This window comes from Pseudonaja textilis, chromosome 2 (assembly GCF_049901715.1).
Source record: "Pseudonaja textilis isolate UNSWEBS1 chromosome 2, rPseTex1.2, whole genome shotgun sequence".
Taxonomy (NCBI): Eukaryota; Metazoa; Chordata; class Lepidosauria; order Squamata; family Elapidae; genus Pseudonaja; species Pseudonaja textilis.
Window position 1 is genome coordinate 101,491,754 of NC_141991.1, and position 144,179 is coordinate 101,635,932.

At 38.1% G+C, this 144,179-nt stretch overlaps 4 protein-coding genes and 1 non-coding gene across 7 annotated transcripts; 4 read left to right on the plus strand and 1 right to left on the minus strand.

Annotated features, from left to right (window-relative positions):
* Positions 1–5,195: 5,195 nt before the first annotated feature.
* On the plus strand, positions 5,196–21,666 carry LOC113437257 (cytochrome P450 2C23-like). Its single transcript, XM_087923173.1, has 9 exons — positions 5,196–5,372; positions 9,900–10,062; positions 10,657–10,803; positions 11,376–11,536; positions 12,481–12,657; positions 13,526–13,661; positions 16,111–16,298; positions 19,150–19,291; positions 21,479–21,666. The coding sequence occupies exons 1-9, from the start codon at positions 5,196–5,198 to the stop codon at positions 21,664–21,666; spliced, it is 1,479 nt and encodes a 492-aa protein (XP_087779299.1).
* Positions 18,101–18,276, minus strand: LOC148126977 (Nuclear RNase P). The gene has a single exon (XR_015742533.1).
* Positions 21,667–24,363: 2,697 nt separating the features above from the next.
* On the plus strand, positions 24,364–49,749 carry FBXW10B (F-box and WD repeat domain containing 10B). Of its 2 annotated transcripts, XM_087924743.1 has the most exons (15): positions 24,375–25,029; positions 26,988–27,101; positions 27,830–28,033; positions 29,793–29,920; positions 31,432–31,545; positions 32,130–32,275; positions 32,510–32,578; positions 33,116–33,319; positions 33,526–33,647; positions 35,714–35,862; positions 37,263–37,405; positions 40,613–40,771; positions 42,702–42,973; positions 44,266–44,418; positions 48,526–49,749. In XM_087924743.1, exons 1-15 carry the CDS (start codon positions 24,504–24,506, stop codon positions 49,386–49,388), a joined length of 3,366 nt encoding a protein of 1,121 aa, XP_087780869.1. In that variant the 5' UTR covers positions 24,375–24,503; the 3' UTR covers positions 49,389–49,749. The 2 variants fall into 2 exon arrangements, with proteins under 2 accessions (XP_087780870.1, XP_087780869.1); XM_087924744.1 differs by lacking the exon at positions 32,510–32,578 and having other exon boundaries at positions 24,364–25,029.
* Positions 49,750–52,798: 3,049 nt separating this feature from the next.
* TVP23C (trans-golgi network vesicle protein 23 homolog C) lies at positions 52,799–62,108 on the plus strand. Of its 2 annotated transcripts, none has more exons than XM_026702146.2 (7): positions 52,799–52,944; positions 55,199–55,281; positions 55,870–56,014; positions 57,438–57,527; positions 59,241–59,372; positions 59,462–59,590; positions 60,396–62,108. In XM_026702146.2, exons 2-7 carry the CDS (start codon positions 55,250–55,252, stop codon positions 60,426–60,428), a joined length of 561 nt encoding a protein of 186 aa, XP_026557931.1. In that variant the 5' UTR covers positions 52,799–52,944; positions 55,199–55,249; the 3' UTR covers positions 60,429–62,108. The 2 variants fall into 2 exon arrangements, with proteins under 2 accessions (XP_026557931.1, XP_026557930.1); XM_026702145.2 differs by having other exon boundaries at positions 52,799–52,844.
* Positions 62,109–87,001: 24,893 nt separating this feature from the next.
* CDRT4 (CMT1A duplicated region transcript 4) lies at positions 87,002–138,355 on the plus strand. Its single transcript, XM_087923080.1, has 5 exons — positions 87,002–87,255; positions 93,898–94,024; positions 97,549–97,741; positions 99,308–99,398; positions 135,608–138,355. Exons 3-5 carry the CDS (start codon positions 97,694–97,696, stop codon positions 136,075–136,077), a joined length of 609 nt encoding a protein of 202 aa, XP_087779206.1. The 5' UTR covers positions 87,002–87,255; positions 93,898–94,024; positions 97,549–97,693; the 3' UTR covers positions 136,078–138,355.
* The last annotated feature ends 5,824 nt before the right edge of the window (positions 138,356–144,179 follow it).

The window sequence follows — 144,179 nt, forward strand, 5'->3', positions numbered from 1 at the left end:
AACAAATGCTCAAGGCTTATGTGACATGACTGAATGTTGTTTCAACAAATTTCGTTGTATTGGAACAGATGGGATGTGATTTCCTTCAGTGAGGTGCTCCATGTTGCTTCTGGAGCTTCATCCTGCAGTTTTCAGTAGCCAGAAGAGGCTTGCAAAGAAGCAGTTCCCATCACTGTCTTCATGAGTCAGAACCTCTCCAAACACAACCCAATGCCATAAACTTGCTTTACTTTGAGAAGGGAATGAGAGGTGTCATTGTTTGAGAAGCAGCTTCATGAAGATGCTTTCCATGGACCTTCATCAAAGTGAAAGTCCCTTCAGAACTTTACACATTCATGTTAACTATTTTTTTAATATAAATTTTATTTGGGTTTTCACAAAAACATAATACAAATAAAACATCTTTTTTTGAGAATAGCATGATCCCAGGTTATCACTTCTTCATACAGACACAAACTCAATTTCATATTCATCTTTGTGTTCTGTTTCATATCTTATTACTATTTTAACATTTTCTCAATAATTTTTCCCCTCCCTTGGTTTTCTCAATTTTATTTTTAATTATCTCATATCTAAATTCAATTATATATCTTTTTCTAAGTTTTGATGTCTTTCCAATCATTATATTTATACTTTTGTCTGTCCTATTTCAAATTCATATTATCTTTTCTCATTAAAGAAAAATTCCCCCATAGTTACTAATTGGAATATGACATCTTTATATCTTTTAATTTTATCCATTGAACTCTTATTTAAACTTCAATTTATGCCTTTAAAATTATAACATTCAACATAGTACATAACTTCCAATCAAATTCTGCTTGGTACACACTATGTTCCATATATATATTTTTTTTTCTGAGGTTCTCGCGGGTATTAGTATGTGGATCTTTGGTTATTCGGGTTTTCTCCCACGTAAGATTGGAAGTATCTCGGCAACGTTTCGATGAAGTCTGAGAAGCACAGAGCCGAAGACAGAAGCCTGGAGATGATGAATGAGACTTCATCGAAACATTGCCTAGATACTTCCAATCTTACGCGGGAGAAAACCCGAATAACCAAAGATAGATAGATAGATAGATAGATAGATAGATAGATAGATAGATAGATAAATAGATAGATATAACAATAGTAAATAAAACACTCATTCCATTCCAATTCAGTTCTATCTATTCTTTTTCTTTTTCTCCATATTTTTCTTCACTAATATTTTTATAAATCATTAATAATAATTAAAATGTTCCCATCCTTTCTTAATTTCATTCTTTCATTCACTTTATTTCATTTATTTATTAACAAGCATTCCACTGCAATACAATAAGTATTTTATCCATCATTTTAATCATAAATTGTTTCATATTTTCTAAAATTATTTCTATATCTAATATAACAATACTATCTTATGTACCTTTGCAGAATCCCTTTTTCAATTAAATTTTCACCCATTACCTCTAAATAGGCTTATACTTTCAATCCTTATATATTTTCCCTGTTTCTCTATATCTTGTTTCTGTCTTTTATAACTTCTTTTCCTTTCCTTCTTCCCCCTCTTCTTCTCCCTCCCCTTTTTGCCCCCTTGTCTCTCTAATTCTAATTCTCTCTTCTGTGATCCTCTCTTCTGTTGCTTCCTAATATTGTAATTATTTTTCAAACTATTCTTTTTTTTTCAAATCTTAAACTTTTCACTCTCTTTTCCCCCTTCCCCCCCCCCCACATAAAATTACTTGATCATTTAAAGATGGCTTTTTCTTTGTCCCAACCTTCTTGTTCTACAAGCATTTCTTGTTGTTTTTCATAGTTCCAGATCTCCATTTCTAAAAATTGAAATACGAAGCCAAAAGAACCTCTTCCTTCTTGTGCATCTTCTTTCTGTTTTTTAAGTTCCATTTTCAGTTCTTCTAAAAGTGATATCAATTTAAACACTTTTAAACAACCACAGAATTGATTTTAGTCATTTAAATCCAATAGCCAACAATCAAAAAATCACCAAGTAATCCAAATAATCCAAAGCTATTTCTTCTTGCTTCATTTTTCCACTTTCTCTTCCTGGGGTTCTATTATTTCATTACAAAGTTTCAGTTAGAATGTATCTTGTTAAGGTTTCACTGTAATCTTGTTAAGGTTTCACTGTAAGTTCATTTTAGTTCCAGGCAGTCTCCTCCATTTTTCCAGATCCTGCTCTTTTATTCTTTCCTTTTCTCTCCTTTCCTGCTTTTAAAAGTTTTTGAGTATCCAAAAGTCTTTATTATCCCTTTGACATTTTATTTTCATCTTAAATGCCTATTGATGTCAAAGTGGATTTTTGTCAATTTCTTACTTAAATCTCTTAGCTGTCAGTATAAGGAAGGGAAGAAAAAAAGCCAAATCCTTTCCCTTCCCTCACTCCTTCGCTGCTTCAAAGTCTTCTTTGGGAACAATGATATTTTTTATAGTTCAAATTCCAGGGTACGTTACGTTGTTGCTTTCTCAGTTTAACTTGGTCAACCAAAACTTTTTCTTCTTATCTTCCTCCTGTACATTCTTTTCTAGTCGAGTTCTTCTTTGAGGTGGCCATTTCTGACCACCGCTGCAACCACCTTCGGGAAAGGAAGTAATGGAGGAGATGAGGAGGAGAGATGTGGCTCTCCTCGACCCTGCTGGCAGTCTCCACCTCTTTATCACCTCTATGGGATGGCTTAGTCCCAAATCCAGCCAGCTCAGGGCACTCCGGCTGTGAGCACGGATTGAAACTGTGCACGATTGCGGATTTTGGTCCATCACTGAAGAAGCTCAAACCAGAAGTCCACATTCATGTTAACTATTGATTATGTGATTGCTCTGGGGATTTAAAAAAAAAAAATCAAAACTGTCAATCTTTTCCTACCCTGCATTATCTTTGTAACAGACTTGAGGTGTAGCTCAGACTGAAGGACAGCAAACTTTAATGAGCTATGTATCAAACAGGAATTTTTAATTCAGTATTGTCAACTAGAGTTTGATAGCAAATCTAATGTGCAGTCCATTTTTGAACTGCAACTTTCACAGTCTCTTATTGCTGACTATTTTTATTTATTTTTTATAATTAACTCAAAGCAACAGACATATCCAACACACCATCCCCCTTCTATTTTCCCCACCACAGCCTTGTGAGGTGAGTTGGGCTGAGAGGGAGTGAATAGCCCAAGGTCACCCAGCTGGCTTTCATGGCTATGGTGGGACAAGAACTCATGATCTTCTGCTTTTTGGCCTGGTGTTTTAACCATTAGACCAAATTGACTATGCTAGCTATGCAGTCTTAGAACTGAAGTCCAAACATTTTGAAAGTGCAAAAGGCTGTTCCTTTTCCTATGTCTCCACTGTCTTCCCAGCTGATTCTGTAGATGATGAGAGCAGAATATCGCATTATTTGTAGGCTGTCAGAAGAATAATTTGGGTTCCAACTCAAGCTGGGATTGTGCAAGAATAAATAAAAATGAAATTCAGACAGTTGTGAGAAAAAAAGAATTATTTATTCTCAAAAGAAAAGAGTCCCAAAGGTGTTTTTGCAAAAGGCCTCTTCAGCTTCTTGGATAAGAAGTGAAATGTCTTCAAGGAAAAACAAAGGAAGTCCAGTTGCCTCTTGAAAAAGCACCTTTGGGACAACCATGATCTGAATGACCAGACAAAAGCAAAGAGATTTGCCTATAGGGTTAGCTACAGAGGAAATTGGGTACAGAGAGATTGTTTTATAGGACAGCTTGTCCTTGGTGTGGATTTCGAGGGGTGTTGGTGTGTGTATATATGTTGACCCTCGAGAAGGAGTTGATTAAATTAAGTAATCAAGTAATATGATTGGGTATTTTCACTTGAACTATGTTATAATTATGTTTATATTGTGTTAGTTTTTTTTAAACAAATTTTATTAATTTTTACAAAACAATACACAAACAAACAAAGCATAGAATGTAATAACATAGAAGATCTTTTCTGAAAAAAACAATAAAACATCTTATTTAAAGAATAATTCCAAATTATCACATTTCCATACAAGCACAATTTAATATATATATATATATTTACCTTATCTGTTCAACTTCATATCTTATCCCAGCATCTCTTTATTTCTCCCTCTCCTTCTATTATTCAAATTATATTTCTTTTACTTTAGATTGTATACATTCTTTATATCCATCTGTCTAATTTACAATTTCATTATTCTCTTCCAACATTCTTCTTACATTCTTCTAAGATTTTATTAATTCAAACATGGACATACAAAACACAAAACATAAATACCTAAAACTTTTTGGAAAGCGGTTTTCCCCGGGTTACCTCTTTTTATACAGACATAAATCAAATTCATACTCACTTAATATACTGTTTCATATCTTAATTAACATTCTGTATTTTCTATATATTTTCTCTCCTCTATTCACTCTCATAATTCTATTATATTTATTTCATCTCATTTTAAATAATTATACTTGTATCTTTTGTCTGTTCTCTTCAATTATCTATTCAATTGTGTTAGTTGAGTTTTGTGTGTTTATATGTGTTTTCAATTTGAAACAATTGTATAATTCTTATGTTTGTGTAAGTTTAAAAGAATTTCAGAGGCTGTTAATCAGCTACGGTGTTGGAGACCTGGGTTAACTAACATATTATTTTCTATACAATATTTCTAATAGTTATATAAATTTATAAATTCTTCCCATGGTGCTTATTCAGGTAAGCCCATCTGTACATCTACTTCTTTCTTTTGTTGGCTAAACTGTCAATGTTTGGCTTTGTCACCACAATTTTCTTACTGCAGAAATTATCAAGTTTAACTGCTTGCCCAGAATGGGACTGTCCAATGCTATCTCCCTCATACTTGCTCTAGTACCATTTAGCTGCATTTTTTACATTCAAGGACTACCCACAATCAGAAGATACCTATTTCAATCTAGAAAACCTGATTAATTAAATAATCTTTATTTAGTTAGAAACATGTCATTAGAGTAATCCTTCAATTGCTCTAGGTTTGCTTATGGTATCAAAACAAATACTTAACAACAGCATTTCATGTTCTGGAACAATTGATAGCCTGGAAAAGTGAAAAGACACCTTGGGGAGTGGAAGGGAGAAAGCTAGAGAACTAATCTGATATTGCCTCTGGTCTTTCTCTCTGTGTCCCAGACTCATTTCCAAGCCGTAAGTGTCATCTCTTTCACTCCATCAAGGCAAGAAGATTAAACATGCAAGTGGATCTGATCCCTGGGACAATAATACTGTTCATTGTCTTTCTGATCATATTCTGGGTCTTCCGGTTTCAGCAAGAAAGAGCCAGGTTTCCTCCTGGACCAACACCCTGGTTCTTTCTGGGGAATCTACTGCAAAAAGATGCTCTGCCTGTGTATAAAACCTACCCCAAGGTAAGACAGTCTTTGATATGACCCCTTTCTTAGTGGGCAAGAGATTCAAGAATCATTTGAGAGATTATCAATCTCCCATGTTTTGAGAATATAGTATAAAACAGGAATTTCAAAAGTTGGGGTTCTTTCCAGCACTACTAAAGATGCTTCCAACTTCATTTCTGTCTGGCATGATTTTTTTTTAGTTGCAGGTTTAAGCACAAACATATTTTCTCAGAGAGTAAATGGTATAATTAAGAGGAACAGAGTGCTGTACAGGACAAAATGAATATACTATTAATAGTTAATTTAAAGCAACTGTTCTTTCACAGCATTATTTAGATTAATCTATAGCTCAGTCTTTTGTTCCATTCTCAACATCAGTGGGCAATCTGGGAAGTATTCTCAGAAACCATTAAATAGAATGCCTGGTTTTTATTAATGATTTATACATCCTTTTAAGATAGCTAAAACACATAAAATTGGGTTCATACATTGTCGTTTGTCTATAGATGACTTGTATGTGACTTTGGATGAACCCAGAGAACATGGATTAAAAACCATAGTTTTGGCTTCATGAGATGCTTGGACGCAGACAGTTATAGTTTTTTCAACTACAAGTAAAAGTGTGAATTGTATAATGTGTCCTTTCCCTTTTCTTTTAATGCCCTCTTCTGCAAGTACTCCTTATGTATGTATTCATTTATTAAATACATATGCTGACAAATCCTTCCAGATTCTCATAGCTTGAGCAATATCAAACTGTATCATAAAAAATTAAAACATCCACAGTGTATTTAATCCCCTAAATAGTTTATGCTCACCAAATAATGAAACACAAAACCTCATTTACAGTATAACAATAATAATAATAGTTTCATGCACTAGTGACAGTTTTCAATGTTTCTTGACCAAAGTTTGGAGTACACTAGTTTTTAGGAGACCATCACTGAAGAGCCCAGTTTTGTTTTTATAGTGACACTGTTCTGTACTTCAGAACTGGGACTGAAAAATATTTTCTGGCCTCAACCAAGTTTATCTCAGTTTGCAACTGCTTTAAGCTCTCAATCTTATATTCACAAATCTACAATCTTATAATATGTGATAAACTGAGAATAATTCCAAGAGACCTAGGTGCATTGTTCTGTTTACAGAAAGCCAAAATTTGATTAAAAAATTTCACTTTAAACAGCTTTGAACAGCTTTGAAACTTGGTCATCACTGAAGAAACATATCCATAAAATTATTAAGAATTGTGTGAATCATATCTAGGGACCCAACTGTTGTTAAAGGATTATGAATGCATGGATTAGTTTCACATAACTCATTATCATAATGTGGCTGACTTAGTTTTGATCAAACATATTGACAACCATGGAACTGGATATCAGTAGCCAGATGCATACTAACAGCTACATGTTGGATCTGTTTTATGGTCAAGGGAAAGTTGAGATGTGATCTGGTCATTGACATTGGTCTATTATACAGATCACTCTCTGATTGTTTTTTGTCTCAAGAGTGTCACTCCTTCCTGCAGGGAGACATAATCTGTTGAATCAACCCATCCTGATGCTAGAGTTTCAGAGAGAATTTGAGTTTTTCCTTGAGGTGATTGGTTCTGTTGAGGCCATATTCATATCTGCATGCCATCCCTATGTGGCCTCTTCCTGTGCACCAATCCTTCCTGTGTACCATGGTTTACTATGGACCTCTGATAAATGAAATACCAGAACATTCTCCTAGAACACTGCTAGAAGACTTGAAGTCAACTTTTCCAGACACAGGTTTACTGGTTGATTTATTAAACACCATCAAGTCATTTTCAACTCCTAGAGATCATAGAGTCTTCTTTTTCTTTCTACCTTTCCCAATATTGCAACCTTTTCCAGAGATCTATATTTTTGTATAATGTGCCAGAGATAAGACAATTTGAATCTGGTTATTTGTGTTTTGAATGAGAAGTCTGAGTTTATTGGTTTAGTGATCCAACAACCAGTTTTTTGTCTGTCTGCAATATTCTCAGACATCTTCTCCAACATTAAAGTTATCAATACTCTTTCTATCCTGCTTCTTCAAAGTCAAACTTTCACTTCTGTAGAGTGCTATAGACAATACCATGGCTTACATATGTCTGATCTTTATAGATATAGGCACAGCATGGTATTTGAATATTTTTTGAAGCCTTTTGTATCTGATCTATCAACTGCAACTTGAATATAAGTTTCTCAGGAGGACAATGAGATATTCTGGAACTCCCATTTTTCTGAACATTTTTTACAGCTTGATGAGATCAACGCTATTAAAGATCTTTCTATAAATGAGACACATCTTTCTTTGGGGTATTCTTTGGCTTTTTCAATAATGCAGCTCCACCTCATTTTAGCAATAATATATTCAGCTTAATTGCTATATACTCCATCTGGTAATGTCCATGTGTAGAAGTGTCATTTTGGTTGTTAGCTAACCAAACCTTAGTTAAGAATTTGTTGAAATGGCAGAAATTGATGAGTTGGTCTTCTTCTTCTTCACTTCAGTTTCCAATTATGTTTTCCTCTTTCATATTTCCAACTATGACATTCCTGTCTCCAATCAGCAGCACATCATTCTGTCAATTTCCAATTGAACTTGATAAAAAAAAAAACCATTAATTCCTCTTTTTCTGTGTCAATAGTTAGAGCATACATTTGAATGATCGTCAAATTGAAGAGTTGTCCACAAAGTCTACCGGTAATTGATATTCAGGCATTGGTTGTATGATATATTCTTGTATAAACTTTGTAATAATAAAAACAAGACCATTTCTTCTTTTCATGTGCTGTGTAATAAACAGTGTGATTTTCTGACTAAAATTTCTGATCTAGTTCATCTTGATTTACTGATCTTGCCATGTCATAAATATCATTAGTACCCTGAAAGATCCTCAACTCTTCCACAAAGACATGAGGGACCCATCTTCTGGCCTACATGGTCAATCATTTTATATTTTTAATTGATATGGTTTTCTTGATTAAAAAATACAGAAGTAATTTACCATTGCACTATCCCACACAGTATGAACTATCCTTCTCACTAAAATGAACACATGCCCCTACATCTTCCTATCTTACTGGAGCCCAATATAGGTGCCTTTTGCTTTAGCTGGGCATCTGGGATGACCTTTACATCTTGGGTGACCTTGCTGGAAATATATAGTTTGGCATACACTCCCAACATTCTTTGCTCATCCCTCCAAGGAACACTCTCTGCCACATTGAGGCAATATGGTAGGACTTGGGGGAGAGGAGAGCTGGATGCAAGTAAAAGCCCATATTAGGGAATACTTTGTGATTATAAGGACATTGAAACATCAATATTTCTGCATCTTCACTATTATTAATAGCTTTTTAGCAGTCTTTTTCAGGGTGAGAGGGCTGCTATGGGAAGGGAGGGGGCTACTGTGAAGAGAAATCATGGTAGTGGGCAGGGTCAGATGCAAAACTAGGTGCTTGGCCTGATAGCATGATCTAGTATTCATTTTCAGGCAAAGTTCTCTTTGCCATCAGTTTAGCATCTGGCCCATTCTGTGTTCTCGCGGTTAGGTCTTTAGTGTGGTGTCAGCATCCTTGATTGAGGAGGTGGTGACTTCTGCCTTGAAAGAGGCAATAGTGCACCATTGGATCCAATATTTTCAACAACTACATGTTCCCTTTCTGGAGAAGGTTGTTGAGATGATGGATAATCTGCAAGTGATGTGAACCATGGAGGAAACCAATTATCTAAACTCATTCCAGTCATGTTTTTTAGTAGCACGACCTGCCCTCTGGAATACCCAGATCTAAATGGCCCTCACTCTTTTGGCATTTCAAAGGCCCTTAAAGACCTGCCTCTCTTCCTAGACCTTTGACAAGAAAGTTCCCTTTGGTTTTTGTAGACCCATTCTTTTTCATACTTGTTCCTTTGATTATTTTCCCCTTTGTCATTTTTATTGCTGTATTTTTTCTTGTGTTTCATTATGTTTACTTGTGAATTGGACAGCGCTCTTGGGAATTTGGTAGTTAAATGTAATAAATAAACAAACCAGGATTAAACAATGCATGTTGTAGCATGATGTTTGAATGTCACACTTGTTGACATTTAATGGAGAACCCAGAATGATGCTGTAATGTGAAAACAAAGTCACTTTTAATATGAATCTGTTTCTTTTAATCACAATGAATTTATTCTGCACCATTTTTGAACCATGCATTTTGGATGAGCTACTATAATTCTTGGCCATCAAGGTTTTAAACTATAGTAAATTAAAATTCAAGTGGAAAAATTTCAGGTTACGAAAACTTGATTTGAGGGTTATTTCTAATACTAATGGCTATGAAAATTAACATAGCACTTTGAAATCCATTTTTGTTAGATTAGGAAAAGGCCTATCTGTTTAGCTCTTACATTGGTAATAAGTATTTAAACTTAAATGATAAACATTAATATGTATTCAGAGCTATTAATTGAATCAGATATCCAAAAATGAGATCTCAAATCCCACTGATTCATACCTTTGATGTCTTTTGTCCTAAGCTTGCTAAGAAGTATGGTCCAGTTTTTACTATCTGGCTAGGACCAAAGCCATTGGTGGTAGTTTGTGGATATGAGGCAGTGAAAGATGCCCTGATAACTCATAGTGAAGAATTTGGAGGACGATCTCCTGTACCTATCCTTGATGAAGTAACCAAGGGCTATGGTAAGTGCAGATCATTTTCACTTCAATTTGAGATGTAGTTTCCAATTGCTAGAAGAAAGATAAAAATATTAACTTTTTTAAGGAAGTGATAGTAGTCATTTTTTTTAAAGTAATGAAAAATTAAATAATAAATCTCTTGGAGGTAGTTGAAAAGTTGTTCAATCAAAACTCTGGTTAGAGAACAAAGTATCAAACTAAGAAAGAGAAGTACAACTGAAGTCACTTATCCCACATTTGGCTGATTGGCATTAGAATCCAAATAATATGGTGGCCAGTTGGGTGGTCTGGGGGAAATTATACCCTATATTCAATATTCCTTCACAAACAACAGATTTTTGAGCTGCAGTGTCTTCAGTCCTGTTGCTCAAGATATAATCTGAATAAGTAGAGTGCAAACTCATGAGAAAATTGAAATTCTTTTCCTTTTGCCAAACTATCAATGACTCAAGGAAAAAGAAATGCATGTTTACTTTTACATTTGAGAAGGGTAGATGTTTTGCAGGTGAGGGAGACTACTGGGCAAGTTGCTTTCTTTGTTCTTTAAGAAAATGCTGCCATGTCTGTTGTTTGTTACTGCACTTTCTATCCTTTCAGGGATTATTGGTGAAGATGAAAGATGGAAGGTTCTGCGTCGCTTTACTCTTACCACTTTGAGGAACTTTGGAATGGGAAAGAAGTCAATGGCTGAACGGATGTCAGAAGAAGCTTGTTGTTTGGTGGAGAAAATATCAAGCTTTGAAGGTGATCCTATATTGCAAACTATTTTTATTGATTTATAGAACTATATCCCACCTTTATGTGAACAACACAACACAAGATAGTGTACATAATGCTGTTGCCTCCATTTGCTTCACAACAACAAAACTGTGAGATGGTGTATTTATTTATTCATCTTTAAATTCAGAAACAAATACTTGTTCTTTCTTGAATTAATGCTCTGCCTTTCTGGTTATACTTCGGAAGGTAGCTGATTAGAATTAAAAAGTGGGTTGAAATCTACATGAATGGCACATGATGTGTCTTGAATCCTGACTTCCAGAGACTGTTCACTAGATTGAGAAGTTCCTGAAAAATGCCCCACCTGCACTGTAATTGTCTTTCAGAGAGGCACAAATTACAACCATGACATAATTTACTAGAATCAGGCTGTGCATTGGAAACTTCCAGGTGTCACTGGAACCATAAAGATTCCACATGTGCATAAAGTCTAAACAGAATGTAGTGTAAAGAAAATTCACAAAGTCACTAGAGAAAACGATTTGGGGGATGCAAAACATGGTCACAGAATCTCTTCTTTCTTTTTGCTGTTGCAGATCAGCCTTTTGATGTAGTCCCAACCATTGCAGCTGCTGTTTCTAATGTGATGTGTGCTGTTGTCTTTGGGAAACGATTCTCTTATGATGATAAAATCTTCATTGAAATATTAGAAATTTTGAAGGCATTCATAGGTTTCTTTTTGAGTGCTCCTGGAATGGTATGCCATCTTTATGTTGCTCTATAAGCAGGGTTTTCTCTTTGTTTAAGACTAAAGAGGGTTGGTTCAGTTAGTTCCCTCCAACTTACAAAAATCGGAGGCTTTTTAAAGTGACCTAAAAAGTGTGTTTGTGAAAATCAGTCTGCATCTCTTGTTCATCTTGCTTCTGATTAGTTTACGTGTTGTGACTTAGCAGTGATTGTTCCCAGAGTTATTCAAGATGGATAAAGCTTCAGCCCTGTTTCTTCTCAGCTAACTTTGAGGCCTTCATAAATCATTGTTTTTTAAGTCTTCCATAACTCCTTAGCTTTCATTCCATTATTTCTCAAATAGCAATTGAGGCTGGGGTGGGATTCAACAGGTGTTACTACCAGTTCAGTGACTACGTTTTGCACACCAGATGCTTGCTGTGCAGGTGTGTAAAATTATCTTAAGCTGTGCCACCCAGAGAGCTGAAAAGCACTGTGTGCAAGTGCGCGGCATTTGAAAAGCCTCTTTTTTCCTGCTTTCTCAACCTCAGCTGTGCCGCGCAAAGCAGCTGAGTTTGAAAAAGCAGGAAATAAAGGACAGGTAAGAGCCCGGGTGGATGGGCAGGCCAAACAGCAGCAAATGCAGAACCAGTTCGGTGTCTGCTGCTCTTCAGAGCTACCAGTTCTATAGAGCCGGGAAGAACCGGTAGCATCCCACTCCTGAATTGAGGAGGTATAACTAAAGAGAAAAATGTAACTAAATAATCTTGGTTCCCTGAGTTTATATTTTATATTAATTTGATTAGCAGGCACTGCACATTACTGATCTTGCATTTTATTTATTTATTTATTTTAAAAAGTAGAATTAAGGGGACACTTTATAGAGAAGCCAGTTTTTTTCTGTGCAGCTGCACAGAAGGCAAAGCAAAAGAGATGGGCTGAGAAAGGCTAACATTTATTATCACCATGTTATAGGTGTACAGCGCAATGCCAAGTCTCATGAAATTCCTTCCTGGACCTCACAATAGAGCTGTCACTGACTGTACCAAGATTTGTGACTACGTTAGGACTAGAGTGGAGTCTCACAAGAAGACCTTGGATCCAGACAATCCCAGAGACTTTATTGATTGCTTCCTCATTAAATTAGAAAAGGTATATTGCAAGGATATTTCGCACACAAGTACAACAGGGACAGAGTTTCAGTTATGCACTTGTATCCCATTCTCTGATGATGGGAGCAATTTGTACTCCTGAGACGTCAGAAAGCAAAAAAGATGTGTCTCCCTCCTGTGCCACAAATACTGCAATAAAATACGCAGCCACAAGGAATTGAGGTCTCCCAGAAATAATGATGTTTGTAAACAAACAAACTCACTCCTTAAGAAACTGTTGTGTGGATCTGCCTGTAGTATCCATTTTAGCACTAAAGGAGGTGCCATAGCCCACGTCTATATCATGCCATGAGTTAGCAAAGCCAATTTGGTAGTAGGTAAAGAAGAGCTGTAGAGAAGAGGAATGTTATCTTTTGGGTGGGGGCGTGAGAGTCCTGTAGAGAATGGGCTTTTGATGGACACCCTAAATGATTGGGGCCAGGACAAGAACTGAATATGAATTACTTGTCTTAAAACAAACTAAGTAATTACCTAGTCATTCATTCATCCATTCATTCATTCAATCATTGCACTTAAAGTATAATTCAGTGGCAAACTTTGGAAAAACATTTCAGAGGCTGAATAGTGACAGAATGGCTGGTTTGGGATGCTCTTTTTTGTTAGTTTCTGTCTCTTTCATTTAAACATTGATCTATCTGATCCAAACATCTATTAAGTTGCATTGGATATTCAAATTAATGTAGAGAATAGGGAAGATTTTATATTGGATTATTCCCTGCCTCTTCTCTAAGTTGGTCTAGAAAAAAAAGGTAAAGTAAGAAGAAGAAGATAGACAATTTGATGAAATAATGATGAAGCTCCACATTATAAACTTCTGCCTTTTATTTTATTTCTACCTTACCTTACAGGAACGAAATTCTAATGTTATCTGTATGGAAGATTTGGTCATGACTGTGTTTGAGCTGTTAATTGCTGGAACAGATAGCACAGCCAATGCTATTGCATATGGTATTATCCTTCTGGCCAGGTTCCCAGAAGTCCAAGGTATATGGCATGCTATAATTTAGACAGAGTCACTAGCCTATATTAGGTGGCTTTCATGCCCAAAGTGGGAGCAGAAATCAGAGTCTCCTGTCTTCTGGCCTGGTGCCTTAACTGCTAGATCACACTTTCCCAGTTAATCTACTAATAAAACTTCAGACAGTAGGAATCTATATGTTTCCTTGATGATTTGCATGTACCTATGCTAATGAACATATTGTAAGAATCAACCTTGTAATGAAGGCCCCACAAGGCCGCCACATCAAATTTGGTAATTTGAGGATCAGAATTATTTATCAATGCCCCCCCCCCCATTAATCTATATTGAAATTGAATATAATTGAAATAATTTTAACAATGTTTGAAAATGTGTGCCATAATTCAAATACTGATATTCTCATTTAATAGTGACTCATTCAGAATCCATTAAAGTTATAATATATATTGGTCACATGACCATGATTTGAACACTTGGCAACTAGCTCACTCTTATTATGGTTGTAAGGTCCTATAGTCACTTGATTTACAACCTTCCCTGCTGTCTTCCCACAAGGAATATCAGAGGGCAAACTGGCAGGGAAGGTTGCAAATCATTTTGATAAGTTACCTATGCTCTGCCCTAACTTGTAGCAGCCATTGTGTGCCATGCCAGCCACCAATACAGTTCCCCTACCTAGCCATGCCATGCCTTGCAGACTAGTCGCACAGCCTCCCCCATCCTGCAGCAGCCAACCACTCCTGCAACACTTGGGCTGCACTGCACCCCCTGGCCTCTAAATGATAAGTGGGTATTTTATACCACAATAAAGATACTGAATGTTCAGCATCCTTATTGTGGTATAAGATACCCACTTATCATTTACTAAAGTCATGTCTTCACAATAGAACCTCTATCCTGTTGCTAAGGAAGGCTTAAGCTGGTTCAAGAGGTTCCAACAGGAAAACGATGAAAATCAAATGTCTTCCCTTTGAGACAATTCATGGTATTCTAAGGAAGCTTAAGATGACACAACTGAAGACAAAGGTCTACTCTACTCAAGTAGCATTATCTTGGCATTTCACTTGTGGAACCAACTTCATATACCCTGTTCTGGGGCCAGCATCTGTTTTACATTGTTATTTTTTTGGCAGGGGTGTCATGCGGCTCCCTCTTCCCAGCTGCTGCCTTTTAGACATTTTTATTGACCTATCAGTTGATTGCAAAGCTCTGGAATTGAATAGCCTTTCCCTATCTTAATGAACATAATTGGAAAATCTCTTGTCCTTTAACATAAAGGATGAGGAAATTCCCTAGTAGTCATGGGGTGTTGGAAGCCCTAACTATTTCTTCTCATGGAATGCTATTTTTTTTAAAAAAGTGCATTCTATCCTGGAATGTACACTGATGAAAATACAGCTTTAAGTTGCAAATTCCAACAACTCAGCCAATGGCTTCATCCAACTGTACAAATGCGGTAGTCCATCACATGGTGGCCAAAAGAGGGGAAAACTCTAATTTTCTGTTATCTATCAGGGGTTGAGAGGTCAATAATCATTTTGGAGAAATATGGAAGCCCTGAAATCTATCTACTTAATAGAAAATCTAACTGAAAGGTGATGGTCTTGCATTTGTCTGGCCTGGGCAGAAAAGAATTCCCTTCCCAATGGCCATCACTGCTCTTGGGGAAGATGTGGTTCCCCAGTTTTTCTCCTTGTGTAACTTGGTTCAAAAAGTGTGGTGCATTACTGAAACTGACATGGTACAGCTAAAATGTCAAAATACAGCTATGTTTGTCTTCTCCTATCCCTTTCTATGATCAGAGCAGTATCTATGCTGTCATTTGGAGAACCTGTATGGAACTAGCAGAAAACAAGTCTCTTTCATGCGCCAAAGTACCATTTTTGATCTTTGACTCCAAGAACATTTATTGCAGCAGTTGCATCCAGATTACATAAATTTGGATGACCACTATCTTGCAGTTAAAGAGAATTTGCTGCCTGTGGTTCTTTGGCATATTGCCATGCTGGCCACAGGATCACATAAAATGTCTTTGGACAATATTAGCTCCTTTGGCCAAGAAACAGAGATAAGCACCACACCCTAGAGTCAGACACAACTGGACAGGGAAACCTTTACCTAGTGATCAATAAGTTAAATGTCTTCTACCACAGGTGGGAAAGAGGACTGGGTGGGAAAATGAACTTCCAAGCACCCACCCAGCTTAGCCCACATTCTGCATAGGAATTGGGGCAGATTTCCCCAAGTTCTTATCCAGCCAGAGAAAATTGCTAGTCATTGTCCTTAAGTATAAAGTGGAGACGTAAATGGATAGTGGCATAGGATAACCTGTTTAACTAGTCTTTAAGGGCACATTTTGCATCTGATTATCTGTTATAGAAGGATAAGTATGATTTAGATCTGGAATAGTTTAAAAACAATATTATTGCTTTAACAATGTCTGATTCATTGCAGCCAAAATGCAGCAGGAAATCGATGATGTTGTGGGACCAAACCGCCAGCCCACCATGGAGGATAAGGTGAAGCTGTCCTACACCAACGCATTTGCTCATGAGATGCTACGTTTTCAGCCTGGGAGTAGTGAGAACTTCCCACGTACAACAACACAGAATGTTATTTTCAAGGGACACTTCATCCCTAGGGTATGAAAAATCCCCAAGTCTGGGATCCTCTTTTCACTTAGATATATATGTATTTATAATTGCAGAATGATTAAACTTCTGCTATAATTGCTGAATATATTTTTTGAATATCATTTTCAGTTTAGGCCACTGGGTTTTACAGAACTCTCTACTTATTTGCAAAACCAAATGTTATTCATGGTTCTAGACAGTTTCCATCCTGCAGAGTTTCATTGATTTCCCTTAAGGTTCTTAGCTATAAAAATTAATTTTTTTCTTCTTGCACCAAGGAACTAAGGATGTTTAGAAAGATGATTAATGCTTTTTTGTTAAACTTTTATTCATAATATAATGACAGAAATCTTCTCCCAGAATGGAAAAACGATGGAAAACTATCAGTAAAAATGATGAATTAATGAATTTAGCTTGCCTCTATTGGATTCTAAAATTCTGCCTTCCTGATGGAAGAAAAGTGTTGTTTTGTCAGAGTACTGAATCTGTTTTTCCTTTTCATATCTGCAGGCATTTTTAATAATTTGTTTCCCAAATAAATGATAATTTTAGGCAAGTTTTGAGTTTTAAAAACAGGTAATTAACTTTGAGAGAAGATACATGTATACATAAAAAGAATGGAAAGGAGTATGGAAAAAGATATTCCTACCATAGTAGCTTTCCCTCGCTCCAATATTTTGCCAAAACCACAATTTAAAATATCACCTTTAAAATATAGTTAAAATTTTATATACAATAAAAATATTTTTATATAGTTTGATGTTGTAAAATAATATAATAATGAAACATTTACGTTAGATTACAGAAGCTATAAATATTATAAGAAGAACACAATACGAATAAGCACTATTAGAGAATTAGTGTGGTCTAGTGGTTAAAGCAATAGACTAGAAACTGGGAGAACATCTGGATGATTTTGGGCCAGTTACTTTCTCTCAGCTCTAGGAAGGAGACAATGGCAATCCACTTCTGAAAATCCTTGCCAAAAAAGCTGCAGGGACTTGTCCTCAAAATCACAGAGAATTAGACATGATTGAACAGAAGATAAAAATAATAAAACAATGCTTCAGAATCTCCTGTATTAAAAGAAGCACCTTCCTGAAGCACTAGCTCCTATGTTTTTGATTTCTAATGAAAACTCCCTTTTGGTATCCATATATTTTTTTTAAAAGTTTCAAACTTCTCAATGGAGTTATCCTTTTTACTGTCATTGTATAAGGTGCCGTATAGTTAAATATAGTTGCATACTACTGGGATATAGCAATAGCTCACTTCAACAGATGCAAATTAGATATCTCAATCTGAGTTGTCCATCAGAAGATGTGACAAAAGTTCTTTAATTTCACAACACACAGGCAAGTTCAACCACAATTTCAACTGAGAAACTTTAGATGCCTTAGATCAAAACAGGATTCAGAATAAAGTAGAATTCTTGGAAGTTCGGAGCTTGAAAAATGAGCTATCATCAGATAATATAGTAATAAACCTAATTGATAAATCATTCAAAAGATATTAAAAAGAAGCAAGAGGCAGCAGCCCTGAGTACATCTTCTCCATTACAAACCCTTAACCACTCAAATAAACTGGGTTAGTTAAGGAAAAAAAATCTCCCCAAATCCACAGAATGCTGTAAACAACAAACTAATTGATTTCTGAAGTGCTGATGACATTATTAATCTGTTAATGAAATGTCTGCCAGGAAACCAAGCTGAAATGAAGGTCTGGCAGAAAATGGTGAAGGGCCAGTATAACATTATCAGTGAGCAACTGTAATGGGCTAAATAGGCACCCATTGTTTCTGTCTTGGCCTTCTGTATTGGTTTGGAATCTTTTAATCCCCCAACCTCATTCTGGATAAAGGGCACCATAGAGAAATGTATCAAAGCCACTAAATTATAATGGTGCTGCTTTTGCTGGGAACTCACCCACCTTCAGAAGGTGGCACCCTGCTAGGGTGGCAAACTTGGCCCTTCTCTCAGACCTTCCCATATATATGCATATATGTTTTCTTAAGTTTTCGCGGGTACTTACATGTATGTTATTCAGCTTTGTTCAGGTATTTCCCATGTCATTATAGTTATGCTTTTAAAGTTGTAGCAACGTTTTGGCAGAATCTCATCTGCCATCATCAGGCTTCTGTATTCTGTATTGTGTATATATATATATATATATATATATATATATATATATATATATATACACACACACACACACACACACACACACACACACATATATATATGTGTGTGTGTGTGTGTAATATGTGTATGTGTATATGTGTATATATATGTATGTGTGTATATATATATATATATATATATATATATATACACACACACACACACACACATATATATATATATATACACACACACACACACACACACACACACACACACACACACACATATATATAATTATATATATATATATATATATATATATATATATATATATATATATACATATATATATATATATATATATATATATATATATACACACACACACACACACACACACACACACATCTTCAGAATTTAGGAATTACCATAAATTCCACCTATAATCTGAAAGTTATAAAATTTAATAATACAAATTGGGATAAATGTATATTATATTTGTGAAACATAGAAGGCAATTCAGTCTTGTTACAACTAATATAATTTTCTGTAAGGTCTTAAACATGTGAATATGCAGTGGTCAACACCAGGTATGGAGAAACCTTGTAAATTGCATCAATGTTTTATTTTTTTAAATCTTCCAAGAATTCACATTTTTGGAAGAATTAAGAGCAGCCTGTTTTTTTATGGGGAAAAAAACCCACCTTTGCTCTTTGTATCTTCTTGTCTCCATAAAGGGCACAACTGTTCTTCCATTGTGGGCTTCAGTGCATTTTGATCCTCTCTGCTGGGATAATCCTAGGACATTTGACCCAGCTCATTTCTTGGATAAGAATGGTGAATTCCAAAAGAAAGATGCCTATTTGCCTTTTTCTGCAGGTAATAATGGGGTTATGGTTGATCTGGGGACTTCAAGGTTGGTCAGTTACCGTTAAGGCTGCTGAACTGTTACTTCACCTATGCTAATGGGTACTGTTCTTCCTGACTGAGCTGATTCAATCATGAAGGAAAATTTTTGAACTTTTTAGAATCAGAAGATACATAGTGGTTGCTAATCAACTCCTCCACTGAAGGTCGACTTTTTTTCTTGAAAAGCCACAGGCAATATAGAGCAAGGAGATAAATACAGATCATGATAGGACCAAAGCACTGGGGGAGATTAATATTTTCTTCTTTTCAGTTTTCCTGATGCTGTTTCCTTTGCCCGTTTCTTTTTTTGTAAATGAAAGCATTTATTAACAGATTTAAAGATAATATAAAAAAATAATGTAGCCTAAAAGAAAAGAAAGAAAAGAAAAAACAAAAGTGCAGAAAACAGAATTTAAAGAAATTTTTTAAAAGCCTCCAATTTCTTTTGCAGCATATACAAGCATGATTACAAAGTTATCTCCTTAAAAACTGAAAAAAACTTCACTTTTTTCCATTATCGATTTTTCCTAATAATTGAAACCATAAGTCATTTTTTCTTTCTTTCATGCAAAAAGATTATAAGAGGTTTTCATATAGCCATAAATGTAGCTATTGTCTTTTTTCTAATCAAATAAATTAATTTAGCCATCTCTGCAAGTTCCATCATCTTCACCAACCATTCCTTCATTGTGGGTAATATTTCCAATTTTGGGCTTATAATAATCTTGCTACAGTTGTCATACATAAAAATAAACTTCTGTGACTTGTTTCTAGTTCCTTATTTTTTATTCTTAATTTTTGTTACTCCATGAAGAAAGGAGCAGGAAGGAGAGACTCCACCTACTGTAGGGTGGAGAAATTGAGGCAGAGAGATAGTGCCTCTTCCTAGTGCTGTAGTCTTGATATGTAGCAACCCTTCCACCCTAATTTTATGATTCCAGGAAGATTCAGAAAATCTGATTATGTCATTCCCATGGCACAATTTTCTTTGCCGATGTGAATGTAAGTCACATAGGTCTACAGGGTAGTTATCTCAGTAATATTGTTAGGTCTTGCCTATTTAAAAAGTTTGTGTTTCTTTTTAATTATCATGGTTGGTTGCACAGTCAGCCAGATATTTAGACTGAATTTGACATTCTTGTCCACTTATTGATTTCTTCCCAAGGACCTTGGATAGGTAGTTGTTCTTGCTGGACGATGTTAAAGGCATCACTGCAGGATGTAAGCTGTTCCAAATAAAGCTGCCTTTTGCAAATGACTGATAATGATTTTGTCAATGCCAATGTTGTTGAAATGATGCTCTAGTTATTTTGGAATTGCACCTAAGGTGCCTATTACCATTGTTACAGTTCTTTTGCTACAAGACTTTCTAGTTCTGTTTGCAGTCTTTATACTTTTTGATTTTCTCCAGGTATTTCTCTTCTTTTGTGCTGTCTCAAGGTACTCCTACATCTATTATCAATACTTTTTTTTGTCTTTCTTATCAATAACTGTCATCTCTTGAGTGTTATGTGGCAGTTGCTTATCTGTTTGAATTCTAAAGCCCCAAAGCAATTAAGTGTCTTCATTTTCTATTACTTTGTCTGTTTTATGATCCCACCAGTTCTTGCTTGCAGATAAATGGTACTTTTTGCTGTGCACCATTTTTGCTACTTTGTCATGCCACCGTTTGTTGTCAGTCTATTCTGTTACTCCATGAACAGAATGTGATCTTCTTGCAGCAGATAACTAGGCGGTCCACTGTTTCTTCAGCTTCTTTATAGAGCTGGCATTTACTTTCTCTGCTATCTTTTCAATTCTTGCTTAGTAGGCATTATATATACATATATAGTATGCAGTCAGAATTAGTCTCTTTCTTCAATTTTTCTGCTGTTAGTCATTGTCAGGTTTTGTTATTACTTGTTTTGCCAGTTAAATGTACTGGCCATGTAATACTTTTCCTTGCCATGTCACTTTTATATTCTTTATTTGGTCTTTCTTTTAGAACTGTTAATCTGAGATGAAGCCCTACTTTCTGGGGAGCATAAAGACGGTGGATAATTAATTTGCTTGTTTGTTTGCATCCCCCCTTTGTAATTTTTGGAAATAACTCAAAAAGGGCAAACATAGCCAACACTCCCTCTGCTTATTTATCTTCTTCTTTTTTTCTTTTTACAGGGAAGAGAGTATGTCCTGGAGAGTCATTGGCTAATATGGAAATCTTCATATCGTTTACCAATCTGCTCCAGAACTTCACTTTTGAATTGACTATGGATCCTAAGGAGATAGATTTAGAGAACTTGTTTATGGGCTGTAGAGAGAATGGGAAGCATCGGTACATTCGAGCTATCAAACGTAAAATATAAATTAACAATTGTCTCAAAAATATTTTTTCTTTCATCCCAGCACTAAATTTTTAATATTGTGTCCAAAGTTTCAGAAATGAGTGCTGAAAAGTAAAAGCATTTGAAATATATTTCAGTAAATGACTGTTCTACTACAAATATCACCATCAGCACCATTACTACTACTTCTACTGTTTGAATTTTGACTTCATCCAGAGAATCTGATTCACAAAAGCACAAACTTTTTCAGGTTAAAGATTGCTTTTAACCTTTCAGTGGTATAACAGGACCTTAACCCCAATTTTAGACTGAGTGAAACCATGTCAAATATTAGGATTTATTCAAATATTAAGATTTAATAAATCTTAATATTTGGCATGGTTTCACTCAGTCTAAAATTGGGGTTAAGGTCCTGTTATACCGCTGAAAGGTTAAAAGCAATCTTTAACCTGAAAAAGTTTGTGCTTTTGTGAATCAGATTCTCTGATGTAATTAAAATAAATTCAGATTCTCTAATGTAATTAAAATAAATTAAAAATAGTCATCATTGAAGAATTCTTTTTAAAAATGTCATTAAAAATGCTGTTTGGCAGCCTTTTATAAAATTGTTTTAGTGACTCTGGTAATCAAAATCTAATCAATGCTTCCTTGTCTCTGTTGAAGTACACAGACACCATAGTACAGAATCACAGTTTCATAATGTGAATCATATGTAATATACTTTTCATTGATTTCAGTAAAATGATTTTAATGTAATCTGAGTAACTTCTTACTATTAACTAAAACAAATAAAAGTTTTTTGACCTGAACGCTCATTGTGCTTGTTTATTTAGCCAAAAGTATGAACAGTATGAACAAAATGAAACTTACAGGCAGCTCCGACACCTACACTTTTTCAAAAAACTTCAAAGGATGTCATAGCCTGGTGACTAAAGGAAAAAAAAAATCTCAAAAGGGATGAAGCTGAATTCATAATAAGACCAACATTTTAAGCAGAAATGTGAAGATAGTTTTCCCCTCACTGGAAATGATTAATAAAACGGATTAATCTCTGAGAGATTTAATTGTGAATTATTTATATGAAAAACTAATAAACAGTTGGAAGAAACCATAATAATAATGTTATTAGGTGCCATATAAAAATAGAGCGGTGCTTATTCTTGAAAGCATCCAGAGACACAATAGATGTGTAGGGGAAAGTTGAAGCAGAAAATGTATCATAGACAAGATGAAGTCATAGCAAGTTAATCTTTGACTGTTATTGGTGAAAGTCTTAAATATGACCCATTGTTTTCTGAATGATGTCAGAAATGAAAAACTGACATTCTAGTGATGGACAGATTTCTGGTTGAATTTTACTTGTGTTCTCCCTCTCTAACGACAACATTTCAGTAGTTCTGTATTTCATAAATTGGTACCAGATAAGTTGTGCTAGAGTTGAGTTTTTAAGTTAGAAATGCACCTGTGTGAGAGCATATTTGTTCCAAATTAATCTGTTCCAAATTGATATAAATCATGAGGAGATGTCAGATAAAAAGTGATGGTCGAATGTACTAATCAGAATCCCAATATAATGTAAGAGTTATATTAAGTATTATTAAGTTAGGGGAAAGAGTCAAAGGCGTCACTCCAATCAGTGTACAGGAGAAGTATATTTAAAGAGAAAGGATGAATGGATAACTGGAAAAGAACAGACAAAGAATGATAAGTATTATGATTTGTATTGAGATAAGATAAATAAAATAAAACTAAGAAAGATAAAAGAGGGAAGAAGCTATACAGAAAATTGAAAATGGTAATAAGATATGGAATGATATATAAAGTAAATATGATTTTTGAATTTGCATCTGTGCGAAGAGTTTTAACCCGGGATCAAGCAGCTTTCAGAAAAGATGTTTTATGTTTTTTATGTTTTATGTCTTGTATGTTTGTGTATTGTTTTTGAAAGGCAAAAAATTTTAATTAGTAAGAAATATAATTTGGATAATAGAATGAAAAGGAGGTTCGTTATTAATGTGGGCAATGTCTTGCCCATGCCCTTCCCTTCTTTATCCATGGATAGTTCTTTGTCCATGCTCTGTCCATACTTTGTTATTTTACACAATGTCCCTTGTGTGTTCATGCTTCTGGGCAGCCCCCATCCCCTTATCTATGGAGCAGGATGTTCATGGGAATTGTCTCCAAGGATGTGTCTAGCTCTGAAGCAAACTGCAGAGGCAAGAAACCAGATAGAAAAGGATACAATTCTCCTATAGAATGAATTCCTTACAAATGGTTTCCTTTCTTGAGCAAAATAGTACAAGCAACTTCTTTAACAGATACAAAGAGCAAAGGTTAAATTAATTCATGTCAAAATGTCCTTTTAAATCAACGGATATTACTGGCTTTCCAAGACTTTGCCACCTAGGATTTCCAAGATAACATTAATTCCAGTTATCTAACAGCCATCTTTTCAATTTTCAACATCTATCTGGCATTTTACAGATAGTAAATAGTTAACAGATAACCTGGTGGCGTTAAATTCGGAAGCTGGTCGTTGTTTAATTCCATTTCCTGCTATCTATTAATTGCTTGATGCACTTTGTCTAATGTAATTTACATGGTATGCTTATTGCAAAAGTATCCACTCAGGCACATTTTAGGAGAATTACGGTAGCAACTGTGTCTCCTAGGAGTTTTTTTTTTTTTTTGAAAGCGTTCCACCAACAGAAACTAGCCAGGACTTTTATTAACAGTTTTGACTTGCGGCTGCTTGGCGTAGAATTAGAGTTAGGCAAGGGGAGATTAAGAGGCTGGTTGCATTTTACCAGCTATTTACTCTAGCTATTTACTTCCTTTGTGAATCAGAGATTGTTGTCATGAAGATACGTTCAGTTTCGGAAGTTGAGCCTGACCTAGAATATAAATTGCAGTATACCCCTGATCTAAGATGTGAGAAGGAAACAGACTTGGTTCCGGTTTGCTATCGCTGCAAATCCTGCATCTTGTCCTGGAAGATTTTTTCCACCCGAGAGTGGTTTGTTCGTGCCAGCCAAGCAACTCAGAGGACGTTCGTGATGGGGATCATCAACCGATTCCAAAGCTACGACCTCCTGAAATACTCCTGGAACCTCCTACAGGCTATCGATACCAAGGATTTTACCTATTCCCGTTCCTGCGTCAGCTCCACCTTCAGAGTGTCTTCTGCTCTGGATCGGGCAATGGATCCACAGAAACTGGCGCAATCCATGGCGGATCTTTGGAGATGGTTCGGAGGCTCCTGTTTCTGGACCAAAGCAAACTACATACTACTTTTGCTGCAAATGTGCGACTCACAGTTGTTGCTGATGGCTGGTACTCTGATCCGCATCCTCTTAAGTGAACACGAGACTGCCATGGAAAAAGGTAATTTTTACTATTTGCCAGAACTGCAGGAGCTATTTTTGGCATCCAGCGAGGTGGTAGTGCTAATGACCAGTGTTTTACTTGTTGATGTTCCACCGTAAAGTCTAGTAGTTAAAGCACCAGGCTAAAAACTGAGGGAATGAATTCTAGTCCTGCTTTAGGCTGCAGCTGCAAGCCTAAAAAATGACTTTGGGTCAGTCACTCTCTCTGGGCTTACCTCACCTCACTGGGCTGTTGTTGTGAGGAGAATAGGAGAAGGTATTAGGTATGTTTGCTGCCTTGAGCTGTTTATAAAAATAATAAAGATGGGATTAACATCTAATAAAGAAATAAACCAATGAAGCTCACCAAGGCATTATCCCATTTTCATCCCTCAAAATATCTAATGATCATCAGTTAGCTTGCAGCATTGCAGTGTATCATATTTATAATACAATCCTATTTGGAAAATAAATTATAGTGTGGATTGTCGTTACCTGTGGTAATTTATGTTCTTAATTTTTGTAACACCAGACTCCTGGTAATACACTGTAAAGCCCATAAAACACATATAAAAAAATAAAATTGTGGGCCATCAAGTTATTTTTTACTCCTAGCGACCACATAGATATATTTTCTTCATCAGGATCTATCCCCAACTTGTTATTTCAAGTCTTCCCAACAATCACCCATTGCCACTGGAACTGAGTCCATCTACCTTGTTGCTAGTTCTCCTCTTAATCTTTTTCCCTCCATGTTTCCTAATATTACAGCCTTTTATTCTATGTTGAATTATCAAAATTACACTAACACAGGGATCTCCTATTGATAATTTATAATTCTTACAAGCTCTCCAGAACTACATTTTTATCACCTTCCTAAATACTAGAAGGGAGGGTGCCATCTAGATTTCCTGGAGGGAGGCTGTTCATATGTCGTCTATTACTGAGTTTCATAAATAATGTGCAATACATTTTGAAGAGAATATTTGCAGCTTAGGTTGAACTATGGGGTTCTTGGTGCTCTCTGAGGTTGCTGTTGGGCATGGATGTCAAACTTGCATCATCAGGTGATGTATCATGACTTTCCCCCCCCTTTGGTAAACTGGGTATAGGCGTGGCCAGTGTGTGATGCATGTAGCCTGAGGGTGACGAAGTTGACAACCCTACTGTTAGGTAATGAAATGTCTACAAGAAAACAGCCAAATTCAGAGAGCGTCAAGAACCCCACAATAAAATATATTTGTTGTATGTTACCCAGAGTGACTTGTTTTGTGAGATGGGGAGCTATGTAAATTTGAAAAAATAAATGAATAAATAAAACATTATTTTCATAATTTTATTTCCATATTTTGTCTATGTCTTATGTTCAGCATTCCTTAAGGTATACACCAAATATAACTTTTTTCCCTCAAAATATGCATGTCACTGTTCCAAACGTGTATTCTTGGTATATAATTTTTGAACCCAGAAATATTGTGAGATCAGGGGAGCAAATGAAAGAAATTACTTGTTTGTTCAAACGCCTGTGAGGGAACTTCTGCTAGACTGTTCTTTGGTGAGCTCAACCTTATTTCCATTTTCTGCCACATGTCCAATAACAACTAGAAGCCTTTATCTGGCTGTTTTCAAGATCTATCTTGGGAGATTCTTGTAAGCAACAATAAAGAAGCAACTCTTTACCGTGTCATTCTGATTCCTTGCACCTGACATGCTGTCTGGAACTGAAAATTGGGTCTGGAATATCTGAAGGCTATCAGATTATTTTTTCCTATTCAAGTGCTATAAAACATTGTGGAGTGGTATATAAGTCGAAGTGCTATTGCTTTTGCTAAAAGCCCCAATCTCAGTGGGAGCACTGAAGAACAAGAAGTTGGTTCCTCTTGTCCTCCCACCCAGAGCCATTTTTTTGTGAAATTGTTCTGCTTTCACTTCCCTTTTGTTCTTCCTTAATTATTTTCATCTTTCGATCTATGACAGAAGAACATGTAAGCTGGAGCAAATCTGAAATGCGTCCTCTCATCCCTGTGAAATCTGCTACACTTTCTCAAATGGCTGAAAGCCAGTTACTTTCAAAAGCAAGCAGCGTGTTTGGTATGGTTTGATTTTTATGTAGTGTACGGTATATACAATATATAATTTAAGTCAGCTTTAACCTGTAACATCTTCATGTCAACATATTTATATGGTTAACAACACTATTATTTTCATTGAGTAAATGAAAATGCCCAGTGTAGTATGGTCAATCTATGCCCCCTTCTGGATTTGTTCTATTTGTCAGCATGAGTTTCCCATAAGGAAATAGAAATTTTGTTTTGGATTAGACTGAAGACCTGTATATTACTTGTTCCCACAATGGATGACTACTGCATGTAGTATGTACAGGTGAAGCCCATGCAGAGGAAATGAATTATGCAGCATATTTCTTCCCAGAAGCGTACCTGTTACGTTCCCTTAACATAGATTTGATAGATAATTATAATAAGCATTAGCAAGTAAGGTGACAAACACTATGGATTTGGATAGTTTATGAGGAGCACAGTGGCTTGCATAGTTAAGACACTGTCTTGACAAGCAACAAGCTTGTGTTCGAGACCCGAGTGCTGCCATGGAGCAGGGTGAGCTCCTGTCTTTTATTCTAACTCCTTCGGAGACATGAAAGGAGGGGTAAGCTTATGTCACTTTCCTCTGTTGCACCTGGTAAACAATGTGGAATCCAGTAGCTCATCTATTAATTACTCAGATTTTGCATTTGGGTTAATTAATGTCATATTGGCCCTGCACAGTATAACTTGTACCTTTTTTTTCTTCCTTACCACAAGGTAATGTCCGTGTACAAAAGATTTGGTCCAAACAGTCAGATAATATCTTCAGGAAAGCACTGTATGATCTGGAAAATGAGACTAACTATTTTGCAGTGCTGACTTTGCACCCAACCACTCCACCTGCTTCTCCTCAGCAGTCCTCCAGCAAATTCAGAGATTTCATCCGGTATCTGCCCATCCACTTATCGAAATCCATTTTGAGTAAGGATCTTATATCTCCTCAACCTTTCTAGGGCTGCCCTTCAATAGGCAACATTCCACCCACCCAGCCCCACCCCAGTTTGGGACACTTTCCTTTCAGGAGCCCATGCAATCAACCCAGCTTCCTAGGTGACTGCAACAGTGTTGAATAAGTTATAAATGTTCCGTGTTCCTCAGAAGTTAACAGGTATGCAAGTAGATAAACAAAGCAATCAAAGGTGACTTGAAGAGGGAGAAGCGAGGAATGAATGGCCAGTATTTCTCCCAGATCCAGAGATATATTGACAACACAGGAGAGTGGTAAGAGAGATTAACGTGCCAAAGATAAGAGATATAGGAACAAGGTTTGCCAAGATGAAAATAATCAAGGCTACATGGAGGTTTAGGAATTATTTACAGGATGTTCTCACCTATTAAGCAGTGGCTTTAAAGTTCTTCCTTGATGGAAGCCCTAAAATATTATAGCATCAAGAACCGTCCCTGCTGAGTCTGAGAAATCGTGAAAACTGTTCAGGCTTGTAAGAGTGATGGTTAGTTTTACTGGTTGCATTTGTTGTTTTAAAACAGTTGATGGCAGATGTAATCACTCTTTAATTTAGAATCTGAGGTCTATTGTGTTTATCTCAATTTTGTTTTTGTTATTATGGCTCTAAAGCAGGGGTGTCAAACTTCATTTCATTGAGGACTGCATCAGGGTTGTGTTTGACCTCAGGGAGGCAAGGGGCGGTAGCTTGATGAAACTCATGTCCGGGTCTCCTGTGATGGCCTGAGTTCTCTACCAGTGAAAAGGGCTCTTGAGCTCTGTTTCCGGCTGCGACAGCCTCCTGCAACCCTCTGCCAACAAAAATGGAGCTTGCAAGGGCCACTCACAGCCCTGCCAAGCTCCATTTTCACTGGCACAGGCACTGCAGGCCGCTGTTTCCAGGGCAACCCCGCGGGCCAGATTTAAGCAACCTGCATGTCAGCTTTGGAATCGTTATTCATCACTGCCACATAGCTTGAGAAAGTGGGAGGGGAGTGATTTTTATTGAGTAGCTCTAAGTAGACAAAATAGAATTCTTTTGTTAGTTCAAGGTCATAGATTGTGGCGCAGAAACAAAAAGGAACTTACTTTGGGATTGGTTCATGTGATGTGATGATGAGTGAAAAGGGGATGGTTTGTAGGTTGGGACATTGTGGGAAGTCTGGGAAACTTAGTTTCGAAATTCCACAGATGTGCCAGGTGCTATTCTAAAAAAGATACTTTTGAGATTATGCTTGTCTCGGAGTTACTAATTGGAATGGAGATTCCCTGGAATGCTGACATTATTTCAAAACTAAAAGTTCCCACAATGTCCCAACCTACAAACCATCCCCTTTTCACTCATCATCACATCACATGAACCAATCCCAAAGTAAGTTCCTTTTTGTTTCTGTGCCACACTCTATGACCTTGCACTAACACTGCAGTCCAGATCTGGCCCACGGCCCTTGATTTTGACACCCCTGCTTTAAAGTCTCAGAGATTCCAAGAACACATTTTGGTGCTTGCTTAATAAGCGAATTCCTTTATTTTCAACCTCTGATTAATAAATCTGGGAGGATTCTGCTTATACTATAACTAAGCAATTTTTAATTTATTGTAGCCAAGGATCAAACTAGTCATCTCAGTTGCTACCCTGCTCTTCTGCTGAGCTGATGGGGCCCATAACTGATGAGGAAAAAAAAAGAAATAGTAATTTTGGTCAAAATCAACATGTTTTTCTTTTGGATTTTCTAGGAATGTTAGACATGAAAACCTTAGCACGATGTGCTTCTGTAAGTCCACACTGGAACTTTTTGATCAAACAACTTAAATGTGACCTAATAGCAAATTATGCCCTCCGAAGTCAGATTTCTGTTTTTCAGGTATGTGTAGTAGATTAATTTCCTCTTATCCAAACATTGACATGCATGGAGAAAATTCCTTCCTTGTGATTGCTTCATAAGAGAGCAGGACTTTTAAGCTTTCAGGGTCCAGAGAGCTTTCTTTCCACTTAGCACTATTGTCCTCTTCTTCTTCTTCCTAGCTGCACCTGAGAAGGCAATTTTTAAGCTTGACAGCTGACCAATTTAACATCTGGAAGAGCATTCCCCTGGAACACATCTGCTTAAGTTAATAGGTTTATATCCAGCAAATGTTCAATGACTTACTATTCCTGTGAACATTATACTCATTCCCAATGAAGTATTTGCCTTGCATTGTAGGATCTTATAAACACTCAGCTCCATCCAGTCTCCCTGACTCTGCATTGAATTAAGGGATTACAGGGGCGTAAAAAGGGATTTACAATGATTTTATTCTCTAGTGTGGATGTTTCCTTCCTCCAATTAACAGAGGAAATTGTGATTGCAGGGCTAGTTTTACCATTAGGCAAAGTAAAGCAACTGGCTTGGGCAATAGTCAGGTCTCCTGCTTCTAATTTTTTTAAATTTATTTATTTAATGTGCTGCCCATCTTGTCCAGAGACAATGCTGGTGGTTTACAAACATGAGAACTACTACACATTAAAATAATAAAGAAACAATAGCAATAGCACTTAGACTTATATATACTACTTCACAGTGCTTTACAGCCCTCTCTAGATAGTTTACAGAGTCAGCATATGGCCTCCAACCATTTGAATCCCCGCTTTACCAGCCTCAGAAGAATGGAATGCTGAGTCCACCTTGAGCCTGGTCATAATCAAACTGCTGGCAGTCAGCAATATTGGCCTGAAATACTGCATTCTAACCATCGCATCACCATGGCTTTTTTTTAAAAAAAAGAGTAATAAAATATTGTTAAAAGATTGGGAGAAGGGGAACTCAAAATACAAGGTGGGGTGTTTCCTAATCCAATAACTACCTCTACAATGATGCATCCCCATTGGAGCTCTAGGCCAACTGGCAGAGCCAGGTCTTCAGGCCCTTATGGAAGGTCAAGAGGAAGGGTGTGGATTGTACATCAGAGGGTATAATGTTCCAAAGAGTAAGACCAAGGAAGAAAAGGCTCTCACTATGCTCCCTTCAAGTGTGGCAGAGGGTTCTGTTTTATTGCCAGTCATCAGCCATTATTCCAACTGAATCTGCCTATCACTCTTATAGTAAATGTGATGTAGAAAACTTGATGAGGCCACAATTATACCTTATTCTCCAACTACTTGTTTTCTTGTTCTGAATTAGATGGCTTCTTTCAAAACAATATTGCTAAAATCTCCCTGCAGCATTAAATACGATAGATTGAGCAAAGCCATCTCTAAATTTGATCTTGACCTTTCAGAAACAAATGTGCCCTGTATTTTTGTAGCATTTTGGATTTAACTTTTCAGGAACATATTTATTTAAGGAATTGTATCCTGTGTAGTATTATGAATTTGCAATTTTGCTATCTGTTGCAGGGCTTATGTCCTAAAGGAGCAATTGCCACCTACGCCAGAATAGTAAAGGTTGCTATTCCTCGCATAACATCAAATGGTGATATAATCCTAACCAAAACTAAGAAGCAATTCAAGGTAGATTGTCAATGCTTTTCCTTCTTGGAATTCCATGAACTGAAGGAATTCCAGGATTTTACATAGTTATTATGTATGGGAGGCAGAGCCTGGTTGATTTTGCCTGGGCTTGAAAGCTAAGCATGGATAAATTTAATTTTTACTTGCATAAGAGACCACCAAGGAATTCTAAAGCTGCAGATTAAATCAGATTAAACCAAATCCTGGAATATTTTACTGGCAAATTACTTCTGTGCTACCGTCCAGAAACCTTCATGAATGAGTTCAGCACCTTAGTCTCAAGGTATTTTGATGATAATTTCTCATTGCTATGTGGCACTTGGAAACTATCAAACATAGAAAGGTGGAGCTTTGCTGCCCTCAATTGTACTGTTTCTCTTTCCAAAGGGAGAAATGTTAACGTATAATTATGGGAATATGTATATCTTTTTGTTCTGGTTATGCTGCTAAGGAGGAGAAGATTTGGGGAGAGAAAGAAATCCAGCACTTCTGCCACCTTAAGTTGGAAGTCACATATTTCTATGTATGCTATTTGCTTTCACTTTCTCATCATTTACCACTGTCACTGTTTGCTTTGCTCGAAGGATTATGACCAGCAGCAAACTACAAATCAAGGTGAAGATACTGAATACATGCAGAAAGCATATCATGGCCAAGAGACAGACACTGTCAAATTAGAAGAAAGGAATGTCTTTTGCAGTGGCTACAATGTTCGTATTCTAATAAACAGGTATGTGTCTAAGACAGAATATATTTACCCTCATCCAATTCTAATTCATCTTGTCATGGACCCAGGTTCTGGATGAATAGAAGAGAAAACAGAACAGAGGAAGTCTATTAGGTGACTTGCCAAGACTAAACATTCTAATTAGTGACATCTGGCTGCTACCTATATAAGAGACTTGCTTTGTCTCTATTCTCCTTGCTGGAAACAACATCTGACTCCTGTATGACTCCCATGTAGGAATTCTACTCTTGGACCTTACACTATACACCAAGGTGGATGGAATGCTGTTACCTTCCCACTGAAGTGGTACCTATTTATCTACTCACATTTGCATGCTTTTGAAATGCTAGGTTTGCAGGTGTTGGGGCAAGTAATGGGAGCTTGCCCTGTTGCCTAGCGTGGGGGTCTTGAACCTGGGCTGTCAGCTTTCCAGCTGACAAGCTCAGCATTGAATCATTGAGCCATCATGTCCCTTGAAAATTGAAACTTTGAAATTTGAACTAACTTGCCCACTCCTCTTTGAAAACAAAATTGTTTTGCTTGATATTCCTTGCTACGTTGTTAACTCTGTTGCCTGAAAGTAAAACTGATAAACGCCCAAGAATGCGTATGTGACTGAAACCTGAATCAGGATGCATCTCACCAACTCACCCATAAGAATTTTTCAAAAATATAACTTCACAACACATGGAAGAACTATCCTTCCAAGCTTGTGGAAGCATCTATGTCTGGAAACAGTAAGTTTGGGTTATGGAAGGAAACAAGGAAAGGGGAATGTAGAAATTACATTATGCCTGTTAAAGTAAATCAGGTTCCTAATTTAATGTTTGCTTTCTATTTCAGTCTGGATTCCAACCGAGTGATTCATAGCACTGCTGGGAGGTTATTGGCCTTTGGTTCTTTAGATCGAAAAGTCCGCTTTCTAGATATAGAGAAGATTAAAAACGTCCCGCCTATCTTCTCTGGGCATGCTGGTAGTATCAGATCCTTGTATCTCCATGAAGACAGAGGATTCCTCCTGAGTGGCAGCTATGATCTCAGCATCAGGTGAGTGCCTTTAATCCTGTTTCTTTATCCCAGGACAGTTTAATCTGCCTTTTTCAGGAGTTAGTTTCCATTTTTAGGGGGTTGAAAGGTGATGCAGCAACAATGAAGACGAGTATGGATGAATTGTTTTATTATAGTTTTATTCTAGCCTTTTCTGTTCCTGTTTGTATGGTGTTCATTTACTGTTCTCTTGAACTCTTTTTTAGGTTGTGGAACATCAGAAAAGGAACCTGTGTGAAGCTTTTTCTGGGTCATAAAGGGAATATTACTTGCTTGGATGTGTGCAAGAGCAGATTTGTGTCTGGATCCAAAGACTGCACAGCAAAATGTGAATATCGGCTTTAATTCCTCTTAGAGAAGTAGGATAAAAAAAAATCAATGACTAAAATGCTAAAGTTGGTAAAATAAGAACACTGGTAAGTTGTATGATAAAAGAAGACTCACCTGATAATGAGCCAATCATGACTTTTTCTAACATAAAACAGAAGCATGTTCTCAGCCCAAGGGCTACACTAAGCTTGACTTACAATGCTGAGAACCATACTCCAAAAGTTAGTAGGGCCATATTTCCCTTGCTTAAAAATCCTACTTGGTTTATTTTTGAGCCTTGGTGGCGCAGTGGTTAGAATGCATTAGTGCAGGCTACTTCTGCTCCCTGCCAACTGCCTGCAGTTTGATTCTCACCGGCTCAAGGGTGACTCAAGCTTCCATCCTTCTGAGGTTGGTAAAATGAGGGGTCAGATTGTTGGGAGCTATATGCTGACTCTGTAAACTGCTTAGAGAGTACTGTGATGCGGTATTATAAGTAAGTGCTATTGCTATTTTATTTTAAAATACTGTTTTTTCTGGAGCTTTAAGAAGCAACTCCTTCCACTCTCACTAGAAACTGCAGTATTTTCTCTCACCAAAAGAGAGTGAAATTACATTCTTATTTTTCTAATGTTATAGAAAAATATGTCTTAGCCAACAGTTAAAAAGAAAACTCTATTCCTCTCTTCTCCTCTCCTCTTTGTTTCCTGACTTTATTATTTTTACAAATAACTTAAGGCAGGGAAGATATCCAACCCACCTTCCTCTGTCTGCTATATTTTTTCTTTACTTAAAAAAAGTTAAACAAACTGGAAGAGAAAAGACATGAGAATAGGTGGAACCAAAGGTTTGAAATGTAAACTATTCTGAAGTGGGCTGGGTGGAGAATGTTTTATGGATGCCTTGTCCTGAAGGAAATGACTTCATCCCTTAGCACTTCTCCTTATGAAACTGTTTGTAAGACCTATCCTTTTTTAAGTGGCTGCAGATGATTTGCTGGCCAGAGGGGATGTTAGAAATCAAGATTATATTCAAAATTAGCATTTGGCTTTGCAGATATTTCAGTTTCTCAGTTATTTTTTTTTTTAAATTAACAATTCACTTGGTGGGGAAGCCTTGTTGTTCTCCAGGAAAAAATCCAGAATCACAAGGGCACAACCATATCAGCCATAAGCCATAAGCCAGGTATCACAGGTAAGCCATAAGAGTAGGTACCACAGGTAAGCCAGACTTTGCAAACTATAATGGCTTAGTACAGTGGTTCTGTGCTTTTCTTCACTATGGACCCCTTTTAAATACCTTTTGTGGCCACGGACCACCAAGACTTAACGCAAGATTTAAATCATAACATTCCTTCAAGCATTCATAGACCGCCTGTGATGCCATCCTGTCCCTCCGAGGGTTTCGTGAACCAAAGGTTGAGAACCGCTGTCTTAGCACAACAGGTGAACCAGTCTCTGTGACTGCCCATGCTTGTTTCTTGTTACCTTATGTTAAGAATTAGGGAAATGCCACAGTGGTGTGCATAAGATTTTGCTATTCCCTTTTCCTCTCCACTCCCAGCTCTTCATACAGCTGTATCTCTGAATGGCTATTTTCGGCCATATCATCCATTCTATTTTCTGTGACAAAGTGTTTGTTATTTTCTGTTAATACTTTTTACATGCTCTTGTGTAAAGCGGTTTCTCTGTTATCAGGTTGGTTCCAATCTTGTTGGGATTCAGCTCTTTGAGCTTGCTGCTGAAAATAATGAAGTCATTCCAGATTGAAAAATATAGCATACATTGGTTTATATATTTGGACATCATATTCTGAACCATCACTTACAAAGTTTTAATACAGTATAAGGAATGTAGCAGTGCATTTTTTAAAAAGACAAAACAAAATTCAGTGAATATAGATAAATCACACCCCTCTGCTAAATGACTTGTTCACCCTTTTCTGATGTATAACCTTCCAGACAAGTCTCACTGATGTTTTTCTATCTTGGACTGAGCTGCATTAAATGCATTGAAATTCAACTTATGAGTAAACAGGATGAGCAACGTGCTAAGAAATTACTACATCTTCTTGTGTTTCTTACAGTGTGGGACATGAAAACTGGGCGATGTATTAAAACTTTCACACACAAAGCTTATGTTTGGGCTGCTAAAATGAATGAGGTTCATATTGTGACTTCCTGTGACAAGGGCCTCGTGAAAGTTTGGCATGCTGAGTCATATGTTCTAATCAAGGTATGAATCTTCCAAAAGAGCCTGGCCCAATTTATTTCACATTTAAACTCAGGTAAGTAACCAGCAGTGCAATTGTACCCACACGCTGACAGGAGTACTGGAAGAAACAGGAAGTTCTTAAAATATATTCCAATGCAAAGTCCCCTTAGGTATCATGATATAAATTAGAGATGCCCAAGAGAAATTGGTCTGAGCCCTGAGTCAATTCTGCACTAGTAATTTAAATCATATTCAGTCCCCTTTAAAGTGGTATAAAGTCTGTCTTCATTACTCTTATTTATCACAAAGCTGGCTGGATAGTCCTACAATATGCTATAAATCATTAAATTGGAAATAATCTTGGGGTTTTTTTTTGTAGAGTTTTGAGATTCCGGTGATACTCTAGGATTCCTTCTTATACAAGAAAAGTTTTCATGCAAGCAAGCAAATTTCCCCCCAAATAAATGAAAACTTGATGAGCTGATTATCAAAAACAAGTTAAAAGTTTTTTTAAGTTTCATCTTGGAATCTTAACATATTATAAGACCAAAATGTTAGGTCTTGAATTTACAAAAACAAACAAATAAATAAAACAAACAAACAAAGATATTTAAGGCAAAAAAAGAGCAGAACTTCATCCTTGTATCAGAGCAACTGAAAGGCTGGCTCAAAGAGAAATCAAAAGTATTACTTTACCTTCTGTATTTTTTCTCTCTAGCAAAATCAGTGGATAATATGCCTACCCATGGAACTCATTGTTCTTTATCAATGCTTGTTCTTTTCAAATGTAATTTATTTTATGTGGAACATCCAGTCCTGTGGAAATAAGCATGTGCAACTCACTTCATGAGATATCTGCTGGGGATATTTTTTATTAACTCTGTAGCTGAAATACCATTACGATGGGATAGAGACACTTATGGCCATTGTTATACAGGATTACTATTTTAGCAATGTACACCAATCTTGGCAACTTGCTGGCTTGGGAATTCTGGGAGTTGAAGTCCATAAAAGTTGTCAAGGTTGATAAACACTGGTTTATATACCCTGTTATCCCAGTTTAAGGGTTTGTTACTGGATCTTACATCTTACATCCATTTTGTACGGGGAATATCTGATAAACATTTTAACACAATAAATAGTAATCATTCAAAGCTTTAGAAATGCTTCTTATACAATATACTTCTGAGCAGGAAAAAACAATACTACATTGGTTATTTTTTAATCCAATAAAGAGGCTAGACTTAGTGATATTTGGGGGGGCAGGGTTAGCAAAAAAAATCTATGGAAAGCCTTTGACACCTAGCTTTAATATTTACTGACAAAGTAAACAGTCAGCCACAATTAAAGAATGCCTGAAACTATACCAAAAGTACACAAAGAGAAGTCTTCCCTCTCTCTTCCTCCTCTTTCTTTTACAGGTTTTAGAAGGTCACCGAGGCGCTATAAAATGTTTGTCATTTGATGAATGGCATCTTCTGACAGGAAGCAGTGATGGATATATTTTGGCATGGAGCATGGTGGGGAAACACAAGCGATGTCTAATGGGCTTCAGACATCCCAAGTAAGTCTTTTTTAGTATAAAATACATTTTGCATTTTAAGCCTTACCAATCACTCCATTGTGTTCTTTGAAGCCACTGGAGGAGACAATGAAAGAGGGAGATAAATCTTGAAATCACTGAGAAAGATAGTCTTCTGGCATGAAGGAAATTATCTTCATTCTGGCTGAAAGATGCAGTCAAGGCCATGGACCCAGAGACTAGAGACTGGAATCAGATGAGAAAAACAGGAACAGGCTCAGCTGTTAATTCAGAAGCCAGCTGATTCAAGCATTATGCCAATCCTATCTCTGACTATGGTTCTGATGTTCCTGGAAGAAGAGGTCTGCAATCTGGGAATATTAAAAGCAGATGAAGGTCATGGCCAGTAAATATATATTACAATATAAATATAAATTATCTTTGCAAGGAAAGCTGAGAGACCATTGACTAGATAGAATCTCCCTGCCTTCCACTTCACACTTGAACAGCTCATTGATAACTAATTGGTCTCTAAACAGGAAGGAGATACTATTTCTTTTAATCTATCATCACTTTGCTTCAGCAAAATGGTGCAACAATCTTTTCTCTGCATCACATTTCCTCCCTACTCTGATTTATTGCTCCTTTTGTTGTCAGCATTTAGAATAAAATGCCACAGGCACACAGGACTGAAACCAATATAAATTCCTAGTTCAGGCAGCTCTCTGTTTAGCCTACATAACATACAATGAATGCTTTCATTTAAGAGATTCAGTTTGTTTTGGTAGTTATTTTTTCACTCTAAACATTCCAAATTTTCTCTCTAGCAATTGCTTTCTTAGTACAGTAGTACAATCGTTTTTTCTTCCTAGAATGATTTGTGAGGACAAGTGATTTTGAATATTTTTTAATTCATTAAAAAAAAAGCAAGGATGAACCTGAAAGATCAGAATTGGACTCCCAAAAGACTCTGAGCAGGCCAGAATTATAGATGGCACCTAAGAGGTTATGAATGTTTAGTTGTTCACATGGGTACAAAGTAAGGTAGATGACATTGACAGAGATATTCAGGTTCTGTTGCTTAGGTAAAAGGTATTAAAGCATTGTTTTTAAAGTCCAGAGCAGTGGTTCCCAAACTTTTTCAGTCCACTTCCCCCTTGATGCTACAAATTCATCCTCAGTGCCCCCCACCCAGAGGTGGGATTCAAATTTCTTAACAACTGGTTCTGTGGGCGTGGCCTAATTTGTGGGTGTTGCTTGGTCATGTGACTGGGTGGGTGTGGCTTGGTGGTCACGTGACCAGATGGACATGTTTTGGTGGTCATGTGACTGGGTGGGCGTGGCCAGGTGGCCATGTGACTGGCAAACCAAATATAAGTGGTCCTCGCTTAATGGCCGGTTGCTTAGTAAGTGTTCTAATTTATGACTGACTTCCCCAGAGCTACTTGACTTGTTTTTGGAGTTTTGACACACACACACACACACACACATTCCCTTCTAACCCTGCTGGAGCAGGTGGTTGGACTAGATATCTCATTCACTTTCTCCTCCCTCCCTCTTTTTTCTTTCTTTCTTTCTCTTTCTTTCTGTACCTTCCTCCCATTCCCCCCTCTTTCTTTGTCTATCTTTTTTCTTCCTTTCTCTCTCCCTTCTTTCCCTTTCTCTTTCTTTTCTTTCTTGTCTCTTCCTTCTCTCTCTCTTTCTCTCTCTCTTTCTCTCTCCTACCCTCCACATCCCATTCACTTTCTCTTCCCTCGGTCTTTCTTTCTTTCTCATTCCCTCTCTCTTTCTCTTTCTTTCCCTCTCTCTCTCTCTTTCTTTCTGTCCCTTCCTTCCATCTGCCCTCTTTCTTTGTCTATCCTTTTTCTTCCTTTCTCTCTCCCTTTTTCTTTCTTTACTTTCTTATCTGTTTCTTTCTCTTTCTTTCTCTCTTTCCCTTTCTCTTCCCGTCACTCTCTTTCTTTTCTCTCTCTTTCTCTTTCTTTTCTCTCTCTTTCTCTTTCTTTTTTCTCTCTCTTTCATTTTCTTTCTCTCTTTCCCTCTCTCTCTTTTCTCTCTCTCTTTCTCTCTCTTTCTCATCCCCTCTCTTTCTTTCCCCCTCTCTCTATCCCTTCCTTAACCTATCTACCTATTTTCTGCCCAGGCAGGCATGGCCTAATCTGTCAAAGGCCTGGGCTAATTCTGCATCACCCCGTTTTCTCTTTCAGAGGCCCCGGCCCTTAATCTCCCTGTTTCCTACCTCATGACCACCTCTTTCGTCATCCCATGGCCATGACTTTACCTTCCTCCCACAGCTGGCTGCTAGGGAAGGCAAGCCAGGGCTGAGCCATTGTTGTCACTGGGCTTCCCGCCAGCACACGTTGCCTTTGTCACGAATGCCTACAGCCGCAACATGTTTTTTTTCGGTGCGGCTGAACTGCAGCTGCACCAAAAAACCATGCGGTGGCTGGAGGTTTTTTGCAGCAAAAATTATCTACCTCCAGCTTTGCTTGCTCCACTTCTCCAACGTGCCGCTGCAGCCACATTCTAGGCTCTGGCCCTGCAGGTCCACCCCATTGAGCCCGCTGCACTGGAGGGACTTGCCCAAGCAAGTCCGAGTGGAATGGTACAGCAGTCAATAGGGTGAGCCTGGATAGCAGGTGCCTAGAACATGGTGACAGTGGAGCATTGGAGAAGCAGAGCAAAGCCGGAGGTCAGTAATTTTTGCTGCAAAAAACCTCCAGACACCACATGTTTTTTTCGGTGCGGTAGGACTCCAGCCGCACCGGAAAAAACACATGGCATCTGGATACTTTTTGCAGCGAAAATTACCAACTTCCGGCTTTGCTTGCTCTGCTTCTCCAACACGCCTCTGTGGCTGTCAGCAATTATTGCGCATTCATGCAATGTTGTGCATGCGCAATAAGGACTGACTGGGCAGGGGATGGAGGAGTGGGCAAAGAGGAGCAGGGCCAGCCAGGGGCCTGTTCTCCAAACTACCGGGAACGTAATGAACTGATAGAATCCCACCCCTGAATTGCGCCCTGCGAGGGGCCCACCTCCAGTGCCCCCTTTGCCTCTTAGCATCCCCCTAAGTCACCCCCCCCAGGGGGTGGTACCGCCCACTTTGGGAATCACTGTTTTAGTTGGTGATTAACATTGAAAAACTTTGTATTTTTTTCTTTCAACACTGTAAGCTTTTTAAATAATTGTTGATAATTATGAGCATATTAAATAAATATTACTGCATTGAAATTTGCTTGTTTATAGGGAGGTTCTATCTCTGGCCTTCCTTTATCTCAGAGTCATCAGTGGCTGTGCTGATGGGAAGATACGCATATTTAATTTCTTCTCTGGAATCTGTCTGAGGGTTATGAGAGCAAACAGCAGAGGTGACCCAGTGGTATCCTTCTGTATTTTAGAAAACAGGTATGTTAAAAGTTCTTATTTCCTAGTTCAATAATAATAATAGAAATGAAAGAAGAGATATATGGGAATGCTATGAACCCAACTTGCCCTGAGCAACATAGTCTTGAATGATAGATACTTAAAAGTAAGTTTAATTAAAATTGGTGGATGTTACTTCTGAGGTACATATTTTTAAAGTCTGGCTATTAATGATGCATTGACTTTCCATGTACACTTTGAAACAAAATAACAAAAGAAAGCAAATCAATGTAACTTAAACTGGAACCTTTAGGGAATGTTTTATTTATTGCTTCCTTCTATAAAAAGTTCCAGAATTCAGTATTTGCATGTAAAATTGAAGGACAATTTGGGTTTTTCTGTTTCCATAATACTTTTTATGGAATTTCAATAATTCCTAAACATTGTTCCATTCAACAGCTATTATTTCCAAAGAAAAGGTAGATTTCTGAATTCTTGAATCCTGCCTTCATTGTATTGTTTTCTCAATTGTTTTTTCTTGACAGATTTTTCTTTGAGAGAAAGAGGGTGGAAATCATACTGTATTCCAAACTAAATTAAAAATACAACTCTTCCTCTAACAGAATTGACAGTGTGTATGTACCTTAGACGGCTGCCATGATAGCACAGTAGTGTTATACTAATTATTAATAAGAATAGGCCATTTGAAGTCTCTGTCTTACCTTTACTGATCACAAATGCCCATGTTAAGCTTACATATATATCCTTTGTCACTATTGTTCTTTGTTTAACTCTTGGAGTATTGAATAGAGACATAAGATAGGATGAGTGAATTGCTGGAGAAAAGATTAAACATATAAATTATCACATTTGGTGATAATTTCAAAAGACCCTTTGGAAAGAACAGAACTATTAATGAAAAATTAAATGATTTTGTTGTGATAGCAGGATTTTAAAGTTAATGATAAAATGAAGATGCTAACAAAAAGGAGATGGAAGGACAAAAAGAATGATAAAAACTGAGATTGAGATTTTCGAACTGAGAAAAAAATAAAATGAATTGTATGTTATTTCAAACTAATTATACCAAGGTTTCAAGAAGGATATGTTAAGATGGGGAAAATTACAATTGCCATTAGGATAAAAATGAATATATTGCCTAGAGTGATGTTTTTTGTATCAAACAATACCAATTTTAACAACTGATGTTCCATTTAAGCAATGGAAAAAAGATATAGCTAGGTTTATATGGGAAGAAATAAATGAAGACTTAGGATGCAAAGAGTGGGGGGAATTTGGGATGGCCTGATCTGAAATTGCACTGTAAATATGTCCTCAATAAAAATTAATTAAAAAAAAGATTTCCCTGATTAGAGAATTAACTGATTACTCGATATCCTTTGATATCAAAGTCCTTTTACTTAAACAAGCCTGAGTCTACCAAGGTGATATGTTTTCTGTTACTGCTATTGTGTTAGAGTGCTCTCATTGCAATCTGGTTTTATATACTCATTTTTATAGCTGCCTTAGAAGACAATTTATGGAAAAGTGAGCTATAAATTAATTCCTATTTAATGTGTATAGAAATTGTAGAATATAGAAAACTTAGCCCTTCCAACTATTTTGCTTGAAAAATCATCCAAAGTTCTTAGTACTGGAAAGAAAGTACTGAAAATGTCCTTGATCATGCAAAAATAAACTTTTGAGGAATATTTTTCATTCAGATTATGACAGGGAAGAAAAGTGGGGGTGGGGTAAAAGACCTTCCCTTCATTTTGCAGTGACCAACCTCCCCTTCCAATGATTGTTATTATTGTTGATCTTCTGATTTTTAAATAATAGAATTTGGAGACCCTAACTGCAAGGAAGAACAGTTCTGTCAGCAACCTGAAGCCACTTTATTACAAATCATTTTCTTGAATCAGTGGACAGATTTCATAATGTTTTCTCACTCATCCAATTTCTTCCCTAGATTATTGATCAACGCAGAAGGAAGTGTGGTCTTGTTCCAGTTTGAAGAAGTAGACTGGGATCATAATCAGCTTTCTGATAGAATACCTAACCAATCACTCATAGGCAAATTTCACGACATTTCAGCCCCAATAAAGCCGCCTCCATATTCAAAATCTGTGCGGGAGAAAAGAGCCAGAAAGAAAAATTGGAAGCTATACAGAGATGTTGACGAGACAGTACTTTCCTATTATATTTCCCAGCATGCCACACGATTATCCAAAGATGTCCCAGGTATGTATGTTTGTGCAGGTATAATTGTATATATTCATATCTACTGTATATCAAATTGGCAAAAAAAAATCCCTTCTGCCAACAATTTTGTAAGAGAGCACAGGTGGTGATGGATGGCTTGTTCAACAGGTAGTCTTTTCTTCAGATCAATAAGGTAAATACCATCTACAAATGTGCAGTGGGCATTTTGCACGCTGCACTTAGGAGGAAATGAAATGATGATATTATTGCTCTGTCTCTTCTTCCATCTTATCTTCAACTGAAAAATACACTCAGATTCATTGCATAAACACCGAACCATAGCGTCCAAACAATCACATGGTAACTGATGTGCTGTTTTTTTGCCAGCCAGTGCCAATACAAATTCTACATACCCATGAATCAGTTCTAAGTGAGTATAAATAGGGTGATGCATATTTTGGGACAATTGCTAAGTCTGCAAAAGTAAATAGAATTATTCTTGAAACTTTAATAACATTAGTACTTAGACTTATATACCACTTTACAGTGCTTTACAGCCTTCTCTAAGTGGTTTACTGGATCAGCCTATTGCCCCCAACAATCTGGGTCCTCAATTTGCCAACCTCAGAAGGATGGAAGGCTGAGTCGACCTTGAGCTGGTGAGATTAAACTGCTGACAGTCAGCAGAATTAGCCTGTGGTACTGCATTCTAACCACTGACACCACAGCTCTGTACTTCCTGAGCTCTGTCAGATCCCATTATTTATATCAAATACAGTATTATACCTATTTAATTATCATGGAGATATTTCAGTAAGTTTTAATAGATTACAGTGGAATTAAAAGATGGACTAGAGATGCTTCCAGACAGTTTTTCTGGGCTATCAGTCAAACAATTGTATAGGTATTTTGTTTTGCTATACTGTAATATATGTTAATGGGAAAAAAATATAGACAAGGTAGGATAAAATAGATTCCAAGTCAAAGATATGAAACCTATGTTTCATCTGCTATAAAATTAGGCAGTGAATCAGAATAACAGTATGATAAAACTTTCATCTGCAAACACCATGAATTATCTTTTCACATTTCTTTCAAAACTGAAAAGGTCTGGTATGCTTTTCTCCCAAGGTATTAGATATTTTTCAAAACTTGCCATATTGAAGAACTTTATGCACACAAATATACATTGGATGTGTAGTCTCATCATTGTATAAAATCCCACTGTGGAATTAACCCTCTAACCTTATGAGGCCATATTTAATTTGAATTATTCCATGGCATTCTGTTGCATCATATTTTGGACTGCTAACCATGTGATTCTCTTCTAGCCCTCGTTTATGAAATTGTGAAGACTCCTTTACTCCGGAAGAGGGAGGGTAAGACAGCCATAGCCCTGGACCCATACCAAAGGCAAAGACTCTCTATACTTGCCCGAACCTTAAAGGAACGGCAGTCTTCAACAATAGTGAAAGTTATTTCTGGTAAAGAATTTTTGGATATTATTTCTAACAGTTATAATGGTTACTGATATTCACCTTTAGGCTACCGATTAATACTTTGACAGAATAAATTGCTTTTTTAATTTATAGGCAAAACTAAAGAAAAATACAAAAAAAATGGGTTAAACTGTCATGATCTCCCAATTTCTTACCAAAGTGGTGTATTCTAAAAAAAAAAAAAAAATGGGGAGAAAATAAAAATGGGAAAATTGGCTTGAAGTCTGCATAGATTTGTCTGATTTCCCCAAATCAAAGGCAACTAGAAAATACGACTATTCTGCTCCATATAAATTTTATGTCATATGCCAAGATTCCTGAGTATGCAAAGCCAAAGTTATTAATTATTGAGCTAATGATGGGAAATACCTTTAAAGAAGCAGGGGATATTAAACATCAAAACCATTTAGGTTTTCATCCCATATCTTTTCATCCCATATCTTCCAATAACCAGATTGTTTTCTTTTTGAATTCTCTCCCTTAAAATAGAAAACAAATGATGGCTAAAAGATTTGGGAGGTAATTTTATTCCTCCCTTCATTCCACTTATTTGGCATTTCTGCTGTAGCCTTACCTTCATTCATCTCTGTGCCTATGCTTCCCCTCCATTCCCCTCCATGTAGATGTGCACTGTCCCCATTCAATGCCAAACAAGCCATTCAGTCCAAATGGATATTCAAGCCTTCCCTGCTCTCAGAATTTCATAATCAGAATGAAAAGAAAACTTTTAGAATTATAAATAAAATCATATGGATTTGAACTATATCCCACAGATCTTTTTATTGCTTTTTAAATTGCCTTTGTAGCAACTGTGAATATAAGAAATTCAATGTGTTTGATGAAAAGAAGGACTAAGAGTGACATGATAGCAATGTTCCAATATTTCAGGGGCTGCCACAAAGAAGAGGTAGTCAAGCTATTCTCTAAAACAACTGAGGGCAGGGCAAGAAGCAATGGATGGAAACTTATCAAGGAGAGAAGCAACTTAGAACTAAGTAGAAATTTCCTGACAGTTAGAACAATTAATCAGTGGAGCAATTTGCCTCCAGAAGTGGCAAATACTCCAACACTGGAAATTTTAAAGAAGAGGTTGGATAACTCTTTGTCTGAAATGGTATAGGGGTTCCGGCCTAAGCAGGTGGTTGGACTAGAAGACCTCCAAGGTCCCTTCCAACTCTGTTATTCTATTCTATCTAGTATTCTTATTTACAATGCTAAAGACAGAATTTGGTACAAGAAGTACACATTAAAAAGTGAATACAGACACACTTTTAAAAAATGACGAAATCAAGAGCCCCATTGAGCCTGGTTTTCACAAGGCTTAGAGCTTTCAACCATTACCAAAGACAAAAATCTTAATGGTTAGAATAATTTATTATGTATTATTATGTCATGTCATACACAAATAAAATTCAGGCTTCAGACAAACCATAAACTGCCACATGGGTACTATTATTGACCACTGCATAAAGAACCAAGCCAAATTACTTTAAACTGCTAGTTGCATTACAGTTTATCTTAGGCACATTGCAATATGATGTTAATATCAATTAGTCCTGCTTTTACTGACAGCCTTGAGAATTTGATGAGCAGCTAGTAGTTGCTGCTAATCTAAATTGGGCAGATAGGTAGGTAGAAGAATCTTAGAAAGAAAGAAGGCATTGGCAAGTTCATACTTTACAAATGAAATAGTCGACTTTCACCATGATCTAATGCAGTGATGGAGAACTTAGGACAGTGATGGCAAGCCATTTTGTTATGGTGTGCCGAAAGCGTGCATGTGCTGGCACCCATAATGCAATGCTCCCCGCCCCTGCACATGTGCGTGCAACCCCCCACCCCACCACCTTACCTGCACTGTGCATGTGCACACCTCTCAGCTGATTTTTGGCCCGTTTGAGGCCTTTTTTGCCCTCCCGGAGGCTCATGGAAAGCCTCTGCAGCCTCAGAAGGCCAAAAAATGGGCCTCCCGAAATAACAGATGTGCCTGTTTTCAGGCTCTGGGGGGCCTCTGGAGCCCGGGGAAGGCTGTTTTCACCCTCCCAGGGGCTCGAGGGAAGCCTCTGGAGCTTTTGGAAGCTGAAAAATGGACCTGGAAGTACTGAAATAGGCCCATTTTTCAGCCTCAAATGGCTGCAGAGGCTTCCCTCAAGCTCCTGGGAGGGTGAAAACGGCCTCCTGCAGGCTCCAAAGGCCTTCTGGAGGCCAAAAACTGGCATTTCCGGTATTTCTGGAAGGCCCATTTTTCAGCCTCCTGAGGCTGCAAAGGCTTCCTTTGAGCCTCTGGGGTGTGTGTGTGTGAAAGCTGCCTCAAACAGGCCAAAAATCAGCTGGGAGGCATGTGCACGCATAGTGCAGGTAAGTTTGGCTGGGGCTCACGTGCCCGCACAAATGGCTCTGCGTGCCACCTGTGGCATGCATGCCATAGGTTCACCATCACGGTCTTAGGACAAACATGTCATGACACCTCATGTTTTGGTTGATATGCCAGCATTCACCAACACTCAACTATTCTTGAAAGCATTGCCCCATTTTTGTGTGATTTTTGAGTCCTGCAAGAATGGCTGCAGAGGATGTGGAAGAGCATTCTCTGAAGCCATTTCAAGAAAGAAGGCCTTTGGTAACCCAGAGTAGCCTCAAGTAGGCTGCAGGAGCTTGTCAGTAGAAAGAAAATACTGAAGAAACACTTGGTAGATCTTTGGGACTGCTGACCCATGATGCAACTGCACTGTTTTCCAAGACTCGCAGGCCTTGGAGCATGGTGCAAAGTTTTCTTTTTCAATAGCAGTAGTGACGCTAGGGTTGAAATCAAAGCCCAAGCCTTGACTTCAGGCCCAGCCTTTGTGCTGCTATCAAATGTCATTGTTCAAGGTAAGCCTAGATGGAGGGGAGATAGAGAGTTGATTCTCTTTTGTTTGGGTGTGGGATATGACACATCAACAGAATCAAGTCAGGCATTTTCCAGAGTTTTGACATCCAAAAGATTTCCTATCATTGATCTAATGCATGCTCGGTTGGAAATAAATACTATAGGTAAGTGCTCACTGATTGCAATTATGATTTGCAAACCATTACCCTCCAAAAATAGATATTTGTGAAAGCTAGAGTTAGAGTCAGAGAAGCATTGGAACATTGGAGTGGGTGAATTCATATTACTTGCATTTCCTGTTCTTTAAATATCATAATTGTTTGCTTACTGTGTATAATTCTGTAGCCATGCATTGCTTTGGCAAGTATCAGCCCAAATACAGCCACTCAATAGACCCTGGGGCAGGGTGAGTTATGAATTGTTCCCTGATATTGAATCCCTGTCTTATGATTGTAATTAGGTTTTATTTTTTGTTCTTCCCGCCATTGGGTATTACTGTTGATGGTTTCTGTGTTTATTTTTTTATTATCAGAATAAAACAATATTATTTAAATCTTAGAATCCTCTCTGTGTAAGATGATACATAAATTCTTTGAATTAATAAATCAAAGAGTTTCCTGGGTTTTAAAATAAAGCTTCTGAGAGCAAGCAGGATGATTAGGGAACTGGAGACTAAGGCACATGAAGAATGGTTACAGGAACTGAGCTTGGCTAGTCTAGTGAAGAGAAGAACCAGGGGAGACATGATAGCGGTCTTCCAGTATTTGAGTGGCTGCCATAGAGAGGAAGGGGTCAAGCTATTTTATAAGGAACCCGAAGGCCAGACAAGGAATAATGAATGGAAACTGAACAAGGAGAGATTTAAGCTGGAAATAAGGAGAAACTTTCTGACAATGAGACCTATCAACCAATGAAACAGCTTTCCTTCGGAAGTTGTGGGAGTGCCATCACTTGAGACTTTCAAGAAGAGATTGGACTGCCATTTGTCAGAAATGGTGTAGGGTTTCCCATTTGGGCGGGGGTGTGTGGACTAGATGACCTATAAGGTCCCTTCCAATTCCGATTATCTGGTATCTCATTTTTCTAATCCTATAAGTATCTTTTTATCTCCATTTTTGAAGACCAGGCTGGGGGCCTTCTGCTGAGTTGCCCCTGCTTTCCGTCTTCAAGTTCTGATGTCAGAAGGTAGTATAAACTCCTTTCTCTTTTTCTTTTTAAAACAGATGAGGAAATAGTATCAGAAGCTCCACCCACTTCCTTATTTGACCAGAATACTAAGGCTTTGTTAAATCACCTAAAGAAGAGACGTCCTATTGGTCCCATATCTAATGATCAGGTACTCCTCACTGTCAGTACAGTACACCATGCCTACCAACATGATAATGTCAGTGTCAATATGGCATACAACATGAACATTAAAGATGCTTGGGAACCTGTTCAGCCCAAGAAAATACAGCCCAAACTAACTCTATCTTCTCAAAGTTCAAAGTACAAGGCAATAGATCTAACAAGCCACGTGAAACAACTAAAGGCTGTTGGTGTCACTTTAGGTATGGAAAAAATTTCCTCACCTTATGAAACCAAACTACTACAGCTCAACACAAAACATTCTTTGCTTGGGAGTTCTGTGAAATCCTTCATTCCTCCCCCCTCTGTCACACGTTCCAAGTCTTGCAGCAGCTTGTCAAGAAGAAAAGGTTATTTTAAGATCTCATCTTCAGCTGCTACTGAGAGTAATATCATTGGTGGCTTTACAAGTTCAGCTGAGTCCATCAAAATACCACGAATGAAGATTGCCCAACCTGATACCAATGTAACTTCACAGCACAGAAAATTTTTCCGTGCCCTTAGTCCAAATCCTTATCGTTACAATTCTGGGTTCCAACTTCTGACTACACAACAAATGAAAGAATATGAAGAAGCTAAGATTGCAGAATATCAGGCAACCAAGACAAAAGTTATTGCAAATAGAGAAAAGGTGTGTAAAAATGCTTGGGTGAGGAAAATTAAAGGTCTTCCTATAGATGACTTCACTAAGGAGGGCAGAACTGCTGCTCCTGAACTTGGAGATAACGTTTTCATTTGAGGCTAACTTTTTTAATACAGCTGTCAAACCCTGAAAAACAAATGCAAAATTCCAGCCGAGGTATTGTGAAACTTTGTCCTATTTCCTTCTTCCTTCTTTCCTGACAAACTGTACTATATCAAACAATTAGACCTTTGTTTTCAAAAATTGGGACTCTGAGTTTCCCTCCCTTTCCCAGTTTGGAATATTTGTATTTTATTAAAGTTTCTGTTCATGAAGGTTTATTAACAGGATTGATAATACCTTTTATAAATTTTGCTTCATAAATTATATGTTGTGCATTCCTGAGGTGTCTTACTTAGCTGATATCTTAGTGTAACAGTTTCACTGTGTAAAAGTAAATATTTTTCAAAATTTGAAATTAGTGTTTATTTTGTACTGTACTTTCTTATAGAGTAAGTCATTATTTTACCAAAGTTCTTGGCTGCAAAATAGAACAGAGATTAAATCAATGCTTTTGTTTATAATTTGCACAAATGACACAGGTGGGTAGAAGTACTGTACATGCGCCTGGATAGAATTCTGTGATTGAACAAGGAATTTGTCTTGGTGCAAATACTCAGTATACATAAAAGAAAACATACAAGTGACCCTTTTCTTCACATCAACAGCTCCTTGGGAGTAACTGAATCACACAGTATTGTTAGCCTGATACCTGAGGGGAGAGGGAAGCTGTATGAAAAAAACAGGAGCATCTGCTGTCAAAGCTTTGCCCTTTGAGGCATGCATCCAATCAAAAATTTGATGGGACTTGGGACACAACATTGCAGTGCACTGTACATCACTCTGAGCCATTACATGCTGATCAGAATGAGAATGGCCACAAAAATAGCAATTTGAAAAAAAAAAAGGATGGGGGGTATTGAAGCTAAAGTATTAGTCTGCACTGGAGAGATCCAGGATCTCATTTACATTTTCTCAGGTCACCCAACCTCACAGACTAGTTGTTGTGGCAGTGAGGATGGGAGGAGAAAATGCTATGGATACCATTTTGAGAAAGATAAGATGGAAGTTAAATATGTTTTATCAAGGGCCCTTTCTACCATCATCATGTGGCCCCAAATAGAGTAATGCTGAGGCTCTTGAGCAGGAAAAATTGAATCCCAGCTTAACTGCATCAGGTCAGCTATCTCTATAGCCTATGGTTCTGTTCCTTGCATGTAGTTTAATTTGGCTACATTCCTCAAAACTGTGGAAAGAACTTCAAATAACAATTCAAATTCAGGGATTTTGCCTGCAAACCATGCTTAAGAATGTTAAAATGTGTTTTGGAAGAATGAAGCAAATTATTTCAGATCAGCCATGGACAGAAAAATACATAACAGAAGAGTTACATTATTTTTTGAACCATATAATTATTCATAGTAAATATTTAAAGGCACATTTTCTCATATTTCACAAGTACGCAGTAGATAATACACACAAAAATATCAGTCATAGGCATCATAGTGGGATGTCCTGTAAAAAAACTTTTATTTTACCAATAGGTTGTAGCAGATAGGTCTTGTTCTCTTCCACATACTTCCTTAGAGCAGATTGTTAGAAAAAAAAAGTAGTTCAAATACTTAACATTCACTATTGTAGTTACCACAAAACAATGGTTTTTATTTTGCATCATTACTCAGTTATTTCACAGAAAGACACATCAATTTCTCAGCTTTTTTACATGGAAGATAATGAGAGCTAAAATATGGAACAAGATTACAGAAAGACAATAGTGTCAACGCCCAAGACACTGCACCATTTAGAGTTGTCACTACTGTGATAAAGGTTATGTCTGTCAGTGTCCTTGAAGATTCTAGGGGCCATCCAACCATCCAGCACCCTAATATAGCCAGATTGGTTTTATCAGGGCCCTTCTCCCATATTGTTAAATTATGTCTAGTGCTTTCATTGGTGCTTTGCAGCAAGGAAAAAAAAAGGCTGAGGAGAACTGCTAAGTTTCTAAATCTGTATACTTGGTTGTATTTTAAATACTGATGAAATCAAGGCTTGGCATGCTACTGCAAATCCTATACATCTGCAAGGAAGGGAGGGAGGTTTAAGAGGAAAAAGTTGCTGCCAATCAGAAAACGACCAGAAAATGATTGTACAGAGCTTCAGAGTGAAATGGAAACGACATTTATTGCAATGTTTAAGGAGCAACCCATTTCCAGAAATCTTGCCAGGAAAATTGCAGGGACTTGTCCAGGCAGTTGCCAGGACTGGCTCAAAGGCACACTTCCCTCAAAAAAGTGCAACGTTAGGATGAATCCAGAAATAAATGGGCTCAGCTGCCAGACTGATACAGATGCAAACCTGGAATTGTTGGAAGAAATATCCTTCTGGGTTCAGTTCCAAGTGGGAAAAAAGAAACTGGATTCATGGAAGTTGCTTGGAAAGATTTATTGATGAACAAGGTCACATGCCTTAGAGATCTTAGGTGGGAAAAATGGGAAGGGATGCTGAGAATTCCTGGGTTTTATACCTTTTCTGGCTTTGAACTTCCTGGTGCACAGGAAGAGTATCCTGATTGGTTGCTGTCAGGGGTCATAGCTAGCTTTTTAGGTTGTGTGCTAAGTTTGGCTGAAACTTGCTGGGTTATGCAATGAAGGGCAATTAAATGGCTCTGCCCAAAAGAGGTAGATCTTTGTTATGTAGAATAGACTGCCCCAGGCCTTAATGGCCCATTAACAAAGGTGGAAGGGCTGAGTTTCTGCCCCTCTTGAGTTTCTACTTTTCTTTTAGGGGAAATATTTTGTATCCTAAAATATTTCATTTTCCTCGGAGAGGGGTGGGTTTCAACCTCCAACAGAATGATGCAAAGCCTTGATAAGTAAATTTTCATGTTGCTGTTCCATTGGAAAATCTTAAAAGAAAAACTGCTCCTGAGAACATCTGTCCCTTTGCTTTACAGATTATTCATCTCTATGAACTAATTGTTCAGGAAATATTAGAACACTCCTAAAAGAGTTTAATCATAAGGTGCATAGCGCTAAACTAACTTAATCTATATTAAAGCTAAAGAGCTAAAAGAATAGAATTTTAAAGCTTAAGAGGTAAAAGAATAGAACGATTACTTGCAACATGTTTCATTTTGAGTGCTAAGTTACACTTTCCCATCTTATCCCTGTTAAAATCCTGACTTTCTCTCAGAGAGTCAATCTTGGGCAGTGCTCATCAACCTTAGCGACGACCCGCATGGTGGTGTGATAATTAAAAGTTCAAACAACTTAAGCCTTGATAAGGTTGAGAAACATTGCTTATAGAGAAACCTCTCGTACTCGGGATAAAGTCAATAAACGGAGACGAGCTCTCTATCTGTCCCTATATCTATCAGTCAAAGCTTGACGGCTTTCCATTGGACGTGGAGGCGTCACCACATAGCCTGGCGTCCGTCTCACGTTGATGACGTAGACGGCTTTGCTTGGGGAGTTGGTTGTGACGTGGCAGAAGGCGGAAGCGATGTTGCGGCAGGTGGGAGCTAAGGGGCTATTATTTCCTAGCGCGGGCCAGGGACTCTGAGTGGGTTTCTCACACCGGGACTGAAGGGACCTTTTAAATATTGGAGAGGGAGGTGAGCTGGAAGAGGACCCGGTAGAGGACTTCCAAGCCAAGGTCGTGGCTGTGGAAAATGAGTCCATCGCGATTGAAGCCCAACCCAAGCCACCCAAGTTTCAGCTGCTTTGTTAGAAGAGGGGAAGACCAGCTTGCTTCTTGCCCTCACCTACCTTCCTTCTCCTGTGATATCTGGGCTTATGCCCGCAAAACTTTCATTTTTTCCCATCCCCAGTTTTTAAATGTTTTTGTATATAGCTTTTAATTTGAGGATGGGGGGACTTGCATTACTAAGGCTCCCAAGCGATTGAAATGTGGGCATAATAATTGGAAATCAACTGTGTATTATCGAAGTAACTCTAGAAAATTAAGACAAGGATTTACAGGCAGCAGCATACAACAAACTCTTTAACGATTGCTGGTGCTTAACTGGTCATTTTTAACTCAAATATAGTAAGGTTATCTTAACCCACGAACAGCAGGTTGGCTGTAGTATTGCACGTCTGTGAATTGGAATATGTGACATTAAGTTTAGAGTAGTTTTATTTAGTTATGTGGCTAGGTCACCCCATCTCAATCATTGTGAAAGATCAGTAACTAGTATGGGTTTATATTTCTCCAAAATTGGGTAGATGGCCCTGAAGATTTATAATTCATTAGTGAGTAAATGGACTTACTATTTGAGTTATATCCTCCCTTCACTCAAAAGCTCAAAGCAATGAACTTGGAACTCCCTTCTAATTTCCCCTGCAGCAACCACCCTGCGGGATAGGTTGGAATGAAAGAAAGTTAAATGGGATGCGAACTGAGGCTAGAGATTCTCAGAAAGAAATATTGATGTCCAGTGAAGGGATACAAGTATCCTATTGTTACCTGACAGCTCTAAATGTAAACTTTTAGTAACAGCAGATGATTATGAACTATGATAACAAATGTTTTCAGATTCCTGGTTTTCATTAGGAATATAGTCTTAGGTTTAAACAATACTATGATTTTACCCTTAATTTTAGGTTATTCTTAGCTCAAGTTTTACATCTTTTTAGCTTAGTAATAATGGTAGGCTAAAATGCTATACACACATTCATAGAAAATAATCAAAGCTGCTTTTTTCTTTATGTTGCTATTGTTTGATCAGTACTTCTTTATGCTTTCTTTGACTAAAATAATTATATTGATAGATTGAAGGCTAAGAAATGGATAACAAATCCAATATCCAGACTATTTTTTTTTTTTTTGCTCCTAATCTTATCAGTGATACTGTCTGGAAACCATGGTAATGCTTACAGTAAATTCATGTTCAGTTAATACTTGTTCCACCAATATAAAAAGAAGACTATGATTATGCTCCTTTTAGTGCCAAGTTATGTAAAGTAAACAAGTATATAAATGATTGCAGTGATAGTGAGACAGGGATTGTGATCTCACTATATTCTTTTAAAAGGATTGTTTAGGAAAGTATACTGTGCAGAAATAAGGTACAACACCTGCATTGAAGAATTATTGCTAATTAGTAAACGATTAGATAAATATTGTCACTGAAGATGACAATCTAGTATAGATTTCTTCATCATTGCTATTGGCTTCAAGTCGCAAATAATTAAACATGGTTTCCAGTATAGTTAAGTTAGCCATCTGTTTTTAACATTACATGGTATCAATTTCAAGAATGTACACATTCCTGAAAACTTGCTGTAGAAAAATTATTGTTGAAGGGCCTGTGAAATATTTTCTAGTTTAATGTAGAATGAATACCCATAATAAAAGAAAAAACTTTTTTGTTTAATCCATTGCATTCCTTTTTAAAATGACAATAACTTAACAAGAAATAGATCCATATTTTGCTGTAGAGAAAAAATAAGAAACTTAGATTCTCTTGCTATTGTTTTAATCAGAGTTTTGACAAGTGAAACTATATACAGCATCACTATACCAAAATACGGGTTTCTTGTTTCTACGTAATTTTCTGAGTTTCATCTGGAAGTACCACAGAATCTGGCATTTTCAGCAGAATGGTAATGATGCTGATAAAACATTTATCCTGATTTTTTATATATATAAGTCAAGCCTGTGAACATACCTAAAACTCCTGCTTCTTATTTTCCCCACAGTAATAACCTGTGAGAATCATAGTGGTGTTCCACTATGCTTGTTTTATCCTTGTGTTACCCTCACCTCCAGGCACCCATAGTTTTATCACAGTAGCATAGGTTGGAGTTGCACAATGGCACATATTTCTTTTCTTTTTTCTTTTAAACCATTTTTAAAATCTCTAGGATAGTAATGATGAGACGGAAGATGTTTCACTTTTTGATGGAGAAGATGAAATGTCCAAGAAGTCCAAGAAATCAAGAATAAAGTAAGTTTGGAAGAAAGAGGCTGCTATGTCTTGACAGGCTTTTGGGGTTAGGTTAGGAGGAGAAAGTTATGGCATAATCTAATTCTCCTAAGAAATTGGAAATATAGTTTGGTTTAGTAATTATGAAATCCTGGTGAAATCCTGTATAGGTGTGTAGGTTGAAAATATTTTCATCAATATCGGCATAGATTCTGCTTTCATTGTCATATCTACGGGAACACTTACATAGAATGAACTGCAATATTTACTTACCTCTTTATCCTGAGCAGACATTTGCAATAAAATTATGTTGTGGAGTATGGTGTTTCAAGTTAAAGAATTTGTTTGTTCCTATTTAATACTTTTCATACCATTAAACATCATCTGCCTAACTCAGATCATTGTGAATAGATCCTCAATGACAAAAATGCCAAATCCAGTCAAAACACTTGCCTGACTGTGTAACCAATCATAATAATATAGTTATGCTTATAAGAATATTGCTGCCTTTATGAAATTGGAATAATAGCATAAATTCTAAACCTTGATTAGGCCAGATTAAACACTGAAATTGATAACCAAATTATTTTCTTCCTATGTCTTTTACAGACACCCTATAGCTTCTTTTTGCCACTTGTTCTTCCGGGTCAGTGCAATAATTGTCTACTTACTTTGTGAATTGTTAAGCAACAGCTATATTGCCTGTATGGTGACAATAATCTTACTTCTATCGTGTGACTTTTGGGCAGTGAAGGTAAGTCATTTTATAAGATGTTGATATTTGAAAATGTTTGTTATCAGAGAAATTGGTAGTGTAGGGAACAGTACTGTTAATCAAAATTCAGATACTAACTGTGATTGCATTTAGCTTGCTTTTTTCTCTGTTCCTCAAGTACAGCAATCAAAGCAATGAGCTGGGGGGAGGGTGCTCTTTGGTGCTTTGAGCTTTTCACTAAAGTTATATCAGAACGTGTAGAATGTGATAAGAAAGTTTGCATTTGCATTCGAATATAACAAGATGGCTATTTCTATGCTTTATTCTATTCATAGACATTTCACCATCCTTGTATATACATGCAGAAGGCTTGCTCCCTATAATACTTTATAACTGCTTGTTGTGGATTTTAATTAGTGTTTTGATTGAAACATTACTTTGTCAGAGTTCTGCTTATGGGATGTTTCTGCCACCAAAGGAGACAGCATTTTTTAAAAATTATTCTCCATATCTTTATACACACATAAGACGTTACTACAGAGTTTTTGACCTGGGAGGATGGGAATCCTATGGAAAATGTGCATGGTTCTTTTACATTCATGGAACTCAAAATGGAGCCAAAAACATAAAAAGAAGAAAAAGCAAGAACCTTTCATTTTAGAAGGAAGTTCTGCACATTTATATATTAAATTCAAAGTCAAATTAATACAGCATGATTATGTGTTAAGTGAATAAAGGCTTAAGAGGGTAGAGTATATGTTCCAATTGAAAATCAGTGTTAGATTTATCCTGTGGCTTGCTTAGAACTCCTCATTATTACAGATACTGAACAAAACAGCCTCTTTCCCGTGTACAAAGTAGAGGCCAGTTCTCTTCCTTGGTCATACTGTCATTGTTATAACTTATTTTAGAGAGCATGTCAAAGTGAGATAGGAATATTCACATTGTTAAATGTGTGTTATTGCACTTTTATGCCTAATAATATGTTTCAAATATGCTTGAATGTTTGAAAAAGCACATCTTTAAAGCAGGCACTTGTTATAAACATTCCAGAGTTATTTGGGCAGGAAGACATATGGCAAACTATTCTTGTTATATTTTAAATAACCAGAAGGCATATAACCTATATACGTGATAGGGTCTAAGAAGACTTTGTAACAACATGTTTCCATGTCACTAGTAAAATTATAACTTTGCTTACCAAGCAACTATTTGCAGTAAACTGAATAGTATTGCCAAGAATGTGGCCCAGGGGCATACTAGTGTAAGCTGAGTAATTGATAGCTCACTTAGAAATGTGACTGCCCATGGTTATACTGTTGAACAGCACAACAGAAATGAGATTCTTGTTTCATTAGAGTTTTGTGTATAAAACAGTGGAGGCATTTGGGAGAGCTTATTTAGCAAAATGTATGATTGCTGTTGCAAGAAGCACTTTCATGCTGTATTTAACTCTCTCCAGAATGTCACAGGGAGGTTGATGGTTGGCCTCCGATGGTGGAATCAGGTTGATGATGATGGCAAAAGTCACTGGGTGTTTGAAGCCAGAAAGGTAAATATCTTCCCTGTTGCTGAGGGAATGACTGTGAATGGCATACTCTACAGCTTAGAACACTTTTAATTCCAGAATCGGATACACACAAATCACAGCAGAACTATTGTGGCTACTAGTTGTGTGCATTTGAAATCTGCTTTACCTTCTGATTTGGAGACTGGGCTGCAAAGATGTACAGTATATGTTCATCTGCAGTGAGATAAATGATATTAAACAATTCAACTTATTTTAAAGAATTGTGATTGAATGAGCTACGATCAACCTATCAAATCATACAAGCAATGCATTTTAGAGTTCCTTGTAGAGGAACAACATGATGTTAGTTACTTTAAAGAACCAAACACAAGTAGCAGTTTTTAGGCATGCTGAGAATCCTTTTTTTCAGTCTTAAGTCATGAAAATATTTAGATACATCAGGCCAATGCAAATGAAAAATTCCTTTTCTTTTAATGTGAGTTTGAGGGTAGGTTCTCAGTTTATACATTTTTCAGGCTTGAACAGGAATATGAAGACAGCCTTGAAGAAGAATATGCAACAGTCTTTACAAAAAACATCATCTTAGTTAGGAAATACAGAAGGGGGTGAGGAAGAAACTTAAGATTAGTTCACTTTGATTATAACAGGGAAAGAAAAACTTTATGGGGCTTTCCAGGATTCTGTCACTACATCCTACAACAATAAAGATGAATAACATTAGTTCTTGTGTTGTCTGTTTCCTGACACAGACCACAATTAGTTTTCAAACATTTGATCTCCTTTGGTCTTCATAACGTGAAGCAATGTTGTATAAGCAATGATATTTACCGTTGTTTACAGGTAGTTTTTACTTTACAACCATTCATTTCAGTGATTGAAGTTACAGCAGTTCCTGAAGTTATGGTTGCATGATCAGAATTCAGTTTCTTGGCAATATAGCCTGCTTATATTTATGACTGCAGGAGTGTTTCAGTTCTCCCTGCCTATCTCCTCGCATCTCTGCCCCTTTGGCTGTCCTGCACAACGAAGCTTATTGGTAGAAGCAGCCAATAAGTGCTAGTGTTGAAGTAGTGGCTTGGGGCCTTTGGAAGTGACAGCCAGCCAGCACCACCAGTGAGCCTCTACTTCAGCCCAGTGGCACTTCAAGCAGCGAACTGTGGCAAGACGCTTCTACCACATTCAGCTGACCTTCACCATCTTCCACTGCTGATGAGGTCTGCCCTGTGAGAGGCAGCTGCTGGTTGAGAGAGGCCTTTTCCAAGGCTGTTCATGCCATTCTCCAAACCATAAGCTTGCCTTGAGAGAAAGGCCTGCTGCAGCCAGCAACTGCCTCACATAGAGCCAGGCCAGGCATGTCTTGTTGGCAGTGGGAGTAAGACAGTGAAGGCCAGCTGGGCATAATAGGGCCTGCAGAGCACAGGATGACAGGGATAGCTGAGACTTTGTAATGTTGTGCTGGTTTGGTCAGGAAGCATTCTCTCCCTTGATGCCCCTTTTGGATGAAAGGATACTTCATTCTTTTTCCACTCTGAAGAAATATACAATTCCAAAAGTATAAAGCCTTCTATTGCATGATTTCTTTAAAGAATCATTAGATTCTGCTGCTTCAGCAACTGTATTATCATCACCGAGATTTTTCAGCATTTAACTAAAGTACTTTTTTTAATAATGTTACTTATGCTTAATTCAAAAAATAGAACGCAGTGTAAGTAAAATACTACTATTCATTTTTAGGCATCTGCTCGGGGGAGGAAAGCTATTTCAGAAGCAGAGTCCAGAATCTTCTGGTTAGGATTAATCACATGTCCTTTACTCTGGGTGATTTTTGCCTTCACTGCCCTATTTTCTTTCAAAGTTAAGTGGCTGGTGAGTAAAATGTTCAGTTGTTTCCCGCTAAGCTCATTGGGGCACAGGGAAGCCTTGCTTCTCTGACATATCTTCCTCTCCTTTTCTAGGCAGTGGTAATTATGGGTGTAGCATTGCAAGGAGCTAATCTTTATGGCTATATTCGGTGCAAAGTGGGTAGCAGGAAGAACCTGACCAGCGCAGCAACTTTCTACTTGGGAAGGCAGTTCCTGCGGCAAGTACGTGGGAACTTTATTTATGCAACTATCTTTCCCCTCTCTCAGTATTTGCCTTGTGCTTTGCATTTCCCGATTTAACTTTGCATTTCCCGATTTTGCTACTTTTTGTAGGCCTTAGATTTAAAGAATTCAAGATCCAAGACTGGCCTGTTCAGGTTCTGTTACACCTGAGACACGGGTGCTTGTTTCGGTTGTATTTATTATAGCTCTGCCTTGGCCTGTTGAGGAAAAATGTCACATAAGCTTTCAGAGTGCTCTCTCTCCTCCTCATTTGAATACATATAACTTAGCTTTGAGGAATCTGACTTTGAGGGTCTGAAGTTTAGACCAGCAGTCTCCAATTGTTCCAGCTTGGTGGAGTGTCAGAGGAGATGGTTCTGCATGGGCGGCAGGTGAGTGCGCAGCTCCATTTCCACAAGCAGCTGGTATGGAGTTGCGTGTGTGCTTGCCGCCACTTCCGCGGTCCATTTTTGAAAGGGCTACAGCCTGGTAGTAGACCGCGGCCCAGGGTTTGGGGACCCCTGGCTTAGACAATCCTCAAGGCTTTAATAACCTTGTTTGCTCCCGTTAACCATCTTCAGAGACACTGCTTAGGCAGTATGATTTCCTTTAAAAACTCTACAGGTACTTTGATAATAGCATTTCTAGGCAAAGGTCCAGTCATTGTGTCTGCCCACAGAAAGTGATACAGAGAATTTCTTTTTTTTCCAGAATTGGGGCAAGTGTGGCCTTCAAGACAATTTTTCAGAGTTTAACTATAGTCGATATAAGTCCTGATCTTATGCTATTTACTTTTCTTTTACAGACCACACCCAAGGACGACCAAGCAGTATCTTGAGGTTCATGAAGAAATGCTACCTGCCATTTTCAGTTCTTATGGAGAATGAGAGGGGGAGTCCCTATTTCTTGGCCTCTGTACAGGAAATTTATAATCTGTGTATGGATTTTTGTAATTAAATATCTCATAGAAGTGTTAATTATTACCGTTTCTTACAACTTAGATTTTACAGAACCCTTCTTGACTTAACTGACTGCTGGGCTCTTTAATTAATTAAATAATTAATTCTTCACTTAGAATTAAGTTAAAAAAAATAGAGATGACATCTGTGACTATAACGTTCCAGTCCTGAAATAGCCGGAACTGTCCCAAATAACTTAGCAGTCAAATATTTTTGCTATTTCAAAACCAGCTTGTTCAAGAAGTGTCATGATAAGGGCTTGAGCAACCTTTCCTTATGTGGGAACTGTGGGATGTAACCTTTAATACATGACTTAATGTGTACATTATTGTGAGATCAGGTATTTTTAAGAAAGTATTTTAGATCTGAAATAGAAAATAATAACAATTGGATAATTTCAGCTGAAGGTCAGGAATTGAGAGGAAGAACTAAGGGTTCTAGTTTCACAATCAGAATAGAAAAACACTGATGCCTGTTGATTGGCAAAACATAACTTTCCTGTTTTGTTTGGTTTTGATCTGAGCCGCCTTGAATATTGAGATTTCCTGAGAAGTAAGGGCAAGTTCGCTTCAGCTTAATATCTGAGTAAAAGAGAATTCTCAGGCTATAACTATGGCAACCAACAAGGATATAGATCTCAATTCATAGCATCCTATAGAGAGAGGAAGGATTTGAGTGTGCCCCTTTGTGCCACTTAACAAGTTATAGAAGAACTGTTCTGAAATTGCTAGTGCCAATTCATAATAAACCTGTACAAGCAATTTCAGAACTTATGAAATAAGAGATTGAGCTATTTTAAAACTAAGTGGCTCATGTTACTAGAAAAATCAGCCCAGGTAATCCCTTGGAATAATTTAGATCAGGTGTATCTAACTGCTGGGTTGTGGCCCAATACTGCATATGCACATTTGCTCACCACTTGTGTGAGCCAGTTCCCCTCCCTGCTCTCCATACTGCAACCAGCCTGCCAAGCCGCAAAAGTTGGGGGCCATCTGCAAATATTTCTTTGCAAACATAAGCAAAATTTCAGTGAATTTAGGCTTTACTAAAAACGTGGTAGATTTCTGCAAATTGTCCTGCTTTAAATAGAGTGAGTTCCGTGCACAGGGACTAGCTTGTCATGGTGTGCTACTGGTAGTTGGGCTGCTTTTCAAAATCAATTAAAATTCATTGAATTACTGCTCTTTACTGGATGGACATCCAGTTCTTCATTTCAAACATGATCAACTTGTATATTTCTCAAGATGCTTAAACAGGAGTTAAAGCTGGGGTACAGTTACAGTTCAGATAGTTTGTAAGATAAGCTTAGGAAAGAAGTATTGATTATAAACAAACTTAATATAAGCCTAATGGTGGTTTATTGTTCATTTTTAAAAGAAGCGGTTGGCAAGTTTCTATGTGAATGCTGATAGTTAATGTTCATATTTGGATATAAAAAGTAAAGGTTCTTGGAATACAGAAGTAATGTATCTAAAAACTCTGTTTTGCATTGTGCATGTTTGTGAACCTTTCAAATTAACCTGTTTTCCAAAGAAATATATTTTTTTAAAGCTGTGAAATTCTGAATGGGTTTGGTTTAATGTGTCAATATCATGTGCCTCGGGTGATACACTGTAGTGAGTTTCATGTCAATTAACAAGCTTATGTCTTGAATCTAGTCTCATATAGTCTTCCCTTTTTGTCTTCGTTTCCCTTGCCTTTTTGAGCTCTGCCCGTTTTCATTTTTCACAATTGAATTGTGGGAAAGTGGCTGCAGTAGTTTCAGAGATGCACAAGTCTGTTTTTAAGTGCATTATTAATAATCTTGCTAATCAACTTGAGCTTTATCTCCTTAGCTGGACATTACAGCCATTTAGTTGAACACTTTGGGTGCTGGCATTCCTCAGTGATGTATTAAGTAGCCTCGGTTACCCAAACAGTGAATGCTTGATGTAGATGAATTAAGATGGCAAATGCATTTTTCACTAACCGTATTCTAATAATTTTATGATTATGTGAAATGTGTCACAACAGATTGAATATCATAAAAATAATACTCATATCACTGCAAATGTAATGTTTTCTAGGAAAACTTCTCACCCTTTAACAGAGAGAGTAAGTTAGCGTTGTGCCTACTTGAGTGTGGGTCACATCACCCTTGAGATGTTTCGTTTCTGCTTATACTGTATCAACAGTATTCAAGCTTTTAAGTAACAATGTATCCAAGTGGCTATTCTTGAAAATCTCCCAGTTTTGCAGGGTTTTTTGCTGCTCATATTTTTTTACCATATCTTCTCACTCATCAATCTTTGCATTTCTAAAGTTTAACATAATTTCTTCTTAAAACTCTTATTCTTCTATATAAAGTCATCTAATAAAATCAAGGAACTTTTCATTGCTGGGTCTCTCCCAGCAACAAATTTTCAAATTCCCCAATAGTTGTAAGACGTGAAGGACCATGCTGAACTAGTGAGATGGGTATATATAAATTTAATAAATAAATAACCTTTCATCCTATATTCCAAATTTGCCCATCAAATACCAAGCAAATACCATCAAATGCTGGTCAGCTTTCAAGCAGACCTGGGTTTAGAGAGCAGACTGACTTTTTGACATAATAAAGGGATATCTATCAGCCATTGAAAACCTTATTCTGTATAAATCTATCCAGTTACTTCTTAGTTAATTAACCTTCCAGCTGTATTATATGCTAGTATATTGCATAGAGATTTGTAGAATGCTTTTTTCTGTCATGATTCTTCCACAGTTTAGATTTATGGAACGAATCAATTTTTATATTAAAGGAAAAAAACCTGAAAGTCTGCATGTCTAAATTTACACTGTAATTATATCTTCCTCACAGCTAATCTGGTTGATTTCCAAAATCTAAACCAAATGAGATCTGATTTTTACTTACAAGGACCCCTCCTCCCCCCCATGAAATAATAAAGATGTGGGCTACATTGGAATGTCAACAACAAACAACATTTTGAATTTCTCCTTCCATTTGTTGCTAGGATAACTATGTGGACATATTGTATCGATGAAGTCACTGTTAAGTTTGAGTTGATTTTTTTTTCTTATCATCTGCTTTACCTTTTTTTGTCTTTATAAAAAGCCTTGAACATTGTCACCTTCCCTTCCTATTAAGTAAACTGTTTCAGCCCCACAATCATTTTCTTCATCTTCACCATTTCTGCAATAATCTTTTTAGCAGAGAGTCTGGGGCTTGGCACATAGTATTCCAAAGATAATTGCACCTGGAAAGTGTATAAAGGCATTTCAAAATGAGCAGTTGTGTTTAAAGTGCCTTTTTTTCTTGTAAATTAGAAGGCAAAGCTGTACTTCTTTTCAGCTATAATTGTTGCCTTGCTATAATTCTTACTTTTGGAAATTTTTCAAGATTAGTATGCATTTGTGTTTTCTGTACACAGACTATTGCCTTCCTTGATGGTTCACCACATTTTCCACTAATTATGGGTAGCATTTTTCATTCTGGTTGCTTCTAGACAGATATCTTAATATGCAATGTATGCTTCTCTCAGTATAGTTATTTGATGAAGCATCCAGACAGCCTTATTTTTCTGTCAACATCCCCACACACCCTCTTCTTTCTCTTCTGGGATAATCTTTTCAGATGGAAAGCCCTGAAACAGAAGCATGTATGTCCAAAATGATAGTGGTGCCATAAGATGGGGTTTTTATAAGATGGGGTTTGGAAATTAATGTCAGCAGTGATACTGTGATCTTTTGCCCAATCTCTGAGAATTCAGGTTCTTTTCAGTATGTGTGCAAATGTTTCAAATTTTAAATAATTTAGGAAATAAGATTTGTAACTCTTGTTCACATTCAGAAAAAAATTCTTTTGTATGCGTAAAGGTGAGATACCTATCTACAAATGAACATTTAAAAATGCTTTTTATATATCTATACAACTGTAGTTTCTGAACTAGATGTGTGAAAATCTTATTTTTCTCTTAACATAAAGGAATTTTCCCTAAATAATCCTAGCCACTATGGCAAAAGGGAGGCATTGTAGAAGCTGTAGTTTTCTGGAAGGCATCCATATCTACTTGTTGGATTCACAGTGGTCAAATTTGTCCATTGATTTGAGTTTTCCCTAATTTCTCTTAAGAAATACAGTTTGGTAGGTGTGCTGAGAATTCTCTTGTTAACAGAAGGTATAGTTTTCTGGTAAAATCTACTTCAGTTTGTGATACTCTGTGTTCAACTCTAGGGGATGGTGCTCATCTCTGTTTCTTAATCAAGGAAACCAGTGATATCTGAAGACACTTCCGTGATCATGTGGCCAGCATGACTATAAGCTGAGGAGCGCAGAATGTTATTAACTTCCCATCAAAGTGGTACCTATTTTGGTACCTATTTATAAACTCACATTTACATGCTTTTGAACTGCTAAGGGGACAGGAGCTGAGGCAAGTAACAGGAGCTCACCCCATTGCATTGCGTTCTTGTCTAAAACCCAGTCTGTCAGCTTTCCAGCTGACAAGCTCAGTATCTTTAATCACAGCCATCACACCCCTATTCTATTTAGTATGGGGGAGGGAATATTCTAGAACATGAGTGTCAAACTCGTGATGTCACATGACGTGACGTATCACAACTTTTTTCCCTTTCGCTAAACTGGGGTGGGTGTGGCCAGCGTGTGATGCATCTGGCTTGCTGGCTGCAAGTTTGACACCCTGTTCTAGAACTTTTGGATCTCATGTCTTGCTGTAACCTAGATTTTGAAAAATGAGTGGCTGAGAAGAACAAAAAGTTTTATTTCCAACCAACTGCTTTGTATGCTTGTGGAATCCCACAGTCTTATACCTTCTTAGCGAGGAAGGACGGCCAGCCCTGGAGGCCTTCAATGAAATGAGCTGCCCCTCTACAAAATTTTAAAAAAAGCAATCCCTACTATCATTGGCTGCTGAAGATGTAGAATTCTGAATTGACCTCAGTCAGAGAAGCTGGTGCTTGAAAATGAGTTGGCAGGTTAAATTAATTTATGTGAGCCTAGTTCTTGAGATGGAACTGCAAATTGCCAGGCTGACCCTGAAACCTGGAGGTGTTTAAGCAGCTATCAACTACTGCATGAATAATATGTTCATATTCCATTTAAGAATTAATGTATATGAATTAAGTTGATAGCACTTCTGGTAAAATTGATATCAGATTGGCAAACTTTTTCCATGATGGGGTTGAAGCTGCAAATTTAGGGAATAGATTAAATATTGGGGAATTTGTGTGCCAGTGATGTGTAACAGCATGACTATAAATACCATTATATGAAAAGAAAAAGTACCAGCAGCTGTTTTGCAGAGCCCTAAAGTGTAGACCAAGGGTCTTCAAACTTGGCAAGTTTAAGACTTGTGGACTTCAACTCGCAGAATTCCTGAGCTAATGACTGTAGGAGGAATTCTAGGAGTTGAAGTCCACAAGTTTTAAAGCTGTCAAGTTTGAAGACCCCTGGTGTAGATCCCCACATGCCTATGGAATTTGGAAGTTCTTAATACTTTGCAGATAATTGCAGATTAGCTGAGAATTTTAGGTGCCAGAATATCCTCTCAAAATAGGGTTGTTTATCCATGGGTGAATTCATTTGCAAATATACATGGTAAATAGTATGATAGTATTGTGAATGCATGTTGGGAAAGACTTTGGTTCTCTTTCTTTTGTTGTGGTGGTGTTTACTTAATTCCTTAGGAGTACTTTTTTTTCCCCCAGAGCAAAAAAACAAAACCCACCCACATATAATAACATCAGCTAATTATAGCCTTTTTCTAAGCCTTGCTTTTCTTGCCAATTGGGAAGCAACACATCCCATTATGATGTGAGAATGCAGTGGCCTTTATTTGCCACCCAATTTGATAGTTGATGGAATGTAAACATTAAAAAGGATTTTGGATGAACTTTTTTTTATAACAGAAATAGAAGCAATGCTTTCAAAAGCATAATGTGGTCATCAAAAGCAACAACATAGAGGAAGAGCGAAGCAAAGAATAAGCTACATCAACTATTCCCACTGGATGCCGTCCAATCTGTTAGAGTACAAGAATAATCATGCCCAAACAGAATGACTTCTGGCAGTTTTAAGAAGTAAAAGAAAAAAGAAAAACAAAATAAGGAAGGTTGGATGTTCAATATAAAAAGCATAAAAACTTCCTATTAACTCTTTATTCCTTTTATTTTCTCTTGGCATCAAAAAATTTAAGAGCACAGCTAGGTGGGCACGTTCAAATGCTATCTTTGAATTAGTGAGAAAAGAACATAAATTAGGCAGAATAGCATGTTGGCACAAATGGCACTGCCTTTGCAGATCTCTCTTCTAACTCAGAAAAAAAACAGCAACTGGTGCTATCCTTGGAGTTTAACATGTTAAGGAAAGTGATTGGCAGGGTCCCCTGGCTTTGTTTCTCTTCCTATTAAAAGTTACTTCTTGGCAGTGGAAAAGTGACCATCCTGATGAGGTAGGGATGGATGGATGTAGCCAGGTGCTTAGAACAACTAGTGGGACCACATGTCAAGTGGCTTGACTAACAAGTTATAAGCATAAAAAAGCTCTGCACTTACCTGTCTATCAGGCTATTTCTGAACACCGGTTTACTGTGCTTCGGAAAGCGTGCTCACCTTGCATCCAAAAATAGACAATCAAAAGTGAATGGGGTGTGTGTGAGAGGTGAAACAATCAATGGAGAGCAAACACTGTCCTCAACAGGTACTGCAAAGGAATAGGAAGGTGAGCAGCAAGGAAACCTTCCTGTAAGTAATTCAGGTAGAAGGCAATGGGATGAGAGTGAACTAAATGGCAGCCCTCCCGTCCAGTAATAAGATTATTAAAGACTACAGTGGAAAATCTGTAATACGCTTATTGATAATACAACAAGCAATACACCCCTGGCAGGCCCTGGCTCTCTTTCCAAATTGTAATCTACCTGTGAAGCACAGAACTAGTATTCTCTCAAAAATAGTAAATGTGTCATTAAAGAAGCAATTCCAGCCCTCTTCCCAGAAAAGTGCTAAACTTCTGTATATAAAGCTGTTATGGAAGCCCTGACAGATGCTTCAGGGAACACCAGTCAGCAGCCTCTGGAGAAGCCAGATGTCCAACTGAATCCTAAATCTCAAGCCAAAAAAGAGAGCAATGCCAGGAAATTGTAAGAGAGTGCCCCCCTCCCACTGCAGCCACAAACGGCCAATGACAACCTTATAATTACATATATTATTGATGAAGCATACTAGATTGCATCTAAGGCAGGAGTGTCAAACTCATGGTGTCACATCATGTGATGTATTACAACTTTTTTTCCCCTTCGCTAAACCGGGAGCGGGGTGGCCAGTACATCCAGGCTGTGGGCTGCAAGTTTGACACCCCTAATCTAAGGTAACGTGTCAAGAGAATGCACAATACTAATTTAAAATGAGCTTCTGAAGATGACTTTCAGTTGTCTTTTGAGCATATAAGAATTTCTTTTTCTTGCATGTCAATATGAACACTAGGATTCTGAAGAATTTAATTCTATGTCACAATATTACCTGCCAGGAAGATTTGTATTTGGACTTATATATGATTAGCATCTCCTCTCGTGACACACGCACCACGAGAGAGAAATAAAACAGCCACAAAGGGAGATGTCTGGTGTCTTCAAAAGCCCACAGCGCAATAGCAATAGCACTTCGAGTTATATGCCGCTTTATAGCGCTTTACAGCTTTCTCTAAGCGGTTTAGAGAGTCAGCATATTGCCCCCAACAATTTGGCTCCTCATTTTACCAACCTCGGAAGGATGGAATGGTGAGTCAACCTTGAACCTGGTGAGATTTGAACTGCCAAATTGCAGGTAGCCAGCAGTCAGGAGAAGTGGCCTGCAGTACTGCACTCTAACCACTATACCACTGAAGCAATCTGCAGCCAGCCTACTGATCTCTGAAGACCATTCCTCTTTCCTGTGAATTGTCTGTGAATGGGAGGTCGGTTGCTGGCATAAGGTGGAAAATGCTTCTATCCTGTCAGAACCACTTAGATCAATTTCAGCCTGCCTAAGCAGGGGCTGGCCTTGTATTGGTTGCTCCACGTCACCGGCAAATGGTAAGCAGAATATCATTGCATGGCAGGAAGCAGGTTGTGTAGAACATTCCAATACCTTAGGCAAAACCAAAAGGTGACAAAATAAGCACAAGCATCCATGTTTCCCAAAGCACTTTAAGGTAGTTGGAAAGCAGAAAAAGAAAGGGAGGGGGAGTAAAAATGTTGCAAGATCGAATCTGGGTCAATCACGGGGATCAAAGTTTTACTCTTCCGACCTTTCCAATTCATGCTGGAGCCCATCTTCAAGTAAAAATGTTGCTTTAAGCCAGGTCTGCACAGTGGTGGTTTGATCTATCTTTTGAGGAAGGGAAGAAGAATCTCTAGACATGCAAAAGGCTACCATCAGAAACAGTAGACTGGATTCCACCAAGAACTCTTCCAAGATTTTTCCTGAGGAAGAAACAAGCAAACTTTTGTTTGGCTTCTTATTGTAAATTCTCTATCATGATAGATCCAGAGCCATTTAAAATCTTTACCAGCAGGGGGAACCACATTCCTTCTTTCTATTCTAACTTGCAGGCACAGTGGGCTAGAAAATGGCGACATTTTATACTGTAAAGACTTTTTGAAGGCACTTTTTCCTTCTTTCACTCATGGCTCCAGAGATCTGTTGAAATATGAGAAGTGTCAAAAGACAATCATGCCAGTCCTAACTTTATTTCTCTGGGAAGCAGAGGGGAAGTCACAGCAGCAGAAAAAAGGGGACATACATGTGCAGCTTGTTTGAGAACAACGGTGTATGCTTAATAGATGTCCGTTTGTATTAATGTTCTTTATCCCATTCCCACTCATTTGCTGCTGAACGTTACAGGAAATGCATACCAAGCAGAGAAATAGTCTTTATTTATACTCGGTCATCTCCAAGACTAGCTCATTCCTGCTGAGATGGAGGCTAAAGCAGGAAATGGTTCTGAAGCTATAATTCGGAGCTACTGGTTGAGTGGAAAGAAGCGAATTGGGACCAGAAGGGTGTAAATGAGGATGAGACCTACAGTTTGGCTTGACTTTTAAGCTGCTTTCAATCCCATTTAGATGCCAGGAGTCCAGTTTCAGGGAGGAGTGTTGCTCGCTACTTAACAGGGCTTCTTAAAAAAATTCAGGCTGGAGTCCTATTTGACCAGATTTTTTTCATTACAGACCAAGCAGCAAGATGGAAACGGGGGGGTGGGGGGGGACGACTAATTTTCTCTGCATTTCCCAGAATGGCTTAGTTATCTTCCAGGGAGCTGCTTTTTAAATTCATCTAACTCAGCAGAAACAGATGCAGATCTGCAGTTGTGGAAATAGGCATTCAGAATTCCCAATTTTTATACCCTGGGTTTGCAAATTCTGTTTTGGCCAGCCTGAACTTCTTATTCCTCATTCATCAGTCTCCATGTGGCTTGTTAGCTTTGTTTTGTATTATGTACAAATTCAAGCATAGTCAAATATTTATGGTAAGCTCTGAAGAATCCCAGTCCAATAGCTGTATGATTATTTGTATATAGTGTTGACATTATCTAAATCAGGAACATACAATGTGTGCTTGGAGCTGCCTGCACCTCAACTCAAAGCTTAATAGCCTTTTTACACTGCTGAATTAAAGTGACATCCCTCTAACCTTGAGTCCTCCCCCCAAAAAAAAGAAAGAAAGAAAAGATTTGTCCTATTCCTGTTGCTGCTTGCGATCTTGCCTCTTTTTTATCTGTTCAGAATCACTGCATAATGGTATTGCACTAGCAAAGAGATTGGTCGACTCTAGTGCCTCTCCATCCCGTGACTCTTCTGAGTTGGCATCATAACATTACAGCTAGGATAGAGTAGGGTGGAGCTCGATAAATATGTGATGTTCCCTTTGTACATCTCCAGCTTCCTTTGTCTCTCCCTCCTCCTACACTGTAACGTAAATTGAATTAAGGGTTAAAAAAGAAAAACAATCAAGAAGGGAATTGAGTCACTAGCGATTCTTTCTGGGAGAAAGGATTTTTATTTAGAATTTCCTCTTCTTTCCATCCATTCAGTGTTAACATTTTTCTGCTTTGGGCAAAAACCAGAAAAGGCTATAGAGTAAAAGTAAGCTGGAGGAACCTAGCGCTACTGCACTAATCAGGACAATTACCCCTCAACTCCAATCTGTTATCTGGATGTAAATAGTAACCTAAAAGTCTTGATTAAATTAAGTTTAGATCCTGATAGCCACACAGTCATATATATTTAGTTTCCTTGGCAACAAAACAAATCCTATCACTAATATTATTTCTTAGCTTTTCTGATATTTCATATGCTAAATTGTGGCCACATGTTATGGGAAAGAAGAGCTGAATGACAACAGAAGAGGCTGATTGGCAGCAGCATGCTTGCATCAATTTCAAACACCCAATAAGCATCTATGGGATCCTACCAGCCATAGGTCACCTGACTTGGCTACCAAGATAACAGGTAGTGAAACTTAATTGATTTTATACCCTTTGAGACACTTGGAGAATGTTTCAATACAGGGGAAAATGTGACTGTAAGAATAGTACAACTAAGGACAGCTTACTATGATTTTACTCAGGGGGTGAAGACAAGATGAATGCAGTGTCAGAAGGTCAGCTTGGAAAATAGATGTTACATCACACTTTTGTTTACATGCAAATGGAGATTTTGACAAGTTACACCTGTTGTGATTGGAAGGATCGGTCCTGTTAGGAATTTTGAATCTGATGACTGTTAGATCGTGGATTGACGTCAGAACCAGGAAATGTTAATCTGAAGGGCAAGCCAGTTAATTAGCATGTTGCCTTAATGGGTATAAAAGGACACAGCTGAGCTGGTGCCTTTTGCCAGAAACAAAATGACTATTTTGAATGAGGACGTTACTGCAAAGAGATCTCTGTTTGTTTGAATTTTGAAGGGAGTCCTAACAGTTTTTGCCAGCCGTTATCTTGTTATTTTCCTTCAGTTTGATTTGATTGTGAAACGGCTGCTTTGTGTTTGTTCGCTTGAATTTCCAAGAGGAGACATAACATTATTGTTTCTGGCCTAACAAACCATCTTTAAAGCAAGATGGATTCAAATCAACTGCAGCGTTTGGTCGAGCAGCAGCAACAGCAAATTAATCAGCTACTGCAAAGCAATGTGACGCTTCAGAATCAGGTAACACAATTGCTGAATTATGTTTCCAGCTTACCAAGCCCTGCTGCTGTTCCCCTGCCCCTCCTGTGAGGAAAAGCCCAGTATCCATGCCGAGAAATTTTCTGGGCAAATGGACATGTTTCCGCATTTCTGGGGCAGTGTCAATTATTTATGTCCTTGAGGCCTGAAAACTTTCCAAATGATCGGGCCAAGACAGGATTCATTCTTAGCCTTTATCTGGGCAGGCTGCTAATTGGGCTACCCTTGTTAGTTCAAGATAGCCCGTTGTTGAATGATTTCCAGGGTTTTCTTCAACAAATGAGAGTGATGTTTGAGAACCCAATTAAGATACAAACTGTGGACAGACGGTTATGGGACATAAATCAGGGGAAACGGTCCCTGCAGGACTACGTTGCAGAATTTCGTTTGCTGTGTTTAGACTCCAACTGGAACGAGCCGCTCATATGGCTGCATTCCAGGAAGGCTTGTCTGATGCCATCAAAGATGAGCTGGTCCATGCAGAGAGGGGCTTTAACTTTGGATGCATTGATAGTTCAGTGCTTATGAATTGAAGCTCGTTTACAGCAACGTGGACGCAAACGGCTCGGTATGGAACCATCTTCGTTTTCTCATGCACAACCCACGCCACCGAGAGTTTTCCAACCCACGGTTAATGTTGAGGAGCCGATGGAGTTAGCGCACTCCGCCCTCGCTTAACGGTGCGAGAACGCACGAGAAGGTTCCAGGAAGGTTTGTGCCTTTATTGCGGGGTCTGGGACATTTTGTTAATTCCTGCAAACGGAGAGGGACCCGCAGATCCGTACCTGAAACCACTCTTGTCTCGTCAGGAAAACAGGGTAGACCTGATCGCAAAGAAACCCTAGGTCGGACACATTTCACATCCCCACCTCAAATTGCTGAAGTAAATCCTGGCCCTCCTTGGCATTTACTTTTGGACACTCGAATTTTTCTACAGTCACAGAAGGAGGGAATTCCTGCGGTTGCGTTGGTGGACTCAGGGGCTACAACCAGTCCTGGTTGCGTTTGCACAATCCGTTGGTGGCTTGGTCGCAGAACGGTATTTCTTTTCCAAGTCTCCAATGTGTAGACCACCTGAGACAATTGGAACAGCGACGCCTCCATTGGCTGTGGGAGACAGAGTGGGGTTGTCAACGAAACATCGTCAAGTTAATCATCAGACTCGGGGAAGGGCCCTGCGGTGGGGATAGTGTTGTGATTGGAAGGATCGGTCCTGTTAGGAATTTTGAATCTGATGACTGTTAGATCGTGGATTGACGTCAGAACCAGGAAACGTTAATCTGAAGGGCAAGCCAGTTAATTAGCACGTTGCCTTAATGGGTATAAAAGGACACAACTGAGCTGGTGCCTTTTGCCAGAAACAAAATGACTATTTTGAATGAGGACGTTACTGCAAAGAGATCTCTGTTTGTTTGAATTTTGAAGGGAGTCCTAACAGTTTTTGCCAGCCGTTATCTTGTTATTTTCCTTCAGTTTGATTTGATTGTGAAACGGCTGCTTTGTGTTTGTTCGTTTGAATTTCCAAGAGGAGACATAACATACACCAGTGATTTTATGCTCACATATTCATTTACAATCCTCTACTGGATGGATATATTTAAGAAATGCAGGCAAAATTTAGGCTGGGACCTGGAAAGTTATCCTAGGGAAAATTAAGCAAATTATAGCTGCCACTATAGGGATCAAGACTAGAAGGAAAGAAGGGAGGAAGACTATATTAAAATTTTCATGGAAGAACTTAATTATAATAGTGCTGAAGTAACTCAACCCAGCCATGCTATATACAAATGTAACTTGATTTTTTAAAAATGATTTATTAAATTTTAAATATTTGAAGCTGTCAATTTTTCCATTTCAACCAATTCGATCTGTTTAGCCATCCATTCTTTCAATGTAGGTATTTGTAAGTCATTCCACAATTGTGTATTTATATAGAATCTTGTCATTGTTATCATACATATAAACAAAGTTCCATGAGATCTTTCAATCTGCTTGTCCATTAACCCAAATGAAAAACCTCTGGTTCAGTTCTGGTTCTAAATTTTCTGAATCAAGATACATATTTGTTCCCGATATTTTCTGGCTTTCTTGCATGTCCACCAGAGATGAAAAAATGTACTCTCAGATTAATTACATTTTCAACAACTATTTGAAATTCCATTCTATACTTTTGAAAATTTATTCAGTGTCATATACCAGTGATATATCTTTTATTTAAGTTCTCTTTAATTCAAAGTCAATTTCAACCCCCCCTTTTTACATATTTTTCCATTGGTGCCAAGATATATATCCAAGACTTTTGTCCCATCTTATATACAGTCTTTAATTTATTCATCCTCTGTTTTCGTTTTCAATAAAACTTTACACATCTTAGCAGTAATGAGTTCATCATTTGTACACAATTCCACATCAAATTCATTCTTACCCATTTTCAAAGCCATAATTCTTATCAAATTTAAATCTTTCCATAAGCTGAAGGCAGGAAATGATGCATAATCTTCCAATTTCAAATCAGTCATGAAGCTAAGTATTATCTGAAATAGAAATAACATTCTCGGTAAAACATTCATCTTGATCACAAAAATTCTTCTAGCAATGACAAATGCAGTTTTCCCTATCTCAACATATTTTTTTTCAACTTCATTCCATACTGTATCATGTTTTGAAATAACATAGAATTCAGATCAGTCAAAGTAACACCCAGATATTTAATCTTTTCTCAATATTAAAGCCAGGTTTTTTCCCCATCAAGTCTTCTTGATCCTGTATATTTAGAACTTCACTGGGTTCTCTCTTTTTTTGTTTATTAATCTTAACACCTTCTTATAAGCCAAAGCCATTCAGTTTTTCAGTCAAAAACTCAATCCCTTTTAAGGGATCCAATAAAATACAAAATCAGGCCATGTACAAAAGCTCTCAATGTATAGATCTCTTTTTTTATTTTTAGTCCCATTATACTTTTATCTAATGTCTTTGTTCACCACTTGTAGAATCAAAATGAACAATTAAAGGGACCTTATCTTGTTTCTTTCTGAATATCACACCTGATCCTGAAAAATAAAATATGCTTACAATGTTCACTGTTTTTAAATCAAAATTTAAAGGACACCTCCCTACATTTATTCCTCTGAAGATTTTTGCACATTATTCTTAATAAGGGGCTACAGATAATGTCATCAACATTGTAAGAGAGGAGGGTGGAATTCCAATCATTTCTACTATTAATAGATGGGGAAATTCAGATTTCTTAGTTGAGGCTGAACTTTATGCTATGTATAAAAAAGAAGAGGCTCCGAATCAGTCCAAGGGGATTTAAGTGGAATCTTGTATACTCTGCTTGCCCCTACAGGAGTATATAAACAAGCAGCCCACAATGAAATTAAAAACTTCAGGAAATAAATAAAGTCCATAAAACAAAAACTGGCCATTTCAAGCTTCTAAGCAGAAAAGAGTTGATTGAGTTTTGCTCCTTTTCAGACCCTGCTGGTGCTTGGAGATGACTAAAGAAGGTATTTTTATACAAACATTTATCAAGATAAATTCTTGAAATTCATTTCCACCCAAGAAATGAATCATATTTCCTGGACATGAATTTATTACATTCTGTCCAGAAAGTAAATCACAGGCCTTCTAAGCAAAATGCCACTTGTTTCTTTTCTGTTTCCCAATTCTCAGAGTCAGCACTCACATATGCACTTTGAAAATGCTATATGCATGATGACCTGCTTCCTTTTTCCTTGCCTGTGATGGAAATCAAGGAAATTGCATTCAGTTTCCAGCTTTAAATAGGTCATAAAGATGGTGTCAGTGTATCTTTAAAAAAAGGAAATATGAAAAGTTTTAGAAAGGAAATCATATTATGTTGGTATCACAGTTATAGGAACCAGATCCCCAGATGACCTAATGATCACAAGTCCAAAGTGTAAAAACTATACCGTCCTTTCTCCTAAGTCCTGGTGTTTGACTTTTTATAGTGACTATTAAACTGCAACATTGACATTCAGTCACTTCACAAAGTTGTTGTGAGGAAAACAGGAGGAGGAAGAAATATTATATATGTTTGCTGCCTTAAAGTAATATACCCATAGCAAACAGAACTCCAAGGCAGGTAGATTCCTTAAAGAACAGTTTTACTGGATATGTCATATTGGCACAGACTGGTGAAAACTGACTCTAATGATTCCCATGGTTTTCACCTAATCAAAAGTAAATGTTTCCCCCCTTTTCCCAAACAGTCATATGGTCCAATCAAGATGCTATCCGGTTGCTTGGTAACTTCACTCCTCCTCTCTCCATCCACCTGTGGGAATGTCCTTGGTTCCCAGAGGAAACTATTTTGTTTTGGCTACAAACCCCCTTCCCCAGTTAGCTCTATTCCCCCCTCTCTAGCCCTCATCTCCATTGTGGCAACACTGAAGCCTCAAAGATGGCCTCAGTCGGGCCAGCTTCAGAGTTGACACTTTAATTAGAATATAATTTTTTATTGGCCAAGTGTGATTGGACACACAAGGAATTTGTCTCTTGTGCATAAGTTCTCAATGTACATGCAAGTAAGAAGTGATAAATCATGATCATAATCATCATTAAATACATTCATCATAAATCATAAGATACACTTAGTTATAGGATATTAAATAAGCAATCAACATAAATCATACTAAGATGCTAAATAAAACAATATAAATCATAAGATACAAGCAACAAAGTTATAGTCATAAGAAGATAAGGAAATAGCTGGAGAAGGAGGAGCTTGCACCGTGGCGGTACAGCTTGCAATCGAGCTCTTCGATTGCAGCCGATATCTCCGTTTCCGGTCAGTCCAAACGGACCTAAATCATCCCGTAGGGACGACGATTGTGAGGAGCATACCCTGTGGACTCTGGGGATACCGCAAAATCCCTGGATGACCCGGGAGAAGCTCTTTTTGCTGGCAGCGGAGAGGCAGCCCCCATGCTGCTAAAGCCGGGGCAGCTCCAGAAAGGAAAAGATTGAAAGAGAAAGTTTGTCGGTTGGGTGAGAAACTTGCTTTTTTTCTATTTTTTTTTTTTTTTTTTTTTGAGGGTTGAAAGGACACTTTGATTGCTAGAAGAAACCTGTGTGATTTTTTGACAAAATTGATCAAGCGGCGTTTTTTTTAAGGGAGACGTCAAAGCGAGGCTTTATTTTTACTTTATTTATTTATTTTTTTTTGCTATCGGACTTCATTGTTATTTACTGGATAACCGGACTGTTCTTTTTTATATATATATTTTCTATTCTCCCTTTGGATTTTTTTTTATATTTTATTTTTCTTTTCTTTTTTTTAAGGCTAGAGGCTCCCTTTGGTCATTTTATTTTATTTATTTTTTACTTTTTTTTTTCCTCTTCTCTTTAAGTATGCTATACTGAGAGGAGGGGGGAAAGTGAGAACTAAGAAACTTTGTAACACTGCCAAATATAGGCTTGGAAATACTTTACTTGAACTGGAGAGAGAAGTGAAAAACTCCTTCTCAAGGACATTTCTTGATAAGATAGAGGGAAGAGCACAGAAGAATATTATTACAGGTGCTCCTCTGAGTTTCTGTCTACAATTAAATATTTATGACTTGGCCTTGAAGTTTGTGGGAAAGAGAAGGGAGTCATAATTAGAGCCTTGGACAATTAAGTAAAGTGCAGTGTATTGTTTCTATTTTTTTTTCTAATCTTTTTTTAGTTCCGCTACCCCTCTACTAGCATTATTGTGTATTATTATCCTAGTAAGGTCTTTATTTTTATTTTTATTTATTCTCAAGGGGAAGCCTTTGAATTTTTCTTTTTTATTGTATTTTGATTTTTTCTCTCTCTCTCTCTTTTTTCCATTGGGATTTTTGCTTTTCTTTTTAATGTATACTTTGGACTACCTTTTTCTCTTTTTTTTCTTTTTTTTCAATTGAGAATTTTTTGGCTGGATTAAGGTGTGGAGTTTGAAGAAATCCACCCTATTCTTTTTTCCTTTCTCTCTTTTTTTTATTTTGGATTATAATTGGCCACTTTTTTTTTTTTAAATTGGATTAAAACTTGAAAGAATTTGAAGATTTGGAATCATCTAAAATGAGTAGGAAACTTATACCTTCAGGTGCCTCTGTGTCTACCTCTGCCTCTGCCTCCCCACCATCTGGACAACGTTCAATTCAGGCAATGTTAAAGCAAGATAAAGAAAAAGAACAAGAAAAAGCAACCTTACAGATGATCATGCAAGGAATTCAAGACCTTAAGATAAAAATTGATACCATCGAACAAAGAACAGGGAGGATGGAGGAAAAAGTGGAAAATATTCAACAAATGATGGCAAAGTATGAGGAGAGACTTCAAAAAGTTGAAGAAGGGGGTAAACGAAGAGAGGAGAAGATTGGAAATATTGATAGCAGAGTAACAGAGCTTGAACAAGAAAAAAGTGAGATGCTGAAGTGGGAGATGGAGAAGTCAGAATTTTATCTTAGATTTCAAAATATAGAAGAAGAAAAAGGGCAAGATTTGACTGCGATAATGATAGGAATCTTGGCGGACGTCTTGGAAATAACAGAAGAAAAGATGATGGATGGAATAGATGAGATATATCGAGTCTTTACAAGATACGCGATGAGAAATAATCTGCCCAGAGAAGTTCATATCAGATTTATTAAAAAATCCATGAAGACACAAATTTTACAAGCGGCAAGAGAGAAGACGTTGAAATATAAAGGTAAAGAAATCTTGGTCTTAAAACAAGTACCTAGAAGAGTGAGAGAGAGGAGAAGAGAATATCGATTCCCGACCAAAATGTTATTGAAAAAGGAGGTGACTTACAGATGGCTGATCCCAGAAGGATTGATGTTTACATGGCAAGAACAGAGACATAGAATTGATTCAATTGAGAAAGCAGAACTGTTCTACGCAGAATTTTTTGGAGGGAGAGAAGAAGAGGCAGAAAAAGAGGTTTCATTAATTGAATTTCAAGAGGAACAAATGGAGATTGGAAAAGAAGAAGGCGCAGTAGGTGGACAGGTGGATATTAAAGATCAGCGTGAATTAAGATCCACGAGAGTGGCTAAATCTAGATATAAAATATAACCATGGAAGAGAAAAAACTGATTACAATAAATATAAATGGACTGAATTCAGCTGTTAAGAGAAGGAAGATTTTTCATAAATTAGGGAAATTAAAGTTTGATATAATCTGCTTACAAGAAGTACACATTAAAAAGCAACATGAACAATTGTTAGTACAACCAAAATTAGGGAAACTGTTTACTTCTTTGACTCAATGTAAGAAAAGAGGGGTGGTTTTATATATCAAAGAGGCTACCCCAGCAAAACTGATTTACGCTGATGAAGATGGGAGAATATTAATGGTGGAAATAATGGATAACAATAGAAAGATACTTTTGACGGCAATTTACGCCCCGAATGATAAACAGGAAGAATTTTATAAAAAATTACATATTAAAATGGCTGGACTGGACTATGTTAATATAATTATGATGGGAGATTTTAATGGAATCGTGGACAATAAACTGGATTATATTGCAACAACAGCAAAGTATAATAGAAAAATTCTTCCTAAATCCTTTTTTAAAATGATAGATGAATTAACTTTAAAAGACATATGGAGAGAAAGAAATGCTAAACTTAAGCAATATACTTTCTATTCAAATAGACATTTATCATGGTCCAGACTTGATATGATTTGGATCTCAACAGATTTAATATCTAGTGTTCAAGAAGTAAATATTGAAACAAGTACTTGGGCTGATCATAACCCATTGACAATTAAATGGAAGGGACAAAAAAAAAGATCGAGATGGACGTTAAATAATACTATTCTAAAGGAGAAAGAATTTATACAATGGATGGAGAAAGAACTGGCCTTTTTTTTTTTAAAGAAAATAGAAAAGAAGACACTTCAATACAGAATGTTTGGGATACAATGAAGGCATATGCCAGAGGTTTGATAATAGACTACACAAGAAAAAAGAATATTAGGAAAAGGCAAGCTCTTAAAGCCTTGGAGGATGAGTATAAAAGACTTGAAAAAGAACTGCAGAAAATGCCACAGAAAAAAGATGTTAAACTGAAACTGGATATAACTAAACATAAAATGGACTTAATAGAGAAAGAAGAACTGGCGCAGATAATTAGGAATGCTAAACAGAATTATTTTGAAGATGCAAATAAGCCAGGTAGATGGCTAGCATATAAGTTGAGAAAGGAGAAAGAGTCGAGGAAAATACTGCAGTTAATAGATGACCAAGGTCAAATTTGTTATGGCAGCAAAGAGAAAAAGAAATTATTCAAGACTTTTATAGACATTTATATAAGAAAGAAGATATTGATGAGGAGAAAGTCAAACAGTACCTGCAGAGTGCAAATTTACCTAAGATACCTAAAGAGATTGAAGAAATGTTAGAAAGTAATATAACAATGATGGAATTAACTCAAGCACTTAAGAAACAAAATAACAGGAAAGCACCAGGTCCAGATGGGTTTCCTGTAGAATTCTATAAAACATTTCAAGAATCACTGTGTATTCCGCTGCTAGAAGTTATGAATGAAGCTATGTCAAAGAAGATGATACCTAAAACATGGTCAGAGGCTTATATTACACTTATTCCTAAAGAAGAGGCGGATCCACTCCAAATTAAGAATTACAGACCGATTTCTTTATTAAATGCAGGTTATAAAATCTTTGCTTCTATACTAGCAGAAAGACTTAAAAAATATTTGAATAAGTTTATTCATCCAGATCAAAATGGGTTTTTGCCAAAGCGGCAAATTAGAGACAATATGAGAGTAATTCTAGATACTTTGGAATACTATGAGGCGCATCCTGAAAAACAAATGGCCTTCATATTTTTAGATGCTCAAAAGGCATTCGACAACGTGAATTGGAGATTTATGTTACTTTTAATGGAACAGATGGGCTTTGCTAGAAGATTTATTCAGGCAATAGAAGCAATTTACAATGAACAAACAGCTAAGGTAATGATGGAGGGAGAATTTACAGACTCTATTAATATTAGAAAAGGCACAAGACAAGGTTGTCCCCTTTCTCCCTTGTTATTTGTACTGACTTTGGAAGTGTTGAATAGAAATATTAGAGAAGATAAAACTATAAAAGGAATGAAAATTAAAAAGGAAGAATTTAAATTACAAGCTTTTGCAGATGACCTAGTTTTTATCTTAGAAGATCCTATAGAGACAGCCTTGAAGTTGCTGGAAAAAAATAGAGATATATGGTGAGGTGGCCGGTCTGAAAATAAATAAAGACAAAACAAAGATTTTGTCAAAGAATATGTTATTAAGACAAAGGGAAGAATTAGCAGAACTGTTGAAAATCCAAGTTACAAGCAAGGTTAAGTATTTGGGGATATATTTGACGCCAAGATGTAGCACATTAAAAGAGGACAACTATATTAAACTTAAACAACAGATAGCCCTAGATTTGAAGAAATGGGAAAACTTACAATTGTAAGGAGGATTTCAACAATTAAGATGAATATTCTACCCAGAATCCTATTTTTGTTTCAAACAATACCAATTAGGCTTGGAAAAGACTATTTTGAGGACTTAAATAAAATTGTTTTGCAGTATATATGGCAAGGCAAGAAAGCAAGGATAAAGCTAAAGCTCTTACAGGATGCTAGAACTAGAGGAGGGTTTGGCCTGCCTAACTGGGAGTTGTACTATCAAGCTGCAAATTTGACGTGGATTAAAGAATGGATAACATTAAGGAAGACTAGATTGTTGATACTAGAAGGTCATGATTTGTTGTTGGGTTGGCATGCCTTTCTATGGTATAAGGGAACCAAAACACAGGGCTATTTTAGAAGACACTATATACGGGAGTCTTTGTGGCTAAACTGGGAGAAGATAAAAAAACAATGTCATTTGAAAATCCCAGTTTGGTTATCGACGATAGAAGCTTTTTCTTATCCTATAATCTATAAAAAGGAACAAACAGTTAGATATGGGGAATTACTAGATGAATAGGGTGAACTTAAATCGATACAAAAATTAGAGGAACAAGGTATACAGATGAATTGGTTTTCATATGTGCAAATACACTCGAGGTATGATGAGGATTCCAAAACAGAGGGATTTTATGATAAACAGACTGATTTAGATAAAATTTTGATGGGTACCGATGAAAAGGTGATTAAAAAATTATATGGTTACTTATTGGAAATTAAATTAGAGGAAGAACAAGTTAAAGAAACTATGATTGCCTGGGGGAGGAATTTTCGATATGGGATTGACTTAGAGAAATGGCAGAAATTATGGTTGCAAAACTATAAAATGACAATGTCTACAGATAATAAAGAAAACTTGTATAAGATGTTTTACAGGTGGCACTTCCCCCGACAAGGATAGCAAGAATGTTCAAGAACAAATCGGAAAAATGTTGGAAATGTCATCAGAAACCTGGTTCATACTACCATATGTGGTGGACTTGTGAGGATGCTAGAAAATATTGGACCAAAATTCGCATGTGGTTGGAAAAAATGACAAAGAAGCATATAGACTTGAAACCGGAACTCTTCTTATTGGGAATCCTACCAGATGTTTATAGTAAAGATTTGAAATATTTGATTGTGAATGTATTAACTGCGGCTAGGATTGTATTTGCAAAAAATTGGAAAAATGACAAAATTCCATTGCAGGAGGAAGTTATCAAGAAAATATTGCAATGTGCTGAGATGAGTAGATTGACATTTGAAATTAGAGAGCAAGAAGAGAAACAATTTTATATAATTTGGGACCTTTTCTATCAATGGTTGGATGATGAAATACAAAAATAGAATATTTGGAATGTTAGACAATGAGGAATATTATTGATTTTTTTTTTTTTCTGGTATCTGATATTATATTTATAAAATGTTTTTCTTTTTTAGGATAGAATTGAATACGATTATATGATTTGTTACAGAATAAATTATTTTAATCATAGTTATCTCATAAGGCATGACCGAATAAAAGTATAGTCAAATCTTTTTTTATATAATGATATGAGGTTAGATAAGTTTGGATCGATAATAAGAGTTATTATGTAAGGTAATTGTAAATTATGACTACGAAACGTATGCACAAAACTGATGAACCAACCGACACACTGTTTGTGCGTAAGTATGGATGAGAGCTGATGTTTTTATGTTTTGTCTACTTGTTTGTTTGTTAAAAAAAAAACAATAAAATTGTTTAAAAAAAAAAGATAAGGAAATAGCTAATAGGAAAGATGAGAAGGATAAGAGCAATACAGCCCTACTAGGTAGTTTAACAGTGTTGTGGGAATTAGTTTTTGGCAGAATGGTGGCATGGGGGAAAAATTGTCCTTGTGTCTAGTTGCTGTGGCATGCAATGTCCTATAGCAGGGATCTTCAGCCTTGACCACTTTAAGACTTGTGGACCAACTCCCAGAATTCCTCCCCCAGTCAAGTTAGTTCAGGAATTCTGGGAGTTGAAGTCCACAAGTCTTAAACTTGCCAAGTTTGAAGAACCCTGTCCTATAGCGCTGTCTTGTGGGAAGAAGTTGAAACAGTTTATGTCCAGGATGTGAGGGGTCCTGGATATTTTCACAGCCCTCTTTCTCACTCATGTAGTATATAGGTCCTCAATGGAAGGCAGGCTGGTAGCAATTATTTTTTCTACAGTTCTAAAGTAATAAAAAACAGGATAAAAATGTAATAAATAAATCACATCCAATAAGTAGTGCTCTGAAGCACTAGTTTATTCTCACATGTAACCACAATTTCTCACATGTAATCAGTGTACTAATGATCAGGCCAAGTGAGAGCTGGTCAGAGAAGGTCGGTGAACTATTGGATGCCTTTTATTTACCACTTTCAGCAGTTGACTAGTTAAAATTTTATATTTTTATTTTTTATTCATGAGCGGTCTTTGTTTCAAGGTGAAATTACAAACAACCTATAAGTTTCATCTTCTAGCTCAAGGAGCAAAGAGAAAGTTAAACCTTTTTGTCCTCTCACTATGATATTTGCCTGGCATCAGATATCGAGTCAAAGGAGAAAGAGTAAACTTCTGCATAAGAAGTCTATCAGTTGAAACTGCAAGCTGGTCAAAAATCTGCCCACAACAAGGAAAACAGTTGGCCCTTTCTTTCCTAACACAAGTAAGAGGGGTAAATAAGCAGGGGAATTACCAATTGGGAGCCATGGTAATGATCTTCTGAATATAACACCTGGTCAGTATTGTTATGAAATCTGTAAAACTAAAGTCTGAACAAGAAATTCTTAAAATGGCTTAATTTCCAATTCATTGCAGAAGATGAAACAAACAGCTTTTGGCTGCTCTAAATAAAACATGGATGAGGTTTCGCCCATCCCCCACCCCCATTTTCTGAGCTGCAGTGGCGCAGTGGTTAGAATGCAGTACTGCAGACTACTTCTGCTGACTGCTGGTTGCCTGCAGTTCAGCAGTTCAAATCTCACCAGGCTCAAGGCTGACCCAAGGTTGACTCCCATCCTTCTGAGGTTGGTAAAATGAGGACCCAGATTATTGGGGGCAATATGCTGACTCTGTAAACAGCTTAGAGAGGACTGTAAAAGCACTGTGAAGCGATATATAAGTCTTAGTGCTATTTCTCCAATTGTGCTTTCGATTGAGTTGGGTTATCAGCTAATATGAAAAGGGAGTATCTATTTTGGGGCCTTTTCTTAAAAAAAAGTGGAATCAGATGATTGTAATTTTTTTAAAACAAAATAGTTCTGATTGTTAGAAATTCCTAGAAAATCAAAGATGATATTGGTAGTGTGGTAACATCACAAACACAACTGATCATGTGATAATGTACATAGCGAATTTTGGGATGTTTAACATTTTGGAGTTAGATAATGAGAGAAGTTATCCAGTAAGGAGGAGGAGGAAAGGGCAGGCAAGGACCAATTTGAACTAAGGGTGAATGATTTATTAGATTAAATATTATAACAATATTAAAACAAGAATTATCATTAAAGTTCAGTCTGCCTGGTTCTTATGAAAAATTGGGTTCTTCAAAATGTTTGCCCTTATGGGATTCTCTACCTTTTAAAAAAATATTTACTCTTTTTTGGTAAATTAGAATATCCTTAAATTAATAAAGATTCTTTCCCTGGTTATTTTTCGTTTTTCAAGTTAGTATTTCCCATATTCTCATTTTCTAAATAGCAAACATTGTGTAGCCCTGATCCTCTGAACTCAAATGCACATTATGTTTTTCTTCTAAGAAGAATGAAGAATAGACAGTCTCTTGAGACAAAAACTCTTGTGTGAAAAAAGCTTTTTCCTTTTTTTTTAAAAAAATGTTCCACTAAAATGGCCTTCAAACAAAACTGAATTGAGTAAACAAAGCATGGGGACTGTTTCTTTTGTAATTTACAGCATACCTCAACCATAACCTTTTAGAAATGCAGATATTTTAAACCTGAAATATACTTTATGCTTTTATTCTGGTAAACATTTTATTGTAGTAAAAGTCTCTCTGGATTTTGGCAGTAGAGAAATAAGAAAAATAAATGAATAAAATAATTTTAAAACTTTGCTGAACTGAATGCGATGTACATGTGAATGTTTTTCTCACTAGAGAGATCTCCTGGAAATGGGTGGTGTGCAACTTCGGTTCTAATTCCAGAACTGACATGCTGAATTCCATGTCACAGTGCCACCAGAGGGAATTTCTGCTGCAATCCCACCAGATCAGGTGTTTACCAGATTAGGGAAAATTGCTTCGATCTGTTAATCTACATTTTTACTCTAGTGCAATTAGAGGCATTGCTGTACCGAAAGTGCTATTTAGCTTGAATTTGGATATGGTATCCCCATAATACACTACAATAAACATAAGGATGGAGAGCACTTGACTCAATTTCAGCACTGAAATTCCCATAATGGACCAATGGGCTATAAAAAAAATGTCAGAATTGGCAAAAAAGACAAAACTGACCAGTTTAGTCAGGGAGAAAGCAATAAATACTTATTTTTAGCATCTGAAAATCTTTATGGATTTTTTTGATAAAAGAAAAAAAATGTAAGTGATTTATGAATTTAGTGATTGAAAAAGATTAGGGTTAAATAAGAGCTAAAGGGATATCCAGAATAATTTAAGAGGGAGTGTGGATGATGAGTTTCTTAATATCTATTAAAAGAAGGTTGAAAGTCATTTAATTTTTTTAGTTGTCTTCCTTTTCTTCATAATTCCTTTTTTCTTTCTTTTATTTTTTAAAATCTTTTTCTTTTAAAAAAACCTTTAATAAAAAATACAAGCATACACACACAGAGAGAAACACTTATTTATTGTTCTTTCTTATATGTATATACAAGTCTCTTGCTCCTGTTTTTAAATGAATAGCTGTTGGGAGTTTGAGCATCAAAGAATATGTCCAAAATTAAGGACACCACTCTAGCCCAAATGTTCCACATTGGAAACTGAGCTTTGAATTCTTTTCAACTTGTTACTTTGCTGTTGTCAGACATGATGAAGGATGCTGTATCATCATTATCATTGCACTAAGTGCACCTGTCATTGGGGGTCATTTTTAATCTATGGTTATTGCATCAACCCTACATTTTGATATGAAAGGCTGGATTAAGTAACAAGAAAACTGCTTGCATTATAGTTGCTATGAAGCTAAGGTGATCCATGTTGAAAGCATGTCAGGAGGAGCGGGGAGAGGGGACCAGTCCTTTCAGGAAAATGTAGTATTTGTTTCCTTGCACTTATAGGAATGGCTCTGACTGGGATTAGATTATTTTGTGAAACAAGGATTAGATAAGCAAAATGCCTCCATTTACTAGAGTTATGGACCAGTTACATGATGGGGGCAGGCATTAGTCTGTTTTCATCGAGATTGAGAATCTTCCAGGCAAAGCTGAAGAAAACTTCCTTTCATTCACATTCAGACAGGCAGTTAGGGAAAATGCTATGTGTTTGGGCTCTGTGGTTGATCGACAAGTTAGGTGGAGAGAAAATATCCCCGCTTCTAAGCTTTCCTTTTCTACTCCTCAGCAGCAGCAGCAGTCAATGAAAAAACAGCCCCCTTCTGCCTGGACCTGCATCAAGGGAAGGGTGCGTGGAAATGTTTCTAGCATGAGTTCATGGAAAGAGAAATGCTGGCAAGGAGTTGCATTGCAGAATGAATGCCAGAAGACTCTATGAGTCCCACTGGACACAGACTAGTGTACAAATACTTTGTTGCTGGAAGTGAGTCCTGAACTGCTAGTATTGCTACTCTGGTGCAAGGGGAGGAATGCAATGAAATTGGTAACAGGAGGGGGTAGGATCCGACCAGTGTAACCACCGGTTCAATGATTTTACAGGTTCTATGTCTGCTGCTCTGAAGAGCAACCAGTTCTACAGAGGTGGACAGAACCGGTAGAATCCTACCCCTGGGTAACAGTTAGAACAGCACACCTGCCAAGATTAAGATAGCACTTGAGGCTATTGTTCTTTTCCCAAGATCTTAAAAACCTGATTCCTCAAGAGTTTTGGGGCCAGACTCCTGAAATGGATCAGGTAATGTTGATATGACTGCAGTTTGGCCTTCCTTGTGTTATACTGTGTAATTTAAAAAATGTTTATTGGCTATTTTGTTTTCTCTCTTGAATCCTACATTAGCTACCCAGAGCTGCAGTTCATAAGTTGGGGGACGATATAAATGGTTTAAATAAATAAATGCTTTGCAACTCAGACAAGGCTACGTCTATGGAAAGCTCTACTGTCTGCTTTGCCCATCTTTGTAAAAATAGCTCCATACTGAATGGAGAACTTCATTTTCTGCCAGGGAGGTGTTTTCTGAAATGCAGGCAAGTATCAATAATTCAATCATTTCTGACCTTCTTGGAAATGAATTCACACAATGGGATGTGCTTGTGTTAACAAAACACAGCAACTATAACATACCATAAACAAACCTACATTATTATGGCTTAAAGTGATGCTCTTGTTTACAAAATGTCCTTAGTGAATGCTTCAGTTTTTACAACACTCTGTATTAACAAATTATTTCAGTGAGTTGTGTGAACCCAGCAAAGGAAGATCTGGTGATCCAGTTTGGCTGATCTTTTAAAATAAAAAATGTGGGGTGAGTAACATACAAGTAGAGAATATTACCCACCACCTCTTGAAAAAGTACAAAATCAGACGTTTTATTCTGCAGACCTACCTAATTTCACCCATTATTTCAACTGTAATATTCTAGGACAGGGGTGTCAAACTCAATTTCATTGAGGGCCGCATCAGGATTGTTTGACCTCAGAGGGCCAGGGTGGGGTGTGGCTGGGATGGGTGTGGTCATGATGGGTGTGGCCAGGGTGTTCATGGCCACGCTGGGCATTGGACATAGGCTCAAGATGTATATTTTTCCCTTCTCTCCTTTCTTTCCAGTTCTTTACTATAACCATTTTCTTATCTCTTCTACCAGATATTACTGGCAAACATTTATTACTTATTCTTCATACTCCACTAAACTTTTTATTTCTAAATTTATACCCCATTGTTTAATAGTAAATTGCTTTTCCAGGCAGAATTTTATTATTCAACTAATATTAAAAATACAATAGCACAAATAACATAATAATACAAGGTCTAATAGCAAAGGTAAATTTCCAGGATAGTAAATAGAAATGGCTGTCAATTGTAGATTATTCATTATAGATTAAATGGACCCTCAGTATGTAAAATCTGGCATTAAACTGTAGAATTAACATAGGATGTTGCTTTTTTTCTATCCAGATCAGGCATTCATTGAAGGTCACATAATTGTAATCCAGTCCAATCCATGCAGCACTGTTCTGACTGAAAACACCCCACAAAGAGGCCCCATGTAGCCCATTTTTAGCTGGTAGGGTGATGCTGGAGGCCGGGGAGGCCAAAATTGGATTGCACAGGAGCCATGTGGGGCCTCCTCATGGCCTGTTTTTGGCTGGCGGAGTGCTGCAGGAGGCTGGGGAGCTGAAAATAGGCCATGGGGGGGGTGCACACATGCCCCTATGGCCCATTTTGGCCAGCAGAGTCACCATGGGCTGGTCCTTTGATAGTTCCAGGCTGGCCCGCAGGTCAGATTTAAGCATCTCTGAGTTTGATGCCCCTCTTCTAGAGCTTTGCACTATTTCACTGCTGTAGGAAGGAAAGAAATATGCATGTAATGGGAGACCAAAATTGGTGAGCATTTGTTCCCAATTGGAATGTCACGTAGCTCTAATTTCAACTCTTAACCTCTAATATTGTTCATACATCTGATGAAAACCTCTGGTCCTGCAAGAATGGTCCTAGAAAATGCATTTTTTTTCCTGAATGTAACATTATGAATCTCATGTGATACCTACTATATTGTGGGAATTACTCTAATCCACTCAGCCATGACATATTTTGTGCTGTGAAAGTATTTAGAGAGCAAATAGTAGACACACTAGATTGGACACAAAAAGCTATTAACAGGAGGATCCAATTCATAAAGCATTCTTCTGGCTTTGTTACCATTTATACTGTGGCATATAGATTAAAATTCCACAGCTGAATGATCTATTCAATAGTATGGAATCTATATCATGAATATACTTGTGGTTTTCTTTTGCTCAAATATTGCATTTTTCCTTCTATCAATCTACTGAAGGGACCTATAAGATACTCATTTACAATGAAATCTTATGCCTTGTATGCTAAATCCAACTGGACTTTTTCCATACAGGATTTCATTAAAGTATGGTGGGTGAAATGGTTGCCTTAAGCCTGACAGAGAGTAATAACATCTGTTATGTATATTATTTCAAATGCAAACCTTTGCACCACAAAATATTTTGATAGTGTTCTGGGGATTACACATTGGATCTGGAAGGGGTTACATGATGCTTAGCTTTCATCCAATCCTTCCAACAAGATAGAATGAAAAAGTCTCTTTGATCAAAAAGAATGCTCAGGGTATGGGAGGTGGCTTTCCTGTGGCTATGTAGTATTTTACACTAAAACATGGTTTGATTTAATTATAGTTTATCATAGAAAACCTCCTAATGTAATTCACACATAGTTCCAAGTCACAAGTCTGTACTTACCAACCAGAATAAATGGGTTCCACATCACTTCAAGCCCAGATCAAAGAATAAAGTAATTTGTTGCAAAATGTTAATATTCATGGTTGCTAAATTAGGCTGAGTTATATTTCTTCCCAGGAAGGAATTTTCTAATTATAAATGGCATCTGAAAAACATCTTCCCTTTCTCTGAATCCAGAAGATTTTATTGATGGGCTATCAAATGTCCAACCATACCATCTCTGTTAAGCTAATGCCTGATGTATAAAATTGGTTTCATTATGTAGTCACTTTGTATCCTTTGTCCTAGAACAACAGCAGCAATTTTAAAAAGTCCCTTGAAACCCAATTCAATCCCTCATCACTGGAACAGATTTCTTTCAGTATCTCCTACTTTACCAAGTAATTGAAGAACAGTAGAAGAAGGCAGAAGAGAATTTCAAAACTCATTTTATAACCCTTTGATGCTCTTATCCACAGTCTTCTATAGGACTGTGCAAAGCATTTTAAATTTTAAATACAATTTAAAAAGTGTCTGTGGAAAAAACAAGCCACCCGATACTGAAATATGAAAAGCACCATTTCTTTTACAAGGCTTACAGTACTGTTTTAAGAAAATCTTTTTTGATCTCTGTACACACTCTCCACAAATATCCCAACAATCCGAAAGAGCTTTCAAAACAGCTGTGTGAGAGGCTGCTTTAACACAACAAAGCGAAGTGCTTTTCACTTTGCAAAACATCTCTTTTGAATCCCTTGTTCAGTTTTTGCCTGTTTTTGAAAGTCCTTCTCTATTCACCAGCTCCCCTTACTGCTATAATTTATCCTTTCAATAGAGAAACCATTTTGTTTTGTTTTCTGGTGTCAACTCAAGATAGGATAGTGTTTCTCAGCAGCTTTCAGACATACAGATTCCAACTCCCAGAATTCCCCAGGCTGACTGGAGAATTCTGGGAGTTGGTGTGCACACATCTGAAAGCTGCCAAGTTTGAGAAACACTAAAATAAGAAATACAGAGACCCTTCCAAAGACAGGACGGCAAAGTAGAATAAAGACAATTCTGGAATGTAAGTTATTGAAAAGAAGGGAATACTATATTTCTTATTCCTTTTAATCGTGTTTTTAAAACAGGAGGGTTTTTTTTTCTTGCTTTGCTTGGACTTTCCAGGGAAATGGGAATAATCTGTCCCTCTCCCAGAAGCAGATCTTCAGTGAGATCATATTTCAATCAATCAATCAATCAATCAATCAATCAATCAATCAGAAAAGAGCTGAAAGGGACCTTGAAGGTCTTCTAGTCCAAACCCCTGCTCAAGCAGGAGACCCTATATCATTTACAGGGAATAATTTCATGTATGCTATTACTAGCTGTTTTCCATAATTTTGTGAGATGTACAAGCTGCCACATGCTGTGTGACACTAAATACAAAAATCTGTAAATATTAAGAGGCACATTTAGTACGAATTCATTTTTTGGTTACTATGACTGAACATAATTTATGGCTCACTGATGTTCTCAACGGGCTTTCAGCTGCTCCACATTTTTCCTCATCAGCTTGAATTAAGGCTGAAATGAACTCTGCAACATTTTGAAATCTAATGGATTTTCAAAACTTGAAAATTTGGAAATTGAGGATAAAATTTGACCTTGAAATGTTGGGGGTCAAAGAATGGCAACCAAAATAAAGTGTGCTTCCCAAATTACACTTACGTGTCCTTCATTTGGATGGATGTCAAAATCAAAAGCAGAAATTGTTGATAGCTGAAGGCAGATGAGGAATTAATTTATTTGGTTATAGTTTTGGAACCTTTAGAACTGAGGCTATATTAAGATTGGACTTTCTGAACACAAGAGATTCTGTTCTCAACAGAAATGCTGCTGAAAGCACATGTCTGTTTCTAAGATGGCTGAATCTCAGAGCTATTATTTCAGATTTGGGGGGTAGCTAAGGAGACACAAAGGCATCACAAGTTCATAAAAATACATGACTCTGAATGGCTAACCATATTATAAATACCAACCGCAAATACAAAATATCTCCTAAATTGTATAGCAGCCAAGAAAAAATGTAAAAGAATACGATCAATGCAATCAGGAAAGAGACTCCATCATACATCTGGGGCCCCAAGCTCAAGCACTGGTAAAGGAAAAGGTGCATTTAGAGAGGGGAGCCATTTTGGCATGAGTTCTAGTCCTACCCTGGGCACAGAGCCAATGGGGTGACCCTGGGCCAGTTCCCCCCGCCCCCCAGCCCTAGGAAGCAAGCAGTGGTGAACCGCTTCTGAAATCTTGCCTAGAAAATTGCAGGGCTTCATTCAGGCAGTTGCCCAGAGTCAAGACTGAATCAAAGGGACACACATCTTTGGAGAGAAAAGAATGAATATGGTAACTTTGTGGGACCCTTTGATAAAAGAACAACATGTACCTTGCAGAAGAAAACATGTACAAAGTGGCTTTCAAAATTTCCTCCCCACCCCACCCCGGATTTCTAATTTACTGAGAACAAGGCAGGTGCATCTGGAATCCTTCCCAGAATCCAAAGCATCCCGCTTCATGGGATAACTGCTCCGAGTGAAGACATGAGTCAAAATTCCCTGCTGTGCTTCACATTCAGGAATTTCCTCTGGAAGCACCAAGACTAAATCTGGAGGCGTCTGATTTATGCAGTCACTGAGGTTTTCCAATGACCTATACTCTGCAGGCATTTGGGGAGAAGGAACACTGTCTAAGAGGAGGAAAGAAGGGCTGGAGCTGAGCTGTCAGTTCCTGGCTTGGAGCTGAGGATCTCAGAACCACTTGGTCACATAGGCTTTGCCAAGATCTATGAACACCCTTGCCTTCCTGTAATAGTAGTCTCTCCTGCCCCTACCCCCACCTTGGCCCGCCTTTGTATCTCCACCCCGTCCCAAAGTAGCCATTTATAGATGCAGGTTCTATTGCATTTCTTCCTCTTTGTCTTTTCCTCCACCCAGAACAAAGGAAGGAACAAATATCCGGAGCTCATGGCAATAAAAACAAGGAAAAACTGATTCACTTCCAGGAATGTTGAAAGTCAAGGGAGCATTTGGCTGCGCTTCAGTTTCATGACACTGTGCATCTCATCAATCTGAGCAATGGATGGGCGGTTTATTCACAGCATGTGGATGTCTCATTTCTCATGAAATGATTTTGATCCTGGAATTAATTGGCACCCTTTGACTAAATGAATACCTGGCATGAAACCCTCTAAATCTTCTCATTGTAGATCCATGCTGCTGCAGCTCTGCTAAACTACACGCTTATCTGGCAGAAGAGATCTGCCAAAGCCTGAAATCTGGGAGTTGATGTTACAGAAACATGAAGTCATACGATGTGTTAGAAAATGTAGAGAATGATCTCTAAGAGGCTTAAAATTAAAGTGACAGGGCTTCATAATATAATTGACTAGGCTGTTTTGTTCATGTGAACATCATTGATGTAATTGAGTCTATAGCTCTATAGATGTCCAGGTCTATGTTACACATGAAATTAAGACTGAGTTAATGTGATGGCTTCTTCTATAGGCACTTATCATGACTATGGCTCCATATGTCATCCAAATATGAACCAGTACCACCTCCTGGTCTCCATTTAGAGAGATGGGAGGCCTGAGTAACCACAAAAAGGTATATTCCAGTGTCCCTACTTTTGCAGCTCTCAGTTTTCTTCTTCTACTGCACAAGTGTGGAAGGCTAAAAGGAGGAGATGGAGGAAATCAGGGTGGCTGGTTTTCCAAGCTTACTTTTTCTTCCATCTTACCTAAGAAAATATTCTGTAGAACTTAAATGCTATAGTGGTATGTGGGAAAGATCTTGGGAGACTGGACTCAGAGATGCTGCCTTGGGATTGGTCTACAGCTGGATAATGGGTGGCAGAAGTATCAGAAGAGACCCACACTAATTTTTCAGGGGTAAAGGAGATGGTGAGAGGATTATACTTCTGGAATTGTAGGATTCTGTTAATGTATTCTGTTAATATAGCCTTACAATAAAGTAGAAATAGTTCATATGGTCGGGTTTCCTGACTCTTCTACTTGATAAAGCTGATAACTGTTTTATGTGTTATTTTGGTTGCTTTTAGCACTAAGCTATGAATTTTGATTGCTCTGTAGCAACTTTTGGGCATTTCCAATCCTGAACGAAGAAGACCTGCCTTTTCCCTTTTCTCACCTTCTGACTCCTCCTCAAGGTTGATTTATCAAAACAAGAGAGAACCTAATCAATCAGAGGAGACAAAAGGTAAGTTTACTTTTACAATAATTTGGTACTGATACCTCTTGTCTGCTTTGGAGGCATACTGAAGTTGGTGATAAGTGCATTATTTTTAATATTTTAGTATCTGAGGAACTGTGTCCCCCTAATGAGAGACTACCCTATCCAACAGGCACCAATGGAATAGATCCACTATGGATCCTATCTACTAAGGAATTCCAACAGGTGGGTTTAAGGAGAGGAACCTTTTCTGCTGTGGCCCAATACTGGTGGAACCCTCTACCACTGAAAATGAGAATTGTTCCCACCCTTTTGGCCTTAAAACATATGAAAACATGGGAGGGTATTACAAGTTGGCTTTGATTGGTCTGGAGCCCTAAAGTGGCTGACAGGATAAGAAGACTTCCTCCCTATTCCATTCATCTCTTAGTTCTGGTTCTAGTATTGTTTTTGTAATCTTAATCTGTGCAGTTTTAAGATTTTAATAATTTAACTATTTTTCTACCTCTTTTGCTGTAAGTTCCCCAAAGTTACCTTATAGGGGAAATGGGCATCATAACAATGTAAAAATAAATAAGTATTTAACATGCACTATGCCCAAGGAAACTACAAGTTCAACAATAACCTTATAATTCAGTTGATCTGAGAAAGACAGACTGGTTCCAAGCTATCCAGTCAGTTTCCATGTCTGAGAATGGACTTATCCAATACTTAAACCACTGTAATTGCTATTGTAAAAGCTGTTTCAGCACGCTCTTCCTATGTTCAAATATTGTCTCTCTCTCCCCTCCCCATCCTTCTCTGTCTTATATTTCTTTGAGAAACCTTTTTCTTGATATGAACCATGCAATAGAGTTGGAATGCACCAGTGTTAAGGTGTGTCAAATTTTCCAACTTTCAATTTCCAAACATTAGGGTTGCTCAAAAGTTGTAACATGCCTTGGGGGTTATAAAGATATCTTGCTGATTTTAATGTAATATAGATGTGCTTGGTTCAACATAAATATCATAACTTTTTAACATTTCATTTGTTTCACCTCGCAAGGATAATCTAATCTAACCCTCCTCAATGTGTGGGGAAACCAGTTAAAAATATGGAAATTGTGCATTAGTGGATTAAATAAGTAAATAAATAATAGCAGTAGCACAATAGTAGTAGGTTACCAGAAATTAATAAAGGAAGATTATCAGCAACATCATCTTTCTGGGATGAGATGCACTTTGTCATGGAAATCTGTGCAGAAAGGAAAGGTAAGTAAGTTCTATTATGATGAATGGTAGCCTTGCCGCGAGCTCTTCACATGGACAGTTGTTGACTAAGAACATTTGATTACACTTAAATAGTCTCCCAGATTACACCTAGGAGAGATTCTGTAGCCTTAGCTTTTGGGGTTTCTTGTTCTCCTGATTAATATATGCCAACTATTTTTTTACTCTGATAGAATATTCTCCAGCACCACTTACACAGTTCTTAAGTAAGCAGTAACTCTGTCAGGGGGATAGCTTGATTTGAATCTACCAGATGCCAGAAGCTTTCAGTCTTTTTCTGATGGTGCCAAAACTGAAGAGTTGTTTGCTTTGACAGCTTGATTTAATTTCAGGGAAAACTTCCCCACAAATCTTTCTACTAGGGCAATGTGTATTCGCTCAGGTTTCTTCCAAACTGGCAGTATCATTTGCCAAACTGTATCCGGTAAAAGTACAGTATCAGATAGTATTGGTTAGTCTGAAAACCAGTTTGGTATAACAATTGAAGTGCTGGACTGGAAACCAAAGCTGATAGACCATGAGTTCTAATCCTCCCTATTTCATGGAAGTCAGCTGGATGACTTGGGCCGGTCACAGGGTTATTGTTGTAGGTAAAATAGGAGTGGCCTATTTGATTGGGAGCAGCCTAGAGTTTGTTATAAGATGGGCAGTTATCTAAATATTTTAAATAAATGAATTAATCATGTGCCCATTTTGTACCAAATAAAAGCAGGATATACTGGAAATCTACTTTAAATTAGTCACTCTCTTTTGGGAGTTCAGACAAAGAACGTGTTGTAGTTTGAAGGGAAGGAGAGGCATAGACCAGGGCATGCAGTTAACAAGGTTTATTTAAGGAACGGTGGTTGTCGCGTCTGCCAGCCAACAGGCAGACTAGCGTGCGAACAACGGCTGGCTTGGCTTGACAGCCGGCTTTATATAGTCGGCTGTCAAACGGCGCCAGCCAATGGGAGCGTTGGTGATCCTGCAAAAAGCGGACCCGGTTGGAACCCCAACCGGTTCCCAAGACATAACAGAACTGTAATAGAAATCTTAGTGAAAATGTGAAGTTAGAATTCTGTCTTTATTTTTACTGGGAACAACATGTCTAGCCAAGATGCCCACTTTGATAACAATAAGTCAAATCTAACAGCAACAAAATGTGTTTATTGGAGTACTGAACTATTCTTGGATAAAACTTTACAGTAAACTCTCTTTAGAGTAAATGCATTTGAAAAGACCACAGCTTTCAGTCTGACTTTGGCCCTCAAATCCTTCACTGTCACTTCTTTTCTTAACCAGTTCAAGAAGGGACTAATGATAGCTAGAAGACTTCCTGCCTTCTGTACTTTCCATAAGTCCTCTTCCCTGTGATAGCTCAATAATAGTGCATGTACATGTATGCAAATCATCTTCAGTTTTTGGCATCTCCAGGACATAATCCTAGGCAGGAATCCTGGTCTCCAGCCTCTTTCTTAGCTGTGCTTTGCCAAATGGTCAATCATCTAGTTAAAAGTAAATCTTGTGGTTTAAAGAATGCTTCAGTTAGATTGGTGGAAATCAGTTAATGAAAAAGAAGTAGGTAGTGTTTAACTCAGATTTCTCCCAAGCCTTGGGCTAGGATGAAGGTGGAGCCTCTTGGATTGGTTATTGTCTGCTTGGCTTTTTGAGTTTTGATTCCAATTAGCTGTCTCGTTTTGTTTTCTTTTAATTTTTATTTGTAAGCCAGCCAAAGTTGCTCTGTAGCTGAAGGGCCTTGAATTTGAAACACTAAATAAAATAAATAAGCTCACAAATTCCAGTTTTATATCTCACTGCCCACATGCAGTTCTTGGTACAATCTTCAAGACTTATTTTATGCCCCTTGTCAAGGGAAGTCCTGATTGCATTAGATGGGGTTCTAGTATATCCACTATAAGATATGCTATTTTTTTTCTTGGACTTTAATTCTTTCTTGCCTCCACTTTGTGTCTTTAGAAATCTACCAGGCTTTACATTTATGTAAGTAAGCCAACCTTCACCCCACTCTTACCTATGCCACTTACACGTTCTTAATTTTTGATTTTTATTTCCCAACAAACATTAAAGACAACCAAACTAGTAACACTGCAAGATGCAAATTTCCTGAAAGGAAATAGTAACTGGATTGCTGACATCATTGATGTCACAATACTAGCTCCAACAAGCAATCACAATGCCATGTTAGCTGTAGGAGAATACCACATTGATTTACATCAGGGGAGCTTCCAGAAGCATGAGCATGGAACAACAGTTGGGTTATTATTTTGTCTGTTTCTCTTTAGATGATCAAACTGCTTATGCTGCTTGGGAATCTTATATTCAATTAGAGAAATACAGTAACACAAAGAAGGAGGTGACTTCCCCATTGCAGTATACCACCATCCAGGAAGAAGGAGAAGGCTATTCGTACTGGGTTACACATATACCATGATCTCAAATGACTGGACGGAAAATTCATCAAGGCCAGGATCAGAGGTGTGCAAAACCTTTCAAGGCTGAAATCTGGGAGGGGGTATGATCTGGAAATAACTGTGGTCAGAATGTCATGTCTCAAAACCAACTTCCCATACACCTGTTGTTAAGACTTGTCGTTATGTTACATATAATATATACATATATACCACAGGAGTCATGGTGAAGCAGTGGTTAGAATGAAGTGTGTCAGGCTGATTCTGCCTGCAGTCTGGAGTTCAATTCTGATTGGCTCAAGGTTGATTCAGCCTTTTATCCTTCTGAGGTCAGTAAAATGAGGACCCAGATTGTTGGGGGCAATATGCTGACATTTGTAAACCGCTCAGAAAGTGCTGTAAAGCATTATGGAGCAGTATATAAGTCTAAGTGCTATTGCTATTGCTATTACTGCCTTTAGCTGGTCAAAAGGTTGATTAGGAACAACCTTTGGGGCCTTATAGACCCAGAGATATAAAATTTTGGAAGCATGATATAGGTACTCTTACAAGAAAATTGCCTTCATGAATATGACCAATCTCAAAACATCCATTGAATAGAAGACCAACTATGAGGTTACTTTTTAAAATATTCCAACTCACCCACTCAACCCCGATCTCTTTGTCTTTTTTATTTCCAGTTTGGCTGTAGCTTTTAGTTTCAAAAAAGTGTTGTGGACTTCAGAATGATAATTGGGGCTGAAAATTCTGTTGCGTCAGTTTCTCCTTTTCTGGAGTGTTGACACTAATGTAGCATTCAGCAGGGAAGTTTACCTGAGTCCTGAGCTAGTACTTGAGAAGACAACACTGAGCAGCCTTCTATGATGTGATGCCCTCTAAAAGAGTTGGATGGAAAATCATAGAATTCTATCTAATTTATTTGGAAGAGACCAGACTGGCAAGGGCTCATTGAGGTCCAGTAATGTTTTGGAATTAAGTCTGGAAATACCATGACAACTGAAGTTTCTAAATGGTCTTTAACAGTACTCCATAAAGAGCATGTTATACATGTTGTTGTTGTTGTTGTTGTTGTTGTTGTTGTTGTTGTTGTTGTTATGACTATTTGCTCCTTTAGCAAATAATGGTATTGAATTAAAAGGGAAATAAAAGGATCTGCTTGAAGACAAGAGGTTTGGAAAAATCTAAGGTCACTTTAAGGGTGTGCCGGTAATATTCCTTTCTAGCCATTGATTCCAAAAAGGGAAAGACTAGACATTCATTTTATTTTATAAGAGGCACTAGGGGGCTCTGATCCAGGGATAATCAAGCCTGAAGGTAAATGTTTACATTAGATGGCCATAAGGTACCTCACTTTATAGTTCATTTTCTCGTCTCCAGGGCAATGAGGAAAAAGACCCTTATTCAGTTGGGTAGCTTGTAAACTCTGCATTGTGCAGCCTGAGCATTGAGCAGCTGCTTTGAGTACAGCTTCATCACAGCAGCTCTATGGCAACCCTGTTTACTGACAGGAACAAGCAACTCTTTCTCTAACGTGCACACCTCAGTCCTTGCCTCTGGAGCAGAAAAGGCAGGAAGACATATATAGTGTTGGCTGTACATTGGTAAGCCTGACTTAATGGCTATTTTCTTAAAGGATATCCTGCAGCCTTCTCAGAAGGACACCTTCAACCTGCTGACACAAATGCAGTCGAATATGGATGGTCCCTTTAAGAGCCCAATAAAAGGTAAGCCTGACTTCTGTATTTGATGGCAGCAGGGTAGCTGGAGTGCAATTAACCCTTTTTCTGGGTTAACCCAATCCACTGGGCCCAAAGCAAATAAATGGGGTTGTGTTTCCACAATCAAGCATGTTATATGAAGTAGGTGGGCATATCTTTAAATGAACTGGGGCAAATGTACTTGCATTACACACCCAGTTTCCACCATTTAACCCCATCCTTACCTCTCAGAGGAAAGTAGGTACTGCATCTTGACAGTGATTGTTGTGTTTTCTCTGTTACTTTCTCTCACTTCTTGGAACTGTTTTCTTATGCTATGTGTTGAATTATCATAAAGGTCTGCAATATATCCTTATTGTGTACATATATATTTTGGTGGTTTATGAAAAGGAAATCAATTTGACTGGGGATGACAGCCATCTCTAATGTATTTCATACTGAAATGACAAAAAAATAGCAGACGGTTGAGGAACAGATGGGCAAAAGCATAATTTCAGCTTTAAAAATTGAAGAATGAATGGGCTGGGAGGGATGTCTTGGCTCTCCCCTAAACTTGAGAGCACCTTCTTGACGCTTGAGGTGGGGTCTTTTAAGAAGAGACTAGAAAACCATTTGTCTGAAATGGTATAGGGCAGTGGTGGCTAACCTTTTGGGGCTCCTGTGCCAAAAATTCTGTGCGCACTTGCATGCTCGCGCTTGAGTGCCAGCACCCAGAAGGCAATGCACACACCCCCTACACCTCCTACGCATGCATACATAATCCCCACCCACCCACCCACCCCGCCACTCCCTTGTCTGCACTGTGCCTCACAGCTGATTTTCTGCCAAAGGCTTGAGGAAGGCTTCTGCAGGCTTCTGCAGGCCGAAAACTAGCCCGTTTCATCACTTCCAGTATTTTTGGAAAAACAGGAAGTGATGAAACGGGGCTAGTTTTTGGCCTGCAAAGCCTGCAGAAGCCTTCGTCAAGCCTTTGGGAGGCTGAAAAAGGCCTCAAACCAGCCAAAAGTCAGCTGTGAGGTGCGCACATGCCCAGTGAGGTAAGTTTGTCTGCAGCTCGCATGCCATAGGTTCGCCATCACAGACACTGGGCCTCCTGCTAGAGCAGGGGTTGGACTACAAGACCTCCAAGGTCCCTTCCAACTCTGATGATGTTCTATGTTCTAACATTTCTAATTTATATAAATTTGTCTTTTATTATAAAGGCATTATAAAAACACATTCTTCAGAGTGCTTGTGTGTATAACACACTCTCATATTCTGCTTTCTCTGCCACAACATTACAAATCAAACATTGACATAAATAGAATGAAGACAAATGGAAAATTACTGAAGTTGTGCTGGTAAAAAAAAATACACACACCCTCAAATTTGTGCGTTCCAAAGAATAGAATAGAATAGAATAGAATAGAATAGAATAGAATAGAATAGAATAGAATAGAATAGAATAGAATAGAATAGCTTTATTGGCCAAGTGTGATTGGACACACAAGGAATTTGTCTTGGAGTAAATACTCTCAGTATACATAAAGAAAAGGTACATTCATTAAGAATCAAGGATCATAATGTACAACATTTAATGATAGTCATAGGGTACAATCAACAATCAAATCATACTAGGAAACAGTCAATATAAATCGTAAGGATACAAGCAACAAAGTTACAGTCCTACAATCACAAGTGGGAGGGGAGGGGTGATAAGGAGTGATGAGAAGAATAACAGTAATAGTAGTATATACTTTGTAAATAGTTGAACAGTGTTGAGGGAATTATTTGTTTAGCAGAGTGATGGCTTTTGGGAAAAAAACTGTTCTTGTGTCTAGTTGTTCTGGTGTGCAGTGCTCTATAACATTGTTTTGAGGGAAAGAGTTGAAACAGTTTATGTCCGGGATGTGAGGGGTCTGTAAATATTTTCACAGCCCTCTTTTTGACTCGTGCAGTACACAGGTCCTCAATTGAAGGCAGGTGCATTGTAATTGTTTTTTCTGCAGTCCTAATTATCCTGTGAAGTCTGTGTCTGTTCTGTTGGGTTGCAGAACCAAACCAGACAGTTATAGAGGTGCAGATGATAGACTCAATAATTCCTCTGTAGAACTATATCAGCAGCTCCTTAGGTAGTTTGAGCTTTCTGAGTTGGCACAGAAAGAACATTCTTTGTTGTACTTTTTTATGATGTTTTTGATGATAGGTGTCCATTTTAGGTAATGTGATATAGTAGAACCTAGAAATTTGAAGGTCTCTACTGTGGATACTGTGTTGTCTAGTATTGTAAGAGGTGGTAGTATGGGAGGATTTCTTCTAAAGTCTACCACCATTTCTACGGTTTTTAGTGTGTTCAGTTCCAGATTGTTCTGGTTACACCATGAGGCAAGTTGTATAACCTCCTGTCTGTATGCAGATTCATCGTTGTCTCGAATGAGACCAATCACTGTTGTGTCATCAGCAAACTTCAGTATTTAAACAGATGGATCGTTTGAGATGCAATCATTGGTAGATAGAGTTTCTGTACACTGGGGTTGGAAGGTCATCTTGAATGCTCGGCATGAGCATCCAGTATTGGAACCCATCATGGTGGAATAAATGCTGTGTCCCTACTGCCCATCCCTGCTATGCTAAGTTCTATTTATTTCTCTTCTTTTAATAAAACAAAATTTATTTTTGGATTGTTGACCTGTTTAATCTGTTACATGTGGTATTATTGATAACACTTGGACAGTTATAGATCTCAAAATTGCCAGTTGTCACCCACCATCCTCAAGCATACAGTGTGATATCTACCAGTATATGATTTTGACCTGTGTTTGTCATATACTCTGGGGAATAAAATAGAATATATTACTAATTATGTCAATTGACTTGATTGACAAAAAAAACCCTTTCAAAGCTGCCACCATTTTCAGTTCTCAGCCACTCAAACACAATTTGAAGCTGATGAACAAAACTTCTGATCTTGAAATGCCAAGAATACCATTTCTGTGAGTGACATGAAGGTTTCTGTTGACAAGTTCTCAGGGGCTTTAAGCCTTTGAAATTCTGAGATGAACTGCAGCTGAGTTAGAAATAAATGGACTGATTTATAAATGTATAAATAACTGAGAAGATGCCATGGGATCACACATGATTTGGGAGCAGTGGAGGAACCCTATGTGGAACTGCCACAGTGGACTGGATAATATACTTCAAAGTTAGTTAACCAGAATGGGATGATGAATAGGCACTGATTGATTATTTGATTGAAAGAGGAATATGGAAAGTTAATTATCAGCAATAATCTAGAGCCATAAAACCCAAGAGATTCGGCTTTAGAAACTGGCGAAAAGAGAGGAGTTATTAAAATAATATTTTGAATAAGAAGGGCCATTGGGCAATACTATTCATTTAAATAAAATGAGTGTTAATAGGCAAAGGAAACAAAATATGAAAAGCTAACCTTTGAAAAATCTTGAAAGCCAGGGAAAGCAAATCTGATTAGAAACGCTCATTCTGAGGGGCCTTTCTCAGGCCAAAGACTTTCAAAAATCATTTCTGCTAACTGGCATATAGCAGGAGTGTCTAGAGAAGAGTGTCCTAATTGTACTCTGTCTCTATATTCCTTCTCAGCCTTTGGAGCCTGAGGAGTTACTTCTCTTGTCTGGCAAGGGTGTGGGGAATTGGAAAGAGTAGGGGAAAAAATAACCTTTTAAAGGAGGTTAGGAATAGCTCCAGAGGAGGTGTTTATCATGCAACGGTCCTGACTCATGTACAGGGGAATTTTAGAAAAGGCAGAATGGATGCTTTTAAGTTGGCAACCATTCTTGGTATTCCCCTTGATTCTAACAGTTTCTTTTCTCCAATTAAGACAAGATCTACTAAAGTGGAAAGGAGTTGTTTCAAGTAATGTATGTAGTTAATTCATTTTTAATTTTAGTAAAAACAAAGAAAAAGGCCTACAAAAATACATTAAATATGGCCCGTTTTAAGAAAAACATTTCCAGAAAAAATATCATTTTAAAACCCACAAATGGCAATTACCCATAGAAATAGTTAGAAGTCAATGGGAACAGGACTTTAGATATTTGCTTAAAAGGAGGTCTAGATAAAGCTAGCTGCTTGTGTCCTGGAAGAAAATTCCACAGCACTGGGGTCACCTAACCTATGAGTTTATTTTAAGCTAAGATCTCAGGCACTTAAACAGCTCATAGTTATTTGCTTTGCACACAACGCTAAGCCATAATGGGTTTGTTTATATCTCTTGCTAAGCCAGAAACAAAGCATAAAATAAACCAGGTCCATGCAATGGAATGGACAGCACAGATATGTCAGCTTTGGCTTAGGAAAAGAAGATGATGAAGTATGTCAGGGATAAGAGATGTATCAGCTGCATTACGCCATGGCATATTCTTATGAATATACTTCTGCTTCTTCTGATAGATGGATGCTCATACAAGTTTGATGAATGAATGTGTGAGCAATTTACAGTGCTTCTACAAGAAACAAGAATGGTAGTATGGAGGGTTAATAATGTTGGAGGGCTTTTGATTTTAATAGAAATGTGCAGAGCAAAACCAAAGGTTTTGCAGAGTCTAGGATTCCAAATTGGTGTCCTGGTGATGTTAGCTTCTCTTCTTTCATTTACACTAGGAGCAGAAAAGTTGTAGCCATCAGGGCACATACAACTCCAAAGCTTTGTTTCGGAATGTGTGGAGCTCTCTCCTATCATCATTATCAAAGCCCAGGCGGTATGTTTCTCCACTATATTGAGAGAAGAAACACACAGTGAATTAAGTGTAAGACCTAAAACAGACTTAATAATTACAAGGAAAACTGTGCCTGAATCAGAAAAAAAATAATAAACCAGAACATTCTAGATCTAACCATCTAGTTCAGGGCTGTCAAACTCGCAGCCTGCAGACCAGATCTGTGATGCGCTGGTCACGTCCATGCTTGGTTTAACTAAGAAGAGAAAAGTTCCGATACACATGACATGAGTTTGACACCCTTGATCAACAGGAGTGATTTTTTTAAAAAATGCATATATTTGGAATGAACTATGAACTATGTTTTAATAAAGATGGCAACTTATCATAACTGAACCCTGAAAGCGGTCCTCTTCCTCTCTCTTCATAAGACAAAAGCAGAATATTTTTCTTCATAAAAGCTAAAAACCAGAAGCAAGTCAGGCATGTGTTTTGAGTACAGTTACTGGCAATGTTTGCAGGCAATGTAGTTGAGACTTTTGATCGTTAGAGTTAAGGCATTTTGTGTGGTTGGCCTTGAGATGACAGGCGTTATGTTTCAGACTGAACAGGAGATAGAAATGGAGCCAGAAGTTTGCTCCAGTGTAATGTCATTTTATAGTTGGTGTTACCCCATTGCTTTTGTTTTTGTGCCTTCAACTGAGTGTTGGCTCCTGGTGAGGCCTGGAGAAATCCCTACAGTTTTCTTAGCAAGATTTTTCAGAAGTGGTTTGCCACTGTCTTGCCAAGCTTCCTTGAGCTGAGAGAGGGAGTCACCCAGCTGGCTCTGTGGCTAAAACAGGGCTAGAACTCATAGTCTCCTGGTTTGTAGCCTGGTACCTTAACTACTGCATCATACAGGCTCTATGGAGTCACCTGACTTGGCCAAGCACACACTGGTCCCTTCTTAAAAGGCTGTCAGAAGTGCTCAGCAAAATAGGTGTAATTAAAACTAGGTCACACAGGCCTTATAAGCATATACTTAGCCAAACATTTTTCATGGCTTCATAGGCCAATGCCATGCATTTAAAAAGAAACACAACTTTTCTGTCCATTGCGATACATTTTAATGGAAGTATTTGTTTTAAAAATTCCTTTCCATTGAGCATTTTCAAGAATTACTCAGGATCCCATGAGACATTCTTGCACTTGCTTAGGTACAAGGGCAAGGGATATTTGTGAACAGCCTCTATTTCATTCTGCAATAATGCTTTCCAACAGCTGGTATTTGTGCCACTAAGCCTTGGAAATCCCCCTTCTTTTTTTAATGAAAAGGCTGGTGCTTTGAATTAAACATTCAATTCAAAAGAACTCTAGCTGTACCAAAAAGACACCATTCCTAGCCAATACGTATGAGGGTAAGAAGAGACTGTCCACTTCATTTTCAGCTTCTCTTTCTTCATCTATTAGTTCTAAGCTCAGCTTTTTCTTCCTCAAGTAATCTCTGCACCCCAAATAAGACAATTGTTTGGTCTTAGACTTGCACTTTAGCTTCTTATTCAGTCATTCAGTTTCTATATTTATTCACTTTCACATGACTCTGGATCAATTAAAATAAATAATATAATCATTTAAAACAATAGTAAAAATGGTTCTGCTTGTAGGAAAACAAAATCACATGAAGAGACAAAATATTCTCATCATTAACACAACATCTCAATAGAAACAGGCAGGTGGTTAAGACTCCCTTGAAGGATAAAACCTCAGTGTCCTACAAGTTTCAGGGGAACCCTTGTTCCAAAGGATTGTAGCAGAGGTGGTATTCAGCAGGTTGTGACCAGTTCTGGAGAACCAGTAGCAGAAATTTTGAGTAGTTCGGAGAATCAGAAAATACCATCTCTGACTGGCTCTGACCCCATCTATTCTCTGCCTCCTGAGTCCCAGCTGATCGGCTGGGTCTTCTTTTGTTGCCCTGCACAGAAGAACGGAGCTGGAAGGCAGGCTCTTTGGATTTTGCACTATCTTTCCCCAGGAGTGGGGAGGGAATGGAGATTTTATTTTATCCTTCCCTTGTCACGCCCACCAAGCCATGCCCTCCAAGCCATGCCACGCCCACCAAGCCATACCCACATAACCAGTAGTAAAAAAAATTGAAACCTGTAGGGTGACAATTTACTACAATGTTGAGGTTACTGTTATTATATTCAGTTTCTAACTACTTGGGTGGAGATTCTTGCTTCCTTGTCTCCTACCAAAGTTCCTCTGAGGCTAATTCAAAGCCAGGTCTTAGCCAAGATCTTAGCTGATCTCATTTTAGAATGTTACAGCTTATTTAAGATCAAGCTAGAAAGTCTCTATCTAGGTGAAGATACAAGAGAAATGAAGAACTAAGCTAATAGCCATTCCTTTTTGGGGGGTGGGAGTAGGTTAGTTTCTTTTAATCAAATTGTGTGTTTATGTGAGATGAAAAGTAATACAAACTAACAATGTGAAAAGAAGAAAAGAAAAAAGTTAAAAGTGCAAGAAAGGAGAAAAAGTAAAAAAAAAGATAGGAAAAAAAGATGAAAGAAATGGTTTCCTTTTTTAAAAAATTTAAAAGAAAACTTTATTAGAGATTAAAAAAGAAAAACACTATATACAATACATTAAATACATCCTTACATTGTAGACAAAATCTATATATACAAATACATAAATGCGCTTTTTTCTTGGTAATAATTTTACTACTATTCGTTTCTTATTTGGTAAACATTCTTAATTTAGAAATGGTTTCCAAACTTCTTTCCAGCAGTTATAAATACAATTATAAATTTACCTCTTACTCTTACATTTGCAACATTACTTTATTCTTTCTGTAGTCTATCCTGTCTAATCATCAAGTTCATACATCCTGAATTTGGTTTTTTTTTCCTGTTTTACACAAAAAGTCAGTGGGGATTTTCAAGAGATAAACATAGCAATGGTCTTTTCTCTGATCAAAGAAGTCAATTTAACCATCTCAGCAAGTTCCATCATCTTTCTCCACCATTCCTCCAGTGTGAATAAGACCGAATCATTTTCTCTGTGCATACAAGATATTGCTCTAATTATCATCCAGAAAAACAAAGTTTTTTGATATACTGCTAGAGAGAAGTTCCCCAAGGATCAGAGGTGGTATTCAGCAGATTCTGACTAGTTCTGGAGAACTGGTAATGGAAATTTTGAGTAGTTCAAAGAGCTGGCAAATACCACCTCTGACTGGCCCTGCCCCCATCTATACTCTGCCTCCTGAGTCCCAGCTGATCGGCTGGCTCTTCTTTTGTTACCCTGAACAGGAGAATGGAGCTGGAAAGCAAGTTAGTGGGGTGGGGTGGGAATGGAGATTTTACAGTATCCTTCCCCTGCCATGCCCACCAAGCCATGCCATGCCCACCAAGCCATGCCCACAGAACTGGTAGTTAAAAAATTTGAATCCCACCACTGCTGAGGATGGGTGCCAGTGTGAGCCTGAAAGCTCAGATGACTAAACTTCTGGTCCTGATAACTGACCCAGATTGAATCCTGCAACATTATCCTAGGACAGGTCTATTTGCCTTTATTCTTTGACTTTTTTCCCAAACTGTTTATCCTTCAATCCCAAAAGAAAGACCTTTAGTCTCAACTGTAAATTAATCTTTAAAATCCTCTGAGTCAGTGTATGTATTTGAATCCAAAGTATTCTAGCTTTTTCCCATGCCAATCATGCATGTTTTCATACATTCATTTTCCCACCCTAAATTTGAAGTGCCTTTATACATTCTGAACAATCCTCATCGCCACATATTTTCCTGTTGTTTCATTTGTATATTATACCAAAAATGATACCACTTTATCATACATTTTTTCACTTGTTGTTCTGCTTTCAATTATAATAAAAGTGTATACATTTTAACAACTACATGTTTATCATTTATTTTCAAATATATTTCAAACTCAGTCTTACAATGTTCAAAACCACAAATTCTTTTGTCTGTTTTTATTACCATGTTTCTCCAAAAGGAAGGCCAGGTCTTATTTTCCTTTGATCACTGAAAAAATGGCTAGGCCTTCTTTTTGGGGGGTTCTAATTATTGACTCACCTCATGGCGGTAGCACTAACAGCCTGCCTAGCAGGAGCCTGCTGCTGGCTCACTTCTTCTGCGGTTGCTTGCCGTCACTCGCACACATCACCCCAGCCTCGGTTTCGCCTTCAGATGCCTTCTGGAAAGCCCTCTTCTGCCGATAACAGAGCTCTGGATCAATCCAGTGCTCTGTTATCAGCTGCAAATGCCTACCGAAAAGCCCTCTGCAGCCAATAATAGAGCTCTGCAAATATCTTCTAGAAAGCCCTCTGCAGCTTATTGGAGCTCCAGATTGATCCAGAGCTCTGTTATCGCCTGCAAATGCCTTCTGGAAAGCCCACTGCAGCCAACAACAGAGTTCCGGATCAATCCAGAGCTCTATTATCGGCTGCAGAGGGCTTTCCAGAAGGCATCTGAAGGTGAAATGGAGGCCAGAGTGATGCATGCAAGATGCGGCAAATGGCTGCAGATGAAGTGGGCCAGAAACGGGCTTCTGCTGGGCAGGGATGTCGGTGCCATTGCCGCGAGGTGAGTCAATAATCTGAAGGTGAAACAGACGCCAGGGTAATGAGTACGAGTGGCAGCAAGTAGCCACAGAAGGAGCAGCCGCAGAAGAAGGCAAGGCAGGTGTTGGGGTGTGTGAGGCCTGGCAAGTAGGGCAGCTCCACCCCCCAACCCCTCCCTAGCTTATTTTTTTACCTGTGTGTCTAGCCCCACCCCCTGTACCCCGGGCTGGGTGAGATTTTTAAGTAGGGCTAATTTTGTGGGTAGGGCTTAATTTGATTGCATGTACTCAGAAACATGAGAGGACTTCTTTTCGAGGTGCGTTGTCTTTTTGGAGAAACATGGTATAACTGTAAATAAGAAAAGTATTAGCAACTATATCCCTCTGCCACCGTTTCTTTTCTCCTGATTTTATTTTGAATTCCCCTTGACAAATATTCGTACTTCATAATAGCTTAGCCATTTGTGTTTGTTATCTACATTTGTTTCTTGTGCTGAAAACCAAAAGGTATTTTGGGGTACAATATGGATTGATATCTATTCAGTATTTTTAATGTAACATATCCAACATATTGACTTTTAAAATCTAAATTAAGTCTCAATTAAATCTTCTAATTCCAATAATCCTGTACTTTTCAGCAGCATCCATTCTTTCAAACAAACCAAACAGGAAGCTGGAAAATATAATTTTAAATCTGGTAGACCTAGTCCTCTCCTTTCCTTTGCATCTTGTAACACCTTATATTTATCTCATGTTTTTCCTCTGCCATACAAATTTAGATTATATCTTTCTGCCGCTGCTTAAATGGCCTATCAGTTGTCAAAACAGGTATTGCCTGAGACAAAATTTTAATGATTCTAAGCAAGGTATTCATTTTTATCTCGGAAATTTTCCCTATCAATGACAATTGTAGTTTTTATCATCTTTTAATATCTATTTTAACTTCATTTTATGCATTACCATAGTTATTTTTAACTAACATAAAATTCCTATTTTTCCTGCTGACACCCAGATATTTTATTATCTTCTCAATCTTATAATGCATTTTATTCATCAACTGGAAGTTTTAAAAAAGATGTTGGATAACCATTTGTCTGAAGTGGGGTAGGGTTGGACTAGAAGACCTCCAAGGTACCTTCCAACTCTGTTATTCTATTCTAATTCTGTTTGATCTTCTGTCTTTCATTTTTCCCATATTATTTATCAACATCTTTGTCTTCTGTTTGTTAATTTTTAAAATCTATTATTGCTCCAAATACTTTTAATTTTCCTGTTAAAGTTTCAATTTCCTTTAAAGGATCTTCCAAAACAAACTCCAGGTTGTCTGCAAAGCCTCTTAACTTATAAGTTTCTTTTTAAAATTTTACTCCTGCAATCGTCTCATCTTGTTTTAACTCACTATTTGGTATTTAAATACCAACATAAATAAGAGAGGAGACAGTGGCCATCCCAGTCTTGCTCCTTTTTGCATAACACGGGGTTTTGTTAGATCATTAACTATTATTTGTACTTTCTGTGAAGTGTAAATCCACCTTATCCTTTTATAAAGTTCTCTCCAAAGTTCATATCTTCCAAACAACAAACAAAACAAAAACCCCAAACAACAAAAGAAAAAGCCAAATTCAAATTGTCAAAGCCCTTCTCTGAAAGTGAACAAATCAATGAGGCCTATTTTTCATTATATTGCTATAAATATTTCAAAATATCGAACACATTTCTAACACTGTTATTTAACAGTCTTTTAGGTTAAAACCCACAATGATTCTCATGAATAAATTCTTGCAAAATTATTTTCAGTCAGTCAAGAAGAATCATTGTAAACTTTATGATAGTTTCTTTACTTAATTTTTGATAACCAAGTTGATTGTCTCTCCATATTAAGTGGGAGTGTTTGTTATCTGTACTAAATTTCAATTCAATGCTCCAGATTTTAGCTTTCATATCTTAGCTGTGCTGTGCAATTTCAAACCATCCTCCTTGTGCAGGCTACAAGGTTGCATCCTACTGTGGGGAGACACTTAATATCTAAGAGTGGATGGGGAATGGTTATGCATTGCAATCTGAGGGAACAATTACCGCACCCTACAGCTGATGGCATGCATGTCAAACTATTTTTAAACCAGGGTTTCATGCTCTTTCAGAAGAACAATAAATCCATTTTAAAAGTGTACCCTGGGCAAATGATTGGATACTAGGGTTGCTGTGAGAAACAAGAGTTTTCAAGTGCATTACATGGTATGCTGTCAGCTGGTAAGTGAGATTCTTATAACCAAGTCTTTAAGAGTTTGCACTAAACTGATACTGAAAAAGAATTGGCCATCTAATGCTAACAGAATGATGAAGTTACACCATGAAAATGAAGTTTCCTTTGCTTTTTCCTGCCAGCTCTTAGGCACTTTTCTTTTTAACAATGACCCTGGCCTTTTCAGGGTCTGCAGCCAAGCAAAAGCATAACCCTGTTTAAAATAATCATAGTCAGATTTATGCAAACGTCATAAGGAAAAACAGTCATAATCTGCCTCTAGGTTTTTGGGTTGGGTTTTGTGTGTGTGTGTGTGTGTGTGTGTGTGTGTGTGTAGTACCAAATTCCTATGGGTATGTGAGTATTATGGCACTTCTTCCATCTGCTTTCTCATAATCCACTTTTTAACTTGTCCTCTCTTAGCCAGGAGAAGGGAATGTTTATGGCCATATTTAAAACCACCTTTTAAAGAATATGAGGTGCATTGTGGGAATGGAACAAATCAGGCAGGGTTATTTGCTTCTTAATATATAGTACATCGAAAAAGAATGTTAAAGCTATTATAAAGCTTTCACTGAGGACCTGTATACTGCATGAGTCAGAAAGAGGGTTGAGAATGTATCTACAGATCCTTCACATCATGGACATAAACTGTTTCAAGCCCTCCTCTCAGGACGCTGCTACAGGGTTGCATGCCAAAACAACTAGACATAAAGATAACACCTCCCCCTATGCCATCACTGCTAAACATCTAATTCTCACAGAAGAATTACGCATAAGGATATTTACCCATGTGGTCGAATTGTATTGTTATTATCTGTCTCATCTTTCCTATTACTTTCTACTACTGGTATCCTATGATTTATCACTTTGTTGTTTGTATGTACACAGAGTTTATGTTTGTACATAAACTATATGTTTGTAGTTTGTATGTATACAGCATATGCGCAGGAGACAAATTCTTTGTGTGTCCAATCACACTTGGCCAATAAAGAATGGTATTCTATAGGATTCACACTACCATTTTCTTATGCTTGCTGACTCAACCTAATGAAAAGTGGCTTCACCAATCTTCAATAATAGAGGTCAAATGAGGCTCTGAGCATTCCCCTCAAAGAAAGGTCTTGAGCCACTTGCATCTCTGGGCCACTGGTGGCCTCCCCTCCTTAATGAATCACTGGTACTCCAAATGTGTGCTAACCATTCTGACTTAGTTAATGATAACACCTTCAAGAAAAATGTTACTCTCATTTAAAAAAAACACTGTTACAACACTACAACTTGATGCATATTTTTATCCTCTGTTATTTTTGAAAAGAGCACTGGAAATTAATATGCAGCCACCTTATAGGGTGCTTAACACTTTGGGTTCTTCCTTACAGTGAACTATTCTCATGATCTGAATCCACCACATTCACAAAAGTCTTGCAGACAGGAAGGTCTACACATGGCCTCATAGTTGGGTGGGGCTCTTGTTTCACCAACAAGGTCTTTTTGGCTTTGCTTCACTGTATTTTTTTGGTAATATCTCCTTTGTTTCATTCTTTGTCCATGACTCAACTTCTGGCTCACATTTGTTAACTGCTGATGACTTCAGCCTTGACAGAGAATGAAACCAATCAAGGGAACCAGCACCATATTTCCAAAATTGACCTTGCCTTTTCCATTAGAATGTCACAGGTAGAAAAGCTGAGAGTCTCCAAACTTTTTCTAAACTTCAATTCCCAGCATCTCTCACCAGGAGCAATACTTGCTGTAGCTATTGGGAGTTATTCACAAATGCCTGGAAGACATCTGGATTTAAAAGGAACAAGGCTTTGGCTGATTGAACTTTTTACAAGGCTGAGCAAGCGGTTCCTTTAAAACTACAGAGCGTATATCTGTGTCACCTAAAGCACAGTTCTTTTTCTTCCTTCCATTCCCACAGATGAAATCTATATAGTCTGCTGCAGAGTAAAGAGTTCAAACTCCCTCTTAGTTCATTCTGGCAGTAGATGTGCACTTGGCCACCTAGGTAGTGGAGGTTACAATAATACTACAATCCAGTTCTTGATCTCAGCAGCTGTGGGCTGCGGAAATATTGCCCGTATTTCAGGGAGAGTATGTGCTTCAAAGCCAGCTAAACCATTAGTTTGCATGAAGAGCGGTCTCCTTTTATGACCCTTGTTACCAGAGACTCCTTTGAGCTGGGCAGAATGGCTGCCACGCTATTTGCTGGATCTCCAAGGAATCAATGGGAACTGAGCCACAGGAGATGAATAAGACATTCTGGGCAAATAGGAGCCTATCAAGTTGTATATTCTTAAAAGCTTGGCACTGTGCCCCCAAATACATCACAAACAGATGTTTCTACAACTACACTGTGATGGAGAAGTCCTGCACACATGCTGCCAGCTCTGATGTCAGCTTCCTCCTCTCTCTGAAGATCTGATGTGTTTGGCAGTTTGCCGGCTGGGTAAGCAGTATAAATGAGCAACTCCCACTTTGTTAAAATTTGTCTTGTTATTCCAACCAAACATGAAAGCTAGTAGGTCACAGGGAGGAGGATTGGCAAAGCTCTTTAAAATGATCTGTGGCCTTATGCCTAAATAGGTGTAATAGCAGGATTTGCTATCCTACTCTTCTTCTGTATGGCTTATGGTGCAGACCACAGAAGGTGCCCTACTTTTTCCCAGAAAAGTCTGGCAATAGAACATGCCACAAAGTTGTTTGTGGGTCAAGTGGGCAATTTTTCCTAGGAAATAAAACAATTCCAATAATTTCTCAAGAGTGCCCCTCCCCTCAGTGACAGTAGTTTCATTGTTTCAATTTTACTTTTTAGTTTATTAATGTATTAATACTATAAGATATAAAAACAAAAAAAAATAAAACAGTAGGAAAGATGGGGGAGGTAAAAGTGAAGGGAAAAAGAGTGGGGAAAAGGGGGAAAAGAAAGAAAAGACACTGACTTCTAACTCCCTTTGGTGCAGTAGAATAAAATAAGATCAAACCTCAATTTTTTTACTTTTATATAATAATACAAACTAGCCATGTTTATAACAAGCCTATCTCATGGGGTTTCTTCAACAATGATACTACTGTAAAATTTAGGTTTTACATTAGTATAACTATTGAAAGAACCTCATGGGTCGATGAGGGTTACAGCAGTGTTTGATGATCATTCTTCTCATTTCTAAGTGGGCAGTTCTGGTTGGAGATTGTGGGAGAGGAAATGACAAGCCCTTAGGGATTCTAGTACCCTAGAGTCTGACTCTCTGTAATTTGGATTAACATATGACTAAAGCCTTTAGAAGAAATCAAAATATAGATAATACCTAGTTACACATCTTTACCCTGGGTTGAATGGGAGATGAGGCAAAAGCCTGAACCATCAAGGTTTCCAAGATGGAGAAGAGGGAATGCAGGTTCGGAGCTCAACCTAAGGAAGCTGAAATAGATGCCTTGCCAACCAGCAGATATCAAGAAGGCTTCAATATGTTTTCCTCCTAAAAAACCAAACCCACCTAAAATTGGTTGATAGTCTTGGACTCATCATTCTTGTGGAGTCCTGCACTGAACTTTCAAGTGGGCACACGAGAACTTTGAAGAGCATCATTTTTAATAGGAACAATTAGAGAAATTGGTAATATTCTTGGAAATATCTCTCTGCTGAAAACTGTTTTGTTTATACTTATCAACCCTGAAGAAGTTAAGCTGTGTATAGGAACAAAAGTTCATGTCATCAAATTCGGTTGGAAGGTAGTCAGGCCAGAACAGGAAGTTTCAGCCAGGGGCCTTCACACCAGCTCCATTCAGTGATTACAACTACGGGGGATAGGTACATTCAAAACAACATCTATTGCTTTCTCACTAAGTCATGGAGTTGATTGCCAACATCTCAAGTTGCTAGATGGAGTGAAAGAAGGCAACTATAAGGGAGAGCTTATTTCTTGTAAGGAGTTAAGGCAGGAGGCAAAACTATGATCTGTGTTTATTTGCTTTGTGTTTAGAGGGATAATTGATAGAAGCTAGATTTTGGTTTAACAGATTTCTGATCCAATGGAATGATCTATTTACAATTATGTATATGCAGAATGTCATTGTACATGAGCATAAAATTCCAATTCACTACTGTATTCCTACGCAATGCCATTTTGAATGCCATTTTATGGTTATGTAAAATCCTGGTTGTCATTTACTGAATGATAAGATTTAATAAACATCCCTTCTTCCCTATTCATCTGTTAAATTAAATTCTACTTGTAATTTGCCATGAGTTTATACTTTAGAAATGGAGCCATAAATCCTGTTTCTAACAATCAGCTGACCTAGAGGGATGGTGGCCATGAATTAAGCTGAAGACTTCTTTGGGCAGTAACCAAAGTCTGGTATTTGTTTTTCTGGGGATTGGAGAAATGTGCTGAGAATTGGAGATATGTCACTTCCCCAAGGCCTCAATACTTGGGGAACTGTGCAGTAGGAATACAGAATCGGTTTGAGAATTTAATATAGATAGAAACCCCACACAGAAAACTATATTATAGGCCTGCTACAGCAAAACTTACAGGTCCTGTAGCTCTTTACAGAAACAAACTCACATATTGAAACTACAATTTTAAAATGATCTTTTCCAGCATTTCCAGCTAATAGTATTTTCATAATCAAATGACCTGTGCTAAACTATGACCTCTGATTCTAAGTAGGTAGAAAAGGGTTATGAATACAAAATATTTTATTATTGTTGTTATTTACAGTAGCAGATAGTTCTGACTGGAATCGGTACTTTTGACTATCAGATCTAAGTTGAAGATACACTATTATTGTAATATACATGCTGCTCCAAATAGTATAATCTTTTGTAATTTATGGGTTGAAATTCAATAACTTGTAATTGATGACCTGAGATATCATCATCTTCATCATAATCATCCTTTTTTCTCTCCTCCTCCTTTTTCTGTCCTGCATGGCATTTCCTTTGAGATGCCTTGGTTTTGGATTCAGTATGATCTAGTGATTGTTTCTACTCATATGATCTAGTGATTAGAAAGGCCTAATTATTATAAATGCATATGGTTAATAGCCAGCTGACAGTTCCTTTTGTTAAGCAGGCAAGGTGTAACAGAACATTCAAATGACATCAACATCATTTTCTAGCTGACAGGAATTGTGGATTAAGTGTTTTCTGAGACATGATCTTTAGGATGCCAAGAGATGTTTTGCTTCTTGTAGGAGTGCCAACTAATTGGCTCTAGTTGTGTTCTGCTTATAGAAGACACTGGAATGTTCTCAAAAAAAGCAGGGGGGGGGACTCATGTGCACTTAGCACATATCCCTAGAAAATACTTGTATAGGGTAGGCCAGGGATCTCCAAACTTAGCAGCTTTAAGACTTGTGGACTTCAATTCCCAGAATTCCTTAGCCAGCAAAGCTGGCTGGGGAATTCTGGGACTTGAAGTCCACAAATCTTAAAGTAGCCAAGGTTGGAGACCTCTGGGGTAGGCAACCTTTTTTGAATTTACAGGATATAATTCTTTCTTCAAAGCTAGGCCTTGAAGGCTCACAAAGTGATCATGTTACCAGAGAAGGCAGGACTGGCATTTTAATGACTTGAAGGAAGGGAAAATGCCCTGTTTGTTTTTTTAAACTTAAACTTGACATATTAAGTCCCCACTTTTCTCATAACTCTTGGTATATTTCCACCTGAGTGCCAAAGCTTCATCCATTTCACAGGGCACCTATGTATTGTTTTGAGATCCATCTTTTATTTGTGATAATGATATCTAGGGGTACTTTATTTGAAGCTGTCATCTTTTATATGCCACATAGAAAATTTTCCAGGACAAACCCTTCTGCCTCTATGGTCTCCTCTGAGCAAATTTCATATCCTGTATTTCTCAGGATGTCGTTGCATCAGCTCTGTCATTAATACATCATAGAACATAGAATAATAAGATTGGAGAGGATCTTGGAGGTCTTATAGTCCAATCTTGCTCAAGCAGGAGATCTTACCATTCCATACAAATGGTTTTCCAGTCTCTTCTTGCAAGCCTCCAGTGATGGAGCACTCACAACTTATAGAGGCAAGTCATTCCACTGATTAATTGTTCTCATTGTCAGGAAACTTCTCCTTAGTTTAAGATTGGATCTCTCCTTAATTATCTTCTACCCATTACTTTTTGTCCTGCCCTCAGGTGCTCTGGACCTCTCTTTTTTCTGTGATAGCCCCTCAAGAATTGGAAGACTGCTATCATATTACCCTTCTCTTCATTAGAGCCCTTCTCTTCATTAGACTAAACCAGGGGTTGGCCACCCATGGCTCTGGAGCTATATGTGGCTCTTTCATTCCTCTGCTGCAGCTCCCTGTTGTTGGTCAGTGCCACAATTTTGAGAGAGCTTCTGGTTGGGTGGCGGGGAGCACGGAGCACCAGTAGGAGACTTTATGGCAAGGGGCAGATTTTCTGGTCGGCTCCATAATTGATAGGGTTTCGGTTAGGACAGGTAGAGGAAAAAGGATGCCGCACTAGGAGAAGACTGTATGGTGGGGGAACCAGACTTCTGGTTGGCTCCAGAATTGAATGGGGGGCTTCTGGTTGGGATCTTTGTGCTCCTGCTGTTTTCTTTTATGTGGGAAATGGGTCCAAATGACTTTTGAATGTTTAAGGTTGCCGACCCCTGGATTAGACACATCTAGTTCCCTCAATTGTTCATCATATGTTTAGCCTCCAGATCCTAAACTTTGTTATGCTTCTCTACACTGTTTCTAGAGTCTCAACATCTTTTTAACCATGGTGACTAGAATTGGATGCAGTATTCCAGGTTTAATTCAAGTACAAATTATGTTCTGTGAGGACTGAACACTATTCCTGAGTTCCAGAGGGGTAAAAACTCTTCTATGACTTTAGTTTCCAACAGTTACACTATTGATGGGGCTTGCCACTTCGTTTGATTCTCTTCGGTTGGCCAAATGCACCATTGTTTTCTGGGAAGAAAAAAGTATTAGGAAAGCTCCTATCCTAATACTTAATCAACCCTGATAAGAATTCAAGTAATTTTGCCCACAAAGAATCATGCTAGCTACTCACAATGAAGCTCAAATTATACTAAAGCATTTGCTGAGGCCACCAAGAGCTGTGTCATCATTTTGAATAGCCATGAAGAGTTCTATTGGATAATTCTCTGCAGATAGAAAGAGAAAAGAAATCTGTTGTTTCTTTTCCTGCTTGATTGCTATGGCATGGTTTTTAATGTAATAGCTATACAACAATCAAATTAATCCACAGACCTGCATGACAATTATTCATCCTTATTGTCCTCATACTTCACTGGCTGCAACTGTTCCATATAACATAGGGCATTATGTGCTTTTATGTGGGATATTTAAAATCTATCCTATACATGGGAGAATATATATCCCCCAACCTCCTAGTGTCTTATCAGATTCATTAATCTGATCTGGTCCCTATCTCTGTAGATGAGAATTTGTTGAAACTGCTCAATCTTTAGGAGATACTGTACCTTTTCTTGGACATATATGTAAAACAAATGTTTCCTTCCCAGGACATAATGAGGGAATCACTTTCCTCATAGATAGATTCTAAAACAATCTGGTTGGTGGACACAGGAGGGAATCCTGAGCCATGCTTGCCAAAGTAACTTCAGTATAATGTTGATGTATCCCAAAATCAAAACTACATCTAAAATTGCTTGCACCAGGAGAGAAAAGCAGTGGCTAATGCATCAACTCTATCATCGTTTTCTCTTGCTCTCAGAATAAGGCATGTGCCTTTTAATGTAGTGAAGGTTTGGAAACAGCCCTGGAAAGAAAGATGGTATGTTAATGAATTATAGAAACACCACTTCTCTAAGCGCTAGATGCCCATCAGTTTGGCATAGGATGCTCAGCTTGGCTGCAGATGAGCTTATATATTCCAAGTCACTGTCATTTGCACCAGTTCAGCCACTTGGTCACTTATATAAATATTGTCTGTTATATATACTGTATATATATATATATATATATTCCTTTGCTCCATGTTGCCTAAATAGCAGCAATGTTTCCAGGCTAGACTATCCCCCTCATTAAATAGCATCATAAAAATGGCAGGAGTACAAAAGATATCAAGAAGCAAAAAGGGCAAAGGAAGTCATCAGACTGGTGCAGTAGTTTAGGTGCTGAACTAAAAACCAGGAAACTATGAATTCTAGACCCCCCTTAGGCACAGTAGCCAACTGGATGACCTTGGGTCACCTGGTCATTCTCTCTTTCAACCCACATTATTGTGGTTAGGAAGATAGGAGGCAGGAACATTATATATAGAGTCTTGAGTTGCACAAAAGACAGGTTGTCCTCAATTTACAATAGTTAGCGACTGTTCGAAGTTACAAGGGCACTGAAAAACATGACTTATGGTCATTTTACAACCTTTGTAGCATCTCTATGAACATGTGATCAAAATTCAGATGCTTCATACTTATGACCATCGTTGCATCCCAAAGTCATGTGATCAGCTTTTGCAACCTTTTGTCAAGAAAAATAAATGGGGAAGCCAGATTCACTTAACAACCAGGTGACTAACTTATCAACTGCAGTGATTCACTTAACAAGTGTGGGAAGTAATGTCATAAAATGGGGCAAAACTCACTTAACAATTGTCTCACTTAACAACAGAAATTTGGGTCTCAGTTGTGATCATAAGTCGAGGACTACCTGTAAAGGTGGGGATATAAATGTAATAATAAATATCAATTAAAAAAATAAGAGAAATCACCAATATGGGGGTGCAACAGTAGAGAACATAAAAATAAAGAAACATAAAAATAATTTTAAATAAACAAACAAAAACCTAATCCACAGGATTCGTATTAATTTGCCCAGTTAAACAATTATCCTATGACTCAAACTTCCCCATAAGGCCTGGAAAGATGTACACTAACTCCAAGGGAAAGTGTTAAAAAGGATCTTATTTCTAAAGTGTGACTAGGAGATGTAGCATTTTATGTTTTCCACCGTATTAGCACTGCTTTGCAGTCAGAGGTATTAATCAGTGGAGGATATCAAATTGTAGAGGCACGGATGTCCCCTACAGGAGGTGGTTCTCTGGATACAGAGCACAGAAAAGAGAGAGACTAAAAGAAATAGATTATGGTTCCTATCCCCTAGACCAATGGTCACCAGCCGGTGGGCGAGGAACTACTGATGGTCCACAAGAAAATGTTGGTGGTCCACAGAGAAATGTCTCCCCCAAAGCAATTAATCCAGGCTGCAAGGGAACACAAGGCTGCACCACCCACATGGCCCGCCCACCTACTGGCCCTCACTCTTCGGTCAAGCACAAACATTACCTTGAATAGAGCCATGCAAGCTGGAACTGGAAAGTAAGACCAATGGCAGGGGAAGGAAATTTGCCCTGGGATGGCTTGCTGACATTGGTGGGAAAATCAGTTCCATATTCCAGAGCTGCAGTAGTCACAGGTTTGGCCCTTTGGTCATCCCGGAGCAGGTGCTCCTCCACCCGGATGCTCCAGCCTGCAATGGACTGGAGGAGCTGCTCTGGGATGATCAAAGGGCCAGTCCTGTGACTGTTACAGCTGTGGAATATGGGACTGGACCACGGTGGGGTTGGAGATCTCTGCCATAGGGAGTAGCACATGTAATGTGCAAATTTGCAGGTGGTCCAACGTGCAAAAAGCAGTGCAGCCCTCACCAGCCAGGACAAGGTAATGGTGCTGTTGCTGCAAGAGAGAGGCGGTGGCACAGGCGGACAGAAGCAGTGATGGAGATGGCTGGAAGGTATGGGACTGCCACGCTACTTGCATTTGTATGGCATCAGTGTTCCACCTTCACTTGAGGAGCCCGGCCGAAGTTTGCCGTGCTGCTCGCACTTCAGTGCTTTGAATCCCAGGGACAGGAGTTCGGCCAAGCTACCTGCAAAATCATCTCTTGAGGAACTCTCATGGAGAGAAGCAGCCGGAGTCACTCTCATCTCTCAAAAGCCCAGCTGAAGTTTCCCACACTGCTTCTGCGAGCAGGTAGCTTGGCCGAACTCCTGTTGGGTGCACTCAGTTCTGATCCTCAGCCTAGGCTGACATGGTTGGACCTGCTGGTAATTTGCACTACTGCCAGCACAGCTCTCAGCTTCATTGGAACAGTTAAGCCACCCACCACGTCAAGGCGGCACCCTGTGGGGGGTGGTTTCCTGACCGGCAAACAAACCCGGGGCATGGCGGTGAGAGCACCAAATCCTAACCACTAGACCACCAGGGATCGTAAGCCTGAAAAAGTGGTCGAAAATGAGCATGCAAAACTACTTCTGAATACAGACTAACAAAGTTTTGGAACACAATACCCCGGATATCACAATTGTGGAGAAGAAAAAAGTGTGGATTGTTGACATTGCCATACCTTGTAACAGCACAATCAATGAGAAACAACTTGAAAAAGTCACCAGATATCAGGACTTGAGAATCGAACTGCAGAGACTCTGGCATAAACCAGTGCAGATGGTTCCAATAGTACTTGGCACACTGGGTGCTGTGCCTAAAGACCTGGGCAAGGTTATCTCATTTGCTGTGTATACCGTCATTTTTGTGTAGTGTAAATAATCATCATCATCATCACAAATGCACTGTTTGATTCAAGACAATTACTGCCTTGGAAAAGAAAGTGTTTCTCAATCTATTAGTCGTCATTTTAAGACACCTATAACGCCTCCCCAATGGGGGAGTTCAAAATATGAATGTCCAGGATGAGAACGGTCTGTGAAGATTTTTAGTGTTCTAGAGAGGAGTCCGATCTTCGCAATCTCTTGCAAAGAAGAAAGAAAGCAACCAATGATTTTTTATGCTGTGTTTATAACTCTCTGGAGCATCCTCTTTTGCACCACAGAGCATCCAGCATACCACACACATACCCACAATATGCCAAAATGCTCTCGATGGTAGAATGGTAAAATGTAACCAGGAACTTCTCACCCAAACCACTCTTTTTCAGCAACCTCAGAATGAGTTGGATTCCAGAATTCAGGAGGTTTTTCTTAGGACAGCCAGCAGTCAAATGTCTTCAGGCTTAGCTAGGTTCAGGAACAGCCAGGCTGCAATTTCTAGCTGGAGCCCTAGAGGAAGGCAGTCTGATCCCCCTCTGAACAATCCTGCCAGCCTAGCATATAATTCTTAATGCTATGTTGTGTTTTCCCTGCTTGTTCTCCAAGCTCACAAAGCAGCCTTTGTTCAGGCTGCTGCAGCACTTCCTCTTGCTGGCTAATTGGAAACACTGCAGTCACTTTTCTTCCAGATTTTTTCTGTCCACTGGGCCTGGAGGAACATCTGTGCAGCAAAGGCAGCACAAGGACCTCTTCAGGAACAAACGAGCTAGCAGCTGTTGAAAGAATCTAGAGTGCTGGCTTCCAGAAGAACGCCAGCGGGAAGTTAGGCACGACTGTGGTTGGACCCAGAGGAAAAGGGTTTGTAGTTAGAATGTTTTGTCCAGGGAACCCAGGTTTTGATTGAGAGCAGCAGCTTTCTTGGATATTAGGTGGGAGCTTGTTCTGATTAGCTACTAAGCTTAACCGAAGCTTAGCTTCGGTTAAGGATACCAAGGACTGGTTATAATCGCTTCTGGATTCAATGCAGGTGATCTGACTCTACGCTAGAGCTGCGTCCTTGACCAATTTTTAATTGAAATGTGGCAGAACCAAACAGGTTTGGGTTTTCACACAATTCTGGGCATCAGCTGAGTCCATCCTGTGTCACTGGGGCATACCTCAGTCTCTAGATGCAGGGGTGTAAAACTGGCAGCCATGGGTCAGATGTGTCATGCACAGGCCAGGCCCACCCCAGTTCCATGAAGGGGGAAAACATCACAATACGTCATGTGATGGCAACGTAACACTGTGAATTTGACACCCATGCTCTACTTGGCAAGTTTATGACTTGTGGACTTTAACTCTCAGAATTCCTGAGCTAACATGACCAGAGGAGGAATTCTGGGAGTTGAACTCCACAAGTCTTAAAGCTGACAAGTTTGAAGACCTCTGCTCCAGAGGATACTCTTTCTCTCTTAAGTCAGAAAAATAAACCTCAGAATTGATTCAAGTCTAAGTTAGGCTCAGGGGTGGGATTCATTTTTTTTTACAACCGGTTCTATGGGCGTGGCTAAGTTGGTGAGCATGGCTTGATGGTCATGTTATTGGCTGGGCGTGGTCAACACAACATCACTCACATCAAGGCACGCATCCCCTCTCCTGGCCTCTCATGACTGTGGGGATGCAGCAACGGTCATTAGTGTGAAAATGGTCATAAGTCACTTTTTTCAGTGCCATTGTAACTTTGAATGGTCACTCCACACAAGCAAAGTACCAGCAAAGGAGGGAGAAAGACATTCCAGAGACATTCTTGAGACAGGAAGTCAGGTCCTGCCAAAAATGTAATAAGGGTTAACAGAAAGGCAGTTTCTGTAAGCAACACCAGAATGTTTCCTTCCTGTCTTCCTTACAGGATTAGGCCAGGAATTTCTTCTAACAACTGGTTCTCTTCACTGCTCAGAATGTTAACAACCAGTTCTAGAGAATAGGTGCTAACTGGTAGAATCCCACCCCTGGTTAGGCTTTTTAAAACAAACAAAACACGCTTTTCTCCCAGCTTTAAAAATATCTTCAAAACGTCCTGCAAGAGAAACAGTTCTATTTGCTTCCAGATGAAATGTTCATATTGCAACCCATTTGAGTGTTTTATCACTTGCACCTAATCATGGAATAAAATGTCCTGGAGACATGTTTTCCCTGCTATGCTCTGTGATGTAATCTCCTGCTATGACTAATATTGACTGAAGGAATCTTGAGCTGTTCTAATGTTAAAGCCGTGTTTTTCCCTTGAGCCATCAGCATCCAAGGAAAGCTACAGGGTTTCTTAGACTTTGTTAGAGAGGAAGTCAAGTGACTTGCAGCAGGTAGGAATCAGAGAAGAGCTTATGGACTGGTTTAAACAGAGGGGGGCGCATACACCCTCCTGGCTCATTACTTCTTCAGCTCTCTAAGCCAGCCTTTTGATCGTGTCTCTGTAGGTAGCTGAGGAATTGTTTTTATGGTTATTTTATTATTTTTGTTCACCTGTCAAGCAGGTAGGACTGCTTTTGTACAACCTATTTGTTCTTTGCAAGAAAATTGCATCTCTGCAACTGTGTTTATTTGCCTTGGTGTTATTGCCACAAACACCAGTCCTGTGATCAGAGCCCATCTGTGGCCTATAATTGTCCACTTCATTTTCAGTGGTAACAGTGGCACAGCAAGTGAAAGCATAACACTAGTTGTGCTGAGTCAAATCAGATCTGCCTAGTCCAGCATCCTCTCTCTATATCAGCCTTGGAATAATTATAAGTTCTGTTAGATGAAGAGGAACAGACTCTATTCTTTATGGACCTGATAGCCAGAGATTTTCTGCCTCAACTGGGTAATCCTGTTTTTAGGTGTCATATCCAGTAGCACCTGTGGTGGGATTCAATTTTTTTTTACTACCGGTTCTGTGGGTGTGGTTTGGTGGGCGTGGTGTGGCTTGGTGGATGTGTCTTGGTTGGAAGGATATTACAAACTCCCCATTCCCTCTCCACTCCACTAACCTGCTTTCCAGCTCCGTTCTCCTGTGCAGGGGAACAAAAGAAGACCCAGCCAATCAGCTGGGACTCAGGAGGCAGAGAATAGATAGGGGCGGGGCCAATCAGAGGTAGTATTTGTGGTTCTCCAAACTACTCAAAATTTCCACTATCGGTTCTCCAGAACTGGTCAGAACCTGCTGAATACCACCTCTGGAAATTGTCAAGATCATGTCATTCTTATGCAAGTATAATTTTAGTACCTTTTTTTTAGCTATTAGTATTTTTGTGGGGAAGTAAAACTGTCGGATCTGTATGTTACCTGCCTGCCTCCCAACAGCTGTTTGAGAAGCAAAACTTAAAAACACCCAAACTTTTTCCCATCATGGAAGTGGTAATGGAAATGGCTTTATTTCTTTAATGCCTAATGCCTTTATTGCCTAATGAGGACAAGTTTTGCACGCCTTGCAATATGTTGCTGTTGTTCTCATCTGCTCCTTTTATTTCCGTCAATAGTGGCCACGCTTGTTCCTACAATACACTATCCTCGTTTAATATCCTTATTTTGTTGGCTCCAACTAACTTCAAGCATTCTGCCTGCCGACTCCACTTCTTTCTGTCACTTTAACACTGGAGCAAAGAAGGGCAGGTCTCTTTTTAACATTGGAGTACCAGTGAATATGTGCTGCTTACAATGCACATGCATTGGCCTTATCCTCAATTGACCCTCCCGTTATTATCTCCCACTTATGTACTTGCTATGGAAACGGATGACAACTTTTGAAGAGCCCTGAGAGGTGTCCTTGCATTCCCTCCAAAGGGTGTGAGGCTGGCAGAAAATCTTTATTGGTTTTTCTCTGGTGCCCAGTCTATAACCAGTTGCCCATATTAAGCAGTTTCTGGTTTTGTTTCTGTATTGGGTTGCCTTGTACTACACTGACTCCTGCATATGTTAAATCAAAGTAGTCTCCCCACAATACCGTGCTCTAGAATGAATGTAACTGTTGCTGTCCTTCCAATATTTATTAGGAGTATCCCATGGTCAAGGAAACAAAGCTCTTTTTGGGAAACAGTCACTGATTTTGCAATGACTTTAATCATGGCAAATTTCAGCCGTATAAATTCACCATTTCTATTTCTTAACAGTCATCAGAGTCGCCTTGTTTAGAATGTCCTTTTTTCTAGTTTTTTTTTTTAAATTGGCTAAGCATGCTGTGTAAACACAAATATCATGCTTTAGCTTTATGTATGAAGGATTAATGCATTTTCGTTTATTACACTTTTCAAAACCCTGGCTTAGCATGGTGTTTGGGCACAGTAACAGATTCTAGCCTTGTATCAAATAACTCACTGGTATGTGATATATGCTAAGCAGAGGTTGGAGCCAAGCAGGCTGGCCAGGTTCTCTGCCCACCCCAACTTCAAACTCACTTGAAAGGGAATGTGTGTGTGTGTGTGTGTGTTCATTTGAGCATGAATGCACATTTTTTCCTCTTCTGGGAATCTAATAAAACAGAGTCTCAGATAATGTGAAAAGCTCTGTTCACATTCAGATTAACTCAGTTATCACCATCCTGTACCTCAGTGGCATATTTTTAGTCTCTTTCAATTTTTTAAAGTTCTTTTTATTTCAGAAGCAAAGAATAATCTTATTAACCTAGAGATATCTCTAAAGGATCTATTGGTTTTGTTGCCTTCCTGATTTGAAACTTTTATTTTCTTCCCCCTCTGTGCATATTGTTGGAATGTATAGAAAAGGTGCAATATAGATGGGAAGAAAAGAGGAAAGAAAAGGAAGAGGAAAAAAAAAGTGTGATTTTGAAATTAGTTTTTGACTAGCGCTTGTCTTGCCAAAGTACGAATAACATAAAACTAACTTCAGAAAAACATCTAAAAAGAAGAAATAGGAGAAGGAACATTTACTCTATCTACCTATATACTTATGCCCATGATGGGCATGGTGGATCAGTATTTTAAGACATATACAGACAAAACAGTGCTATATCCATGGAGACATGAAACCTCATATACAATTCCAAGTGCAGCTGACAATGGAAAGCAAGGAAAACAGTCGAAAAAGATTGATATATAGAAACAACTTATACTTGCTACGTAATGGAAGATCAGTGGAAGATTTAATTTCATCATTTTATTCTGGCTAAATGAATCTTGGGATCAGGAGTTTTTCCACTGACAATGTTTTAAATGCCCATTCTTTCCCCGTAGCAATTCCTCTTGTAGCATTAGCTGAGTTCTAAACATAGACATTTTTCACACAGCCCTGTAGGAAATGATGTGAAAACAAACCAGAATGTTCTAAACCTTAATATTTCCACAGAGAAGAAAGCTTACTATGTTCAATAAATTTATTTCTAGGCAAATATAAGATGCCATGCCACCAACCAAGTATTGCTCGATCATTCAGCCTTGCCCCCTGAGACCATTAAGTCCAAGCGCTGTGAAAATGTTCTGATAGTAAGAGAAGCTCTCTGATCTCCAGCAAATGTAGCATATAGATCTAATACACTAAGAAAAAAGGCATTCCAGAAAGGCTTAGGGGTAGGTAATTTTTTTTTCAACTGGTAAGAACATTTGGGTTCAGAGAGTAGGTCATGAGTATCAGTGGATGAACCCCTCTGTATCCAGAAATTTATCCTCTGTGATCCTGGGTGGGGTTGCACAACACGGTACATAACTTGGGGGCTATCTTGGACTCATAGCTTCTGCTTGACAAGCAAGTGGCAGCTGTGTCCAGGAGGCCTTTGCCCAACTTCATGTTGTATGCCAGTTATGCCCCTTTCTGGATACACAAATCCTCAGTCACTCATGCCCTGGTTATCTCCCAGTTGGACTATTTCAATGCACTCTACATGAGGCTACCCTTGAAAAGTATCCAGAAGCTTCAGCTCATGCAGAATGTGAACCAAAGAAGGGTACATATAACTTTTGCTGCATGAACTGCAGTGGGTGCCAGTTTCATTCTGGACCTTATTCAAGGTGTTGGTTATTGCCTATATGGCCTAGGAGGTGTTGGTTATTGCCTATATGGCATAGGACCAGGCTACCTACAGAACCGGCTTCATCCCATCCAATTGGCCCATCCCATTCATTCAGGCAGGGAAGACATGCTACAAACGCCATCAATCAATGAATTTTGACTGGCGAGGTCTAGATCTTACCTACAGAAGTGAGGAAAGCCCCCATCTTTTGGCCTTCTTTAAAGGAGTCAGAATTTGCTTGTGTAGCCTAGCATAAGAGACACAGAGGCTCACACAACCATAGGGCTGGCTGGCCACATAAAAATGCCCTCTGCCTATATTAACAACAGTTAATTTCCCATCTTGGAATTCTTTCCCTTCTGAAATTTTTATAATGTTGTTTTTATCATTTAAAATTTCTTAATTCTAAATCATTCCAATTTTCATGTTTATTGATGATAGTGTACTCTGCCCAAAACTCTTCTCCAGGGGAGTTGGGCAATTAAGACATATGAAGAATAAATAAAGTCACCCACCATTTGTATCATTTCAGGATTTCCATGGGCCAAATGGGAAGCCTGGAGCCATTCTTGGAAATAAATGTGATATCAGAGAAATCCACTTTGGACTTCAGTGTGACATTTATTCATTTATCATTAAAAAAAAATCAACTATTTAAAAATTCAGATGGTGCAGAATACTTGGCGGGCACTGACTTTAATGGGCACCATGATATCTACTCCTAGGCTAAAATTAGCATGCCTTATACATCCCAGGTTCATGCTTTGAAATCTTAGACAAAATCTTTTTTTCCTCCTTATTGCAATATGATTAGGAGTTTGGAAGTTCTGCATGGAGAGGAAGGGGTTATATTTATGTAGTGAATTATATAAACAAGAAGATCAAGGGGGAGTAGTCAAGTTCTCCATGCTTCTCTATCTCAGGAACCCTTCTTACATTCTTAGAATTCTACAAAAAGGTTAATCTCATTAGTCCCAAAGGAGTTACAACTCTCCGGAGTACAGTATTTCTAGCATGATCAGATAGATTGACTGAGTGCCTGGAGGAGGCCTGTCAAAAACTAAGGAAAGACCCCCATATAAACAACTCAGGACTGCGTTCAGGAAGCATCTCGGCTGTGATCCTAGAACATTTGTGACATCTCTGAATTTAAGGTTGTAAAAGTTATTCAGCTCCTGCAGGGGAAGATGGAGAAGGTGCACTAATCTGGAGAAACCACAGTTGAGGTTTGGAAGCATTCACATGCAGTGCTGCCTTCTGTGTTCTTAGATCTTCTGGATGTGTTTGCTTGTGTAGGCAGGGGAACCTTACCATTGCTATTCAAAAGTGCTGAAGGCACAATTCATGGAAAGCTGCTTTCAAAAGAAATCTTAAGCAGTAAGTTGACTGTTGAGAATAAGAACCCTCATCCCCCTCCCCATTTTTAAGTGAGGGGGCATGTGTTGGGGCAGTCAATGAAGGCTGTTAGAAAGGCAAATTCAGTCACATGCAAACTGCTTGGCCTTTCCATCCTACGTAGTCTGCCATCTCAAAGCACAGTCCATTGTGTCTGTAGGCCAGCAGAATCCTCCCCAGAAATTCCACAGGCCTTTCCCCAACCATCAATATGGGTTCTGTTGTGGCTCGCCCTGTTTCTTGTCTCCTAAAGCAGGACAAGAAAAAGGGCCCTTTGTCTGAGGCTTGAAAGGAATAGTCCAATCCCACAGTTGGCTTGCAATCCTAATGTCAACTATTTGTTGCCTTGGCATTTCACATAAATAAGCTCTTCCCCCTCCCCCACTTTCTTCCACCCCCCAAATATCTGAAAGCTTCTCCTTCGACTTGCTCCGCCCGAAAGCTTTCTTTAGCATAGGGGTCTTAGTACCAGGCAGAGAAGAGTCTGATCAAAGTAACAAAGCTATATTCCCTATCCAGGGAAACAGGCAACAGGGAAGTCAGAAGAGAACAGAAGAAAATAGCAGAGTTGGAAGACATCTTGCATTTCTTCTAGTCCAACCCCCTGCACAAGCAGGAGACCCTCTACATTCCAGACAAATTCTGTCCAATCTCTTCTTAAAAGCCTTCAGTGAGTTTAAAAGTCACTAAAATTAAGGTCAGAGTCACCCAACATTCCCGAACTTCTTGAACTTTTTCATAAATGGATGCTTTCTGCGGTAAAAGTGTTGGATTGGCTAACTCTTGTTTAGGAGTCAATCTCCTTAATCCCAAAGCAGATGTGCTTTCATAGATATATATGCACATAGAGACACCCTAGAAGAAATGGTTGTACTGTAGAGCAATTGAAGATTTTGGCGCTTGAAATGTCCCTCCTCTGTTTTGCAGGTGGCTTATGTGAGCCCTGGGAAAATCACCACCTGCTAATGCAGAATATTCTCCACATCTGGCAGTATCATGGCCCACTATAGTTCCTTTTCTGTACAAAGAGAACAGCTCCAGGTCCCAACATTAGAGCAACGGTTAGCTCATTCCTCCAAAATTAATAATATGATTATGATATAGACACGTCTTGTTCAAAGATGTCAGGAAAGTCAGTCAGGAAAACTAACAGGCCACTTACTTCAGCTTTGTGTCACCTCCAGAACAGTGGTGGGATTCAAAAAAATTTACTACTGGTTCTGTGGGCATGGCTTGGCGGATGTGGCTTGGTAGATGTGGCAGGGGAAGGATATTGTAAAATCTCCATTCCCACCCCACTCCAGGGAAGGATACTGCCAAATCCCATTCCTGACCCACCCCACTAACCTGCTTTCCATCTCCGTTCTCCTGTATAGGGGAACAAAAGAAGACCCAGCCAAACAGCTGCGACTCGGCAGGCAGAGAATAGATGGGGGCAGGGCCAGTCAGAGATGGTATTTGCCAGTTCTCCAAACTACTCAAAATTTCTGCTATCGATTTTCCAGATCTGGTCAGAACTTGCTGTGAGTGAGGATGAAAACCATATGCCAAAATAAATAAGGGACAAGGTTGGGGCCTTTCATTCTTTGAGTATGTGTTGAATGATGAGGGTAAAGAGCTAGCAATACTGTTTTTTTTTTTAAAGTAGGCACAGTCATGGTAGCTCTTCCAGATTTTTTTAAAGTGTCCATTTGCAAAAGGGTTTCTCCCCAGAATTACTTTTATCTGTCCTTCTTTGCTTTTACTACTAGTTCTACACATTATCTGGACATTTTGAATTGTAGACAGCCAATTTAATTTTATTTCTCTTTTCCCCAGCCCTTTCCACTATCATCCCATGCCCTGCACACAAACTATATTTAAACAGAACAAATGTTAAAATGGCCTGTCAGCTTCTTGTTGGAATTGTGTATAGTACCACAGTTTTAATATGTTATATCCACCCCCACTCACCCCTCTCCCCTTTCCTAACACATCAATTCTGTTTTGGCCTTATTTCTCCATGCTCATGTTGGCCCGACAGTGGGAAGCCATTGGACAAAAGCTTTTCAGTCAAAGGGGAATCTTTTCCAAGAGTTGTATCTGCCAAGTTTTGCTTCAAAGGATTTGTTCCCATTAAATGGCTTCCTGCCATGTGCTGTAAACTTAATCAGTCTAATGGACATAATACAAAAATAAATTGTTTCTTGATTGTAGTAACTATAAAGTAGAACAAGAAAGTTAGCCAAATGGTAGAGTTTATAGGTACAATGTTAAAGATGCGGTGATAGGATAGAGCTTTGTCCCATAAAACTGGAATTAATTTGTTTTAGGGTGCTTCTACCTAAGGCTTCTGAGCCAGTTTGAAAACAATCTGGATTTCTATGTCTCAGTGACATCAATAGTATTCAATGTAGAGATTATTTATTTTTGGCTCATCTGCACTGTATTAATCATGCCACAATGCTAGGAGACCTCCACAATGAGAAGCAGTTTTGCACAAGCTATGTCTGTAGCATAATCATATTATTGATTTTACAGGAATGAGCCAACGGCTACAAAGCTAGGGAATGTTGTTGTTTGCTATTTTTTGTTTTATGCTGTAGCTCCATTTTCCCATTGGATGGAATTCTTATCTGATTGTGTTCCTTATGGCAGAATTGCCTTTAATTTTTATTTTTTGGGGGGGAGGGGAGGGATTTGGGATAAAACACTATGTCACTGTTAATGCACTTTATATTTTCACTGGAGTACGCTAATAGCTTTGAAAAGGGTATGCCACAGCCACTGTGAAAATATCTGCTTCAACCAGAAAGCCAGGTGGGAATGCAGAAGAAAGGCAAGGTTGCCCCACCTTACCTTACACCCAGTGTAAGAGAAGGGAGAGGTAAACTTAAGGCTTTCAAGATTATATTATAGCACTGTGTAACAATGAAGTAGATTCCAGGAACTCTTGTGCTATCTCAAAGAGTTGAGGGGGCAACTGTGTCAACGACAGCTGCATGGATTAAAACATTCAAATTATAGAGCTACTACTACAATCCCATTTTCTAAAGAACCCCAGTGTAAAAGGAATAATGGTGACCTGTAAATTGCTTTCAATCTTTTCCTTACTAAACTATTCCTTTACAGTTGATACATTTTGAGCATCTTCAATAAGAATGAAATTTGCCAAAAGAGCTAGATAACATATCAGTCCTTGTGATGATGTTGATACTATCCATTCAGTCATGTCTGACTCTTGGCAATTCCATGGGACAGGACTCTCCACATCTTTCAATTTTGCACTACTTCTTTGAGTTGTTTTATGCTGTCCTATGCTGTGGCTGGTATGAGCTTAGAGGGTATCCACCGTGTTTTTTGGCAGCTTGATTTACTTTTACCGCTAACTTCCAAACATAATTTCTTCCTCCAGTGAACTCCTCCACACTGACATGGCAAAAATAAAGACCAGCATAGGAGTTAGATAATTTCTTGAATCCTTCTACAGCTTCTCTTTCCCCTTAACCTTTTTCTAGAGAGGCTCTTGGTTTTAGAATTAGCACATTTAATTTTTTTATCTTGTTTCTGGCCTGTGTCTTTTAGCCTTTCCCTGTGAAACTCATCAAACAGTTTCCAGGCTTCTCTTTTGCAGCTTAAAAAGCCAGAGCTTGAGGGATGGTTTTTATGAATGATTCTGTGCTGCATCTTGCTTTGCTTTGGCCAAACTATTGGGTGGGGTCGGAGAAGAGAAGTAAGATCAATTTCATATTACAGTTAATTAGTACAACAAATTAACTCCTGGAGAACAGAAATGAAGTTCAAGATTTGTAATGCCTATTGGGAAAAAAAAAATCCCCAGAAACATATATAGGGATGTGAATACCTTTGAATAATCCCACAAATAAATCGTTTCACTGGGGAAAAATGAATTTTATAAGTGTGGGAAATAACATCAAAGAAAAATATCTAAAGCTTTTCCATGCAGCAATCTTAAGCTCTTGGACTCCCATGTATAAACCAGCTGGAAATGAAATCAGCTGAAAAAATACTTTCCCAGGTTTCAATTTTTCTCTTTGTTTTGTATGCAGTGACAGCCTGATATCATGCCTGGACTTTGGTGAATTTACCTGGACTGACAAAAACAAAACAGTTACATTTTTACAATTTGTCCTGAACTTTTGCTAGAAGAGGAAAGTGATACAATTGTCAATTTTACCTGATTTTTTTTAAAGCAGGTTGATCCTTTTACTATGCTATCACTCAGATCTTTCCTTTCCTGTTAAAAAGTCCATTTTTTTTTCATTATTCCATTGATGTATATATCTTATGTGTTTATAAATAAAATGGCCATGAAGGGTAGTAACGGGTGATTGAAGCAGCACCTCAACCTTGGCAACCTTAAGATGTGTGAACTTCACACACTGGAGGGGAATTCTGGGAGTTGAAGTCCACATATCTTAAATGTGCTAAGGTTGGGAAACATGGACTGAAGGGAACGGGTATTCCTGTCACAGTGCATCATAGTCAGTTGGAGTGGCTAATGTATGCCAGATCCTGAAGATGAAACTCAAATTCTTTGGCCACCTAATGAGAAGGAAGGACTAAAATTCCATCAGAGGAAGAAATTATCAAGAAAATATTGGATTGTGCTGAAATGAGTAAATTGACATTTGAAATTAGAGAACAAGAAGATAAACAATTTTATGAAGTTTGGGATCTTTTTTATCAATGGTTAGATAATAAAACACAATAATAGAATATTTAGATTTAGGATATAATTTTTTTTTGATATTATTTTTATAAAACTTTATTAAGATAGATTTGGTATGATCTTAAGATTCGTTGCAAAATAAATTAAGTAAATTATAGTTATCTCGTTAAAGTATGAATTAATAAAATTATAGTTAAATGATTTCTTAGTAATGATACTAGGTTATACAATTGTTGATTGATAATATGAGTTATTATGTAATATAATTATATTAGCGTTTAGGAAATGGATGCACACAAAAAAAGTGGTAAACCAACTGATACACTGTTTGTAAATTTATGAAGAAGGATGATGTTTTTATGTTTTATGTTGTATGTTTTATGTTGTTTTGTCTGTTGTTAAAATAAAAAACTTTTTTTAAAAAAAGAGAAGGAAGGACTCACCAGAGAAGAGCCTAATGCTGGGAATGGTTAAGGGCAAAAGAAGAAGGGGATAGCAACAGGGGTGGGATTCAACCGGTGTTACTACCGGTTCATGACTACGTTTTGCATGCATGTGTAAAAAACCTTAAGCTGTGCCACCCAGACAGCTGAAAAGTGCTGCACACGAGCGCGCAGTGTTTGAAAAGCCATTTTTTTTCCTGCTTTTTAAAACTCAGCTAAACTTCTCAAAGCAACTGAGGTTGAAAAAGCAGGAAATAAAGGACACATAAGTGCCTGGGTGGGCGGATGGGCCAAACAGCAGCAAACACAGAACCGGTTCAGTGTCTGCTGCTCTTCAGAGCTACCAGCTCTATAGAGCTGGGCAGAACCGGTAGCATCCCTCCTCTGGATAGCAGAGGATGAGGTGGCTGGATGGAATCACTGAAGCAGTCAGTGTGACCTTAAATGGACTCCATGGGATGGTAGAGGACAGGAAGGCATGGAGGAATGTTGTCCATGGGGTCACGGTGGGTCGGACACGACTTTGCAACACAACACAACAATGTATGCCTATATCACTTCAGCCAGTTTGAGTAGAAAACACTACCTTGCTTCATGATTTTGGTTCTTCCTGGCATTGGAAATAGCTGTGCAACATATTGTCATGTTGTCAGTTTTATTACTGTGGAAGGTTTTCAAACATACATGGCTAGTGTTATACATACATGGCTAATGTATGTATGTTTCAAACATACATGACTAGTGTTATACTACTCCCCTACACCAACAGAGTCCAGTTCTGTCCACCAACCAGATTGAAGCAGAGCTCATGGTAATTAAACACCTTGTTACTAATTAAAAACATTTGACCTTCCTCTCCTGTCTGCCTCTACATTTTAACACACTCATGTGAAGCACTTTTTCTATGTACAGAGTTCATTTTATTGTGCGGTTCGAACTATGTCTAGACAGATATTCAGTGGGACTTCCTCATAAACATACATGTCTGGAGTCCAAGACGTTAGTACTGGAATATTTTTCATGATGGTGTCTATTGATAACAGTTCAATGGTTGAATGCTTTATTATTTATGACAGAGCCAGATGAGGAAGTGTCCTTCAGATATTCATTTGTTGAATTATATATACATATATACAATAATATATAGACAGTTTTCACAAATAATAATACATAATAAAGTTTTCACTAATAATTCAACTATCAATAACATGAGGAAATCAATAGTTACTATAATTTCCCAAAGTCTTTTTGCTATTTTTTAAAATGTTATCTCTGTAAATTCTCTCTGCCACATATGTTTTCATTTCAAGGTTTTATATTGACCAATGGTATTTTCTTTTTATTATGCCAAATGTCTTCACCCTTGTGACCTCTAGATGTGTTTGGACTATGTGTCTACACTTGAAGTCAGCCTGATTTGGTGAAACTGCCGTAGTATTTGGGGCATCTGATTTGTGAACAGATAAATCTTTTTTATGGTAGCCTCCTTAGGAGAAGACCCACCATGTTTATAATTCATAATATGCCTCTGATTCAGAAGGTTTGCTTAGCTTTGCAGCAAAAAAATGGTTTCTTCTGATTTGTAGGAAACAGGTTATTCTCTGGAGGTGGAGCAATTTGGGTTTGAAATGCTTCTCCTAAAATGTTCTTTTTCTTTTGGGTTCCAGATCGGTCTTTGAAATCAGGGAATATTGGTATCCCATCCCATCTCATCCATGTGTGCCACTGGCCAGCCTACACCACTTACACGTCACCCATGGTTAAGAATTTTATTGAACAAGACAAATCAAGAACTGCCACGTTGCTGAAAGCATCTCATTTGAGCAGTCTAGCACAGCACCGCGGGAAGACCAGCCAAGACTTGCAAAGGAAATCTAGCCCTGGTTCTCAGGAATCAGAGGCAGCTCAACCAGGTCCAGAAGAGTCCCAACTTACTGCCACTGTTAGCTTCTGTTGGGCTCAAAAGGATTCCCTAGGCCATCGTGGTGGCCTGGGAGGGCAAAGCAGCTTTTTGCCTAAAAGTAATTTGGTCATTTTTGCCAAGAAAAGAAACCCTTTACGTGTGCTGCCAATGAAGCTGCCAGATATTTCCCAAAGGGGAAAGAACAAAGAGTCATGCTGCACTAAAATTTCTTAGCAACTAATATTTATTTTGAGAGCATTTTTTTAAGAAACTGGATAAAGGATATATGCTGGCAACATTAAGGAGTCTGACACGCAAAAAAGTATACTGTATTGATGAAAATTCAACACTGCCCAATAAGACGGTGAGTCAACCATTTAAACCTGATCATCGCAGGCCCTGGTACAGTTACAAAAACTGTGGATGTGCTTTAGTTATATCTACACAAGCCTATGGACCCTGGAAGCCATACTACACATTCAGATTATATTAATGACAGATCAATCCTTTTTTTTTTTTCATTATCCCCTCTCTGCTTTTGAGAGAATGGCTTGCCTGTTCTGGGCAAATATGCACATGATGGAAGGGACAACACCTGCCTTATCACACTGAATTCATTACTTTTCTAGATACATGAATGAACATTAAACAGCATCATGACAGTTGTGCATTTACTAAAAAGAAAGGGACAATGTGGAATAGACTGTCTGGTGCACTGCTGTATATAAATGTCCTATAAAAGCTCCTCCTGAACTCCTCTTTGTTGCCAAAAGGAGCACCGAACTGAAATTCCATAGGGAGTGAACCTGATATAGCCAACGCAGGACAGATAAACTGTGCAAGCTGATATAGTTGGGCACAAGGAAAACCACCCAAAATCAGACTAAACATTTTACCTTGAGTTCCACAGCCAGATGACACTTTCAGTTTGGTGTTAGGGAAATGGGAATTTCCTAAACACAGATTCTTTCTAGTTTATTGGACTGCACAACCATCATACCACTGCCATTATTCATTTAGTATTTGTATGTAAGATACCTAGCTCTCCTTTTGGGACAGATGAAAAGTTAGTGTACATGTTGCTTCTTCTTATTTTTTTTTCCCTACTGGGAAGTGGGTTGGACTAAGAGAGGCTGGCCTAAAGTTTTCGTGTTTTAATGAGCTTTCATTTTAAAGATAGATGAGAATAGAGTGCTCTTAATCCAATATCATTGGAGGACACAATATTGTCTACACCTAACTTATCACACAGCATAAATATTTATTTCTTATTTGCTTTGTTAGTTTTTCTTTGTTACCTATACTATATGATTAAAAAAGTGTGAGAATGCTAAGGTCCCATTCTGTAGATCTACTTGTTGCTAATCTGACATCTTCCAGGGGTTTTATATGATAACTCCCATCATACCCAGAAATGTCCATATTGATTTGGGAGTGTGACAGCTGTAGTCCTAGAGACACTATTCCAGTTTTTAAAATAAAAACTGCAAAATGATTATAGTAATAAAATATCTCTCAGTAGTTTATAACATAGATAAAATAAGGCACCTCCTGTCTGATTTGTACCTGGTTTGTTATGAATATCCATAACAGGGACTTTTTTAGGAGAGTGCCATGTAGAATTTTCTGAGAGGTTTAAATGGGTTTAACTTATCAATGTATACATAGGTTTTCAAAACGTTCTGGATGAAGTTCCTCATTATGGAAAAAGTAAATTTAACCATCGTGCATTGCTAGCTGGTTAAAAATCAGAAAGACAACAGTAGAAGTAAATAAGCAACTTTTGTAGTGGTGGGAAGTAGGAAAGGTGCATCTTAAAGGATTTGGTTTGGGACCAATACTTTTTAACTTGTTCATAAATGACTCTTGACTAAGTGATGAACAGTGAGCTTGCCAGGTTTTGGGGATAATTTTCACAAAGTGATCATTGTGAAAAGATTTACAATAATTACTTTAAACTGGGTAAATAGGTATCCACATGTCATCTCAGTATTTTTGAAATTACCTAGAAAAAGATCTTATGGATCTTCAAAGAAAATGTCATGTCAGAGTGCTGTGTCTATGAAAAAGTTATATTTCCTGTTGGGGAACTTTAGGAAATGGAAAAAAAGTTTGTAATATCCTTAGACAAATTTATGGTATAGCTGCATCCAGAGTACAGTATGATACATGATGTAAAAAAGGGGACACAATTTTTTTTTCTTTCCTCCCTTAAAACTCTAGGACCAAGGGGGCATCCACTGAAGCTCAGAAAAATAGTTCATGCAGTGCCCAATAGACTTCTTTACCTCGATGTAGTAAGGGCCAGTAACTTGAATGACATTGAAATTCATGCAGGACAGGTCCCTTAAGTGCAATTAGTTACTTCACAATTGGAAGTATTCCAAATACTAATTGCTGAAGAATAATGATGGGAATGGAGTATCTTCCTAATTCCAGCTTGAGAGCACTAATAATACATATATGGTGATAATCTAATTACCTGTAATTATGTTCAGAAGCCTATTGTACATCATCCTCATAACTCAAATAAAAGGAGAGTTCCTTCAAATTTTTGTCTTATAGAATTTTGGAAGAAAAATGTATTACATTTTGAAGGATGAAAAAGTCAGTCTGTTTTTTCAATTGTTCGTTATACCTTTTTGCCACTATGATTTTCTGGAAATGTAAGTATTTAAACTATCTGTCTGTTCTGTCTATCTCTGTCTCTCTCTCTCTCTATCTCTATCTCATCTATCATCATTTTTCAGAAGAACATTCATTGACTAATGGTGTTCCCTGCACATTCTCAGTATTTTCTGTTTGCAAGATGTGAAGATGGGCACAATCTATCACCAAGCTGCTTTGGAAGCCTTGAGAAATAGAAAGACCAGCTGTGCAAAAGTGCCTTTATTCAGCTAGACTAGCTGCAAAGTGAAAACCTCCTAATAAATAGCAACAACTATAACTAAATCAGGGCCAATAACTTGGAAAACCTGCTAAATTTAGAGTTTAGCAAATTATTTTCTGGCCAGACTCCTGTCTCCTTAATGACTCCATGGGAAGCTGAAGAAATTCAGTAGGTGAAACATTTCAGTTGGCTTCATCTGCATGCCAGGAACATTTTCTAAACCCAGGTTATAGAAAATAAAGAAACCCTCAGATTCCTTTTTCCAAAATGACAGAATCGAATAGGCAGGAATATCCCTGAACTAGTGGCAGTTACATTTAAAAATAAAACGTGGAAAGCAATGTGAAGACTTTTTTATTTGAATCTGGAGGAGCTCTGTTTGCTGTAGAAGTTTTATCTCTAAGGAAGATTCCTTTGTGCACAACTACACGGTGTTTTATTTTTAGTTATTCAAAAGTATAGTTGGTCAAAAGTATATATGAGCTGTTCAGGATTTATTTTTATTTCTATCCATATGTATCCTACATCACAAAGTCAAAGTGGCATCCATCCACCCCACCCCACAGAGTTGCTATTGTGGGGAAAATAAGAAGAAAAAATATTAAGTATATTCACCACCTTAAGTTACTTATCAAGTAATAAAGATGGGGTTCAAAAAAATCTAATAAAAATAACATAGGATCTTCATATGAACTAGTTTAATCAAATCATTCCAATGATCAGATTTTCATAGCATGAATTATGGTTGTATATCAATCTTAACGTTACTGATTACTGATTATTATTACTGATAGATGCAACAATCTCAGATACATTCGGACTTGGGTAATATTCAGTGGTATCATTTTACTGACAAGCTGTATCTACTGATGGATTTGGAAGGGTGGGGGGGACATGCTGGGAATTCCTTGGATAAAAATGACAGGTGGCTGGAGGTCAGCGTTCACTTTGAAGTACTTCCAAACACTTTTTGAAAGGTTTTTTTTTTTAAAAAAATATCACAGATCTTTAGGATATTTCACAAAAACAGGAAAAGGTAACCATGACATTCTGGGCCTCAAAACCAGTGTCTCCTACAGCTTGGCTACGTGTCAGAGCTCCAAGTCTGAAATGCAGGTCAGCCACAATATTTACTGGAGAACTTTTGATGTTCCCCAACTAACTGGCCTTACAATCATGAAAAAGGGTTTAAGATACACATGTGAGATTCTAGCATCAATTAATGTCTATGCACACAAGGCATGATTGATGCCATTAGATCTAGGTGCACAGGGGACTTTGGCTGGGCTGTCACTCATTAAAAAGCACAAACTTTATCAAGATGTACTGTTAGCAAGCATGGACTCACAGACTTACTGTAGGTACTTGTGTAGAACAGCATGGAGTATAAGAAGTAATAACTGATGGAAGAAAGCTGCAGGGTGCAGGGCAGCTACTCTCAGTCAGTAGAAATTAGGATAAACACGTTTCCTGAAAAATTAATCCTCCCTCAATCTCTTATAAATAAATAAATTTGCAAGCTGTCCCAACTGAAAAGCTAAGCTCTGTAGAAGCATAATGCAAAAATTCTATTTTTTTCCCCTGGTGGTGCATAGGAACACAAATGAAAGTCATCATTTGGATATTTATTTCCTCTTTCCCTGGGTTAGTTTTGTCTTTTTAGTCTTAGCAACCCCTCAGAAATATTCTCTGGAAAATGTGAATGACAACAAATATTATAAATTTCTTGGAACTTAATTCCTAAGACCAAATAGGTAAATAGGGCATTTCTGAAATTCTCATTGTTTGAGGAAACAAGCTAGTATAATATTACTAATATCTCACAATTGATTTTGATGAATATTTATATCTGGGTGTCAAACTCACATCATCACATGACATATTGGGACTTTCCCCCCTTCGTTTAACTGGGTGTGGGGTGACCAGTGCATAATGCATCCAGCCAGGAGTCGGAAGTTTGACAGCCCTGATTTATATCAAGCCTCAGCCAAAAGTTGTCATCTTGGTGGTGATGGACCCCTGGCTGAGTATTTTTTTTCTAGATTCAAACTAGGTCCATCAGTTGAAAATCTGCCTGTAAGCTACTTCTAAGGTACCACCCCCCGCCCCAAAGTCCCAATACATAGAACTAGAAATGTTAACATTTCTAGTTTTGCTGGCCAGCAATTTGAGCATCCTGTTCCTATCTTACTTTACAATAGATAAATGGGCAATTTGCAATGAGTAAATATATAATAACTCTATTAAAGTCAGTTAATCTATTATACAAGTCTGACAAAAAGATACTATACAGAAAATAGTATGTGTTTAAACAAAAGCTTCAGTCAAAAAATTTTCAAAGAATCATAGCAGGTGATATGTTTCTTAGATAGCTGACATAAAACGTTAAGAGAAAATGAATGAATAACTTAACTGTAAATATTAAGAAACCATTATGGAAGTTTCTTATATATCTCATGTATTCTTACATGTTCCACTAGCTTGATTAAGATAATTCTAGTAGAATAGTGTTTAAAAAGGCAATTTAGAATGTAATAACAACATTAGGACAGAATCAATTTGAGATGAGGACTGATATCTCAAAAAGCCTGAATTGGGTCAGATTTTAAAAGAATAGTATCCTTCAAGTCTAATGTAACTCATGATGACTTATTGCACATATCCATTATCCATTATTGCAATAATATGGAAAGGATTTGTGTTGCCTTCTTCTGGATTTTTTCCAGTCTCGTCTAAGACATGATGTTGGTTTCCTACTCTGTTACTGATCCAAACCTGCTTAGCTTTCTCAGTTCAACAGATGGTTAGGTATTTCACAGCAATTCCAGTTGACTGTGGGGTTTTTTTAAATGTGTTGCCCCAGGTCAATTTTTGATTCCTGATGGCTGCCTGGACTAATCCCTGTAGTTTTGTTAGCAAGTAGTAGTAGTTTTCAGAAATGGTTTGCCATTGCCTCCTGTCTAGGGTTAAGAGAGTGTAACATATCCAAAGTCACCCAGCTGGCTTTGTGCTAAGACAGAACTAGAATTCACAATCTCCTGGTTTCTAGACTGATTGTCCAGCCACTATACCAAACTGGCTTTTGTTATCTGATTGTGAATTACCAGTTGGTTATTGTGGTAAACATACATTTGCACTAAGACAATGGGGGGGGGGCAGGAAACAAAGAAAACACCTGATGTGTGGAACTGTGCTTGGATTACTAAGTTTTTATTTCCTTGCAACATTTTATTTTTTTCAGTTGCTTGTTTGACTCAGAAATGTGAGCTCAAAAAAAAAGGGGGGGATGCAAGGAGCTGGAATCATAATTGTGCAGATCTGACTTTTGTAGAAAAAATATTGACCTGTTGCTGGTTGATAGAAAAAAGAATATCTATTGCACACCACCTCTGAGTAACTGCAGATAGAATTCAAACAGAGCTGACAATTGTTTAGGATTGTAATTCCCTAACAGGCTTTGACCAGCTCAGGAGGCAAGCCTTGCCTTGTTTGGATGATATTCATATGATATTGCTTTTCAAGACACAGCTAAAAAGGGCTGGCTCCCCCTCTCTCCCTCCCTCTGCTCTGTTTACTATAGTTGCTGTCCCTGATCCATTTAGAGGATCCCGTGTAGTGGCAAAGATGGAACGACAAGACTGTTTTGGTCAAAAGATGCATGTCGGCCTGAGGTCAGAACACCACACACCCAAATAAAGGAAGATGCCTCTGCCAGGACTTAGTTGATTGCCTGAATGTCAAGGCTTCCATAACAGCAGATGGAGTGGCATGGAAGAGATTTGCGGGGGCGGGGGAGTTGGGGAGAGAGAGAGAAGAGAAAGGCGGCAAGATAGCTGGCGTGCCTCAGCCACTTGAAAGGGGGAGGGGGATAAAGAGATTGGAAGTTATATAGGCTGGGTTGTCCTCCAACAGAACTCTGTCCTCTGGCTGCTGGAATTTGGGATCGGCAGTATCCCACAGTGCAAGCAAAGAGAGACAAGCTGCATAGAGCCAGGGATGTGCCTGGGAACTCCGGAAAACAATAGCAGTATCCGGCTTGAGGGCAGCTTCTGAAAATTAAGTGGTGCGGTGGAATTTTGCAGAATGTGCAAGAGACAGAAACAGAGAGAGAGAGAGGGAGGGAGAGAATGGATCTCACAATTTCTCATGCTTCTCTTGCCAGACTGGTATTCTGCATCTTCCACCAAGTGTTTGGCTTCACTTTGGTTTCTCCTTCTAGAACAGAGGTGGTATTCAGCAGGTTCTGACCAGTTCTGGAGAACCAGTAGCAGAATTTTTGAGCAGTTCAGAGAACTGGTAGTGGACATTTTGAGTAGTTCAGAATACCACCTCTGACTGGCCTTGCCCCCATCTATTCTCTGCCTCCTGAATCCCAGCTGATCAGCTGGGTCTTCTTTGTTGCCTTACACAGGAGAATGGAGTGAAAAAGCAGGTTAGTGGGGTGAGGAGGGAATGGGTATTTTGCAGTATCCTTCCCCTGGAGTGGGGTGGAAATGGGGATTTTAACAGATAACACATAATCAGAGTTGGAAGGTACCTTATAGGTCATCTAGTCCAACCCCCCGCCCAAGCAGGAGACCCTACACCATTTCTGACAAATGGAAGTCCGATCTCTTCTTGAAAGTCTCAAGTGATGACGCTCCCACAATTTCCGAGGGCAAGCTGTTCCACTGGTTGATTGTTCTGTCAGAAAGTCTCTCCTTATTTCCAGGTTAAATCTCTCCCTGTTCAGTTTCCATCCATTATTCCTTGTCTGGCCTTCAGGTGCTTTAGAAGATAGCTTGACCCCTTCCTCTCTGTGGCAGCCCCTCAAATATTAGAACACTACTGTCATGTCTCCCCTGGTCCTTCTCTTCACTAGACTAGCCATGCCCAGTTCCTGTAACCGTTCTTCATTTTCCAGTAACCTTCCCCTGCCATGCCCACCAAGCCATGCCACACCCACCAAGCCATGCCTCACCCACAGAACTGGTAGTAAATTTTTTTGAATCCCACCATTGTTCTAGAAGCAACTGTGCCAACTGTGAATTTTATATAACTGTCCAGAAAAGGCTCTGAAGGCATGCTTAGGAGCACCTTGGTATAGTACAGGTAGTTCTGGACTTACAACCATTTGTCTAGTAACTGTTTGAAGTTACAATGGCATTGAAAAAAGTGACTCATGACCATTTTTCACACTCACGGCCATTGCACCATCTCCGTGGTCACCTGGATCAAAATGTGGGCACTTGGCAACTGGCATGTATTTATGATAGTTGCATTGTCCCAGGGTCATGTGATCAACTTTTGCAACCTTCTGAAAAGCAAAGTTCATGGGGAAACCAGATTCACTTAACAACGATGTTACTAACTTAACAGCTGCACTGATCTGCTTAACCACCGCGACAAGAAAAATAGCAAAACAGGCAAAAAGAAAAATCACTTAACGACTGCTTCACCCAGAAGA

What these genes read in the sequence shown, in the direction of transcription:
- LOC113437257 (XM_087923173.1), top strand. Translation starts at nt 5,196, where the DNA reads ATGCAAGTGGATCTGATCCCTGGGACAATAATACTGTTCATTGTCTTT. An exon ending in TGTATAAAACCTACCCCAAG is followed by an intron (nt 5,373 to 9,899) that starts GTAAGACAGTCT and finishes TTTTGTCCTAAG; the next exon opens with CTTGCTAAGAAGTATGGTCC. An exon ending in GAAAATATCAAGCTTTGAAG is followed by an intron (nt 10,804 to 11,375) that starts GTGATCCTATAT and finishes TTGCTGTTGCAG; the next exon opens with ATCAGCCTTTTGATGTAGTC.
- FBXW10B (XM_087924743.1), top strand. Translation starts at nt 24,504, where the DNA reads ATGAAGATACGTTCAGTTTCGGAAGTTGAGCCTGACCTAGAATATAAA. An exon ending in GTCAGATTTCTGTTTTTCAG is followed by an intron (nt 29,921 to 31,431) that starts GTATGTGTAGTA and finishes TATCTGTTGCAG; the next exon opens with GGCTTATGTCCTAAAGGAGC. An exon ending in AATAGTGAAAGTTATTTCTG is followed by an intron (nt 44,419 to 48,525) that starts GTAAAGAATTTT and finishes TTTTTAAAACAG; the next exon opens with ATGAGGAAATAGTATCAGAA.
- TVP23C (XM_026702145.2), top strand. An exon ending in TCCAAGAAATCAAGAATAAA is followed by an intron (nt 55,282 to 55,869) that starts GTAAGTTTGGAA and finishes TGTCTTTTACAG; the next exon opens with ACACCCTATAGCTTCTTTTT. An exon ending in GTGACTTTTGGGCAGTGAAG is followed by an intron (nt 56,015 to 57,437) that starts GTAAGTCATTTT and finishes AACTCTCTCCAG; the next exon opens with AATGTCACAGGGAGGTTGAT.
- CDRT4 (XM_087923080.1), top strand. Translation starts at nt 97,694, where the DNA reads ATGATCTCAAATGACTGGACGGAAAATTCATCAAGGCCAGGATCAGAG. An exon ending in CATCAAGGCCAGGATCAGAG is followed by an intron (nt 97,742 to 99,307) that starts GTGTGCAAAACC and finishes ATTTTCTTAAAG; the next exon opens with GATATCCTGCAGCCTTCTCA. An exon ending in CTTTAAGAGCCCAATAAAAG is followed by an intron (nt 99,399 to 135,607) that starts GTAAGCCTGACT and finishes TTTGGGTTCCAG; the next exon opens with ATCGGTCTTTGAAATCAGGG.